Raw genomic sequence first — 135,762 nt, 5'->3', positions numbered from 1 at the left:
GTCTGGGGCAATTGGCAGGCTGCAGCAATGAAAGCTTTGTGCTTGGAAGTAGAAGCCAACCATTAATCGATTGGAGCTGCGAGGGGGGTAAAAAGCCTTAGCAATCCCATTAAATTCTCCCATCCCTCCTCAAAATCCTACAGCAGACAGTGGGGGTGAGGGATGCTCTTCCCTCTGCACCCTGACCTTACCTGGGGCTGCGCAGACCTTCGCCACGAGTCCCCCCTTGGCTGGGGACCATCCCGGCTCCCCCCAGGAAGAAAATCCCTGTGAGGCTCCAGAGCCGGCAGGAAATTGCCCCTGCCCTTTTGGTGGGGAAGAGGCTTCTGCCTTGGATCGGGGAGAGCCTTTGCGCACCTAAGCTGTGACAACTTGCGCGTTGCCACGGGCTCAGCAAGTCAAGACATCTTAATTTAAACCGTTGCTTAAAATGGCTCCATCCACCCTGAGCAGGATCAGGGCTGCTTGGGCAGGATTTAGGATCCTTAGCCGAGGAGCTGCTGCGAGCCCAGGGCTGTATTTTTACCCACCTCGGCTCAGGAGGGTGCCACTGCCTCAGCGACCCCAACCAGCCCCAGCAAAAACCCCCAGAGCCCCCTCCCAGCTCCCTTTATACACAGGTGAATTTGCTGACGGGGTAAGCCTTGGGAGCTGCTGCTTCTTTGCAGGCTAACCCAATGTCTGCTGGTGCATTAATTAATCTCCTGTAATCCCCTCCCGAGTGGTGTGGCAGAGCCATGTCTCCAGCCCACCTCCTTCTCGGGGCACTGCATTGCTGAGCCGTCGGGGCAAAACTTCTTCCCTGAGCTTCCCATGCAGCCCGGCTGCTTCTCTTACCGTGATTTATTATTTTTTTTTAATTTTTTTTGCTTGGTCTTAAGTGTTTTCTATGGCATGAGGACAGCTGTGAGATCCGGGAAAGGGCACGCTCTGCCTCCGGATCAGCCGTTCTCATGGAAAAATGCAAAAAAAAAAAAAAAAAAAAGGGCTCAAAAGCAGGAGTTTGCTGGGTCCCCCAGCGGACCACGGAAGGCCACGCTCTCCATTTAAAGCAGCTGCTAAGGCAGAGTCCCAAAGGTCCCTTTGCTCGTGCCCTTCTGTGTGACCGGAGGGAGCAGAGGAAGGATCCCAGCTGTCTCCTCTGCTGCGCTCATCCCCGCTCCGACGCTGGGTCTGGGCTCTGTGCCCACGGTGTCCTCCCAAGCCCCGTGTCCCCCTGCCCTGCCCACCCCTGCAGGGGGCCAGGACCCCCCTGAGCCCTTGGGTGCCATCGCCAGCCCCGTCCCAGCCCAGGGGCAGCCTCTACTGCCCCCAAAGCCACCCCTTTCACTTCGGGGTGCCCCGTGCCAAGCTGCGCCCCTCTGCTCCAACAGGACGGCAGGGCCGGTGCGGTGTCACCGCGGTGTCACCCTTCCCGCAGCCTTCCTGCCTGATCTCGGGAGGATGCCAGGAGCAGATCTGGGGCTTAGGGAGTTATCCGGGCCACCCCGGGCCATAATCTCCCGCATGGCGCACGCAGCGGGCGCTGAGCCGGTTGCGTAAGGACGAGGTCTCCGGTGCCGGCCTCGTCCCGTTTGCCGGTGGCTTTTCACCCTCCGCGCCTCCGCGGCGTGGGCGAGCGCGGCGCGTGTCACGCGTGGGGCCTTCGGCGGGGTGACAGCGGGGGGTGAGTCCTTGCAGAGCCTTTTGCTGCCCCCCCCCCCGCCCCGGGGCTTTGCAGAGCCGCCGGCTGCCGCAAGGGGATGCCGGAGGCTGCGGGAAGAGGCTGCGGGGACCGGGCTTGGGACCGGGGACGCGCGGGTGGGAGAAGGCGGCGGGCAGGGGTGGGAAGGGCCGGCGGATTTTTTTCTTCTTCGTATTTATTTGAAGAAGTTCGCGCACAGACGTGCCGGCATCCTCCCAGGTGCCCTCGCATCCTCCCAGGTGCCCTCCCAGATGTGGCGGAACCGTCCCAGCCGGGACAGCATCCTTCCTCCTAGGTGCCACGGCGTCCTGCCAGGTGTGCGGGCATCCTCCCCAGCACCGTGACATCCTCCGCACGTCCCCGAGCCTCGCTGCCCGCGAACCCATTCCTTAAACCCATCCTCTGCCCGAAGCAGGGAGGGAGGCTGGCCTCGGAGGCCAAGAAGCCGGCGGGTGAAGAAGGAGGCACCACGGGGGCCCGGGGACGCGCTGCCAAGAGCAGCTCTTGCGGCGGCGGAGCATCGCTCGCTCTCCCGCTGAACCCGAAGACACTAAATCACGGCTGACGCCCAGGAGCATCCACGCAGGTGGGGGGGCCGGGAAGGGGCTGGAGGGAAGCCCTGATCTTTCACCCCTCGCTCAGGGTCCGTCCGGGAGCGCCGAGCCCGGTGGTCTGGCCCAGGTCACTCATCCCTCACTGCCCGGTCATCTCCATCACAAAACCAGGGCGCAATAACTCAGCATGGAAGGGAAGTGGAGGGCGTTGATTTAAACCCGCGGCCGGGCTCTGCTCACCCCGGCCCGCCTCGCCGCGGTCAGGGCTGGGTCACGGCCGAGTGCAGCTCCTGCCCCGCATCGGGGCACGGCTGCGGGGACGTGGGGCATTTGGGAGAGGTCTGGGGCGGGGGGGGGGGGGAGTCTGATGTTATTTACGGCGTCTGGTGATATTTAGGGTGTCCATCCCTCCCAGCAGCCCTTCCCTGATGCCATGTGCTGAGTTCCCTCTGCTGGCCCAAGGGAAGACATGGTCCATCCATGGGGCAGCACTGGGGGGCGCGGGGAAGCCCAGGGGTGCCTGCATTTTTGGGATACTGGGGTCCCCATGTCCCAGCCATCCAAGCTAGCTGCTTCCAGGAGCATGGGCAATTCTCCAGCCACACTGCTGGGACAGGGCTGGGCTCAAACCGTGATTTACATCGCTGCGGTTGTGTGACTGCGGCTGCTGGGCAGGCGGGCGGGCTGGGATCGGTGCAGCTCCTGCACGCACAGCAAAGGCCACGCTCTGCGGGATGCAGAAGCCAGCTCGGAGGCCACTTTGAGCCTCCAAGTGGCGATGAGGTTGCAAAGCCCCTGGCACCGAGGCCAGCCCTGAGCCAAGAGGTCTCCAGAGTGATGTCGGAGCGGGCTGAGCAGCCTCCTGGTGCCAGCGCAGGCTCCAGACCTGGGAATTGCACTGGGATTTACCACGAGTATGCACTGAGACCATAATCTGACTTACCCATGAAGCAGCACAATGGCACGAGGACTAACAAGGGGTGCTGGGAAAAGATATCTTTGAAAGTAAAATAAAAATCAAACTCTGGATTTCGTTCCCTTCTTTAACACAATCACATTTTCACAAACCCCGTGCGGGTAAAGTGGACACCGGCCCTGCACAGCCGATCAAGGACCCGTGCGTGTTCCTTACAAGCCATTTCTGTCTCGTTTCTGCTCATGGAGCAGCAGCATTAGGCTGAAAAGCTTTTGGGTTACAGCTCTGGAACATGTTTTTTGCAGCCCAGTTTGAGGCTTCAGGACCAAAGCGGAGAAGAGCCCCTAGGGCAGGGGTTTCTGTGGGGCAGGGCCATGGGCAGAGCCCTCACAAAGCTCCACAAGCAACTTCGGCAGCCCCCAGCGATGCCCTCCAGCCCCTCCCAGCCCCATCCTTTTTAATGTAGGACCAGAGGGTTAAAAAAAATAAAAAATAAACCCAAAGAGAGCAGCTTTTCTGATTAAATTACAGATGGCCAGAGATCAATTTCAATTTCTCCTTTTTTTTTTTTTTTTTTTCAAGGGGGGGGAAGCACCGTGCATGGCACAGAAGAGGGGGCAGAAAATTAGACTTGCTAATCCCACAGCCGTAATTGTACATAAAGAGAGATGGTGCCGCACCAGGTCCCTGGTGTGCGAGGGGTAATTTAGGGTTGCTTTGCGAAGCCTCGATGAAATTTGGAAGGAGAGGGGCTTCCCCCCCCTCTGCAGTAATTGTATTTCTGGTGCCGCAGATGGTGCTGGCTCCGGATCCTTGCTATAAAGAAGATGGATCGCAGCACGTGGAGGGAGGCGGTCGGGGCTGGTGACCGCACGGCGCTCCGGCTTTCAACGCGAGCCTTCTCCATCAAGCCCTTACAAGGCAGAGGCACGACATGCCAGGTAAAGGCCACCGTGTCCCGTGCTCTGCTTCCTCCAGGTTTATTTCCAGCCCATCTTCCAGGCCGTCCCCGCATCCCTCAGCCCTCCCAGGTACCTGCGTTCGGCTGCCCCTTGAGCCTCTGGGTTAATCTCGTAGTGTTTTTGGTGACCCCACTGAGCGGGTGCCCAGGTCTGGGGCTCTTTAGCAGGGTGACGGTCGGGTGGCCAACACAACGCAGCTCTGGGCAAGCGCCTGGCTGCATGGAAGGAGACCGAGAGCCAGAAAATTTCTGGAAATCCTGATTTTGGAAGCAGGTGAACGCGCTTGATCGCGTGTGGCTATCAGGAGCTCTAAGGAAGAGCTTGGCCATCAGCGCTGCTTGGGAGGGGCTGCAGGGCCGCCCCGGAGCACCCAAATCCCCACCTCGGGGTGCTCACAGCTCCTGCCCTACACCTTGGGGGCAAGGCAAGAAGCAGGGGCTGCAGAAAACCTCAGGGGCAGCGAGCAGGCTCCTAACAGAGGAGCCTGGTCCCTTGCCACGTAAATAAATGTCGGGTTATCCGAGCACGCAGGCAATAAATAGAAGCGAGCAGCACACCGGGGGGAAGCATCCCCACGCTCCTAGGACCAGGATGCCCCAGCCACGGGGAAGGGATTGTGTGCGAGGACCCAGGACCGAGGACGGAGCCAGGGCTTTGGTGATTTACAAGATGTGACAACGCCAGCTGAAAATGATGAATAGGAAGTTGCTAATGCCGCTCCCCAGCTGGGCTCAGTTAGTATTAGTGGAGGGGAGAGGACATCCCCAGCTATTTATCATCTTTCCCCAGGCCCCTCTGCCTCTAGGACTGTGAACACCCAGTATCCAGCACATACTGGCTTTGTTAACCCTTTCTGAGGCTACCTTGAGGTGAGTCCCCGCTGCTCCTACCCTACCTGCAGCAGCAGGATATGGTTTTGCTCTCTTTCTGCCCCAAAGTGCCCTGCAGGTGGTTCTGATGCTGCTGGAGGAAAGCAGGTAGGGGCTGGGAAGGCTTTGCAGATGCTGCTTCTGGGGCAGAAAACAGAGTTTTGCCTTTTTTTATTATTATTATTTTTAGTGCTAAGGGAGATCCCCTTGCCTGTAGGGAGGGCAGCACTGGGTGGGCTGGGGCTGGTGGCTCATTGCAGTACTGAGGGAGCTATGGGGGGAGAGGTAAGGGAGGGGGCTGCAGAAAGCCATGAAATGCAGCTGGAGCCATAGCAGAAAAAGAAACCCCAACAAACCCAAAAAGCTGTCCAAACACAGCTGGCAAAGCTGCTTCTGGAGCTGGCCATGCATGGGGCACCCCCAGTGTCACCCGTCCCTCCCGCAGCTCAGTGGCCAGCGCTGCCTTATTAGATTTTGCAGAATAGCAGGCGAGTGTTTGGGAGCTTAATTAAGCCAAGGTACTGCAGCCTGGGAAGCTGGAGCTGCGGGCGGCTCAGCCATCGGCCAGGCTCCCTGGCTAAAACGAAAGCTGCCCCAACACCGTGCACCCAGGACCACCCGAATTGCCAGGCACCCTACCAAAGCAGGGTGGTCTCCTCCGAGCAGAATCAGCCCCGTCCTTCCTGCTGTGGGTTTTGCAGTGTCAGAACACGTGCAAATCAAAGCACCCCAGCTGCATCCCCGTTATCCCGACCTACGGGAACCAGGCGCAGAGGGACCAGATCCTGTTCCTTGCTGGGAAACTGAGCCACGTGGGGAGCTGAGCCAGGCAAACGCTCATGCTCAGCAGCCTCTGGACTTCTTCCCCTTCCCACCAGGGTTAGATCCAGGGAATGGGGAAGCCAGGGGCGAGAAGAGATGAGCAGGAACCGTGGTGCCCTTTGGGGCTGCTGTCGCTGCTCTCGGCGGCGAGCGCTGCTGGCTCGGGTGCAGGCGCGCAGCGTGTAACCCGACGCTCCCATTCCTGTCATGTTTTACATGGCTGGGCATGTGGTTACATTTTGTTTTGCCAACCTTTGCTTTCCCCAAAGGAGGGAATGAAAGGGCCAGTGTGCCGCCAATTTATTGTGCCTCATGAGAGCCCCATGGCTGCCGAAAAAGCAGATGCCTTCTGCTCAATCTGGCCTGTTGCTATGTAAACCTCCTTCCCGCTTTGATGTCCCCTATAAATACTCCATGTGTTTCCAATAAACTGGCATTTTTATCACTGGAGCTGTTAAAGGCAGATCTGTGTCAGATTTGTCCCTCGGCTCGGCTGGGGGCTCGCTCGGGATAACCTTCCTGCCCTCGGAGAGGAGCTCATGGTATCTGGAGAGGGGTCCGGAGGGGCTGCGGTGGCCGCTGTAGTGGTGTCACCTCCCCACGCTGCTGCATTGCTTGGGTGCCGTGCAGGCTGCAAGCCTGGCACGCTGCTCCTGGGGGTGAGGGAAAGCCCTTGTGTTTTTTTTTTTTTTTTTTTCATAATTTGCAACTTAACGTGAGGCAACAGCCAAAGGGTGCGCAGGAAACACAGCCTCGCACCCCTCCGCGAGGAGCAGCCCAGAAACCACGACTTCCCTTTTTTAAAATTTTTTTAATTATTGCACTGAACTCTTCGGACGAAACCCACCTCACCTGCTCACAAAACACCTTCTTAATCTCCCTGCGGTTCCCCCCTGCCCTTTCCCGTATATAAATCTCCCTGATTATCATTGTCGCCCAAGGACAGAGCGCGAGCCCTCCCCCAGCTCTGGGCACCTCCTCCATCATGTTTGCGTGAAGCAGACGATGTCCCCGCGCTCTTTAGCGGATTCTCTGGCTTTAGGTAATGCTCACGAGGCTTTGGGGCACTCACTCCTGGACCAGGGGAGCCTGGGCTGCAGCCCAGGCAGAAGAAGCCCAGCAGCAACCAACGTGCTCATGGCCAGGGATATCGGCAGGGGTTTGAGCGCAAATCCCTGAAGTTTGGGTACGAGGTCCCCAGGTCCAAGCTCCAGCTCTGCTGTGCATTGATGGAAGAGCTGTGATGAGGACAACCAGGTGACAGAGCTCAGGTGGCCTCGTGCGTCATTTCAGAGGCGTGTTTGATATGAGCAAGGCTACAGCCCCGGGGAACTGTGCCCAGCGGGTCTTCTCAAAAGCTCTGCGGAGCTGCGATCCTGCTCTGCATCTTCTGGGGGTTTTTCTGCCTCCTGTGCTGCAAGAAAACGGAGGGCTGGTGGGGCTGGCACTGCCTGCTCGGGCTCTGGTGGCAGCAGCAGCTCCATCCCGGTGCCCTGCCACGTGCTGAGGGGACCCCATGGCGGGCATGGTGCTGCCACGGTGCTGGGCTCTGCAGCCACATCCAGCAGCTCTCACACTGCGGGGCTGGGTGGCGAACATTGGGAAACTGGGGGAGGGTCTGTGTTTTTTTTTCTTTTTTTTTTTTTTTTGATTCCCTATTTTGGCCTGAAACGTGGTGTCAGAAGCCTGGCTGATATATGCTGCAAAAAAAGGGGTCGGCAGCGCTGGTATTCTTTATTTTGACAGGGCAATGAAAGTGTTATGTAGTCGTGACGCCTCCCTGCTGCTCCACCCCCCTCGTCCTTTATCAACCTGAAAGAGCCCAGGACCCTATTTATAACCTAACCTGAATTGTGCAATGCATGGGGAACGGGCCACAAAGAGCGGTGATTTATGGATGCGAAAAACAATGCCGACCCTCCAGGCCCTCCCCTTGCCTGGCTGGGGAGACCCCTTCTGTCCCCACCAGAGGCATCAGGGATTTGCCACCTTACCCCTTGGTTCCTGCGGACGCCGAAGTGCCAGCACGGATCAGCATTGCCTGGAGCAGAGGAGACCAGAGGCAAACAAACACTGGGTGCAATTTCTAAATGTCACCCATTTATCGGTTGCAGGAGCAGAGTTGCTGCCTGTGAGCATCCCTGGGCAGGGGTTGCAGTCCCCAGGGGTGGCGCTGAGCACCCTGAGGGTGTTTGTACCCCAGGGTTCCTCCTGGCGCTCCTCTCAGTGCTGCTCACCTGGAGGTTTCCACAAGCGCTTTCCTAAAATTATTTAGCGGGTTTTAAATGAATAACCCTGAGAAAAAGCACTTGGTCTGCCCGCCAGCAGCACTGGCAGGTCACACCATCGCTATTTAGGGTGCACGGGAAGCAGGGGGTGGTGGTGGATCCACGGCCCCATGTGCAATGCATGGGTGTTGGTGTCAGTGTCTCAGTGCATGGTTTGCAGCATGCAGATGGGTTTGGGGCAGTGGGGTGCCTCCCTGACTGTGTTTAAATGCCAAATATCCGCAGTCATCCACGGGAATTAGTGTTTTCATTATATTTTTATGGCCATGAGGTGAGACTACTTTGGGACTGGGAGTGTTTGCTGCCCCTTGCTGCATTGTTTGTGCTAGGGTTGCTTGTGCACGAGGCGTGGGTCAGCCTGCTGCCCTGCACACGAGTGCTCTGGTTGTATTTGCTCTTCTTGCATGGATCTGCTGAAAAAGATGAGCAGCCGAGGCAGGGCTGGCGACAGAAGTGCCATCAGCGGGCCTCTCGCCCCTCGCGAGTACACGAGGTTATTGCTGATGACATCTGAATTTGGTATGTGAAATGCCTCCGCTCCAAGCTGTGACACGTTGATGCTTGAAGCAACCCAGCAGGGTTTTGCCTTTCCCCACGTAATTACTGCCAGATCGCTGCCCCGTCCCTGCGCTCCCCGGGGACGCTGCACGGGGGCGGCCGGGCCAACGAGGATGCTGCGTGCACGCAGCGGCCCCGACAGATCCTGCGGGGAGCACGGGAAGCTTTCCGTGCAGAGGGGATGCACTGGATTAACAATTCCCAGGGCAAAAGCGTTTCTTTCTCTGGAAGTTGCCCTAACCGCAGCACCAAGGGTTTCACCACTGATGCACAAACTTTTGGTGGAAATCTTCTCCATCCTCCCAGCCGGGGGCCAGCCCAGCCCCCAGTGCCCTCCACTGCTCCCGGCACAACCGGCGCGCTTTGCTTGTGTGCTGAAGAGCTTAACGAGGGTGTTTCTTCTATCTTAACTAATTTACTCTCATATACATCGAGGTCAGCTAGGGTGCAGGGCACTGGAACCGGGGTGAGAAAAGCTCTTGACAAGAGCAAGCTTGCTCTGCTTTCCGTCAAGCGCCAGCCCCGCTGCCTGCAGCATTTCCCTTTGGTGCCGGGGCCACGGCACCTCCCTGCAGCCCCGTGGCTCCGAGTGGCTGCACGAGCACCCAGAGCGAGGCGGAGGAGCTGTGACAGCAGCACGGCTGGAAGCGGGATGCCAAAAAGGAGGATCCGTCCGTGCTGGGGGCTCACCAGGTTTCAAGCAGAAGAGCAGATGCTGCTGCCGGTGCTCGCAGGACCCAGATTTGGGGACACAAAGAGGGTGAAGGGTGGGTGCAGCCTGCTTGGTGCTGTGGCTCGGTGCCACGTTCGTGCAGCTTGAGGTCCCTGCTTGCTTTTTGGGGCTGCAGGGAGCCAGGGGACCAGCAGCACCGCCTGGAGCTGGGGGTAAAAATAATAATCAAACGGTTTTTATGGGGCAGCTGCTTGCAGAGGCTTGTTGTGGGAAAAGCAGATCCAGGTGCTGCATTCAACCAAGCATGAAAATAGTGAAGGGGAAGGGCGAGCGCTGCAGCGTGGGCTGCGTTGCACCCACGATGCTCATCTCGTGTCCTCAGGGGTTGGGGACAGAAGGAAGGGGAGTTGGGAGGAGAGGTGGTTGAGCGTGGGGCCGTGTGGGAGCAGCACGGGAGCTGGGGCACATGGAGATGCCCAGGCACATCCTTCTCTTCCCCTCCACGTTTTTCCAGATGGGCTTTTGACCCCATTCCCATTCTTCCTCGCTGCCTTGCAGGGGGAACGTTTAGTGGGCTCAAAGCCCCGCATGTGCCCATGGAAATGTGCTCACTGGTGGTCCCACTGTGATGGGCAGAGAGGTTGCTCCTCCTTCTCAGGGCCCTTCTGATTTGAGGAAATGTGTGGGGTAGGCAGCACCTCAGTCTGGAAGAAAGTACCAAAGCTGAACTCGCATAAGACAGGAGATGTTTGTACCACTGGTGCTTGTTCCTAAATTCAGTCACCACTGGCACTGGTGGAAACCTACACTAGATCCAAAGCTTGCACGGAGTTGTAGAGTCTCCAGATTTAGGACTTCCTTCATCAAAATGTTGTTCTTTCCTGGTGTCTGCATGTTGGCGGACAAGTCTGTGACAAGTTTAAACTCCTGCTGCCTAACCAAAAGTCTTGCAGAAAGTCAAGAGCTTCCTCAACGGGGACATTCAAAATGTCCATAACAATGCGCGCAGAGTTCATGTTTCATTGTGCGTTGATTTATCATCCCTTGAGTTAATTATTGACCTTAGCTTTGCCTCGGTCAATATTTACCTCCCCAGGTCAATAAATCTTGACGTTCACCTCAACAGAAGTCAATATCTGCTTAGTGTTTATCTATTCCCTCTGTTGCTAATTTTGCTGAAAGCTTTTATTTATTCTTATAAAAGCGTGCTGGCTTGGCGCACGGCCCGCCTGGGAGGAGCACCCCATGTTTACCCACCATGGGCAAAGCCTGGGACATCGTGGACAAAAGCCACGGGTGGCTTGGCTCCAGCAGAGGCAGGGCTCTGCTCGTCCTCATCCCGTTGATGGGTCTTGGCTGATTTTCAAGCATCAACAATGCCGGGTGTCGTGGTGGGGCTTACTGCTTTGCTAGGACCGCAGATGCGAGGCCACCAGCCAGGCTTGGGGTGGTTGAGGGTTTGGGGCAGGAGGAAGGATCACAGCTTGTTACGGAAAGAGAGGGCAGAGCTGGGGGACGTCGTGCCCGCTTTGCTGCTTGGGTCTGGAGCTTTGCAGGTGTTTGTGGGTGCTGTTCTCCTGTCCCTGCTTGTAATCGAGGGGAAATTGAGGAAACCGTGCTGGGAATGGATGAGGGAGTCATGACACTATAGAGATTATTTCTATAAGTGCATCACTGGGGTCTGAACCTTTTCCCACTCCCATCTGGAGTGTCTGGAGCCCCCATGCTGCCCCGTGCAACCTTGGGGTGCTTGGGAGCCTCCTGGGTGATGCCCCAGCCCCATGAACCTGCCCTTCCCTTCTTCCGTTCCACAGAATCGGGTGAATTGCTGGCACATCTCTGCGCCTGTCCCCTCCTTTTGATTACGGCGTGACAGAGACAAATTGGCATGACTGCAGGGGTGGTGGGTGTGGGGAGGGGGCCAGGGGCTTGTTATGTGATGGTGTGAGTGGGCTGCGTGCAGCTCCGGCCACCGGGACCTGGTGCGCTCCGCCGGTGCCGTGACCACGTATCCCAGCTGCTGTCACGCTCCTCAGCAGAGAAGCCCAGAACCCCATGGAGAACCCACAGCAAGCGGGCACCACCTGCCTTGCACCCCAGGGACTCCCCCCCCCACCCATGGGTGCAGCCCAGCAAGCCCTGGGGGTGCTGCTTGGTTTGGGAGCAGAGCCGTGTCCCCAGCACCCTGTGCATTGCGCTGCCAGCCAAGCCCTCCAGGAGCCAGGTGGGGGTCCCGGGGGGGCTCTGGCTAAATGGGGCCCCAGTGTGGGCTCGCTGCAGGGCTCTGTATGCTCTGTCCCTTGCCTTGCTGCAGTATCGCCACCAGCTGCCCCATCCGCTGCCTTTTGCAGCCAGGCTGCGAGCACCACGGGCCCCGTGCTCGGAGGCCGACGGCTCTTTTATGAGGCAGGGAACAACTGGGGTCTATCCTGAGAACATGACAAGACATAACCAGAAAAAAACGGCCTAGCGTGGAGCTGCTCTGCTCTGCTCGGCCATATCCCGTTAGCAGGGAAATGGGATTTGGTCGGGGCAGGAGGATGCTGCGAAGCCTCCTTGGTGGAGCCCAGGTGGTGGCAGCAGTCTGTCTGCAGCAATCCCCAGCTCTCCTGGCCGCTCTTTTCCTCTCTGATCCTTCTGTGCATGCTGAGCGGGGCGAGGACACAGGCAGCCCCGCGGGTGGGAGGTGGGACACGAGGTGCAGCCTCAGGGATTCCCCCTTCCACCCCCTAATGCCATCTGCAGGCTCTGGGTCCAGCCCTGAAGGATGCTGCAGAGGACTGCCAGTGATGGGCTCTGCAGCACTGGGTATGGCCAGAGATTTTGTCTTACCATCAGCTGACATAGGAATGATTTTCTCTCCTCCTCGCCTCTCTCTGCATGTCCCCCTCGCCCACCAGGACCCCCCGACACAATCCCTAATCTCTCTCTCCCTGCGAGGAGGAGCGGGGAATAACCTCCATCTCTACGCTCCTGCCTCGAACTTTTAATATTTTAATTGAGTGAATTGACCTGGAGTAGTCTATTGAACTCTGCCTGACCTTTTAAATAACAGGTCAAGGATTTAGCTTTGCGGTGCTGACCTCTTCCCTTATCTGCTAATACTGCTCCTCTCTCAATTAGCTGCCGTCCCCCGGCCGGCCGATGCTGGGACCACTTGGCCGGCGTCAGCGTGGCTTCCTGCACGCACCAGCGGGCACCGCCGTGGCCCTGAAATGGAGCTCATCGGTGCGGCCACGGGGCTGGCCCTGCCCGCCAGCCTCCTTTCTTGGGGACAGACCCCCGGGAGGGGATGTCGGCCAGCCCAGTGGCACCTGGAGAGAGCGTTGTCCTCTTCGGGACGGGGAAAATTGAAGCTTGGCAGAGGGAACAGCAAAGCTGGAGGTGCTGGGAGGGTCCTGGAGCGGTTCCAGCCTCGTGAACCACATTGAGGAGACTGTAAGGGTGTTTCCCCATCTCCCCAGGTGCCGTAGGTCATCAAGAGGAACGCTTGGTGCCCGAGGGTCCCACCCTGTCCGGCGAACCGAAGCGAGGGGACCCCCTGGGGCCAGCTGGAGCTGCTGCTGCGGCCCGGCCAGCGCGTCCTTCCCCAGGACAACAGTGGAAAACGCTTGCTAGGGGAGCTGAGCCGTGCTGAGGGCCATAAGAGAGACTTTTTGGTGTAGCACCGCACCTGGGACAGGGACTGTCCTCAGCCACGCCAGCGTGAGCAGGAGGTCCTGCGCCGTCAGCTACAGCCACCTCTGCGGGCACGGCTCCTCGTGCACTCCTGGGCATCTCCCGTGTCTGGAAAACGGCCTCATGCCCGGCTGAGCAGCGAGGGGCTCAGGACCCCTCTGTTAGCCCCATAGAAGCATCAGGAGCCTCCTCACAGCCCCTGTGGCCGTGCCACCCTCTCCATCCCATGCAGCGGCCGTGTCTGTGTGCTCGGCGCCCGCGCAGGGAGCATCCGTTCAGCAGTTACGGGGAGCACACGCGAAGGTTTGTAAACCCATAAAACTCTGCCTGGTCCAACTTTCTCTCTGCTAGAGCCCAGTTTGGAGAGCAGTCCGTGGTTACCCAGCCCTGTTAAATTAGCGCTGGGCTCTGCATTCCAGAGTATAAATATCTGCCATTGTAGTGCTGAGGAATGCAAGCGCGTTGGAGTCTAAAATTAAAGAGCTGGGAATAAGGCATCTCGGGTTACCAGAAACAAGACTCCATTGTGCTCCCATTGGGGCTTCGGCTTGGTACAGGGAAGCGGACTGTTAGTGTTTAGAAACCGCCTGGGTTAAAAGCAAGGGGCAAAGCAGCCTTTAATTGCAAAAATTTGATGCGTATCTTCAACTGGAACCCTCCCGAGCGCCGCTCCGGAGGGCAGGGTGCCCACAAGGTGCTGTGCGCAGGATGCTGCCTGCAGCGGGGTTTTGTAACAGAGCCAACGTGTGGCATTTTCCAGGGGGTTTTACAGCATCCCTGCCCGTGTTGGATGCTCTGGTGTCCTGTCCCCTTCTGCTCTGCACGTCTGTGGTTAAATTCTCCCCCCCGTGGCAGGGGCTGGTGGTAGTAGCACAGAGCCAGGGATGCTCTCTGGGCCCGCATGGGAGCTCCCTCCCTGGTGTCACCACTTTTAGGAGGAAAGGGAAACCGCAGAGTTTTTTTTTTCTGCTGCGTCCCCAGCAGGCAGGTATCAGGATAAAGCCCCAGGTAAAATGTGTGTTGGGATCTGCTGAAGTCGCTGACCAACCCAGAGACATCTCCAGGGGTCGAGGCTTCTCCCACCTCCCCCTGCCCCTGCCGGCATCCCTCAAGAGATCACCCAAAGCTCCCCTGATGTTTGCTGCCAATTCCACTTGTGCAGAGGAATTTCTGGCCCCTGGAAAAGCTGGTGCAAGAGCAATCCATGTCTTTTTTTTTTTTTAATGATACCCTGTGTTCTAGAAAGGAGTAGAAAATGGGTCAGGGTGGGACTGTGCTGGCGCAGTGCTGGGGATGTGCTGGTGCCCGGCTGCTGCACGGAAACAAATCCACCAGGAGAAATCTCCCCTTCCCACTGTGGGTGCAGGTGTCAGGGCGGCTGAAATGGCAAACAGGGTTAGCAACGAGACAGGAGTCAGACCGATGATTGGAGCAGAAAAAATCAGAATTGCTTGTTATTTGCTGCTTTGCTCCACCGTTCCTGGTTAGGATGCAGTTCTTTGGAAGTGGGGGGGGTGGGGGGTCCAAGCTGCTCCCTTCCCGGTGTTACCTGCTCCTCCCAGCTGCTCTTCTGCTTCTGCGCACTAAGGACAGGGAGTTTGGAGGAGCTGGAAGCGATGCTCAGGGGCAGCATGGTTCGGGGGCTGCTGCAGCCGAGGGGAAAGCCCTGCTGGGAAGTTGGGTTTCCCTTCGCTCAGGTCCGTTCAATCCCGCTCCACAGATGTGTGCTTTGGCTGCGGCTTCAGGCGCATGAGCCCGCTTGGCGAGCGTGCCTTCGTGACGCAGAAAAAGCACGGAAACCTCCGTAAATATGGAGCTGTTTCCTGTTGCCATCGCGGTGTCCCCTGAGCAAGCAATTTATGGCCCCTAAAGCTCTTCTAAGTGGATTTAGCCTCTCAAGATAAATCTTTTCCCTTTGTGCACACAGAACCTGGCCTGGCTTCTGCAGCCGCTGCTGCTAAATCAGGCGGGCGGGGATTAGACCCGAGCCCGGCCAGCGCCGAGCCCCGCGCAGCAGCTGCGTGCCGGTGGCCGGGCCGGATCCGCACGGGATGCTCATCCCCAGGCCGCTTTCCCAGCCACGGGACTGCCTTTATTTTTTTAAACCAAAGCGAAATATTTGCCCAGGGGTAAGACGTTAGGGTTTGAATCCCGATTTTCCTGGGAGCCCAGGGCTCCTCCAGTCCCCTGCCCTGATCCTTCCTCTGCTCCGGAGGCACAGATAAGCACCCAGGGACCCTCAGCGCCGAGAAGGGGCTGGGCTGCAAGGCACAGGCTCCTCAGGCTGCTGTGTTTATCCCTGGGAGCCACTTTAAGTAAATAAAGCCGCTAATGGAGCCTCTGCTTTCCCCAAAGTGCGAAGCCGCCCCGCGAGGCTCCCGGCTCCCGCTCAGCAGAAGGGGATGGAGGCAGCGGGCGCAGGGCTGGGGGGAGCCCTGGTAGCTGCACGCATTTTAAGCACAACCAGATGTGGGAGATGAAGCTGTTAAAGTCCTTTTGTGGCCGCGGTAGAGGCCGGGGGGGCTGCGGGGCCCCCGCACCTCCTCGGGCCCCTCCGCCGCGGGGCACTGAAACCAGAGGCTTCACTCGGGGGGGGGGGGGGGGGGGGTCGGTGCGCTGGGGGCAGCTCCAATATTTCACATCTGACAATTCGGGGAGCCTCTCGCCGCTAAGCGCAAGCATTGTGCCACGAGCTCCCTGCCCAAGCTCTGCTTATTTCCAAGCACGATCTCCAGAAATTCAGCGCGAGCTCTTTATGAGCAGGAGACCCACTTGCAAGCAGGGCGAAACGCAGCTTCTGGATGGTTAAGGTTGAGGTCTGCGTTTTCCAAAAGCTGTGGGAGGGCACAGAAAGCCCAGCAGGGAAATTGTCCTTGTTAGGAACCCGCGTGCGCTCGATCCCGTCGCAGGGAGCAGGTATCTCCGAGCCTCGGGGGAGGATCGCGAGCTGCGAGGATGCAGCGGCCACGCTGGCAATAAATCAGCAGCTCTCTGTAATTTTATGTAACGTTAATAAATCAGACAAATGAAAATAGCTCGAGCCTTGTAAGGCATAAATCAACCTCCTGCTCTGGCATGGTGCTTTAAAATAATTTGTAGATTGATGGTTGTCTGGTTGAATGAGTGGGTTGGGGGCCTGGGAAGATTGTTAATGACCCCTGAGCTGCGGTGTCCCCTGGGCAGGGTCTCGGCTCCACCCTCCCCAGTTTGCCAGAAGCAGCTTTGCATGGCCAGCAGTGACCATCATCTGAGAGCAAGGAGACAGCGGAGGAGGTCAGAGCCAGTCGCAGGCACAGCTGCCAGTCCGGGGACCCCATGTGCAGCCTTCAATGGGGATTGGCAGCTTGTCCCCATTTTGGGGGGAAGCTGAGTTCCCTTAGGCTCTGGATGTGAGCTCGGAGGGATCAGGTCCCTCTCTGGGCTCTTCTCTCCCTGCCGCCGGTCCCTGATGTGTCTTGCTCCCATCCTGCGCTGCCAGCACAGAGAGCTTCGCAGCGCTGGCGTTTTGAAGGAGGAAGAAGCAGCACGAGGGAGGCAGCTTCACTGAGTTTCCCACGAATCCTCCAAAATCACTGCTGGTGGGAGGAGGGCAGGGAGCCAGGAGCTCTCCTTCCAAAAAATCCCACGCATCCTCCTTTCCTGCCCTCGTCTGCAGCTCCCACGGGCTCACCATGATGTGACTGCTCTGAAAGGCTCCAGCATCACCACCACCACCAGCATCACCACCTGGGTGCTGCAAGGTGCCGGCTCTGGGCCGTCCCTGCGTGGCACAAAGCACTGCAGTGCACACACGTGTGTCTTCCCCGAGCTCTTGTCCCCCCAGGTTTTGTTTCCTGGGATGAGCTTTCAGAGCAGGTTGAGTGCTTAGGAGCAAGGACCTTACCCTTGCAGTAGCAGTGATCTTAGGACAATGCTGGCATCCAAACCAAAGAAAAAAAAATAAAATATATATATACACATTTCCTGCTTGTTCCTGTTACCCATTTCCATTCTGTTTTTAATTTCTGGGCTCTGGGTTGCTACACTCCCTGCCCCAGCTCGTCACTTGGAGTTTTGTGGCCAGCACTGTGATTGCTGGCAGAGCATCAGCATGGGGTCAGGACACTTGGGTTCTCTTCCTGGCTCTTCTGCTTGCTGTTGGGCAATCGTTTAACTGTTCTTGGCCTTGTTTTACCCATCTGAGCACTGAAAATAATGCTCCTTCCTTCCTCAGGGCGCTGACTCCATTAGCCGTTGTTTGCAATTAGACCTGGCCAGTATCCAGCCTTCATAACTGGTTTTACTGGCACAACTGGTGTTCTTCAGCCTCCTTCAAGGACTGGATGCTCACCACCAAAATGAGCTTGGGGTCACCGGTGGGGCTTTCAGCCCTGTTCGGCTGGAGCCTGCGTGGCGGCGGGGCCGGCGCTGGGCTTGGCAGGATTCGACCTTGCAGCTGGGCTCTTTATGCTCAGCACCAGACAGGCAGCTCTCAGCCCCCGCATGTCTTCAGTGCTGGAAATTCGGCTGCCTCTTGCCTCACTCAGCTTTGCAGGCTTCAAAACAGGTCAAGGCAGTGCAGCCACCCGCGTCCGGACAGCACCCACATCATCGGACGTTTTTCCTGGGGGAATCAGGCTGTGCCCCGAGAGGGACCACGCGCGGTGCCCTTTGCGGTGCTGCCTTTCTGAGGGCTTTTCAGAGGTGTGAAGAGTTAAATGTTCGGCCGGAGGGAAGCGGCTGGTGGTAATTGCTCCCTGACACGAAGGCAGCGTGTTCCAGCAGGATAATCCGCTCCGCCTTTGGTTTTTATTCTCGTGCATCGGGCTTCCAGCAGGATCCCCGGCATCCGCAGCTCGGAGACGCCGCACAAGCAGCGCTGCGCTTCCTGGCCGTGCTGGCAAGGGTCCCCTTGGCCAAACCCACCTCTCCTCAGCTCCAAAGCTGCCTTCAAGGCAGACCTGGCTGTGAGCGTCGTGCAGAGCCTGCGGCACAGCCGTCAGCAGGGCAGTGCTGGGCTGCAATGCAGGGCTGGGGTTAAAGCCTCCCTGTAACACTCATCGGCTTGAGACGATGCGTCGCAGCCACAGGGCCCTGCACGCCATCCCTCAGTTCTTTTCAAGGGCTGCTGGAGCCGGGGATGCTGCCAGGGCCACCCCTGAGGTGCCTGCCCTTCCACCTGGGTGGTGGCTTCCCCATCCCAAGGCGGACCTCAGCCCCGTCCCACCCCGGGGATGAGCAATCATCATCCTGTGGGATGAGCGTCGGGTCTGCGCTCCAATTCCAAACGCTTTGCCCGGGGAATTTATAGCTCTTCCCAATCCCTTGACCCTAGGGAACAAGGACGGAAAATAATTAGAGGCCTCTTCAATTCATGGCACCCGGTAATTTCGGCGAAGTGCATCGAGCTCGCTTTCGGTGCAGCTGCTCGCTGCCGACAGAGGCGTGAGCTGGGCTGGCGAGGCGTCACCCCGCCGTGAACCAGCAGCCGGCACAAAATATCAGGCATCACATGGCAGGAACCCGCAGCCCTCGGATTATCATATTTTGTTGTTAAACCCTAAATGTGATCTGTGGAATGCCAGCCTCCCTGTGGGAGCAGAGAAGCCCTGGTGTTTTTAAGAAGAAGGTGTCAGCATAGATTTCTGCTGATGGTTTCTATTGCTGATCAAACAGAGAAATAATTAACGAATTCAGACTTTTGATTAGGAGTTTATTTTTTAAAGGAATCATGGGGAGTGATTAGTGAAAATAAATTGCGTGACCCCGTGGTTCACATCCAGCGTTTCCTTGGCTAATGAGGTGAGTTTGAACTCTGCGAGCAGGTCTCGAAATCCGGCTTCCCAGTTTAATAAAAGGCAGCTTATACCTAGCGAAACCAGAACCACGGCAGAAGTGAGGCTCTTTTTGTAGGGTGCACCGCCCCCAGTGCCCAGCCGTGCATTGTGCCCATGCTGGCTCTGAGCAGCGAGCTTTTAGCTGAGCGTTCACCTCCCAGAGGGGCTCAGCACTGCAGCGAGGACACGGGGAGGCAAAGTGAGCGGTCTTTGCTCTCCGACACCTGAAATCGGTGGTGACCCCGCAGCTCCCCGCAGCATCCCCGCAGGGATGAGGACAAAGTGTGGGGCAGGGCAGTGGGAAAAGCAGGGCTTCGTGCCAGCAGCTACTCCCCAGCCCCACAGTGATGTGCAAACCCAGGGGAGAAAACCCCTGAGGGTGCTGCAAGGGGGATGCTCGCCCCAAACCCTTGGTGCAGGGCACCCCGACCCTGACTGTTGTGGCTGGGCTCCCACTTCTGCAGGGCTTCAGCCTCTCGCTGTGCTCACACACACACAATTCCCTGCTCCTTCCGCTGGCAGCTGACGATCCGGGACCAAGCCAGGCACCCCTCCGGGAGCAGCAAGAGGCTGACCTCCTTCTTTTTCCCGTCGAATGCAGAAAAGCCTGGAAGTCCATCCCGGAGCACGTGGTGTTCAGAAAAAAAAGCAGCAGTGGGTGCAGGGGTGGGCCGTGGTGCTCGTGGGGTCAGTTATAGGCATTTCCCCCGATTAAAAAAAAAAATTATTTTGTGGAGATTAAATGGGAAATTTTGGTGCCTGGCGGTTTCATCCCAATATGGGAAGAGTGGGGAAAATCCTCCTGGGTCAGTGAGCAGCTTCTGCGGGAAGCCACGACGCATAATCCTTCGCTAAACTTAAACTGGAGAAGAACCGAGCCTCCAGTGTTTAACTGCCATGTCCACGCGCGCTCCCAGCTCTGTGCGTGTTAAATAATGGCCTGTGCTTTGTCCCATCCAAATTAAAAAGCACAATGGTGCATTGTTGTAACTGGGGGAGGGAAAAAAAAAAAAAAAAGGATTTTTTTGCATGCAAATAAGCTGCACTAAGAGAATTCAAGGCAGGAGCAAAACGTGCTTCATCTGCGAGCCAGGGAAGGACCCACAAGCTGCCAGAGTTCGTTTCCATGGGAGAATGGCGAAACCCCAATTAGTGAAATTGTGTCAAACCGCTCAGGCCCCCGGTGCCCTCCTGCAGCCGTCCCTTTGGATTTCCCAGCCTGGGAGCAGCTGCCCGGCGTGGCCGTGCTCCCCCGAACCAGCAGCATCCCGGAGCGTTCCCATCACAGAGAGGTGGAAATGGGGCACAGCCCCGCGCACCCCCCCCCCACCCACTCCATCCCTGAGCTGCTCGGGGTCCGATGGATTTGTCCTTTCCGTGCTGTTGTTGCATCAGCCTGAGAAGTGATATTGCACTAAATGGGGCTAAAAAAAAAAAAAAGCTGCGTACATTTCTCTCCCCACCAGTTTTGGGACTGAGCTGTGGCGTTGCATCGCTTGTGCGTAGGGGCTGGGGCAGGGAAACGCGGCCGCGGCGCCAATATCGCCTGCTCCTAAGAGGAAAAATGTGTCATAATCCCTGAGGGATATGACACAACATTGGTGCGGGGGAAATAGCGCTGTAATGTGATTACATCGGGGAAGAGCCTGATCAAATAAAACGAACCAGGGGCTCGGGTAGCAAAGGCGAGGCAGCTGTGGGGCGTTCTTCGTGCAAACCGACCCAAGAAGGTGAATTTTGGGGCCCGGAGAAGGGAGCGCATCTCACACCGCCCCAGCTGATGCCGCGCTCAGCAAAGACCGTGCGGGTCCGGTGGGGTGGCTAATGCCTTAATAAATGGTTGTCCTGCGGACACCTCCCAGTGACACAGTATCCTTGGGGCAACTGTTTTATTTTTGCGTGGTAAACTAATAGTAGGAAACTATTCCAGGTATTTGGGATTCCTCTGAGCGCAGTTCAGCAGCTGAGGACCCAGCCTTGGGCTCCCTGCAGCCATGGCTGGGTCCTCGGGGTACCGGCAGGGCTGGTATTGGGGTGCTGGGGGTCAGGGGACAGGGTGCAGGGCAGTGGGAGGCTGGACTACAGGGGGGCAGGGTGCTGAGGTGCAAAGGGACGGGGTGCAAGGATGTTGGGGTACCAGGATGCCAAGGGCTGGGGTGTCGGAGTGTGTGGGTGCTGGGATGTGGGGGTGCAGGAGCCTGGAAAACGTGAGTGTCAGGGTGCGTGGGTGCAAGAAGTCAGGTTGTGTGGCCACTGGGATCCTGGGGTGCAGGAGCTGGGGGGTGCGCGGGTGCTGGTTCTCCGGGGTGCAGCAGATTGGGGTGAACGAGCACTGGGATGCTAGGGCACAGGAGACTGGGGTGACTGGGCTGATGGGTGCTGGGGTGCTGGGGTGCAGGAGGTGGGAGTGTGTGGGTGCTGGGATGCTGGGGGGTGAAATGTTGCAGTGCGTGGGTGCTGGGGTGCAGGATATCAGGGTGCATGGGTGCTGGTGTGTAGGGGTGCAGGATGTCGGGGTGCATGGGTGCTGGGGTGCAGGGGTGCAGGATGTCGGGGTGCATGGGCACTGGGACACAGGGGCACAATCCACTGGGGGACAGCGGTGCCCAGTGGGGTCCAATCCTTCCTCTCCACCGCCTCCTCCCCGCACCTCTACCTTTGTGCCAGGCCACCCCCGGCCGAATCCATCCCCAGCCCCTCTCCAGCACCACCCCAGCTCCCTTCCCCCGTCCTCCCCCCCTCACCACCACCAAACACCCCCCACCCCCGCCGCCCCCTGGGGGCCGCTTCTCTCTCTCTCTCTCTCCCCCCGCCCCGCTCCGCCCCAGCACCGCCCGGGGGCGGGCAGTGGGCGGCGGGCGGGGGCCCCAGCCCCAGCCCAGCGCCGGCCCCAGCCCCAACCCCAGCGCCGGCCCCAGCCCCCGCCGCCCGCGGGCCGCCCCGCATTGTCCGGGCGGCAGCGGGGCAGGATGCGGCCCCCCGCACGGCCGCCCGCCGCCGGGCTGCGTTAGGATCCGCCGGTATGAGGAGGTGAGTGGGGGGGGGCCCCGGGAGCAGGGAGGGGGTTATAGGGCGAGGGGCGGCTCCTGGTAAAGCATCCCCTAATCCTCCCCCCCCTCCCACCCATCTCACCCCATCCCATCCCACTACCCCCCCCCCCCCCCCCGCCCTGCTCGGGGCCGCCCGTTCCTTTCTGGGAGGAATCCGCCGAGCTTGGGTTTTTTTTTGGGGGGGGAGAAACCGGCCGAATTTGGCGCTGCTGGAGGCAGGGAGGCGGAGAGGCACCGGGCATCCTCCTTCCCCACGCTGCTTCGGCCGTTGCCCTTTTCCTCGCCTCTTCACCCACCCCCCCAAAAAAAATAAAAAAATAAAAAATCGGGGAGCCGCGAGGGAACGGGACGGGCTCCGGGGGGGGCCGGGGGGGTCCCGGCCCCAAACAATGCGCGCCCCCGCGCCGCCGCACGTCAAGCGCCCGCACCAAAACAGCCGCGGCGCTGCGAGCCCTTCCTCTGCCGCCTGCTTCAGCTTCTGGTGCTGCTTCTGCTCTTTTTTTTTTTTTTTTTTTTTTTCTTTTAAGTGTGCTTCTTCCACTTGGAGGACAAAAGGCTCTTGGGAGAAAAAAAAAAAAAAAAAAAAAGGCAGAAAGGTTATTAAATAGCTTTGTAGGGTGTCTTCCAGCGCACAGCCTCCTGTTTCTGGAGACTCCGAGCGCACGTTTGCATCCCGCTTAATTCCACCCCGCTGTAATAAAAATGAACGTTCCCATTAATTGGAGCCCGGTTTTTTGCAATAAGCGGATTGCAAGGCTGCGAAGGTGCCGCCGTGAATTTAGAAGAGACCTTGAGTTGCTGGTGGGCTGTGAGCCTCTGTAGAGGGTGTGTGAGTACAAGAAGTAACGGCTGGGAATCGATTTGCTGCTGGTTTCGTGCGTTGGAATCGAGGATTTGCCGGAGCTGCACCCCGGTGGCGTGGAGCCCGCGCGGCGATGACAGGGCGCTGGGGTCCGGCGCTCCCGCGGTGCCAGCGTGCGGCTCGTGTGCGTGGTGGCTCTGCATCAGGCATTTCTGCGGGGTCCGAGGCCCAGAAGTTGTTTATCAAATTAAACATTTGTTTTAGATCTCTTTAGCAGAAGTGTGTTGACATTTTCTCTTCGGGGACTGCCGGGGATAATGAATGGCACATACTGTATTGTGTTCCTTGGAAAGCCTCGGGATCCTGCAATAACATAAACACCCCGGCCTGAATTCATCACAGATCTGAGCGGAATGGACTTGGTGTTTACATCAGTGATGGTTCTGAGCCGCAGCTTACATTTAAAGTTTATTATTGATTATGAAAACGTCCGTGTTAATACTTGTCAGTGTTTTTTTTTTTTTATTGCTGACAGCTGCAGTTTCACTTACGGAGCAGTAACTCGCCGCTCTCCCAAACGCTCCGCGGTTTATTTTTAAAGCTTTCACAGAGGAGAAGGAGAGGGCTCGGGGTGGGGTTTCGGCACGGCTTAGCCCGCGGAGGAGCAGCGCGCTGGCTCGCCCCTCTCACAATTAGTTTTCTTTTAACCGGGCTGCAGGGAAGGGTTTAGGCAGCCGCCTTTGTTCTCCCGCAGAGCCCCCTCCGCATTCTTTCCTTTTGCCATTATCATTTTGGTTAAACAGAAAGGCAAGTTGTGTACCATATGGATCATGTTAACAATTGCTTATCTGGAACTGGTGTTTTCTCCTCCCTCCCTTTCCCCCGGCCTTTTTCTTCCTCCTGACATTGGAGTTGGGGTTTTTAATAACATCCTTGCTTCGGTGCCGGTTCGCCACGGTCCTGTAACACAAAACGCTTTCTCTCCTCATCCATCCTGCCAGGGTTAATTCCCCAATTAAAAACGTGGAATAAACGCTGAGAAGGCTCCGAGGCGGGTTTCACCAGGTCTTCAGAAATAAGGAAAACTCTTCAGGAGGGGCTTATTGAAAGAAACAGCAGAAATTCATGTCTGCGTTCGTAGCTCCATGCCTCTGGTCAGCAACGTGCTTCCCCCTGCGTGGCTGAGGCTCTGTTTGCCTTTATTTGTTGATTGCCAGGAGATGATCCAGAGGATGCTTTCCGTGTTTGTACAGCCTGATACAAGCAGGGGCTGCGATTTTCACAAATGCCCACTCCAGCCTGCTCCCAGACCTGTGTTTAGGCGTTTGAATAAGCGGGCTGAAAATCTGGGGTCCTCACCCCGTGTCCGTCCAGGGGATTCGGTAGCTGCTGGAAGCCAGGCTGTTGTTTTGGGTGCCCGAATCCAGCCCCGAGGGCCTAACCTCAGGCCGGGGGGGCAGTGCCCGTGGGGTCGCCCCATTCACCTCCTCCTCCTCCTCCATCAGAAAAGGTAAACAAAAAAGGCTCGAGGAGCGATCCCTTCTGAAGCCAGCGTCAGGTCCTGCTTCAGTGGAAGCAATTTAGGAGGAATCAAACAGTTGTGCACAGCTTTATGTTCGTAGTGATGAGATTCCTAGCGATATTTTAAAAATTCCTGGAAAGAGTCTGGATGTGTGTGCTGTGTCTTGCGGGTGTTTGCAGATGTTTCATCCTTTTTGTATCCTCCCAGTCGAGGAGATATTCCTGAGGGTACAAATGCCAGCCACAGATCTCTCTGCAAATGGCCAGATGTGCTCCTTCCTTCCCTTCTGTCTTTCTGCTGTCCTGGGTTTTCTGCTCTGCTTTCTTCCCTGCAGACCAGTTGTGTGCAGGGGAAGGGAATGCCTCCAGCCACAGCTCCTGGCCGTGGATGCAGGGACACTGGCTTTGCCTGTGGATTCCTAAAGGGAATTTCTCCGAGATGACATTAATGCATCTGGAGAAGCGATCGTGACCCTTGCGTGAGGCTGACCCTTGCATTTATGCCATTGTAAACACTTTTCAGCTGTATTTTTTGAGCTCCGCTGATTATATGGCTTGAAGCAGGGCTCAGCCGTGTGGTAGGGGCTGTTGGGGCGCTGCCTTTGTCATCCTGGGGCAGATCGCCGCACATCTGCCCAAATGTCAGCTGTAATTTTGCAGCGTGCAGCAAAGCTTGAGCCTCGTGGCTCAGAGCATCTCATTCGCTCGGCGCGCTCCCACCCTCTCCCCCCAGCTGCAGAAAACAGCCCCCAGCTCGGGTGCCAGCGAGGCAGAACCTTCTCTTCTAGGTTTTTATGGCAAACAAAGATGTTTTTCTCCCTCTTGGGGCGTGCTGGCCCCTCAGGCAGCTGCTAGGGTGTGAGCAGTGTGCGTGTCCCCGTGCTCCGGTGCACCGAGTTTTCCTCCTGCCCGTGCCGGCTGGGAGGAGAACCCGACTTAATGCAGGTTTTTAGCACTGTTGTCATGCCCATGCTCTAAAAACCTCGTTACCGCTGCTGCTGTGCTCGGGTTTATGGCGCTGGGCCCAAACCAGACTTCATCAGCATCAAGCAGGAAAATTCCCATTGCGGGATCAGGAAATTCCCATCTTCTCCTTCCCAGCTCTGGCAGTTCCCAGTGTGGAGGAAGAGTTTGTCCCCGTGCTGCCACCTCTGCTGTGGGTTCCCAGCATTGCTGCTTGCTGCAATCACTGCTGGCCATCCTCTTTTTTGGCTCCTGTTGGTTTTTCTTTGGACTCAGCTTGTTCTCCTGCTCGGGGATGGCGAGAAGGACTTGCACCCCTTTCGTGGCCGTTTTGTGGTTTCTCAGGTGCTGTGTTATTTTCCCATTAAGTGAACAGTTGCAGCTTCATCCCTTGGCCCCGCAGCACTTTTCCTCCTGTCTTCATCAGCAGAGGATGCTGCTGCTGGCCACCAGCTCTGCTCCAGTGCTGGCCACCGGTGCCAGGGCTCGCAGCTTCCCCTCCACGGCAGCAACAGCCTCGAGTCAGCACCGGCTCTCTGCAGCAAAGTTTATTTTGCAGTGTAACGAGGCTGCTGTAAAGTCTTTCTCCTGGCCTTGTGGCCTGTCATCAGCTGAAGTTAATGTTGGTTAAATTGTACAGATCGCTAGCACAATTTTTCCTGCAGTGGTGCATGCCTGGGGTCGCTTATCAGCAACCCCTGATCTTTATGGGGGCCCTAATAAACCCGGCCAAGGCCTCACAGACGTTGCTGACTTACATCTGAGAGCAGGGCAGGGTGCAAATTACACGTTTTTCTTTCCAGTTGCTTTCTCCGGAGCACAGATAACTCAATCAAGGAAAAATTGGGCGAGTTTATTACATTACAGCGATGCCGTCACGGTCTGCATTGCGGAGGTGCCCAGGGCCCCGAGCCCTGGACCAAGACCCCCCCATTTTGGGTGCCATTTGGAGACCGGCCAGGAGCAGCAGAGGCATCCCCAGGCTGCTGGGGTTGCGGTGCCCAGGCGAGTGTTTTCCCTCAAAAGAGCCACTTTTTTTTTTTTCCTTTTTTTTTTTCCCCCAAGAAAGTGAAAACTAATGTCAAGACAAATTGCACTTTAACCCACACTTGTCTTGCCTACAAAAAAAAAGCTGAATAATAGCTGAATAAGTGCCCCTTTCTCCTGCCCTGGCCAAACTCATAAGAGGAGGCTGTCCCTGACAAAGAATTTGCTGTGTAAATAGATGAGAGGTGCGGCAGCACCGAGCTGGGAAGGGACTCGTGGCAGCAGGGGACGCGGGAGCCTGGGTCCCCTCGTCCCCTGGCCGGTGGCTGAGCAGCTCAGCTGCTCTCGCTGTCATTAATCTCCCTTCGTGTTGCTTTAGGCCTCCAAAAGCAGCGGCAGCAGCAGCTGCTGGACGGCTTTGTCTTGTGCCTCGTCCTCTGCGGGGACGTGGCAGCTCCGTGATGCAAGGGGACATTTTCAGCTGGGATTGCGGCGAGCCCCGGCTCCCCTCCTTCTTTGCCACCGCCTGTATTGTAGGGGCTGCATGCAGCAACGCTCCTCTGCGAAGGAAAGGTGGAAAGGATGAGTGCAGGGGAGCAGCAGCGTGTGCTCATGATGGGGGGAACCCGCAGAGCACCCGCCTGCGTCCCGCATCCCGACGCCCCCTGGCACGGGGTGGTGTGGAGGTACTTGGTGGTGAGGGGACCGGTGGCTGCAGAGGGGTGTAACGAAATGCCAGGGGCCATGTGCTGGGAACCTGCGCTGTGCGCGAGGTGTTAGAGAGGTTGTGAAGGGCTTGTCCCGAATGCCATGGCCAGGTCCTGCCTGCTTGGGGCATCGCTCCGTGTCCTGCTCCCAATGTCGCCGGCGGTGACTCCAGGATCCCGAGCTGGCCTTGCGTGATCAGGCAGCACAAAGCCCAGCGCTGGAACCTTGCCGCAGCATTCCTGCTTCCGATGCTGAGACGTGGGGATTTTCTTACCTATTCTGCATAGTTCGGTCAGATCTGGGACCATCACGTCCCTGTCCCATCCCTGTCCCTGTCCCATCCCCATCCCGTCCCCCATGCTCCAGCCCCATCCCAGCCCCATGCTCCAACCGGTTCCCAGAGCATCTTCCCCTCCTCCCTCGAAATGCTGAATCAGGCCACATGTTGCAAGCATAAATCTGCTGAAACAATAACGTGCTGCGAGCGGGCTAAACCTCGTGGCCCCCGTTTGTCAGGCAGGGACTCGCCTGCTCCTCGCCTGCAGCTCCGGTGCCCAGGGGAATAAATAACAGCGCTGGGAAGGATTTTATGTGCTGGGTGGGTTTGTAGTAACCCGAGAGTGTGCTGAGGTGCCCGTCATCGTCATCGGCTCCACGTGTGAATGAGCCCCTGGGGCTCCCTGCTTACTGGGGTGAGGAATGCAGGAAATGGATTTACGGGGTGGGCAGCCCCTGTGCTCGGGGTGAAGGCTGCATCCGTGTGTCCCGACAGGAGGAGGATGTTGGTACTGGCTGGGAGCTGGGGAATTGGGCAGCGAGGAGGGGCCAGGGATGTGGCAGCTGAGCTGGATGCGAGAAGCGCTTGGGTCTGCGGGTGGCAGAGCTGCTGGTGCAAGCAGCACAGCTTCCCGCCTGTTGTTTTGGCATTTTCTCACCTGCACCTTACAGTTTTATCTTATGCTTTGCAGCTTCACGCTTATAAAACAGCCCAAGTGCCAGCAAGGTGAAAATAAATAATATTTCCCCCCCTAGGTGTTGCGGGTGCTTGGGGTGGATGGAGAGCGACGTCCCCGTAGTGTGATGTGGGTGCGCTGGTGGGCAGCACTGGCAGAGGGCTGCCGATGCCGAGACGTTTCCACCTTCATCTTCCTCTTCCTCAGCTCCAAGCTGTGCAGTGGGGCAGGGCTCGGCTCCCGGGGGGGGGGCAGCAGGGCTGGGGTCAGAACGTGGCCGTTGGTTGCCCGAGCCAGGTATGTGCTCCAGAAATAACGCAATTATGGATCTGACCTTGGGCTGTTCATATCCTCCTCGTACAAGGTGATTACTTTTTAATGAGTGGCTGCTGAAAAGGGAGGAAAATGAATTATTTCTGCCCTAGGATTAGCTCTCGGAGACAGGCCCGGCGCTGCCCGATCGATGCGCTCTCGGAGGCTGCGTGGAGCCAGCGCGGCTCAAAACTTCTCCCCGATTTCCCAGCACCAGGGAGCATCACTGCCTTCACTCTGAGGGTGCCATTGGGGCTGGGGGTGAGGCCTCCCCTGGGGTGTAGCAGGGTCTGGAGCAGCAATTTTCAGCCTCCTGGTGTTAGGCCGGACCTGCCATCCCCAAGAGCTCCCTTTTTTGGGGCTGAATTCCCAACTCGTTGTCGTTTAACCTGGTTTTTTTTTTTGAGCAGGAATGCACAAACGTGTAATAACTAGCAGAGGTGCTCATACCCTGCTTTAACGATAAGGCAAATAACTGCGCAAGAAGCTTTGGGGGCTGTAGGGGCAGCTGCTCCGAGTGCAGCACGTGGGTCCCCAAAGTCAGCGTCCGTCCGTTCTTCCGTCCCTGCAAGCAGAGGCGCATTGCAGAGGGGAGATGCAGCCTCCGGCATGGATGAGGGCAGCAGTGTCAGCAAAGAAAGAAGCCCAAAAAGGGAACTTCTGGAAAATCCATTAGTGAATGGAGTGCAGGAGGGACCTCTGCTTTTCAGGCTGCTGGGGCGGTGTTTAAAAAAGAATCAGCGAGTCAAAAGGCTTGTGAAAACAAAAGGCACCGAGAGGCCTCCCCCAAGGCGCTGCGCGAGCGGGGCCGGACACGTTGCGGTGCGTGATGCTCCGAGAAGCAAGGGAAAGTGTAAAAGAGGGGCTGGGGCTGGGGTCTGCCTTCCTGCCGGGCACAGAACGGAGGCACAAGGGGACCGAGAGGATGGAGATGCAGCGGTAAAAGAGGACTTTTTTGCTCAATTCCCCCCGGAGCGTGCTGCCTGGGGAAGGCACCGAGGCAGAAAATACAACCGCGTTTCTAAAGGCGCTGGATGGGGCAGGGAGGCTATCCAGAATTAGAGTTAATTAAGATTGATTCGTTCCGTGGAGGATATGAGCTGGAGCGTTACAGCTACCGCTGCGACAGGCTCCGGTGCACGCGGCAAATTATCTCCCTGCTGCAGCCCCGCTCCCGCTTCCTCCGCAGCCTCCAGCCACGACCCGGCTGCAGCCGAGATATTGGAGCAGATAGAGCAGGGGGGGGACCTGGGCTGGTGGCTCCTGGCTTGGCTTTGACCCCCGGGGGAGTTCGTTATTGGAGCTGCAGCGTGAAAAATGCCCGGAGAGGAGAGGTTCTGGGCTGGGTGAAGGGACTGGGGGCGCTGCAGTGTCCAAAACTGCTCAGTGCTTGTAGGAAAACGAAACATAGCCGTGGTGCTTTCTTCTTGCAAAGGGAAATATTGAAAATCGCCCTCAACCTTCTGGTTTCACGCACATATCCGGGCTCACAGACCGCAGAGGGTCTGTCCGAGGCTTGGGTGCACACACGGTACTGGGCACAAAGCAAACCATGGCTCCCTGGGTGCAGCAGCACCGGTCCTTGCTGTAATCCTTCCTCCCCCTAGTATTTTTAAATGCAAAAAGAAAATCCAGGCCTCGAGCCGGCCCATGACAGGTTGAGCTGCGTCGGCCAGCGGCACCGCGTGCACTAGTGCCCGGTGGGGACCACGACTGTGCCCGTGCTGCTCCCTCGTCGTGCCAGCCTCTGGGCTTTGCCACTTGCAAGCTAGGGACTTCTAGCCTGCAAAATCCCTCTGGAGGCTCTGTCAGCCTCTGGGAATTCCCGGAACCCATCGCCACGGCACAGCACAAGGAGAGCTGCTGGCCCTGTGCCACTGCTTGCACGAGCACCATGCCCGCTCCGCCGCTCCCAGCACCAAAACCCGCTTCTGCTCCATGCAGGACTGGGCACAGCGGGTCCTGCTGGCGAGCGGCGCAGGAGTTATTCCCCCTTCACATCCATGGCAGTGAAGCAGAGACCCAGGGCTGTGTCCGGCCCCATCACGCTTCTGCTCTGCTCCTCGTGGCGTAGCGAGGATCCCACCCACCAGGAGGGTCCCACAGTGCTGCTGCTGCTGCTGGCACCACGGAGCCCCAGCAGGAAGGGAAGAATCACAGAGGGCGCGTTACATCCGTGTTGCCTTTCACAGCACCCTTCTTTTGGGATGACGGGGGGATGCAGCATGTCCTGATGTCTTTCAGCAAGTGGCTTTGAATGGAGCGAGGTCAGGACAAGAAGCTCTTCAGAGCGGCTTCCGTCTGTTCGGTGACAGCACCTCGCTGAGTGCCTTCTGGAGCAGCAGAGCAGGAGGTGGCAGAAAGATGCCTCTGGACCATATCCCTACATCTTCCTGTTGACCCCACAAACCTGCAGGGCCAAAACCTCCAGGAGGGAGCAAGGTGCCACTGTTCCACCTGGCACATTTCTGGAGGGAGGAGATGGCAGCGGTTGCTGACAGCCCCCGTGGGAGAAGCAGAGCCCGCGCCTCGCCGTGTCCTCCGGCCGGGGCTGGGGCAGAAGCAGGAGGTGAAGTCCCGCTGCCCGTGTGGGACCAGAACCGGGTGCTTCACGGGCATGCTCGCCACCCTCCCTTGTTATGCAGATTGCATGCAAATTGGGTCCGTTTGACCCCCTGACCTTTTTATGGGGCCACGTCTGCTTGGGGAAATTGTTCTGCTGATTAGAAATGGATTTTCCTCTCTAATGTAATCCTTGGAAAATGGGCTGGGCCCAATGTGCTGCATCCAAGCCCGGCCCTGGGGAGCTCGCCTGGCATCAAGGAATGAAATTTTGGGGCAGGCCTTCAGTCCCAGAAGGGACCTGAGCAGCACCAATGGGCCACAGCCCTGTTCTCCAGGAAAGCTGAGGTTTCTCCTGCACCTTGAGCACCTGCCCAGAGACCACCTTGGGGGATAGCAGACTTTGATGACCTAAATGCTCAACGAAGCTTTTACTAAAAACCTCCTTCCTACCTGGGAACTGTCCTTCAAGCAAGGATCTACCAGGAGGTCACTGCTGAAATGTCTCCCCAGTGAACTTCCTATGGAAAAAGAGGGCTTTTAGGGCAGGAGAGCATCTGCTGGATGAGAAGCAATGTCTGGGGGAGGAAATGAAATTCCTCAAACCACTTATTGAACCAGCCTGTTATTAATAATATCCCGATTTTGCTGCCCATACCCCCTGGTTCTGGGGACTCCCGGGGCACCCCATGCATCCAGTTTCCTCCCGTGACATTTAGCGGCGAGTTTCTGGTCCTCCCTTGACAGATGGGTGATGCTCAGCTGCTGCCAGGCCGAGCGGACACGTATTAATTTTTCATTTGCTGGATGGGTCATGGAGCAGCACAGATGGGCTGTGGCCCATTGGCCGGTCTCCGTTTCGTCCTGATGTCCAGCTGCTCTGCACTTGATATATGAGTGGGCAGCGTGGATGCTTGAGCCTGGGGCTGGCAGGGGTCCCTGCCCCACTGCTTTACCTGGCGTGGACCCACCAGCGCATGGAGATGACCAGGATCTGGCTGAAAGGTGTGCACCGGCGTGCAGAAATGTTGCTGGGATCTACAGCATCGATGCTAAAAGGTTTCCCTGGTCCATAGCGAGTGTCATAATTCTCGTTTATTGCCAGGGTTTGACTCGCCGTAATGCCGTTGCGCTCTGCCTACGCTGCGGTTGTAAGACAGGGGTGAGCCAACCCAGGACGAGCTCCTCGCAGCAGAAGCCAAAAAAGATCATCAGGAAATGCCTCATTTAAAAGAAATACAGTCGTTCCTGCGGCCTCCCATGCGCTGGGCAGAGTCGGGAAAGTCTGTTCTCTCTTCCTGCATTTTTTTTTCTGCCTCGCCTTTCGCCTTGAAGCTCTTAGCGCTGCTCAGCCTCCAGCAAAGCAGCGCGTCTCCCGCAGCTCCGAGCAGCAAAGCGCTGAACCGTGGCCGAAAACCCAACGGCCGTCCGAGTGCCGAGGCACGCTGCAAGACCCGGAGCCTCTCTGCACAGACGTAAGCCCCTCTTGGTGCTGCAAATCCAGCTGCAGCGGTGGAGCTGTCGGCTCAGGGGGGGTCCAGGTTCTTGTCTGGATGCAGCTCTGGGTGCTGATAGCAAAATCCCGCGTGGCAAACCCGTGCACCTGATAGAAGAGATCTGTGTTAGCAGCGTTCGTAAGGGCTGTGGGAAGTGTTTGGTGAAAGGTGGGCTGAGAAATGAGACCCCCAGCAGCTGGGTTTGCCCCCTCTGGGCCCAAAGTTTTCGCATGGGGGAATTAAAGCCCAGGCAGGCTGAGGACAAGAAGCTGCTGCAGACAGTGCGGCGATAATGAAACTACCCAGAATCTTTTTCAAAAGCACAGATCCTCCACGAACAAGGAGCCCTCAGCAGATGAACCAGGAAGGCAGCAGCAGTATGAGCAAAACCCAGCTGGAATGGCTGAGCAGAGCAAGGGGGAAACTGAGGCACAGCCAGCGCTCGCAGGGCTGGGGCTGCTCCTGCATGGGTCTTGGCTGGGTTTAAACCTCAGCTTTAGCGCTTCCTCAGCTCAAGCCAGTTTGCTCTCATGTTCTCTGTCCCCTTCTTTGCCATCCAAATCCATTCGACCCCTTGCTGATCCCTCTGGGGAGAGCTGGTTGCTGCTGCCACCAGCGTGCTCTGCCTCATGTCATTCACCCGCGTTGGTTTTGCATCCAGTTTTTATGCATGAGCATCAGCAACGCCTGCATGTGTACACAGGCACGGCGCGCACACACATCTTTACACCCACAGCATCCGTGCATCCGCCACTTGCTCTGTGCATGAGGGCCGTGGGTGCTGGCCATGCCGTGGCCACCCTGCGAGCCTCCAACAAAGGCGGCCACACCAGGACGATGCTGGGGAGCCCGGCGTGGCCAGAGCCTCGTGGCTGGCCCCCAAATCGCTGGGCGTGAGCTTTCCTGGGGCGGGGGGGGGGGACAGCGTCGGGGAGAGCACCCCGTCCCCAAGGCCGAGTGGTTGGACACCCTTGGCGGTGCGCCCCGGTTGTGCGCGGCTAAAAAGCCCCCTAACAAAAGCCCAGTTCAGAGTTGCTGCTGAATAGATTAACAAGATTTCCATAATTAGGGCGGGAGGGAACAATAGGATTCTCCCCTGCCCAGCCCCCCCTCCCCGCCTTTGTCTTGCGCTTTAGATAATGGGCCAGCAGCGAGGGTGGGAACCGGCCGTGCCATTTGGTCACTGGACAGTAATTTTCTCACACTGCCAAGGGGAGCATTGAAACATCTGTCCCGCTCTGAGAGCTCATTCACGTTACATTGCAGCCCCCTGACAACTTCTCCGGGGCCTGCCAGCCCTCCCCCTTCGCCGGGCGGTCGGGTTTTTAAGGGTGTGATGGGGTTTTCGCTTGGTTTTACATCTCCCGGCTGCAGCTCATGTTTAAAGGGGTCAGATGGAAGCAGTTTTCGGTCTTTTCACGCTCTTGTTTGCTTTTCTCGCTGCAGCGGTGCCCTGAACGTCTCCTGCTGGCAGCAGCGCAGATGCACGGCTGTGTTGACGTGCCCAGGGAGACCCCTGGGCCCCCCCTGCCCCTTTTCTCGCCCTTGCTTTGCCGCGAGGCTCGGTGCTGGGGATGGAGCCAGAGGACCAGCCCCGGCCACAGCCCACGCGGTGACGTTGGGCTGCCAGCCGCCAACCTTGGGGTCGCTTTAGGCGTCCAAAAATTCCTAGCTCTGTGCTTGCTTTTAGATAACCAGCTCTTAGCTGGCATCCAAAGGCTTCAGGTGCTGATATCAGCCCATGCTATAGGGAAAAAAAGCAGAGCACTGCTTGGAGAAATAACCCAGATACTGTGCTTATCCTTGCTGGGGTGTTTTCCTGGGAAATCAAGCTAGCACTGCCCGGATTTGCCAGTTGCACCCCGGTTTTGGGTTTGTACCTGGCTCCTGGTGCAGCTGCAATCCCTGGATTTACATCCCCCGTGTGTCCCCCCTGGCCCTGTGCCCCTGCCTTTGCAGATGCATTTTGCTGCCCTGGGTTTCCAGCACAGAGAGGCTGCTATGTGGCTTGGCATGCGCCAGAGCCACTCCGAGCACCCACGGGATCTCACCACTGGAAGCTCTTTTGGGCCAGAAACAGCTTTTTCTTGCAGTTTGGCAACACACTGGGGTCCTGACCTAGAAAGGGGTTTCCTGGCTGGTGTCACAGCATGGAACGTGGATGGAAACTCCTGGTGCTTTAGCGTCCTCAAAAAAAAATTATATATATATAATGTTTTGTTCCTCACCCCAAACCTCATTTTTCCTTTTAATAGCTTCTTCGTGCCTTTTGCTCCCAGCCAGAGGGGAAAGGTCCCCCTTGGCCACCACCACCTCTCTCTGCCCAACCAGAGCCCATGTACAGCTCGGGGAAAATCTGCTGCGGGAGCAAAGGTTTATTGGAAAGCGTTCTCCTTTGTGCTCATTAAAAAGGGCCCTTTCCCGCAGGCTGTCTTAGCTGTCCCTGTCTGAACGTTTATCTATCGGTAGCACTTTAATAATGGCAAGTAAATGCAGGGAGGATGCCGGATAAAGCCATGCAAAGCCGCCATTTAAATCCTCTTGTGTAAGTTTGATATCCAAAGTGGAAGTACAAATGCCATATAAGTCAATTAAAGCATTAAGTAATCTAATTGTGCTGTGGTCACAAAGTGGCTTAAAGGCTGAGCGCGGCGGTGAATGGTGCGCGAGGTCCCTCCCGCTCCCGCTGCAGCCGTCCCTGCGGCTTTGTGCAGGAGGGCAGGGGGGCTGCTGGGGGGCGCGGGGGACCCGCACGCAGATAACAATGGGGCACGCCGCCGTGGCAGGGCTGGGTGCTGGCCGTCACTTTTCTGTCTTCCCCTTTGCCGAGAAATGTTGGTGGGGACGCGCGCAGCCAGCAGGCACCGGTGCGAGCGGCTGAGCAGAGGGATGCTGGCGAGGCTTGTGCTCAGCCCAGGTGGAAGGGCTGCTTCCCACGTGCGTGTGCAAGCGTGCAGTGCAAGCCCCCGGCCACCTTGGAAAGCTGGAATTTGCACAGCTCCCACCCAGGCTTTGTTCCCTGGGCAGGAGCCGTGCTCGATGCACGGGGCTGCGTGGAGCTGCTCGCATTGTCTGCGCTTTATCCCAGCTCTCTTCATGCTATTAATATGCTAAACACTATTAATGTGCTATTAATACTACATGCATTATAATTATCACGAGTGCCTTAATATGCTGTTAATGCTGGCTTTGCAGTGGCCAGCCAATTCATGGCTTCTGGGCCCAGGAAAATAAAGGGAGCAAGCCCCAGCTTCGGGAGCGGGATGCAGGGGCTGGAGCTGCCAGTGGTCTTTTGGAGGTGGAGGTGGGCGTCCCGAGGGCGCGGGCTGGTTCCGTGGCTGTCGCATTCTGTTGGGCGACGTGTCTGTCGAAACTGGCTGCTTTCTTTGAAGCCCTTGCGGTTGCTGGTACTTGGGGGTGTTTGCATCGGTGGTGCAAGATTTTTGCGTTGGTTGTGCAAGATTTTTGCATTAGTGATGCAAGAGGGTGGTCGAGGGGATTTTCACATGGGAGGTGCATAATTCAGAGCATACGGTTGGAGCTGGGAGGTGCAAAGTGGTCCAGATGGACAGCGTGGTACAGTGGGGTTTGGGTGCAGAGAGGCGCTTGTCCTTCTTTCATTGGTCTCACCCTACCTCTGCCCTGTGTGCCACAGGTCTGTCGAAGATGCACTGGTCACCAGAGCATGCCCAGTCCCTGAACCAGTGGCCGGAGCAGCACCTCGACGTCTCCTCCACCACCTCCTCGCCAGCCCACAAGTCCGACCTGTACCCCAGCACCCGCCAGCGCTTCAACTACGCCTGGGCCAACGACGACATCTCGGCGCTCACCGCCTCCAACCTCCTCAAGAGGTACGCCGAGAAGTACTCAGGGGTGCTGGATGCGCCCTACGAGCGCCCGGCGCTGAGCAGCTACGGGGATGGCGCCTTCGGGCCAGTTAACGGGCAGAAGGGGGACGGGGAGCCCTGGCCCGTGCCACACGGCTCTGACGGCGCCTACCCGCTGACCCCCATCCACGATGGCCTCCCCGGTGCCAAGGCGGTCGTGCCACCCGCCGTCCCTGCTGGCAGCGCACCGCTGGGGCTTGGCGGCTCCCCGGTGGTGTCCGCCAACCTCGCTGATCCCATCTACCCCGGGAACTCGTGCGGAGGAGCGGCCGGCTCCGGCGGGCTGGGCTCGTCTCAGGAGTACCCCGCAGGCTACGGCGGCACCTACTTGCCCTCTGGCTACTGCGCCCAGCCCAGCACAGCACTTGCCCCCCCGCACCCGCCCACCCTGCACGGCTCGGGGCTCCTGCAGCCCACACACCCCTCGTCCGCCCTGGTGCCAGGCTACGGCTCCTCTGGCCCCGTCTACAACTACGCCTCGGGCAGCTACGCGCCGCAGCCGGGCTACGGGGCCATCCACCCGCCCCATCCCTCTGCCTCCTACCTGCCCTCGGGCATCGCAGCGCCCACCCCGCTCCCGGCCCCACCGCCTGCTGCCCGCCCGCCCGTGGTGCCAGCGTATGGCTACCAAGGGGCTGGCTTGGCCCCCCTGGCCGTGCCGCCCCTGGGCACCGAGGCGGCAGGCACCCTGAAGAGGAAAGCCTTCGATATCTCCGGCGGGGAGGACGAGGCAGAGGGCAGGTATCGGAAATACAGCTACGAGCAGCCAAAGTCCCCCTACCCCATGTCGGACAATGGCGAGTGCCGGGGCAACGGGTTCCCAAGTGCCGGCAAGCGGCCGGCGGGAGCGGGGAGCACCGAGGAGCACAGCGGCAAGTATGGCGGGCAGCCGATGAAGAGCATGGTCTCACCACCCTATGGCACCGGGGAGGCCCCGCTACGGCCGGCAGAGCCCTTCGAGAAGTTTAGTCCCCCCCTCGCCAATGGGGAGCGGGCGGCCGAGCTGGGGCCCTCCTTCCCGCTACGGCTGCCGCCCAAGGCGCCCGTCTTCGGCAGCCCGCCGGTGGAGGAGCAGCCCAAAAACGTCGACCCGTTGGTCTTGGAGCTGGTGAACACCAAGATTGTGGAGCGCGGGCCGCCTGTGCAGTGGACGGACATCGCCGGGCAGGTGTCCGTGAAGGCCACCATCGAGGAGGAGCTGGTGTGGCCCATCCTGCGGCCCGGCGCCTATACTGGGGCGAGCCGGCCACCCCGCACCATCCTGCTCTTCGGGCCGCATGGCACAGGGAAGACCCTGCTGAGCCGCTGCATCTCCACCCAGCTGGGCTCCACCCTGCTGAAGCTCAGCGGCACGGCCCTGCTCTCCACCTGGAAAGCCGAAGCTGAGAAGATCCTGCAGACCGTCTTCTTCGTGGCCAAGTGCCGGCAGCCTTCGGTGGTGCTCATCACCGAGGCGGAGTCCCTGCTGGTGGCCCAGGACAGTGGCCAGGCTGGAAACCTCAAGTCCCAGCTCCTTTCCTACCTGGACAACATAGCTACCTCGGCCGAGCAGAACGTGGTCATCATCGGGACCACCTCACGGCCTGGCAGCATGGACGAGGCTTCCCACCGGCGCTTCGCCAAGCGCTTCTACATCTCCCCGCCGGACAGCATCGCCCGGCGGCAGATCCTCCACCATGTGCTGGCCCAGCAGGGCTCCTGCCTGAGCGAGCGGGAGATGGCCTCCCTCGTGCAGCACACGGAGAGCTTCTCGGGCGGCGAGCTGATCCAGCTCTGCCAGCACGCCGGGGCCACCACGCTGCACGGCTTGCCGGGCCAGATCCAGCCCACCTCCTACAAGGACTTTGAGAAGGCCTTCTGCAAGGTCCGCCCCGCCACCTCGCAGAAGGAGCTGGACTTGTTCGCGGAGTGGGATAAGATGTACGGGTCCAGGCACTGACGGCGCGGCCCGGGGGGGGACCGGCCACCACCTCCCGAACCGCGAGAGACTCCCCGGGAAGACCCGACGACAACCAACGTACCTCTTTCTCATGGTTTCTGACGTGACTGGGCTGGTTTGGTTCTTCGATTTTTGGAAGTAGTCGCTCACTGAACTCAGGATAACCTATTTATTATTCGCCCACCTCCCCGGGCAGCCGCTTCCAGACCAGCGACGCAACAAGCGGGGCCAGGGGCGCGCCGGGATTCGGCTTTCCGCCAATCTGATCGATGCAAGAGCCCCGTGCCTATTCGCAGAGGCTCGAGTTTCCATTATTTTTCCTTGTTTCCAACAGAAATGCCCCGGGGCAGTGATGCCCTCGGCCCGGAGGAAGCGGCACGGGGAGGGGGGAGGCAGGGGGGGGATTGCAGAACCCAGGGGTTTGGAGTAAAATGCTGTAGATTGTTTAATATACTAGACTTCGTTTTTATTTTTGTAAGGTATGTAGTATTTTTTTGTTTTTCTTTTTAACTACTCAGGAAAAGAATTACCTCAGAAAAAAAAGAAAAGAATGTGTTTTTAAAAACTCTTTTTATCTTCTCAGAAAAGGAAAAAGAGATTTGAAGGGTTTGCAGTCTTAGGACAAAGCTGTCTTGTGCATTTGCTTCCAAAAAGGGTGACAGAAAGACGAAAGAAAGAAAAGAAAAAAAAAAACTTGAAGCTGTTACAAAGATGAAAGTTGAATGTATTTTGGGTGCTTTTCACATATATTATGCCATAATTTTATTTTGATTTTGTTTTGTTTTGTTTTGTTTTTGTTAACATTGTTATTGTAGTGTTTGGTGGAGTAACGTGTCTTCGACGGAAGGAGTGCTAGTGCCGTAGTTTGAGAGCTGTCGCCAGCACCGCTTTTTGGATAAACCTCAGCTCGCCTCCCCCCGTGGGCGCAGCCGCTCCCTTTGGCCTCCGTCACCACCCCATCGGCCTCGCGTAGTTGGGTGGGCTGGTGGGGTTTTTCGGTTCAAAAGTCATTTTTTTAGCGCTACGTCTTGTGCTTGGGAGGCAAACTCCCCCCCGAACCTCAGGGTCTGCGCACGCAGAGCAGGAAAAGCCTCGGCGGGGGCACGGGGCCGAGCGGCGGCTTCACCCTCCCAGTGCTCAGGATGCCAAAGGAGCCAGCTTTTGGGGGGGTTCCCCTTTTTTTTTTTTCAGTTTCCCACTGAAGCACACGTGTGCAAAGGGCATTACTGGGGAGGCTGGCGCCAGGTGGTACGACACGCCGCTCCGGGAGCCGCCTCCTCCCCATCGCCTCCAAAAAGTGGTACTGGGTTCCTGAAGACTTTTTATTATTATTATTATCATATTTGACTTTGTACACTCTCTGTAACCACTTCTACCTCATTTTGCAACATATTGTACATGAAAGTATTTAATTCATGTCTTATTGATGTCTGAAAAAGAAATGCTTTTGAACTGTAATGGTCTACCTCAAGAAATACTGTATTTTAAAAAGAAAAGTATTACACAGTATTAAAGAGATTACATGAAAGCCCTCCTGAGAGCTCGCGGCTCCTTGTACCAGCTCTTGCATCCCCCCACATTTTCAGCCCCAAGGGGGTGTTGGCACTGGGAGTAGGGGTGGCTGTGGGACACGAGGGGACAAGGGGGCATTGCAAGCAACAGGGGGGATATGGGGGGGTCCAGGTGTGCCCCATTCCCTTGTTAGGGTGTAGGGGGCTCCAGGTGTGCCCCATCCCCTCATTAAGACCCGGCCACCACGAGGAGGGGATTATTCCTGCAGAGGACCCCTGCCCCAATTCTGGAGGGCTCATGGACTCAGCAGCCTGCAGGTTTGGCCGTGCTGCTAGCAAAGACCTCTCTTCAAGCACCTGCAGGTAAGAGCAACGTGGGGCAGCTCTGGGGTCAGGAATTTGGAACGGGTTATGGGGTAGGGGGGAGTTTAACCGTGGGGATTGCAGGGAGCTCCTTTGTGCGTTCTCGTGTCTGTAATTAGTGCTTGCTGCTGCATGGCCGTGGGGCAGTTAGCGTTGGGGTGTCAGTGGGGTTTTACTGTTGCTGCTGCTTGGGTTTTTGCTGCTGCTGGGTTATGTTGCCTCTCTGTCAGCACCAGGTGCAATTTTTAGTTTGTTTTAAGCTGAGTTAGCTGAGTTTTAAGCTGAGTGACAGCAAGACACCTGCCTCTGCTGTTGCTGGTGTCAGTTTTGCTGGCTGGAGAGCGCGCTCCAGGGCTGGAGGTTTTTGGAAACAGAAGCCCCCGATTATGGATGGGGACTCTGCAAATCTGGGCAGATGGGGGGAGCGAGGCAGTTTCCTCCTGAAACTCCGTGAGATTCCTATCAAACGAGCTTGCGCAGCCTCGGAGGGGAAGCTGTGCTTTGATGCTGTCATTAACGGATGCCTCCCTTAATGAACGTAAGGGGAAAAGGCGGCTAGGTGTGTGCTTGTTCCTTTTCCCACGTGCCTCGGCGGGGCTGGCAGGCGGCATCGCCTCTCCCTCTGGGCTCTGGGACCGCAGCCCAGCGGCGGTGCCAGGCGAGCAGCCTGGGTCGTGGGGCAGAATTAATTGCGCCAATTAGCTGGGCGACACCAGGGGTGCCTCCGTGGGCAGCGGGGTGAGGAGCTGCGGAGGGCAGGGGTGCTGCGGTGGCGTTTCTGGCTCTTGTCGGTGTCCTTGGAGGTGCGTGGAGCCTTTGTGCTCCTCAGCTGTGACAATGAGGCCAGCTCTGGCCTTTTATTGGGACCCCCTGAGGTTACTGTGCTATGAATAAATTACTTGGTAGATGGGCTGCAGAGCTGCAAGCCTGGAAAATGGGAAGAAGGCTCCTTCCTCCTCCTCCTCTTGTAAAGGAAGGCTTGGTTCTGCTGTTCCCCACCTGCTGTGAGCATCCTGAGGCCGAGCATGCAGAAGCTGATGGCACTTCACACCTTTCCTTCGTCCAGCCCTGCTGTGCTGGTGGGGTTTGGGGTTTTGCAGTGCTCCCCTCCCCCTGTCCCTCCACGGGCCGTGTTGGGTTTCAGGGGCCTCCTGCTCAGGCAGCAGCCTCTGCTTTTGTTCCTGAGCCCAGCCATGGCCGGCAAAGTGTCTGTGTGCCAGCGAAGCGCCCTGGCAGTGGCTGAGCTGGCCCTGCCGGGGTGGGACCCAAAATAGTGGCTTGGGACCCAGCTCTGCTCTCCCCAGAGCACGGAAAGCTCAGCTGGAGGCTGCTTCCAGCTGGAATGTGATGGCAAAGGCGGCCGAGGTGGCTGTTTCCTGGCACTGCAGAGCCTTGAGATGAATTCGCAGCCGGGCCCTGACCTTTTGGTGAGATTTGGAGACTTGAAAATGGAAAGCATGCGTGCAGCTGAGTAACCCTACAAAACTGGTGAACCCTGACTGCTCTTGTCTGAGCCAGCCCAAGTCCTTGGCATTTTGGGGAATGCTCCGATCACCCCAGCTCCTCTGCTTGGCGCTGCTTCTCCCAGCAGGAGAAACCCACCTCCACGTGGCAGCAGGAACAGGGAAGAGAACAGGTTTGTTTAAAAGAAACTTTCTGTAGCAAGCTCTAATGAGGGTAGCATAGAAAAAGTGATCTCGTTGAAGGCCTCTGTGACAGCAGTAGTCCACAGCTGGATTTGGGTTTTTGTCTTGTAGGTTGATTGGTTGTTTTTTTCCATGCAGAATTTGTTCAGTTTTGGTAGTACCATGGCGCTGCGTTCGGTGCCTGGACTCAGGCTGCTCAGCTGGGTGGTTCCATAAGATCCTGGCCAGGTGTGTGCCCCACTTAGACAGAGGCTGAGCTTTTGTCGAGGTAGAAACTCCTGGAAATGCTCCCTGGCAGCACCTGAGACTCAGCAGGGCAGGAAGCAGCCGTCCCGACCTCACCACCACCCTCTGGACCTCTCCTTACTGAAGCTTCTGAAGGAGCTGCATGGGCTGGACCAGGACATCAAAATTTTGGAGAAATCCGTTCTCCAGGGGCGATTTTTTTTTTCTGATCTTTGCAATGGGATTGAAAACGGCCTCCACAATGCGGGATTTGCCTCCGTGAGTCTGTGATTGTCCTCATCCAGTGGCTAAATCCGTCTGCGGTGGCAAAGTCAGCTCCCGACCTGTCCCTGCCATGCCTGAGCCCTGCAGCTTGAAGGATGCGGGGTTGTGGTGATGGAGCGAGCCAGGAGAGGGGATGCTGGAGGACAGAGCCCCGTAACGTCAGCCTCGCAAGCCTCCGGTGAGGGCATCGGTCCTGCTCCTGGGTCCCTGCCTTGTGCATCACCCCGCGCTGGGGTTGTTTGGGGAGAAACACGCGTGTCCTGGGGAAATGGGAGCACTATCACGACATGGGTTATGAAGTGTGAGTGCCTGGGGAGGCTGCTGTCGCCAGGGCTGCATTGCCACCTCGTGGTTACGGCTCCTCGGCTGCTCCCTGTGCAAAACCCCCTCGGTTGAACCCTGCTCTGCTTTCTGCTCCCTCTGACTGTGGGGTGGAGCGGGGAGCGTGCCCCATTTCCAGCCCAGCAGCGCAGCGGGGTTTGCAGGGCTCTGCATCCCCTCACCTGGGAGGGAAATGGCAGCTTCTGCCCTTGTCTTTAGGAGAGGGGCCGAGGCTGGTGGAGGTGTCCTGGCTGAGCCACGGCCAAATCCTCTACTGAAAAAACAGTGACAAGTTGCTGGGGACAACAGGGCCCTGGAACAACCGAGCCAAGTCCTACGTCCTCTGAGTGCAAGCAGCGTGCCCTGGGGTGAGGAAGAGGCAGGAAAATGAAGGATGGACGGACGGACACTGCTGCAAGTGAGGAAGGTGTCCCAAAGCCCTTTGCAAACAGCGCTGGGTTTCCAGCCCTTTCACAGAATCAGGGAATATCCTGAGCTGGAAGGGCCCCCCAAGGATCATCGCATCCAACTCCTGGCTCCGCACAGGAGCACCCCCAAAATAATGTGTCATGGTCTCATGTGGCTGAGAGCGTCATCCAAATGCTTCTTGAACTCCAGCAGGCTTTTGGTCCAGCTCTGTTGGGAATTTGGTGCATTCGGTGGCCAAAGTGCTTGGCTGGGCCGAGTGTGGGAGGGCAGAAGGGTTGGGGCTGAGCTGGGCACAGCGCTGCGGACAGGAGATGCTCAGCCCTGGGAGGGACAGGGACAATGCCCCTAAGGTGACAGGGGACACATCCCTGGAATGTGCCAGCTTGTGAGGTCATCTGGGGGAGCCGTGTTGCTGGGACGTGACAATGTCAAGGGTACCCACAGCACTCATCCTGCTCTCGCTGGTGGCAGGCAGCTGGTGCGAGGGCACGGTGGCAGACAACGTGGGACGTCACACCATGAGCCGCATCGCCGCGCTGCTGTCCCTGTCTGAGTGCCGCCAGCTCCAGGGACAACTGGAGGGACCCAAGGAGGACCTGGGGAAGCCAGAGCTCCCGGGGGGCAGCAACCACCCCCATGCCCCCTGTGCTCTCTGCCACCGCCCTGGCTGCTCAGAAGCCCTGCGGAGCTGGCTGGAGTCAGCAGGAGAGGGGACGTCCTGGGACCTGCTGGTCCGCAGCCTCCACCAAATCGGGCGCCCTGACATAGCCCGGGAGCTGGGGAAAAACCTGAACCAGGACAGGAGCCTGGAGCTGCGCAGGAACGTGGAGGAGTACGGCCGCACCGTGCAGCACCTCACCTCCTCACGGCTGCTGCTGCAGGGCGAGCAGCCCACTGGGGCACGGGGCAGGAGGGCCCTGGCCGGGGGCATGGGAGATTTGGGGGAGCTGCGCTTCGAGAGGCGGCCGCCCCCCCCGTACACCCGCAGCCTCCTGGGCTGGGTCAGCTCCGTGGCCTCCGGCATCCTCGGGGGGTTCCTCGCCTCCGTCCTCATCACCCTGGCTGCTGCCTACTCCTGTCACTGGCTGCTGGGCTCGGACACCACCTGAAGCAGGGACATCACCCAGACCAGAGCATCTCCCAGAAGGGGCTGGAGAGAAACCAAGCAGCAATAAAGCCTTGTGGAGAGGCTGAGAGCTGGAGGCCAACTCCATGTGTTCTCCTTGGCTTGTGTGAGCCTCAAGCATCCTTGGCTTGGGTCCTCTTAGAGCCTCCAAAGCTGTCCACCAGTCATCCCCTGCTGCGTAGGAGATGTCCCTGGTTGTCCCTGGATGTTGGAGTGCCCCGTGGCAGGGATGGAGCCAGGCAGAGCTCCCTTGGCCATGCCCTGGATGTGCTCTCTGAGCCCCCCGTCCTCCTTTCCCTAGTGCCCAGTGGTGCTTCTCTGCTGCAGCTTGTGCTGCGATGCCTGGGAAGGGGATAGGGAAATTGTTCCCTCTCCATGTGGAAATGTCCCCAGCCCTGTAGGAATCCCCTCCCGCTGAACCCTAGCAGTTCAGCAACCTGATTCAGAGGATCACGTTTGAGCTTCTCACCGGATTCCACGTTTTGCCTTCCCAGGGGGCTGACAGCACTGGCTGTGGAGCATCCCCAAACACCTTGACGTGGCTGCTTCTCCAAGCCGGTGCTGCAGTCATGCTCTGTGGGGAGGATTTTTGGCCTCTCAGGCTGCAGTTAGCAGCCAGTGAAGCTGCGCCGAGCCCTGGCAGCCTCAGAGTCCCCCCTCCATGCTGTGAGGTTGCAGGTGGGTGATGCTTGGGGGCATCGTGGCGGCCACAGGAGCCTGGGCAGGCAGCACCATGATGCTCCGGATCCAGCACCCCCCTGTCCGTTGGGCTGCAGAGCTGCTGGGTGCCCCCCAGCACGCAGCCTGGGTGGAGGCAAAAGCTCTCTGCCGTGTTATTAAGCTAAACCAGGAGCTGGGATTAATTATTTGTGGGAGAGAGGTTAATTATAACACCGATGTCTTGATGCACTATTGCCATGGAGGTGTTTTGTGCTGCTTGGAGTTGTCCTGAACACTTTTTGTTTTCCTGGAGCTGGGTTTTAGGATGAGCGTGCTCCAGCCGTTCAACCTGTGGCTGAGGTGGGGGCTTTGGTTGCTTGTTGGGCTGTCTGCTACATTGGGGCTGGGTTTTTCTCTCCATTTCTTAACCAAGAAACTGCTGCGCAGTAACTAAAAATCTTTTGCTTTGGATCTGATTGCTGTCATTAGAGTTAAAATCTTTTTGTATCAAGAAACAGATTGCATCAATCCAACCAACAAGCAGTGGAATACAGTAACAGAGAAGAAAATTAAGGACAAATAACACCGACTTTTTTTTTTCTTTTAAATGAAATTGTATCTCCTGCCCTTTAGAGAGTGCTGTTCCCTGAAGCAGCAGCGCAGTCGGTTCCTGGCACAGTGCTGCTCCTCTCGGGGCTGCTCCTTACAGTAAGCGAAGGTCAGAGCCCAGTGGCTGCCCCGCTCGCGCTGTTACCGGGCTCGGGGGAGCTGCGGAGGCCGGCAGGAGAGGTGGCTTTGCCATCTGCCGTGCTGCAGCACATCGGCCACAGGAACCGGGGCGTTTGAGGGGGCAGCATGTGGCGTGGGGTAGTGGGGAGCAGAGCTTTTGAGGATGCTGCGTCCCTGACGGCCTCACCGCAGTGAGGGACGAGGGTGTTTACTCTTCAGGGATGGCTTTGTGATAGCCCAAGGTGCTGCTGCTTAGGGGTTACAGATCTGCCCGGAGTGCCGCGTGTTTGCAGGGGTGGGCTGATGTCCAGAAGCAAGCGCACAGCGTTTATGGCAGGATGCTTCCCCTAATGCATTTTAGCACTTGGCCTCCCTAAACACTAAAAGCCTGAATGTGCCCTGCTAAGGTTGGGGTGAGCTCAGTGTCAGGGCTGTGTGGTTTTTGAAACTGTGACTTCCTGGTCCCAAAGGAGCTGGGGTGTTTGCTCAAGAGAGGCTGGATCCCGGCGTGCACCCATCGGCTCAGCCTGGTTCTGCAAAACCACTGTGGGGGTCCTGCCCCAGCCTGGGTACCAAACCCTGTCTGGTTTCTACGCTGGAGGTGTTGCATGGCCAGGGTGTTGCAGGACTTGTTGCAGAGCCAGGAGCAGGCTCTGCACTGCAGCAGCTCAATGCCTGTTGTGCAAGCAGCCAGCCTCGACCCTGAAAAGCTCAGCTCCACATACCTCCCTGTATAGCTCAGGCACCATGTCCCTGGTCAGAACTAAGTCATATTATCACTGTTGTCCTTTGCATGCTTTTTGGGATAACTCGACCCCATCGCTGTGAGAAGCAAGAGGAGCTTGCACCTCCTGGTTTCCAGAGCTGCCCGAGCACCGAGGCAAGTTCTTGTGTTGCTTTTGGGGCACAGAACAGGCATTTACTGTGCTCAGCTACATCATGAAGGTAACAGAACGATAGGGCATCCAAGAGAGAGAATGACACCAAGATGGACACAGCTTTTTATTGCAAATTCCAAAGTAAAAAGATGTACAGTACAAAGGAACTCAAAGTCCAGACATTGAACTCCCAGCCCGCTGCATTTCCCTGTACTCATTCCTCCTCCCTCCCATCCCCAGCTGGTCCCGTCCTCCTCCTTTCTTCCCATAAAGCAGAGAATAAAACCTGGGAGTGCTGGGGGAGTGAGGCTGCTGTGGGGGCCTCAGACCAACCTGTGAGCAAAGCGAGCGGCTGGGTCTCACCCCGCTGGGGGGGAGCTGCCTCAGGTGGAGCAGCGCTGGCCAAGAAGGGTTTTTGTAGCAGCATTTTTACGGGCCGGGTCAGTGTTGCGCCCACTGTGGTGCCTGTGCTAGCTGCACATCTCAAATCTTTACACTCAGTCGCTAATTAAGCCTCACAACACCCCTGTGAGGTAGGTAATGAGATGCCCGTGTTACAGATGGGTAAAAGTGGGACCAGAAGGCAGGTGTCCTGCTTCCCTGCGCTAAGAGGGGATGACGCGTCTCTTGCTGGAGACCGTGCCCTTCATGCGCATGATTACAATATGCAGTGAACTGGCAAAGGGGAAGTGATTTTTGTTTCTCTTTAACTTGACTTGTTTAGAAAACGGTTGTGTTGTTGTCCATGTCGAGGCGCGGTGCCTGGCCCTAAAAGTCACGTTTAGTGAATTTGGACCTAGCAGAAGAAATAATTTCAAGGCGCTACCTTGGCCGTTTGACGAGCTACAACTCATTTCAGATCCTGGTCCACAGCGAGGTGAGGCACGGAGCTCGTACACGACTCAGCCCTTCGGTTCCAAAGAAGTGTGAGGAGCTGGAGCTGGTGCTGGGCTGATGGGGTTGGTGCAGGCGGCTGCTGGCTGCATCGCTGCTCCGGGGCCTTTCAGCACTGCTGAGCAGCAGGACCCCATGCTTGGGCAGCATGCAGGCTTGTGCCCCTGTGTGGGTTCAGTTCTTGCCGTCCAGTCCTTCATCAGCACACGTGGGACCCCGCTGGATTCACCCTGCTTCTGGAGCAAGCAGGGACTGGGAAGGCGATGGCGTGGCTTTGCAGCAAAGCGCCCAAGCGAGCGGTGCTGGTTGGGGTCCTTGGCACCGGCCTCGGTGCTCGTCCTGCTTGGCCATGTGGATGCTGCGTGGCCAGCAGCACGGGGAAGGGCTTGCTGATGGCTTGAGATCTGTTCTGGCTCCTCTTTTTAAGTGACTTTTACCGCAAACGAGCGGGGTCTTCAGGCTCGGCGCTGCAGGCTGAAGTCCTCCAGTGCCAGGGCATGCTGGACGTGGGCAGCAGCAGCAGAGCCAACCCATGTGTGGGGCGCGCTGCTGCCAGCACCTGCGGGCCCAGCCTGAATGGACGAGGGGCACCACGCTGCCCATGGCCAGGAGCCCTGTGGCCACCAAGCCACTGGTCCCCAGGGATGCACTGAGCGTGGCACAGGACTGGGAGCAAGGGCAAGCCAGGCATCGGCAGGAGCTGAGACACCAACCTCCCCCCAGCAGCATCCTACTCTGGTCTCTCTTGCACGCTTTCAACCAAAAAGCAGCCAAAAAGAAGTATGGAAGGGAAAGAGACTGCAACCAGGCAAATAACTGGGACACCGAGACAACCTTACCTTGTACAGTGAAAAGGGTAACGTTTATTTTATTGTCTTTTGGCTTATAGTAACGTAATTCTTAATCATGTTGGGTAAGAACATTATGAGCCACCATGCAATTTTCTAATACACTAATCTTCACTATTGATCTTTTACAGCTTTAACTTTTTTTTTTTTTTGCGGCGGAAAATTAAATAATTCAAACTCGGGTGTGGCCTCTAACATCATGGTTTTATTATTTTTTGTTGTTGTTGTTCAACATTGGCTTCTATATTCTTAAAAAAAGGTGAACAGGAAAAGTGAATAAAGCAGCTTAAATTGGTATTTCCTTTTTGCCCTTCCCCTCTGCTCTTTTTAGAACACAGTAAGAAATTAACCAAAAAGGGGACTTTTATAAATGGGAGGAGGGAAAAGAGCTACTTGTTGTAGTCTTGACTTCTTGGCTATGCCCCTTTAATTGCCAACACCATCCTCACTTTATGCCCACAACCCTGAATCTGGAATATAAATTCTGTGTACGCCTTTGAATTCAGACTTGTATATGACACCGATGTCCTTAATGCTTTTGGACCCAAGTTTCCCTCTGTCCTTGGCTTCACCTAGTGAAGACATACCGAAATGCAGATCCGTTATCTTCAGCACCTGTGCTGATGGCGCTGCCTGCCCCAAGCAGCAAACCGAGATGAAGAACAAAGCAAAAACCCTGCAGAACTCTTCTCTGAGCAGAAGGACTTGCCTCCAGCCAAAGAACAGGTGAAGAAACTATTCGTTCCTCTTCCTTTTTAAGCCATACCGATTAACGATACCACCGGCCTCTTGCGTTTAATACAGATCTAATGTTTAAAAAAATAAATATATATACAGAGTCTGAAGGGATTTTTTTCTGAAAGTAATTGAGCAGCTTAATGAAAGTGCCAGCATGAATGCTGAATGTACCAAGCTTCACCTACGAGTCAATAGCCCAGCTTAAGAACAATTATGAAGTTTAGCCAAATCTTGCATAGAAGTGGTCAACTTATTGCACATTGGAACCCAAAAATACCTACTCCTGATGTTGCAAAGATCATTTGCAATAAAGCCTTTTGTTTGTTTAAATCTTTTTTTTTTTTTTTTTTTTGCAGGGCAGGGTTTTGTTTTTTCTTTGGGGGACATTTACTGGCTATCTAAAGTCTAAGGACAACAGAAAGATATTAAAAAAATAAAAATAAACATGGACAATGGCATAAGCCAGAAGCCATTCTATTATTTTTGTAGTTCTTTGTATTTACAAAAAGGCATGCTGATAAAATAAAATGATATATTACAGTATTTATAATATTCTCTTAAAAAGTTCAACCACACTTTTCAGCTATTTTTTTTTCTTGTGCTGTTTACAATGGAGCCTGTACATATGTATGTTTTCTCTGTTATTATACATCATATCCTAGGAGCGACTGGGGCAAGAGCTGACAGGATAGAAAAGGTTCCTTGCTGTGTGCCTGGGTGCAGCAGAACTGCTCCCGGCACGGCGATGGCTGGCCTGCGTGCTGCGAGCGGCTGACTTGGCACGGCTGTCTGCTGCGTGGCTTCCTGCGCTGCGAGTGACTCCTGGAAAACGTCTTGGGGGGGGGGGGTGAGCTTACGCCAACCAGGATTCCTCCTGCCATCGACAGGTTCTGGTGTCTTGGTTTTCCCGCTAGGATGGGTGCCCTTGGTTTTGGTCCATGGTCCAACACCGCGCTTGCGTGCGGCACAGCCCGTGTGATGCCTGGCTGGGGTCGGGAGCGGTGCCGACCCCAACGTCTCCTTTGGGCTGCGGCGCTGCCAACCTACCCTGTGGGGAAACCTGTGCTGGCCCTGAAGAAAAACAGTGCCCGGAGCAGTGGCTGAGAACTGGCTAAGTCAGGAGGACACCGCGAAATGTGCTGGGGGATGGTGGAGAGGCTGGGATCGCTAGGAAAACAGAAATGTTTGACCTTCTCTTCTGTGGCACTATTTACTGCTGCAGCGAGAAGACTAGGCAAGAGGTAGCTCTGATTCCTACCCACCCTGCAGGGCCTTTTTAGTTGCCAGTCCGTGAAAACGTAAGAAATGGGAAGGAGGCGAAGACACCTGATGCCTGGCTTGCCACCCAGCACCCCCGGGCTGGTGCTGGTCCCACCGCCCATGGGCACACGCCGCCTTTTGCTTCCAACAAAAAAACAAAACAAAACACAACTCATGGCTACAGAAGCAAGGAAAGAAAAACAAACCCAAACCCGTGCAGCGCTGCAAAAGCCAACGGAGGAGTGGAGGAAGGGGTTGGGGCTGCTGAAGGCTGCCCGGAGCGGGGAGCCCGACGGCGGTGGGCCAGCTGCGCGCGGTGAGCGATGTCCCCTTCCCCAGGCCTGCTGTGGGGAGCGCGCCCTCCAAGCTCCCCACATCTCTACCTGTAGAGATGTCATGCTACGGTCTTTAGCACTTATCTCCACAGGGGAAGAAAAAAAAAAAAAAAATGTCTACGCTGCAGGATGGAGGCTGACTAATAATTAATATTATGCTAAATATCGCAGGATACAAAGTAACTTACTGGCTGGTATTTAAGCCCTAGATTTTGGTTTTACAGTGACAGAGTATAACAAGCCATTCTCAGGTTTTAACCTCTCCCCTTGGATGAGGTCCAGAGCATCATTTAGTTTTGTTATATTTCAGTGTGCAAAAGACGGCTGTATGGGGAAAAAAAGACACGCTGTTAAACATACACACACACAAGTATTTCATCTGCTTGTTTCTTTTTTTTTTTTCTACTGGCAGGTCTATGAAAGATTGCTAAGAACGGGTAAGTACCGGTGAAGGGCATGATTATTGTTAAAGTTTATCTCCAAATACAGTGTACGGTAGTCAGTGGAGTGCCTCGAATTTATGGCTTAACACACTGCTGTGGACAGATTACTGAGTGTCTTGTGGCTTAATGATTCCTCATGCATGGTTCCTGGTCACGGCATGCCATCATGCAAATCGTTTCTATGCATTGAACGAGCACTTTTAGTTTTGGGGAATCAGCCTGCGCTGGTTGCAGGCTGAAGGTACCCGATTACCCCATCTCCCAAACCAAGTAAAGCCCATGTAGAAAGTAGAATGCAGATAATAAATATCAAATAAACTATGACAATTAATTAAATGGCATGGGCTAAATGGGTGGTTAGTTTCTTTTTTTGTTGTTTTGCTTATTTTCACTTTTTTTTATTATTTTGCTGCTTAGCTAAATGCAAATCTAATTTTGCATGAACAAACCCTTTAACATCGTGACTTCTGGGTTTTCTTTCAATAATAAACAACAAAATGGGAAAATAAAATCCATTTTTGGCTGCTTTGGAAAATATATGAATCCCAGCAGCGGGTTTTGTTTCTGTGTGTGTGTGTTTTATTTTGCTTGTTTGTCCTAAGTTGCATTGACTGATGTGGAACATGCAGTATCCACCTGCCCAAACAATAGAAAATCCATTTTTTTTCCTTTTTTGTTTTTAAATGTTTGTTTACAAGGGTCCTTTAAACAGGTGGTAGGTCACTGCTTTAGATGCAACGCTGTCACATAGTAAGCAGACTATGTTTGGTATAAGATCTTCAGGTAAGTGTCTCCACAGCTGTTCTGTATTGATATATTTCATGAAGTTTGTAAACAATCTTTTCACTTGCAAATATTTTTAAATTTGTACAATTCTACTATTTTGTCTCAACACTTGGATTCCCTGACATCTTTTTGTCTTTTCGCCTTTTCTCGTCTTCCTTCCTCTGCTCGTTGTTTCTCCTTCTCAGGTTTAGTCACACTGTCATATGATGGGAGAGATGCCGTGGATGGGGTGCCTTCTTTTTTCTCCCTGTTTGTTCCTCCGTTTTCCAGTTTTGTGGGGACAGGCCTTCGGCTAACAAACCCCCGTCTGGCTAAACGAGCCCTGTAAGCCCTCTGCATAACCACTGCTGAGACTTCTTCCTGCTTACGCCGCAGCGTAGTTGTGATGGGCTCATAAGACACTTTGGAAGGGTTGGATGCCACAAATCTTTCCTCCATCTGTTGTCTCAGTATATCCAGCTCTCCACTGTCCCCCAGGACACGTTTGGTGAAGGCAAACAGGATGTCTAAACAGTGGATCCTGTCTCCACTTACCATAGGCAGGTCCATGGCAATGAGTTCAATGGTGTTGGGTTTTGGGACCCGGAGAGGATGTTCCAAAGCATCAGCAAAGTCCGCGAGCTTGCTGTACTCTATGAACTGTGTGGCGTCGGGATCGAACTTCTCCCAAATCTCGTAGAAAGTTTCAAAGTCATCCTCACTCAGTGGATCCGCACTCTCCTCTGTCGCCACACTGAAGTTCTCCAGGATGATGGCAATGTACATGTTGACCACGATCAGGAAGGAGATGATGATGTAACTCACAAAGAAAAAAATCCCCACTGAAGGGTTCCCACAATCCCCCTTAAAACCACTCCCGGGATGCTCCTTGTCTAGATCGCAGTCTGGAGGCCGGTTTAGGATTGGCAGCAGCAGGCCATCCCAGCCAGCCGATGTAGTGATCTGGAACAAGCAGATCATGCTGTTGCCAAAGGTCTCGAAGTTGAACATATCATCTATGCCAGCCTCATGCTTGACGTAGGCAAAGTTTGACATGCCGAAGATGGAGAAGATGAACATGACCAAGAACAGCAAGAGGCCGATGTTGAACAAGGCAGGCAAAGACATCATTAAGGCAAAAAGCAAGGTGCGGATTCCTTTGGCTCCTTTGATCAAACGCAGGATACGTCCAATACGAGCCAGTCGGATGACTCGGAAGAGCGTGGGTGATACAAAATACTTCTCAATGATTTCAGCCAGGAACATTCCTAAAGAAGAAGGAAAGGGACAAGAGTGACAATGGTGACGTGCAGTCTGCTTCCTCTTCTGAACCTAGGCAAGGGACTGGGAACACACAACACCTTGATTTTCAAAAGGGGTCTGTGTTTATGAGGCCTCACTTTCAGGCATCTGAGTCTTGGCTAGCTGCTCAGGCTCCCCAGACAGTTCCCCTGCATGGGGAGTAAGAGAGGTACAGCTGCAGAGTGATTAATTCCACCTGTGTCAGGATGGATGAGCTGTTTCTTAGAGGTGTCTTGCTGCTTAACTCTGCCATGGGATTCTAGACAACACATTCAGGTTATGGGCTCTGTTTTGAAGATGCTTAAACACACATAAGACAAATCTTATTTCAAGCAGCAGCCAAATCTTGATTTAAGTTTTATACTGCAGGACAGCCTCTAAGTTCTAATTTTGTTTTGTCAGTATGCCTGGGCACAGCTGCGTCCAGCCAGGTCTTTAAGCAACCCTGTAATATTTGTGAGGTTTCCAGTGTTTTACAGATTAGCTGCTAAAACCAAAAACCTGTTGGAGGAAAGTGGTTGCTTCAACATTCAACAGAACTGAAAACAAGAGTGCAAATCACATGCTGATGTAGGAAGCACTGCAATGCTATTTTCAGTGGTTAGTAAGCATTATAACATTCCAACGAGGTGAGTAAAATTTCTGTTTTTAAAGACAGGGAGAGTAATTGTCAAGTGTTTTACTCCATACAACTGGAAACGAATGCCAGAATAGAGGGAGGAAGGTGCATGAGTCAGGACTTTAAGCTGCCAAACTCTGCCACAGTCTCTTCACATGGCTAAAAAGAGAAGCCAGAAGTCCTGGTACCTATACATCCTCTTCAACAACAAGAATGTGCCTTACTCTGCAAACACCAGGAAAAACAGCCTAGCACTCACAGTCTTCTAAGTTGCGTTGCACTTACCCACAATGGACAGAATCACAACCACGAAGTCAAAAATGTTCCACCCGATGGTGAAATAATAGTGCCGCAAGGCGAACATCTTCAGCACACACTCACAGGTGAAGAAGATGACGAACACCAGGTTGATCCAGTAAAGGATGTCCTCCATCTGCTTGCTTTGTGTGTCCGTCTCTACCATCATGGTCACCATGTTGAGGCAGATGAGCATCATGATGACTATATCAAAAGCTTGCTGAGTTACAAAGTCAAAGACAGCTCCCTGAATACGGTTCTGTGCAAAGAGGAAGAGGCAATGATCCAAACAGGTTTGAACACAAAATCTACTGTTAGTCAGCAAGTTGTCTTCCTGTTGGTAACAACGTGCACGAGGACAATTTTTCAGAATCCTTTAAGGCTTTCAAGGCACCCTCTAGCCACAAATCAATTTGTTTACAGGAAAGGTAGGAAAATGCTACTATTTATATCGAAAATGGACTACCACAACCCTACCAGCAGTGCGTATCTCGCTCTTTGTTGGGAGCAAAGGCGGAGTGATGCAATTTCATTCACAGCTGGAGAAAGCAGCCAGGTCCCCCTTGCAGTGGTGGCTCCAAACGCAGGGTACATGAACTAACATCACTTATTTTGCATCCTGGCAGTGGTCAGGCAGAAGAGCAGGATGACTTATCCATAGCATTACCTAAGAGACTCACCATCCAAAGCCTTTCACAAGGCAGGGAAATGTGCTTAGGTCTCGCTCAACGTAAACCAAATGGCTGGCTGACTGTCCAGGACCCTACTCACTAATGCCAGGCAGCCTCCCCTTCTCTATGCATAGCCTCTTAGCCACAGCATTTTCAGATTGTTTTGTTGATTCAAGTGAGCCAACTGATTAACACCAACCACAGCTGTAGCATTTTAACCTTTCTCAGATCATACCTGGATTATAATGACAAGAACATGGTGATGTGCACTCCAGCCTGAGTTAGAACAAAGGCTGCTTTTGGAGCTGAAACTCCTTTGAAAGTCTATTCTGCAGTTCCCTTTATAACATACTCACCAGAGGTCGGGGAATAGGCTTTTGAGGCTTCTTTGAGCCCAGTTTTTTCATGGCATTATAGTACTTCTTTTGTTCTTCTGTCATGAAAATATCTTGACCTCCAAAGTAAAGGGGCAAAGGAAAACTGGTTACAATCAGCTCATGCACCAGAAGGGAAAGGAATAACATGCTAACTAAGTCATGAGGATACCTGCCATATGGGAAGTTGGTGGCAGCTATTTTAGACAGAAATAACTTATACTAATACCCAAGATGTACTGATTTTCCTTTAAAGAAAATGGAATATTTTTTCCTATGAATAACCCACTTTATTGCGCTATATCCTTCCCCATCCTCTCTATCTCATTTGTGATAAAGAGGTAGCAGAGGTGTCAGGTTTTTTTTTTTCTAAAATGGAAGCCATTTAGCAGGTATTCCATACACACAAATCCTTAGCTTGACTTCCAAAGAAGAAAAGCACTATTAGAGAAAGAGAGTGAAAACAACAGTGGCAAGGAGGACATCTTACTTCCAGTCTATATGTTTCAGTCAAGGAAAAACAAATAAGGAAACAAAAACCAACCAAACAAAAAACAACAACAACAACAAAAGAAATGCATGCGGATTTATTCTAGGGAAAAGTTCCAGTCTAGCTAGAGTTTTACATAAAGCTTTGGGTCACCTCGTACTCTCTGAGCCTGTTCTTCTAGTCCCAGTGGGGCTGGGTAGGGAGTGACAGACTAAGAGCTTACAGTGCTTCTGCTCTCGGAGGGGAGACTTGTGCCAGGAGCTCAAGGTCCTGGGCCCTAATATGCAGAAAAACCCCATCGGCTTGAATTATCAACATCCCTCAAATGGGTCTCAGCTCCCCTACTAACAAGCAAATACTTATCTTTTTCTTTTGTTGATTGAAATTGTCAATGATGACACCAATGAACAAATTCAGGGTGAAAAAGGAGCCGAAGATGATGAAGATAACAAAATATATGTACATGTAAATGTTGTCCTCGTACTTGGGTTGCTCTTCTTGCTGCAAGGGAGAAGAGAAATAAATGACACTGCAAAGACATCATACAAATATAGCCAAAATGAGATCTTGTTTCTTTAAAAGTTTCCTTTTTGTCTAAAGACAGCTTTCTTGTAACTTTCTACACCTTTTTAACTGTAATTCTGTGCTGAGGGAAGGTCCCCATTCTTCTCCACAGCACTCTACCTCCCACCTGTCTCAGAAGCACAGCTCAGCATCAGCCAGGACGAGGTCAGTGCTCCTGTATTAGGCATACACAGTATACAGTAATTTGTAAATCACAAAGGAAATGATCACTTTAATGACAAGCACTGTCAAAGTGAAGGCATCGTTCTTTCTTTTTAAGAGGGGAGTATAAATCCATCAGTTCATCAAAAAGGGAAAAACATTTTTACACTGTCTTGACATTGTCGTGCTGTTTGCTTCCAGCCTTGCACCCAGTGTACCACAAGAAAAGCCATTCAAAAATATTTTCTTACAAAACCAAGGAAAGAGAATAAAAAGAAGAAAAAATGAAGTATTTGCATGGTTCCAGCATGTAAGAACAAGAAAACTGCCTGAAGAAAGAGCTCCAACATAGAGAGAATATCAAAAAGTCAGTCACTTGGGTACTTGTTGATGAAGTGACGAAGGTTCATTGAGGATCTTCTGGCTAATCCCCCCATAATATAGTCTGATGATGAAAAATACAGCTTCATTGTATTCCTTTTCTCAGTGTATTTCTAGTCCACCAGGAGTTTCCCTGCCTCTAAAGCAACCAGGGGACTGCCCTTTTGGGGAATTTGCTTGAGCATCTTTTATCTCACCACAGTAGCAGCAGCAAACGAAAAGTCACAACATGAAATACGTTACATAAGCATAGTTCTACAATTTTTGCTGTTGACTTTAAGCAAAACAGCAGTGTGAACTACTGGAAGGCGAGCTTTTGAGTGGTCATGCACTTTACCTTTCTGGAATCCACTGCTGCGTACATGATGTCCATCCAGCCCTTGAAAGTAGCCTAGCAAAGGAAACACACATTCTCTTAGAAATCACCTGAAGTAAAGATGTACAAGCCTGCTTTGTGCCAGCTATGTCAGGGATTCCCTGGCCCCTGTCACCTCCCTTTATAAGTAACTTTAATATTACTTAAATATTTATCTTTTCATTTAATCTAAATGTGCAGGTTTACTGTCAGCTCATGGATGATTTGGTAGGCTCTTTTAAAGAGTGGAGCCGGGGCCACCCGCTGTGCTGGGAGCCCCACATCAATCAGGCAAAGGGATGAAAGCTAAAATGGGGATTTTTCTTCCAGAACCAAACCCGGGTGGATTTATTTAGTGGGATGCTGTATTTCATGGAGAGAGGGAAGCAATCCAAATGCAGAATACATTAGAAAAATCTTGTGTTTCCCACTAATAGGGAGGCAGTGAAGGCAAAACTTACAACTTGCAGGAGAGCCAGGTATCCTGCCCCAACGTTGTCGAAGTTAATTTTCACATTCTTCCATCGAATCTCAGTGGAGTTGGGTGGCATCAGGGCTTCGCAGTCTGTCTTGTTGTTAACAATATCTATTTCAAAGCGCTCCTCGGATGTTTCATTAAAGCAGTAATGATATTTCCCGGCAAACAGGTTAACCCCCATAATGCTGAAAATCAGCCAGAAGATAAGGCAGACCAACAACACATTCATAATGGAAGGGATAGCGCCAACCAAGGCATTGACAACCACCTGTGTTGGAAGGGGTGGGAAAAAGTTTCAGTACAAAACACAAGGCAGGAGACAGCAAGCATTAATACAGCTCTTTTTGGGGGGGGGAATAGGAGGTAAGGCCACTGACAGATCTGTGGCATTTACTCCACGCAGAAGTTGGCAGTGAACTTATTCCAAGCGGTAAAAAATTCAGCTTAAAAGCCACCTACTGAAGCGCTGTTTTTAAAATAAAACAGGCCAGCTTATTAGATTTGCTGGGTTTGGTTTTGGATTTGTTACTTCTTTCGGTAAACAACAAATATTTTAAATCATTTTAGATGCCAAAAGGGAGAGGGGGCATTACTGAGTGAGGCTCAAACTCTCTTCTCGGTCTCAAATAGACTCCTAACTACAATTTTCTCAGAGCCAAGCCTGAGGATGCTTTTGCTCACGGATTTGATGGGTCTTAGCAGCCAGTGGCCCTTACGGCCATTCCCCACTTTCAAACAAGGCTGTTATCACTTCGGCGCCTGCCTCCTGCTCCCACCGAGGTCACCAGCAAACTGCGTGACGCTGACTTCGATGGGAACGGGACCAAGCCCCGAATTGCTCTGTTAGGACTAAGCAGTGAGTTGCTGTAAACATCAAGATCATATTGGTGACTAAGCAAGGCCAATCATGTTGTCTCAGGCAGACAGCTGAGCATGCAGCTATGCAGGCTCAAGAAGACAGAAAAGCCATGTTCCTTCCTCCAAACTGCAGCAAACACGGCAGGGAGTGGGAATGGATTTGGTCAGAGCTTGTGTCTTCCACCATCTCCTAATTTTAGTGCTCACGGTTTGGGAGCACCATGTCCCTAAGCATCCCTGGCCAACACATGACAAAATTTAAGCTACCAGACTTTTAATAGAGTTAGGTCAGCAGGATATTAAATCTTTGATGATCTCCTAATTTAGATTCTTCTAATAGATGAACGGCAGCTAAACTGTTTTTACCCCTGCACCTTAGCTTTGAAAGACTTCTCGACACAGGGCGATCCAGGAGCCCTCAGAAACCAGCACCTGAGCTGCTGCTGGCCCTGCCACTTCTCCTGGCCACGGCCAGGCGTCCCCTCTCCTTGTACGAGATCTGTTTGCTGGATGCAATCGCCACACGTGTGCTAAGCTCTGCAGCTAGTGCTTGTCCTCCATCCTAGTAAGCATGAAGGAAAACTGAAGAAAGCAGTGATCTAGACAATGAGCAGCATTGCAGCAATTAGTAAATGACATCCTGAACTCATCGCTGTGTCCACAGGGAGTTCTGAAGGCAAAGATTTTGCCCTGCAGACAGGCTCTGTACATAACAACGCCTTTGCTTACATTCCTCCTTCAACCAAATAGGATGCTTCGCTGTTGCACACTGACACAACAGCAGCACGCCTTTTTGTTCTAAAATCCTTCAGCTATTGGCATGCCGGTCAATTCCAGCTCGTCACAAGAAGCAAAAGAAGTGTTATATCCTCCTGAAATACAGTCACTTACAGGACATTAAATTTATACAGCATTCAAAAAGATCCGAGAGAAGGAACATGGCTTTTGTGTGCAGACTGTACATTGGCAATTGACAAAAATGCATGCATGTTTCATAGCATTACTGTCAAACTTCCTGAATAATTTAAGAGCAGAGCAAGCTCTTTAAAATGCAGATTACTATGGAGTAGAGAAAAGCAAAGAACTACATTTTATGTTTCCTTTGCAAAGGCATTTCAGATCTCTATTCTCTGGCTTAGAAGAATTGTTCTGGTTGTACAGGGCAGCAACGCTTGTCTTAAAGTCAAAATAAAGGAAAAATAATTGGGTTTAGGTAACTAACAGGGTCACTGATTAGCAGTCATAATTCTGGATCAATTTTGCTGTCATGAAAATCCCCCGCTTTAAGCATAAGGATTTCCTGACTGTGTATTATAAATCACAGCTTCTCTCCAGCATGGCTTTCAAATAGCTTTTAATACCTACACGCTTAGTGCTGGGTCTTTTCCTCTGTGATCACACTACCCTTTTTCCTGACACTCACATAAACTACTGTGTAGCAATACACTAGCAAAAATGACCACGTGCTTTAGTGGCACTGAAATTAATTAGAGCTGCACTGATAATCTGCTAGGGGCAAAACAATTCCACCTCGAGAAAATTGGTCCAGGTGCACACAGCCTGCTGCCCCAGCATTATTGGTCTGGGGAGAGATTTGTATGAAGGAAAAGGGACTCAGGTGCCCGACAGGGCGACAAAGCTCGGGTTGAGGAGGGGACAAGGAGCAGGACACAGCCGGCAAAAGCTCTAGCTTCATGCCGATGGAAGAATTGTCGTCCTTTGGTACCCTCTTACATAATAAAGTTTAGCAATAAGCTAACAGAGCCTGACACAAAATAAAGAATAACGTATCAGGGAAGAAACAATCCTCTTTGGACTTATTATTATATCGTTTGCTTCTATCACTTCCTACAGAATCTGAGAATTCCTGATTAGTTTGTGGCCTATTTCACGCTGCACTTTGCACTCAATTACGTTACAGCAAATCCAAAGGAAATCAGAATGATCCAGGGGGAATCACTCCAGTCAGACCCAGCAGTAAAACTGCAAATGCAATTTCTTTTTTTTTTATATGTAATATAATCTTATCTCTTGTAATATCTCTAGTTGTGATCTAACTGGGATTTAGCAAAAAGACCTAAATTATTGTTCTAAGAACAAGTGGGAAACCCATTCACATGACATACCCTTTACTTACAGTATAACATACAATTATTTTTTTTTGCCTATTCTTAGGAGACTATTTCAATCCCAAATGGAAAAAAAATACCCAAATACTGAATATTAGTGGCAAAGTAACAAGACACTGAAATAATTTCAAATCCCCAAGACAGTGGTGCTGTCTAAGAATTTGAGGAAAGCTTGTTAAGTTCAATGCTTTGCTTGTGCTTCATTGCTAGTGTCACAGTGACAGGACAGGGGACCGTAAAAGCATGGTAAAGGGGAGGGAGTGGAAAGGAAAAGCTTCACTACCAGACAAGGCTTCCAGTCACCACCAGACTGGACCGAGAACAACAAGGTGCAACAAGAGGAATTAAACCAAAGCCTTTTTTTTTTTCAAACAGCTGAGCTCTCCACCGGTCCCTTCCTGAAGGCCTGGGTTATCCAAGAAAGGAAGCAGCCTTTTACCCCCGTGCAGGCAGATTGGATTTTTTAAAACCCCCTCAGAGATTCTTTCAATCGAATTCCAGCAGTGGCCAACACCGAGAGGGGGTGGAGACCCTGAGGTGGTTCAAATTCTGCTTCTTTGCACCTGGTGATTCTCCCTAGATAGAAGAGTTACAGCTGAGAAGCCCCCTCGGATGCTAGAGGTCAAAGCCAGGCTAAATGAGAACAGCCAAGTGTTAACATATTCTACAAATGGCATGTGGCTTGGGCCGGTAATTAATGTAATGAGGCAGCTGGATGCATCTCCCTTTCTTAAGAGGGGAGTGTGCAGCAGTGGGCAGGGTGAGGGGACATCGACGGTAAAGGTGATCGAGTCAGCAGCTGCATCATGGTTCTGTTGGGAATTTGTCTTTCCACCAGTTTGATCAGTTCTAGCATGCTTAAAAAAAACCGCTCCACGGGCATGCAGAAGGATCAGCTGCTAATGGCATCTTACCCTCATCCCCTCAAATCGGGACAACGCTCTTAAAGGCCTCAAAGCTCTTAGTGTCCTAAGGGACTTTATGGCACCTAGTTCCGAGTAGCCCAGGGCATTAGCTACAAGGCTGACTAAAGAGACCTACACAGAAAATAGAAAAAAAGAAAAAGAAAGAAAGAAAGAAAGAAAGAAAGGAAAAAAAAAGAAAAAGAAGAAAAAAAAGAAAAAAAAAAGGTTCCAGACTGTTAGAACAAATCCCCTAGCACTGATTGCCCAGCCCCGGCTGCCAGCCTGGGCGGCCCCCATAGATAAATACCGAAGACATGACACCAGCTGCCTACTTCACTTGACTGAAACGACCTGGAAGGAAATAATGCGGTTGAGAAAGGCATAAGAAAAGAACATAGGGGAAAGATAAGTGAAAGAGAGGCAGAGACACACAGACGGAGAAGGGGGCTGTCGGAAGGAAGAGCCCAAACGGATGACAAAAACCTTACCCTCGCCCTTTACTGTCTGCAGGATCCCAGCGGCTCCCATTAAATTAAGCCAGACAAATTTTAAAGGTACCTATGAGAAAGAATACAGATAAATACACACACTGCACAACCTGCGCTCAACTCGTACAGCAAGCCACCTTGCTCGTGCTGAGCGGCAGCATTTCCTCCATGGCAATGGCCTTCGGGGTCAGGACGCGTGCCTGAGAGTCTGCTTCGGTCAGAACACCTCTGGAAAGCGTGAACACTGAGCCCAGAGTGCGGGGTCAGCATCTAGGGCAGCTGAGCCCAGCTCGTCTTGCCTTAAAACCCAAGAGCAGGGTGTGTGTTTTCTGCTTGTATCAGAGCAGCTGCCTGCTTGAAGCTGCAGTGACATTTGTGAGCATCTTTGAGGGACGGTGAGGTTAGATAAGCACATCTTACTGATGGGCAAACTACAGCAATTAGTGGTTGCTGAGGCTCAAACACCAAAATTATGACAAAGCTGGGGCCAGGTTTCTTTATACCAGTTTTCAATGCCGTAACCACAAAGACAACCTGTTTTCTTAAGCAGCCTGGAATCAGTTTTAGGCTCGACGCTTGCAAATTGCCGAATATCCTTAGCTCACTGGGACTGTGGGCAGCCCAGAGTCCCGCAGGATTAGCCAAAAGCTTGAAAGCACAGGGCCATCTACTTTTTGAACTGGCACATGCATTTAGGGCAGTAGTCCAATTGCCACACGAGCCACTGGAAAACTCTTTGGATTAGATGACAAAAGACTTGGCCATATGTAAATAGCATCTACAGACACCATTTCATCAGCATCCCACTATCTTCCATTTTTGGCTAGTATCACGGTACAGACACAGATAAGAACAGATATGTCAACCTTGTTTTAAAGAAAAAAAAAAAAGACATCAATATACAGTAACAAATAATGGAAAAACATGAGACCTCCTACAACAGGTGTGGGCTTTTTGTTTTGTTTAAATCTTAATTCTCAGAATAGGACACTTCCTATTTATCCTTCTTTAAAAAAAAAAATACTAACATGAAATTAATTGTAGGGATGATCTTTATAAAACCACATATATTCCAGGAAAATTTCAGGACCAGATTTCAAATGGATAAACATGCAGAGGAATTTCTGTTCCCTGTTCTGGACTTCCTTCCTCTGTTGTGATAATCTCCTTCTCACCTGACATACGAGAGACAAAACCAGGGACTCAGATGTAAAGCTACATTTGCACAGTCTGGTCTAAAGAACCATCCTTGGGTATTATGGGTAGCAAAAGACTCTTACCCTCTGTGGGCCAAGCACATATTTCCTCATCCACCATCAGTACATGATCTCTACCCATCACAGCTTTCCAAGAATGGCTAATGCTGCCCAGGCAGCAGCACAGGAACATGTTTTCAGTCTCTTTGGTAGAGGGATGTTTGGAAGAATTACAAAATTTGCTTGTGGTTGCAGGACACGGATATCACCTTATTTAACTGCTTGTGCATGTGCTTAGTGCTTTTTTTCTGTCTTCAGATTTGCACCAAAATAAGTGCACAAAATGAAAGCCACAACATATGGCAACATGGCTCATCGTTTTTTTCCATGTGGCTTTTTTTTTTTTTTTTTTGATTTTGAAGTTACACTGATGAAAAAAAAAATATGCCGGGGGCGTCCCAAAGGTTTACAACAAAGCCCTTGTGAAACAAACCCAGCCTGCCAGGGAAGGGACCAAGGGCCTGCAACACTGGTACGCTCCTGGTGCCCTGAAGTTTACCTATTTCAAAGATAAGATTTGAAAGAATGGACTCTGTTTGAAACACTGTGGTTGCACAGAACTTTGAGGACATGCAAATTATGCTGGAAACAAGCAGAATGGAAAGTCTTACAAGGAATCACCTGCAGGACAGACTAATGGTGAGACCTCGGTCTCAGGCAGGGCTGCACAAGCAGCAGCAGCAATTGGTAGAAGCTCAAATCAACCTGGCCCACGAAGCAAAAGTTTCAGTCAACTTTGAGGAGGACAGTTACGTACAGGCACAACATCTATAGGACTTTGGTAGAATCCTGAAACCTATCAGGATTCAGTTCCCAAATTTTGAAATACTCGTGGCATTTGGAGGTGCGGGCTATGAGGTCCATATACACAGCGTGCATACGGAACTGCAGCGTTTTATTCCCTGAATATAATACAAGGTACGGGCTTCACTGAATCCTCACTCTTAGAGCTTCTTCCCTTTAGGATAATGCCTCGCTCCTGAGTGTGAACCTAACAAAACAGCAGGAAAATGTCTAAAGGCTGTTTCAGCTTTCATTGGGTCTTTTCAGTATTATTCTCTCGGGACACTCCAACAGAAGACACAGCAGGCACCGATGTCAGACAAAAGGAATCCCAGATTGACTGAAAAGCAGAAGCCTTCATTATTACCCAGAAAAAGACTTTGTCTTCATAAATACACCCAGCAAGCTTTGGGAATCAGAGGAGGAGAGTTATTTGACAATGCTATCAAACCTGAAAAATAACATTCAAGAGCGTTGTTATGATGCAAAGGCTTATTCTCTGTTAGTTACGGCTGCCATCATGTGACTTCACTCAACCCCCATCTACATCATATTAGAGAACTTGAAAAAAAAGTTTAGCAGTTACAGGATACTATGCAGAGATGAGACTTTGTTGAGTAATATTCAGCCTCGGTTCATTATTTTAACATCAACTTATTCCATAGCTTTTGCATCTCTAGTCCTCATTTCAGATTTTTCTGCAGACAAAAATGTGCAATTTTCCCATCTATGATACCAAGCAATGAGAGCAATCTCTCCTAAAGTACTGTAAATTCAGGTTCCTCACGTTTATCACTGGTGCTGCACTTGTTCGTTCCCTGTCAATCTATTACCTGACCAGGTACTTTAGAAGACACGGAAACTTTTGTTGCTTAGCTGCTGGTCTTCTTTTTAATACAGCACCCCAAAGAATTTCATTTTCTGAAACACTCTCCTCAAAGTGGTACAGAAGAATAGGTGGTAGCTAGCATTAGTTTTCATGTCAGCATTTGTACTTCATCTTAAGGCAGTGAAAGAGATATTTTCAGAAAAGAAGAGTTACTTCTTCAAGATGTGTGTTAGCAGGAAAGGTGTTAAGGGGATCAGAGAGGACTTTTTAAAGAAATATATACATATACATATATATAAAGTCAGTTTTCCACAGGAAATGTAGACATCTTGAGTCACTTCTGCCCCTGAATTCCAAGGATAGTTCCTCCACCTACTCAGAAATATTTCCAGAGTGATAATGTCGCTGAACAGCAACTTGGCATAAGTGAATCATATTCAAAATGTTCCTTTTCTCCCAACAAGAGGCTTGGAAATTTTTTAGTTTTTTTTTTTTTCTTTATACTTTGTCTTGGGGCACTCACTAGGATGCTGCTTCACAACTGGATGTGATGAACTGTTTTAATCCAAGCACTTGGGATCCTAAAATTCCCCCCACCTTCTCCAAATTCTTAGGACTTCAGTTCCTGTTTGGAAGGCTTTGTCTCAGCATCCTCCCTTTCTTAAAAATGCAAGCAAAGGACTAGAGAAAGGAGGTGTCACCTAGGAATACCATGTCTGCACCAGTTCTTCCACTGCTAGCACCTGTCAGGAGCTCAACATGCCAGCAGGCCTCTTAGAAACAGTTTCACAAGAGCAAAAAAGCCAAGGGCTGGAAAAACCCAGGTGTATTTCTGCAGGCTCGTTAGAACCTGCAGAGCAAAAATCCACAGTTGCATAGGAAATGCCAGCAAAACTCAAAGGGCTCAAAGTTTTTATCCTCCATTGTGCTTTGGAAACTTACAGATATCTGGGTGTGAATCCTCATCAAATACATGATTCAGTTAGGAGATTTCTCAGCAGAAAACATTACCCCAGCATTCTCCCAGCTAACATTTTTTTCCAAATAGAAATAATGGGGAGAGGATACATACAGCCACAATGAGGAAATCCAGCCAGCACCAGGCATTAGTGAAGAACTTGACGAATCCGTAGGCGCACCATTTCAGCAACATCTCCAGGATGAAAATGTAAGTGAAGACCTTGTCCGCATACTCCAGGATGGTCCGGATGGTTTTCCTCTGTTCTATGTAAATATCCTCAAAAGCCTGGGAAATAACCAGGTACCCCTGTCATTACATCAGAGTTGTTCCACAGTTCACTGTGGTAATCCAGAAGGTTATTCAAACAATACTGAGAGAAGCAGGGGAATTACATTTCTTACACAGTGCAATTTATCTGTTATAGTAGTTGCACCACTGCAACACTCCCCCCCCCCCCCCCCCCCCAAAAAAAAACACCTCCCCTGAATAAATAACCCTACAAAGCTAGGTTTACACAAGAACATTTTTGCCTTTTAGGGATCTGAGCGAAATCCTTTATCTCTAAGTGCTCAGCACCCAGTATCACACTCCAGTAACATACAGACAGGTTTTTATCTGCTGCTTGGCACTCAACAAATCCAAACTGGCTAAGTTCCTTGGAAATCATGCTGTTAGTAATTATGAAAAATATGCATGTAAAAAATGCCCGGCTACTACTGTGGGATACTAATTGTTGTGGACTTCTGTACACTTGTGAGTAACGCATGCTGTGGTTGTTTGCTGTATAACCCTCTGTGTACCGTGTGAAAACAGACAAACACACAGTGATTATTTGTATCTGTGTAACATCAGGAGCTCAAGAAGCTCTGCAAAGACAAGAAAGTGAAGAAAGGGAAGCGTAATTATCCCTGTTTGGTAGAGTGGACATGAGACACAGATACAGGTTGATTGTCAGAAATCATCACGTTTCTAGTCAAACTACCATCAGAATCCAGATTTCCAGGATTTTTGTCTTCATTCTTAAATTAAACAATACAAACTCATCAAGAAGGGCTTCTGTACAGTACACCTACCACAACGGAGCTGTGTTGTCTTCCAAGTAAGAATCATCATAGCTTTTTTTTTCACCAAATTTCCTATACAGTTTTCCCAAGTACTCGTCCCCTAGTTTAACACCATTGGGCTACAAGTATTTCTGTATTTTACTTACCAGAGCACCACTGCTCAGTAGGATCATAAAGATGATGAAAGTCTCAAACCAGTTATGTTCCACAATCAGAAAACACGTCTTCCTCAAGGTCCACCAAGACTTTCCCAGCCCTTCCTCAATATTGACCTGACAACATTTACAGCGCTGCATGCAGCCTGGAATGGACATAGTGCACAAAGGAATATGAGCCCCAGATTTTGTCAGGTAACAGATGAGAAAATGGAAGAATGAAAAATTGTCAGTGCCAAGAAGTGATTTAGATGCCAATAATATTAAGCGGGCTGAGTTTCAGTTTAAATGCTGTATATTATTGAGGTTTTATGATTACTTTCACCACTTCTGTATCTGGGCACCTGAATTAACATGGATTTGGGAACAGATTAAGCTAGTTATATTTGGTGAGGTATCCATGCACTTGACAGGACAGGAATGGAGAACTTGCTGACAAAATAACCTTGAACCATTTAAAATATGCTTGCCATGGGAATACTTGTAACGGATCAGTTGCTGAAAGACATTGAGGCCAGTGACAGAAGGGGGGGAAGGGAAAAAAAAGAAAAAAAAGAAGCAGATTTCTCTACTTCTAAGTACTTAAGGCATTAACTGTACAAAAAAATCAACCTTCCCTACTGGTAGGTCATCTAGATCCTTGCAATGGCAACTACATTTCCAAGGCCTTCAGCTTGCAAATTCTTCTAGATCAGTTTACCTGTGATGCAGAGTCCAAGAAGACTCTCAAAACAGGCTAAAAATACCCAGCCCCAGTCCAGACTCACACCTAACCTTAAGGTAAGCTTCCAGTAGACACAGGGACCAGTAACAGCTCACAGGCTTCTTTCTACACTCAACTTACCTTCTGTGAAACACGCATCTGGGTCCAGGTACTCCTCTGGGGCCTCCACAGGGACTTCTTCCACCTCAGGTTTTATATCAATGGTGCTACCTTCAGAGGAGCTGGTATCATCCAGTTTCTTGAACACAAAATAAAGACCATTCCAACCTATAGTTATTTCCCACCAAATATTGAACCTCTTGATGACTCAGCAATTCATTCACCGTATTTACTATAAAGAAAGTTTGTTTCCTCACTTCACCTCATAAAGATCCTGACCCAGCTCACATCTTATGCTAACAGGACAGACAGACAGCTTATTTACTTGGTTTCTTTAATCTTATATCTAAATTTACTAGGTAAATGTAGAAGTATGGGTGGCTCTCCATGAAGCAGCTAGCACAAGTAGCTTCTGCCTTGGATGCAAAGACAATATCATAACATAAACAGAAGTTTTGTGCTGGAATTATCCAGTTCTCCCTCCCAAGATGCTGCCAGGTGTTCACAGGTCAAATGACTCGAATGCGTTATTAACATTACATCCTACCTCTTTGCTGCCATCTGGATCTGTATCACTGCTGAAATCTTCTGTGTTGAGATTTTCAAAATCTGATTCTCCTACAGCAATAGGTACCCGGACAGTGAGATTGGGGTTATTGATGAAGGACATGTGATCTTCATCTATTATGTACTTCTCCACACTGCTCCCAATTCCACTTGTCGTGCCATTGCCATTCTTCTGATAATCAATGTCTCTGTTGATATCAGCCCCTGTGTGGTTAGCAATGCAGTTCACCTTCTTGTCATACAATTCATCCAAGGGTTTGACCTCATCTCCCCCTCTCTGCTTGAAATGAGCGTGCATGAATTCACGCACTTTTGCCTTGGTCCAGGCAATGCCCTTCTTGATGCGAATGACAGAAATCTGCAGGTTGTTCATCTCCCCATCATCATCTGTGGCTGCCAAGTTGTCTGCGCTGAAGGAGCTCAGTAGCAAGGCCAAGAATAGGTTCAGCACCTGAAGGAGAAGAGGTCACACTTGGCAGAGCTCTGACTGTGCTGACACACAAGGGTAATATTTCCAAAGCTGAGTCCGACTATCTGGCCACCTGCATCCTGCTAATGTCAACAGGGGCTGTGGAGCTAAGCCTCCAAACACCACCCTGAGAAACTGCTCTGGTGTCCAACACACCCACTGAGGTATCTAGGACTTGAGGAACACAACGCTGCTTGTAAGATATGCAACTGTTCACACTACCTCACAAAATACAAGGAAACATCATGATCTAGTCTAACCTCCCACACAACGGGCCGTGCAATTTCACCAGTCAATTCTTGCACGCAACTATACCGCATGATTGAACTAGTGGGCAGATTTTAGAAGAATCTTCCAACCGTATTTTGACACTTCAGGCCTTCCCCTGAATATCGAATTACTTCCACTCCTGGAATTTGAAAAGCCAGGTTTTACTTTGAAGCATCTTTTACCTCCCCCAGGCACCTTGTGGATCTGTCACCTTTGACAGGGTTTTGTACCTCCAGCTTCTATTGCAAAGTGTTTGGATGCTTTTTGTGGGCAACAAGCTAAGGCCAAGCAAAATGCAGCTTTAATGTTGTACTACCAAAGTCAACAGGACTGTTCATATGTCAAAGGCCATGAAGGACCCCAACAGAGCTGGAAGAGATACCCTAAGTCCTGTGGTCTCTCCAGGTTTTACCCCACCCAGCGGAAAACAATAAAAACCATCAGTAACCATTTACTGACCACTAAATTTCCGATGACCATGACCATCATGAAGACAATCAAGCACATGGCCTGTCCTGCCACCTCCATACAATCCCACATGGTCTCAATCCATTCCCCACACAACACACGGAAGACAATAAGGAAGGAGTGGAAGAAATCGTGCATGTGCCAGCGGGGTAGCTCACACTCCGGATTGATCTTGCAGACACACTCCTTGTAGCTTTTGCCGAAGAGCTGCATGCCCACCACCGCAAAGATGAACACGATGATGGCTAGCACCAAGGTCAGGTTCCCCAAAGCACCCACCGAGTTACCGATGATTTTTATCAGCATATTCAGAGTGGGCCAAGACTTGGCCAGTTTGAAGACTCTCAGCTACAAAAGCAAACAGAGACAAATGACACTTCATTTAATTTCACCTTTAAAAAAAAAAAAAAAAAAAGAGGAAAAAGAAGGAAATCAGGCAGAACTTTCTAAACTGGAGGCATCACATATTTTATGAAACCATAAGTGCTTCTGCTACTGAGGTCACTGGCAGTAGGGAATGCTTAACTTCTCTTTCAACTCAGCCTTCTCTATTTGTACTTAGTTATTCCCCTACACACTTATCTCCCTTTACAAAGGAAAAGTATGGAGCTTCTCACTTTCAAACTTTGCAACGTTAAGGAAGACTTATTTGAAGGGTACGTGTCACTTTTTTTCCTGAATGTTTCTCATCTTCCTCTGGAAAAAAATGCACTTGCTTTCCTGGCATATCCAGAACACAAAATCAAAGCTTAATATCCAGAGAACCTAATTTGGAGATGGACTTGCTGAAGCTGGGTATAAATTGGAGTTTCTGAGTACCGAGCTCTTTGGAAAACCTGACCTCAGCTGTGGGATCTCTGTGCCCAAAAACCTAACCTTGAGGTTTTCAGAATTTAATTTTCAAAAGCTTAACTGCTGCCAGGACAAGATAAAGCACATGAAGGCTGTAGGTATTCAGCACTTTTATTACACCATAACCTACAGCCTAGCAAATTTGACTTGGTAAATTACCTCAAGGAACCACAGGAAATAAAAGGTGCGTTGTAACAAAGTCCTTCAACACTAACTACCAAGTCAACCTTCTCTGCATATACACAATGAGCTGTTGCTCAGATCTCATAAAATATAAACAGCAGTTGTGAAGTAAGAAGAGACCACAAAAATGATACCACTCCAACCCTGTCCTCCCAAAGAACAAAGGAAAAAAAGGATTGGGGGGGGGTGCCTTTACTTTAGTAGCTGCAAGATCGGAACATTCGAAAAGGACTGGAATATGAATACCAATCGGAAAGATCGCAGTACGGAAAGTCCTTCCACGTTTGCTAGACCCAGTTCCATTAAACTGAGGGAGACAATAAATCCATCAAAGATGTTCCAGCCTTCTTGGAAATAATAGTAGGGATCCATGGCGATAAGCTTCAGGAACATTTCTGCTGTGAAAATTCCAGTGAAAACCTGGAGTGTTGCAGAGAGAGACAAAAGAACAAGCAAAGAATCGCTTTTGTTCATTTTCTGATCTTCAGTGTAACTATCAAACAATGCAATTCGTCATGCCGGTTCAAACACGCAGTCTATACAATGTCATGTGCTTGCCCACAATAGTCTTTTCTCTCCTGACGCAGCTTCACTAGCACGAATCTCACTGACCTACTCAGGCATACCAGCAATTAACAGGCAGATTTTTAGGTAGTAATAAGTTTTGACCAGAAAGTTGCACCCTTAGCCAACATCTCTGAGTCGCCACAGACTGCAGCGAGCACAAGCTCATGCCTCTCAGTGTCCCCTAGAAGCCTGTAATAGCAGCTCTTTCAGTCTAAGTCTACCTTAACAAGCAGTGTATCCCAGTAGGAGCAGATCTGTAAGGAATATTTACTAATACCATCTTACCAGATTTCCTACGGAGAGTACATGTTCAAACTCGGGGGTCATAGGATGGTGCTCCATTGCCATGAACAGAGTGTTCAGCACAATACAGATGGTGATGGCCAGGTCAACAAAAGGATCCATGACAATTAAGTTCACTATCTCCTTCAGCTTGATCCAGTACGGGTGGCATTCCCAGATCAAGAACGTGTTAGCAAATTTGTACCAGCAAGGGGGACACTTCCTCTGGGACTCTTCCAGCTCTACAGTTACAAAAGAAAACAGCAATGGAGCTCAGTCTTCTTCTCTAACACTGCTGGATCTGACTCTGAGCATGGCTGAAAAACTCTCCAATCTTGCCTCTCCTGAACCTCTCTCAGGTCTCCCTCCTTGTACAATGATTCAACGTTCTTGCAGCAAAGTTACATTTTGCCTTAACTTCATACAATGCTCAAAATGAAGAACTCCAGGACATGTGGCAATGGCTTAACACAAAGAGTTCCTAAGCAAAGAAGTTTATAACCATGGCCAATCATGCAGATCACCAGGACAGACTCAAAAGAGTCAGGGCATGTCTTTGTACCCAGCTTCACTTTGGTACCTATGTTAAGAGCCGCATGCACAGCTGCACGAGGTTACCAGGAAGTACAGTTTTAAATCTGTGCAACAGCACTGTGCGGATCTGATGATTCAATCCAAACTAGTTTAAATGAACGGATATATTTAACTCAGGACTGATCAAGGTAAAATGGCTTAAAGCAAAGTTACAGATTCTAAACTGTCTTCGGTGCTAGTTTTTAAATAACAAAGCTAAATGAATTCTGTGTTGAATGCAGACATGATCTAAAAGAGGAAATGTATGACATAATGCTGCAAAGGATTCTGAACAGGAACAACCTGATTAAGACAAACCACATCCATTTACAGAAACCAAACGTAACGCCATGTCCATTTTTTAAACTGGCTTATTTCAACTGCCTAGAAAAAAACAAAGAGGAGCTTTCCCCCACTTGCAATGGTTTTATTCAGGCTATACAGCTGTTTGTACTGAAGATGGGTAGGGAAAGGACCCCTGCTCTCTTTCTCATTGGTTCTCTGGTTGCTTAGTATTTAGTTGCCTTGGAATTGCTAAAGTTAAAAAAGAGGACCGTAGCACTGTAGCCTGTAGGCGTTTGCGCAGGAGGGAAGCAGCAGAAGAACCTTGCTCTGTTTCTAAGTATATTTAGTTTTCATACAATTTTATTGCAGGAGACAGCAGGAATTTGAGATCATCAACCTCATATGGCTGCTGTTCACAAATTCTTACTGGTTCCTGCATAACATATTTGGAAATCTCATCTCTGTGTGATGTCCACTTCTGAATTTCCATCATGCACAAGTCCCTTTCTCTTTTGACAGCTGTCACATTTGAGACCCTAGAGTAGCTCAAATCTTTCTTCCCATGGCCTGTAACAAGGAGGGTCTCTCCAGCCCTTGTGAAATGGCAGAAAACAGAACACCAGTATCAGACATTTTCTTAATCCTTTAATCTCCACACCGCATATTCATTATTGTAAAATTACAACTCTTTGCTGCCTTTACCTTTATATCTATATAATTCAGATGCAAAACCAAGTAAAATACTCTCATTAATGTTTCTGCATTAATTATGACTTGAAAGAGGCAGGTTTTGGTAAAAACAATGCAAATTAGAAAGCAGGAATAGCTATGTCCTGTATGTCTGAAGCGCTTGTGTGTTCTCTGTCAGGTGCCCAAGGCTCAAAGCAGATCTCTGCTGTGCAGCACCTGCCCTAACGAACCGAGCCCTGCCCTGAGACTGTATTCCCTACCCTATGCCCCCCACCCTGCTCCCAGGAAGGTCAGCCTTATAAACCAGCTCTTGCTCTAATCCCCCCAGCAACTAAGAAGCCATCTCACGAGGTTCAGCTTTACCATTCAGCATCCTCTTGTGGAAATCAAGCAGCCGCGGGTGTCCATACCTGCCCCATCTGCTGGGGAGCACCTCTGGCCACCCAGAGGGACAGCTCCAGCACAAGAAAACAAGGGCACATGTGGGCCCCCACAGCGGAGTGAGAAACTATACTGTAACTTGCCTGGTGGATGGGTCCTCTGTCTTCCTAAAACACGCCACGAGAGGGCAATCGATACATACACACTGAAAAAGCCCAAAGGCACACCTTCAAGCCATACCTACCCTCAACAAGGGTATTTGTCAAGCCGGTCATTACACTGTTGGTTCGATCCTTTCTTCCATAGGAGGCATTCACCTGATCCATCGAGACCAAGCGAGACCCACCAGGTTTCTTTTTAATTTCTATTTCAGTGGTACCCTGCAAAATTCATACATTGATTAATACAAACCCTTAGTCTTCCCAGTATTTTACATGCTATCAGCCTAGAAATATGCCAAGTATCCCCAAGAGGGAAAAAAAAAAAATCTTTGTTCCCGCTAGCCTTTCCACTTTCCTATGTTACATAAATGGTTAAAAGAAAACTCAAGCCCTTGATTCTGCTCATACCATTGACTTGCAACCTTGGACAAATTAAGTATTATACTTTAATGAATGTTCCTAATGAGCACTGCTGCAGTACAAGGTAGTTCATACTCTGTACTACTACTCAATTAAGAGCAGACAGGCGATGACTCCTAACGAGCCCACTTTGCATCCTGCTTCATACAATGCCCCCAAATTGATACCATTTAGTATCTGAGCATTTGATTGCATCGACAAGAGGACATCGTACTTCTGCCAAGGAATCTGCCAGCCCCTGCAGCCCTCCCACCACAACAGTTAATTGCCTGTTGCACACTTAAGTCCCTCCACAGATAGTTAGCAAAAAGAACTGCCGAGTAATACTTTCGCTTCTACGCATGCATCATGCAGATTACTATTCCTACTATGTTCATGCTGTGTTAAAAAGAGAATTAAATACTAAAGCAAAACATTGTATTAACATGCTAATTGGGGAAGAAAAAAGAAGGGAGCAACTAATGCTTAACATAACTAGTTAGGGTCAATTAGGTTGCAAGAATTGAAACAATTTTAAAAAATAGCTTGGAATGTACAGGCATGGTAAGCAGGCTTTTCTCAGAAACAATTGTTTTAGGAATGTCTTGACATGGTTGCAATCTTATCCAGATTCTCATAAGCCCCCCTAATACACTATTTTTGAGCTTTGTTTCTCTCCTGAACTGTTGATCTATTAAAAAGGTTACTCAATACCAATTCAGTCTACTGATCTAAAAAAGGTCACAATTAAGGAAAACTCAGATACTAAAAAGTGTATATTTTTTGAAGAAATCCTTATTATATTGACAGCTTCTCTTGTACAATAAGCCCTTCACAACTTAATAGCAACGAAACTGGTAGAATTTAACAGATACTTCACGCTTCAAACAGATACAAACATGCTTCAGAGTGCAAGACTCTGGTCTGATAAAGATCCTGCCCTGACATACGCCAAGGATCTCTGTTACTATCAGTCCTTTAATTTGGGACTCAATTCCAAGCCCTTTTTTTCCCAGGAAGACAGGGGAAAGGAGGTGGGTCATTAAGTCCGAGAAGGGAAGAAAGGAGAAGTCAAAGCACAGGGATTTAAATCCACCGCAGACTTTGTTATCTGCGGTCAGACAAACCAACTCTCATTCCATCAGGGTGGCTGGCTCACTTGGAGGGCGGCATACAGGAAAGCAGAAGAGGACAGACCGCCATGCCTACGCTAGCTACTCATTGACCTCCTTACGCTGTCATCAGTAGCTGCCTTATCTATTTTCACCTCAGGCAGAAGGCGTCCCCCAGGCATGCTGGAAGGTGGGCCGCCAATGAGGGACACCACGCCGTTACAATCCACCGTGCTGTTCCTCTTCACGTTTCGGCGGAGGTTGGGAAAAATCCGCGAGGACCGGCTGCCTTGGCTGTAGCCGCTGTAGCCGCTGTAGCTGCTCCTTCGGTCACGGCCACGGATGGGGATGAAGAGGGAGTCTCTCCTGCCTTCGCTCTCTTCCACCGTGCTGTGCTCGTCATCAGCAAACTCATTCTCCGAACCTGGGTCACGAAATCGCCCTTTGTAGCTGAAGATGCTGCTCTTGCTATTGTGCCGGGAGAGAAAAGGGGAGCCTGGGATGCTGAGGAGAGACTAGGAGGAAGAAAAGAAAGAATGACAAGGGGGTGAATAGTGTGGAAACAAAGTACTTCAGTGCCCTCAAGTGCTGCTAAAGCAGTTTTGCTCCCTCTCCAAATCCAAACAAACCATTGCCACTTAGATGTCAGCTGTACTTAGAAGTCGTTCGCTCTTGGCTGGCTGAGCTACACCAGTAAGGAAGTTTTATCTGGTAAGACACACTCATCTCAGGAACAACTTATGCCAGGGTAAGTGTAAGGGCTGTAAACTCAGGCCATAAGTGTCTTCCTGATCCATGGCACGTTTAAATGGGTGAGCAGATTCCTCGCACATGTTAATCAGGATCTAAACAGAATATTATCCTGACTATAAGTAAACATAAACATTAAGGAAGGAAATGAAAACTACCTGGTTCATGATGGAAAACTTCCTTCCTATCCTGTTATCGGGTAGTCTGAACGCTTTCCTCCTCATGCCATCCTCTGATTCAGACTTGAACACCTTTTCAGCGTCACCCTTCTCCTCTCCTTCCGACAGCTCTTTGTCCTTCCGTTTTTTCCTCCGGTTTCGACGCTCCTTGGCACTCTTGGAACTGACTTTGGAAATCTCCGAGGAGCTCCGAGACATCCTCCCCCCACCATCATCTTCCACAGCATCCTCAGAGACTGTCCCTGCTGAAGTGACCATAGCAGCAGCCTGAAGGTGAAGGCAAGAGAACAGGAAAATAAATCAGAACTTAACTTGAATAATACTCCATTTCTGCTTTAAGAAAGAGCGTGCCTTAATGCATGAAAGCACAAGACTTCAGGACAGGACTGAGATGCTTATTCTTTCCCTTGGAAGGACCTCGCAGCCAGGACTTGTAAACATTTTTATAGTCTACTTCTGCAAGTAGTAGAATCCCTCTCAGTCCCTCAGTTAGGTTTATAAGCATTTGATAAAGGATCAACAAAGAAGTAATTACCTGTCTTGCAAAGGAATTCCCACACTTGACTAGAAACCCCAAGAATGTTTCTAAACCCCTTAATATAAGGCAGTTCTCCTATCCAAAATAAACATGGCAAGCTTGTACACATTCGGAAAACAAACAGCGGCAGCCAGGAGAGCCGGTGAACAGCGTCAACCCCAGGACAGCAGAGCATGAGGTGCCAGGGAAAGCCTGCCATGGCACTACTGCATTCTTGATTATACATCATTGCTCTGCAATAACAGGCAAATAAACCTAAAAATATGTAAATGTATTAAAAAAAAAAAAAAACACTCACCTGTGCTTCTTCCTGCTGCTTTTTCAATTGTTCTAACATGGCCTTAAATTCTGCCTCTTTCTGCTCTGCCTCCTCCAGTGTGGCCTGGTTCTGCTCTTCATAAGCCATAGCCACCACAGCCAAAATTAGATTTACCAGATAGAACGACCCCACAAAGATCACCAAGACGAAGAAGATCATGTAAGTTTTTCCTGCTGCTCGTAAGGTCTAGAAGTAGAAGAGAATGGTAGAGGGAATAGAAAAGGAAATGGGAAAGCAATTCTAGAGTGACACCTGATATGCAAGCTGATCTAATGTTTCTTGACCCAAATGCTTCTAAGAAAATATAGTGGTGCTGGGTATTTAGGATCTCAGCACTTCCACTGCAAAGCACTAAGCCACTGCACATTCATTAGCCGTAAACACAAAAGGTGACATCCCTCTTCTTCTTTTAAGGGAACATCCAACGGATGCAAACTGAAAAGGATTCAGAAGTACAGTGTGAAACTCAATGCCTAGCCTTCTCCAAAACAAAACAAACTGTTAAAAAAGCCATTTCAGCAAGGGGCCCAAACCACTCTCAGGTTACAAGGGAACACTCTGCCCTCCAAAGCGCCTGAACTCCTCCTGTGAGCAGAGCTGAGCTTCTGCAGCGCGCAGTCAGCTTCTTCCAGAATTAATTCACAGCTCAGCTGTGCGCACGCTGCAGACCTACAATCCCTTCTGGCCTTAGAAGTGCAACACCCGCTTTCAGGTAACATCTCTTTCCTCCTCAATACCCAAGGTCTAATTCTGCAGCTGTACTTCTCTTTCAGACGCTAGGAAGTAAATACAGCTTGTCACATTCTCCATGTCCCCAAATTCTCAGGTTGTGTAACACCGAAGCAACGCGTTTACTTACTAATTGATACAAGTTTTCCCAAAAGTCCTGAGTCATAAGGCGAAACAAAGCCAGAAAAGCCCAGCTGAAAGTGTCAAAGCTTGTGTAACCATAGTTTGGGTTCCGTCCTGCTTTCATGCATGTGTAGCCCTCTGGACATTGACTGTAAAGAAGATGGAAGTGATTTCAGGGCATCAATACGGTAAAAGGGATAGAGCAAATTCATCACAGGCACGTTAACCAGGCTAACCAATTAGAGACAATAGCACAAGGAAAGTTTCCACTTCTGAACCTCCAGCCCCTACTTCTCCATCGATTTTTATGATTAGATTCAGAGGGAAATCATGTCACTAGAAATCATCATTACAAGTATCAGCCTCCTGGGGTGACAAGAAAAATGCCAGCTCACATCGTATTAGTGCAAGAAACAGCAACAATGGATTAATAATTAGATTAAGAAATGTGAAGCCTTTTACATTTGAAATAACACCAGAACCAACAAAGGAAGCAACAGGAAATATTCTAAACGTTTTGTCATCATTAGCAGACATCAATGGTAATTAGTCATCACTTTTAACAAAGCTCAACACTCACCCTGCATCTGAGCTGTTACCACAGAGCAAAGGATCAGGGGCACCAGGAATTATGTAAAAATTTGCTGAAGAAGATGAAAAAGAAAAGATTACGTGCACACACGCATGGAGTTAGAGGATTTAGCATACTATCGCACTATAGAAACCTTAACTAAAGTCTTCTAGATCCCCTACTGGTAAATTTACCAGTAAACGTGACACTCAGGCCAGGGAATCACATGGGCAGAACGACTTCCTTTTTACCATATTAAAAACCCATTTTCAATTGGAATCAAAGCAGGAAAAAAAAAAAAGAGCATTTTGGACAAAATCCTTATTTAGCTAAAAGAGCACAGCCCATACTTTTTAAAATGAACCCAACTAGTAACAACAGAACAAGGTCAGGTTTCTAGAAATGGAACAATTTCCGAGCAAGGGGTTTTTATTGTGCAATGCCGGGCACACCATGCGTCAGAAACCCCGGTCGGCAGCATTAAGTCAAATAAGAAGGTTTTAGGGAGCATCACTGCAGAAATACCTACACATATTGTTGGTGTATTCCTCCCAGTCAAAGCCCCTAGAGCCGTTATCCAGGAACGTCTCATTCACATTAATTGGCCATATCACACACTTGTTCCTCAAATTGCCCATAAAAAGCTGCAACCCGATCAGAGCAAAGACACTGAGACAAAATACTGTCAAGATCATTACATCTGACAGCTTCTTCACAGACTGAATTAGGGCACCCACAATGGTCTTCAAGCCTGCAGAGAAGAAAACAAGACTAGAAATCACTCCTGTAGAAGAAAAAAGGCATTGAAAATTCAAATACGTACAGTACCTTACACCTATGTGAGGGCAAAGGATGTTGCTTTTACAGGGTCGGGTTCCCGGAACCCAACGCAGGTTCTGGAGTGCCTGGAGGTTTTCCCATAGCACCACAAGTGCAATGAGTGACTCCATCCCAATGCCAGCCGTGGGTTCACCACTCAGGTCAAAAAACCAAAGCACCAAGCTCATCCCTGAGAATATCCCAGTTTTGCATGAGAGGATGCGAAGCGTACTTGGGAGGCACTGCAACGGAGGCTGGGTTTGTCTAAAAAATGTGACTTAAGGTGCGCTGCTACAAACCCTCTGTGGCCACACTTTCAGCCTGCCTTATTGGCACAAAGTGACAACTTACAGAGATCAAATGCCTTTCAAACTGTCTACATCCGAACTTTCTCCTGCCTAACTAAACTGTCTCAGCATTTCTCTGCTTGCAGGAGTTGAACCTCTCACTGACAGCAGGGTTTTGTCGCAGCCAGGTGGGCAGGATTTCATTCAGTGCTGGCTCCTGGAATTCCCCCAAAGCTCTCGGGGTCATTCATAGGCAAGGCTCAATACCAAAAGCGAGCACAAGTGTAAGCCAAGAAGACCCAATCCTGCTGCTTTTCCAAACCATCCAGTCTGGGGAACCATTTGTGAGCCTGGACACGTTACTGAGCAGCGTAACCCTTTTGGGATTTAAACATGCAAGATTTTGGGATGCAGGAACACTACAGCCCTGTGCTTGGCAGCTCCGATATCGAGGAGGATCAACAGGCACTTGTAACTGAGTAGCGAAGGATGCTGGAGGAAGGAGTTAAAGGACTAACCTTTTCCAGGAATTTTACACAAAGCTTGGAAACAATCCCCTCCCTTCCTTTCCCTTCCCTTGGCAATTCCCGGATAATCATCCACCTCACTGTACACCTACCTGCCTCTCTGCACAAGTTCATTTTGGGCTTCAGCAAATACAGTAAAAAGGCTTCCACCACCTTCGCTTAAGGCAAAGAGCAAAGCCATATTTTCAGCAAGACAAATTCAGTAAAATGAGGTCAAAATACAATTCTGAAGACAGCTCCTTTAGAGAATACCCGAATTCTCATTTCTATGAGACAGGCCAATTACCCCCCTGATGGAGCTACGTTTACTAAAACCTAAAGATTCTCTCCGATGCCTGAATTCAACTCAGCAGCACATACTCATGAAACCAATCCCTATATTTATTTCAAGCTCTGCTATTAGTTCTCACATAAAAATAAAAAAGTGGGGGGGGGGGGGGAACACCTCCCATCAAAGTCTGCTGGAAATCCAGAACAGGGAGATCTGGCAGGAGACACCGTCACAGGTCAGGCACTACCACAACAGTATCTTTTCCCAACTGTGCGAAAATTGTGTGTCCACAATTAGTTCCTCCCATCCTTTCATTCACAGTAAGAAAAGGCATTTCAATGAGCTGTCGTGTGTTCTGCTTTATGCTTCTCTTACTCAAATCTACTCCAAATTTTGCTGATTTTTATATTCCCAAAGCATCCATCCTCTGTGTGGCCGGGTACCTTTGCCCTGCCCTCACCTACCAGTGTTTTCATGTTTGTATCGCTGCTATTAGCCAAGATTGCACTGCTGGGGAAGTTTTCTTTCTGGAGTATTTAAAGATCCAAAGAACACAAGTGGTTTTAGGTTCAAGCAAGTATTGCAGTCTTGAAACGCTGCTCTGGATCGCATCAAACTGCCCAAATAGCCTGCTGAACAACTGGCTGCTTAAAGGACCCAGTATGGAAATTAAAAAATATAATAAAATAAAGGGGAAAAAAATGGAAAAACCCCACAGAGCCAGGAATACAGGGCTAGATCAGATCCACGTCTCTGTCCAAGACCACCCAAGCACGATGCAATAAACCTCAGACAAGAAACCCTTCCATACCACCAGAGGTTTGATCCATATCAGAACAGAAAGATTCAAAAATACATAAGTAAAAAGGAATTAATAGGGAGAAATAGTTTTTAAAAACATCTCGTTTCCTTCAGAACATTTAGATCACTGCCAAAGGCCGACTCAAACACAAAGCAGGCTTTTTTCTGTTAGGCCTGGCAGACAAATAACCATCACAGCACTTGTTTGCATGCTCATCTCCATCGCTCCGATACGCTCCGCTCTGCACATGCAGCCATTCACACCGGCATTTGTGCCTCTGGTTGGTGTGCCGCTCCCCCACAGGCACAAAAAGGGATCGTGGCTTGGAACAGAGAGGATAAATCGGCAGCAGGAGAGCTCCCCGGCCACTCCCAAGACGAAACAGCCTCGAAACTGCCAGCTGAAGCAATCGCCTTCACCTACGGCGAAACCCGGGGGGGCGCGATTCCACATGGGATGCGGCATGGGCTGACACCACACGGCGACCGATGGCACCGGTAATTCAATTGCCAACAAGGTGAGTGCCAATAAAAAGCTGTCTTTAGACCCCCACGGGTTAATACGGTCTGTCAAGCCGTAAGGTGAAAGTGATATTTTGGTATTTCGGTTGCGGGGTGCCACACAGACCCTCCACCTGCACACATTTGATCTGGAGTCCCATAATATTCTAGTAGTATTTCCTACTTTTATCTTGTCTAAAAAACACACTGAGGACGATTCCAATTATTGGCAGAAGACATAGTTAGCACTCGTCATAACAATCAGATTATTTTCTCATTAGCTCAGCACAGTGTTAAAATTCCCATTCCTTCGCACACACTGAAGCAGAAGGGGAACCCCTTTAGATTTTCTAAGTATATTCTAAAAATCACTTCTCCTCTTGGACTAGATAAGCCTAATTTCATATTAAACAACCCAAAAGGTTAATTGCACCAATACTTTACATTCCTCATATCGTTAGGCATAAAAGCAAGCAGGGAACGTGGTTGTACTCTACCTACGTGCTGCAGAACCACAACTGGGGCAACCCTATCCCAGCACCCAACTCATACACACAACCAAAGTTCTGCTGCTTGCAGTTCTAGCCATGGATTAATTCATCTTATCCAACGCTCAGACAGGAATCCCCTGAGCTGGGTGCAGCAAATCGTCCCCTTAGTGAAAAGCGTGGCTGCACTGAGCTAAGAAGAAGGGCTCGGGTCCCCCCAGCCCTTGTTGTCTTTTGAAATAAAAGGAAAATTCCATTAGTTTTGAGTAGGATGGAGGGAATGATACAAAACTGTTCTGCTCCTTTCCATAGGAAGACAAGGCATGCTGTTGCACATTTAGTAACCAGCTCATTAAAGTTGCATCATCTTCACTTTCCTCTGATTATGAAAGCAAAACACATACGAAACTTATTTTAACATCGATGCTTTTCTTCGAGCAAGACAGTCAATACCTGCAGCAGGCTGCTAGAATCGCAGCCACGCTTCAGATCCATCTAGTGCACTGCTAACAGCTATTACCAAAATACCTTTAGCTCTTTGTATGTGCACTGCCAGACATTAAGGAAGGTAAGAACATTATTCTAGCATTCTCTCATTCGGTGCAAGAAAAGCAGGTGCCACTTAAGAGCATCATGCACAACAGCCATGGACATCTGATGGGTTTAGCAGTCTGGAATGGGGACAAAAGTGATGGGCCCCTACAATTCTGCAGTTTGTTTTCTGGCAAAGATATATGAAAATGCATCCTGAGAAAGCAAAGAACCTGTATCAGTTAATGCATTAGGAAACAGAATGCATAGAAACAGAAGAGCAAAACTTATCAAGTGATTGTTTAGGGTGCCTACTGTGAGACAGATCAAGCACCTATAAAAGCTGGGAAATTACAGGTGCTTCAGTGCCTGCAAGAACTGAGTCCTAAGCTTGACTTTAAAATGAGGGACACTTCCCAGAAACCATCTGCACAAGAACATACAAAGCCCCGAGCACCTCCTACATGAGAATTGAGGACTCTCTCACTTCTAATCATACTCTCAGTCCATGATGCCTCCGTGATCTCTTATAACGAAGGAGGGTCTGTGCTCACCCTCTGACACTCGGGCTGGGTTGGAGCCCAGAAGGAGCCGTGTAAGTGCCAGTCCTGCCAAGCCCAGCCCTGGGGGTGGCATGTCAAATGGGCAAGTCTTTGAATTAGGACTTCTGGCTCAATGAAAGCTCAGACAGCGGTTTGGGCCATGTATGATTGCATGAAGAGCCGGCAGCCAGTTCTGTTACAACATACAAATGTAAAAGCTGGTAACGCCAACGCTCGGGTTAGCTTCGTCTGTCTCAAAACGGCACGGCAACCCTTGCTGCAGTCGTGTAAGAGAACCTGCCCCAGATCCCACCTGACTGCCAGTACCTGGAGTAGCCTCACGCAGAAAGGTTTGATCTTGCTCCGGTTTCGCTTGCTTGCTTCACAAACTTATTCCTAAACCAACCCTAGGACGGCTGCTGTTAATGGGATGACTCGCTCAGTGAGGAATTGTTCAGCTTGAGGACGAAGGGAGCGCCCAATTCTTTACTCGTTTTGAACTTTTGGTCTGGCTTTCATTTCAGAGATTGGACAGCCACGTATGCACACAGGGATAAAGACGTACAGAACAGCAGACTGCTCATCCAATAATGAAGCCTTAATTTCAAACCATTCCGTTTATACAGACTGCAAAGCCCATCAAAAATTTCCCAGTGCCACTTCTGAGAAATAAGCAATGCAGGACGAAGAGAGATAAATGCAAGACCAGCCTTTAATGCTTAATGGTTCTCACCTGGAATAACAGAGATAGTTTTCAAAGCTCGGAGAACTCTGAAAGTTCTCAATGCTGAGACATTCCCAAGGTCCACAAACTCTGTGACATATCTGCAATGAGGGAGGTCACACACAAAAAACACAATGACAATACACACACCAAAAAAAACAACAACTACAGACAAAGCAATACATCACTCACAGGGGCCTGTACCCAACAGCTAACACCAACCGGAGGCCGCCTTACCTGGAATTACAGAAATAGTTTTCAAAGCTCTCAGAACCCTGAAAGTGCGCAGAGCTGAAACATTGCCTAGGTTTACAAACTCTGTTATATACCTGCAGAATTAAACCAGAGTTAATGGCACCATTGAGGTCACCTTCCTTTTCATATAGCTGTCTGTTTGTAGGAAACAGTTTGTACTTTACAAATGCTTTAGAATCCACATTTAAAAGAGAGAGAGAGAAGATTTCAAAGCCAAAACACAGTTTTTTTTAAGTCTCTCCGCACTTGTCCAGGTACATGGTTAGACACTTGCATTCTTGCCTATGCAGGGCATGAACGTTTAAGGCTAACCCTACAGAAGAAGGTAAACGTAAAACTGTCCAACATGCCCGGAGTCCTGGTGACATCACCTCTGTTCAACGGTTTCAGGTATATTCGCTTCACTTTCCTTCATGTTTTTAATAAAGCATCGCCACCCTTCGCTTTGCTTAGCAGCCTTCATTTTAATCCGTTATGCTTTACCACCTGTTTGTGAGCCACAGGTAGCTCTGATTATCCCCATTTTACGGAGGGATAAACCTGAGATACACAGAGGGTAAGAGGCTTAGTGCAAGGTTAACAGAGTTCGATTTATCACAACGTAGAAGAGAATATTTCCCCTGTGCTGTCTGGCGAGAAGCAGGGTACGAAAACGTAAAGCAATGCACGATATTCAAAATTCCTCCTGGTGCAGGAAGGCCACCACAAGAGTTTCCAAAAAACTTGGACTCTGTTAATGGGATTTAAACAACACAGGTTTGTTCTAGCCCTTGGCACAAAAAAGAATTTGATTTGATGTTTCCAGGGCCAAACTCTCCTACAGCAAAGCGACCTCAGTGGAAATAAAGGGATTATATAGTTAGATCAGCTCAAGTTTTAGCTGATTTATTTTGTATCGATGCGGTGGGCCTTTTAAAGCCAGCATGCTGTTACTTGTTAATTGCTTCAGAAGGGAAGTAACCAATTCACAGCGAATTCAACCTATGTGCAGAGAGCTGGGAGCCTGACCCACAAAGGCACCTTTACTCTGGGCTCCGCAGATCCACAAGGGAAACTACAAGGTCAGTGAGTTATGGGCTCTTTGCCTTTTGTGTCCAACGTCCAGCTCTTTGCATGTAACCGAAATGCACAACTAAAAGGGCAAACACTCAGGAAAATCAGCAACCTAGGCTGCACAACGCAGCCAAAGCAGGGCCATGGCATTTTATATGATTAAAGCATTTTATTCTAATCAAATTCAAGTGCTCGGAACCCTTGAAAACCGAGCTCCTGAGCCTTCCTCCATGGTCTTTGCGTCTTCATTGGCCATCACTGACTGTGGGAGCCCAAACGTGCACACGTGTAATATTTCAAAGCATATAAAAGGGAAAAAATGTCTTCCACCAGCCACTGCGATTGCCGGTGCCGTACACCTGGTTCTCAGCAGCAGTACTACGACTGATCGACCAGCAAGGCAGGGCACTAAGGACCAAGCCCTGCCACCAGAGGTCTGGTGCGCATCTCCAGGTTCAGCTGGGAGCTCAGGCAGCCACGGGGACTCCTCGTTCTCAGCCCAATGTAAGCTGATCCAGCACAAGAGAAAAGAACGGGGAAGCAAAATAAAGTGTCTCCTTTTCTGACACCGCTTCTTCATTAGAAATTGTTCAACCTGCAAGCTGCAGCCCAAGAAATTTTAACATGTAAGCCCACAGAGGGAAGGGGTGGTAGAGACTGGAATTTAGAGATGGTCGGCTCCTAATCCTATGCTCAACAGATTCAGCTGGTGCTCTGGCACGTGAGCTGATCTACAATGTTAGACACTTTTATAAAATCTTTTCTTAACAAAGGCAGGTTTTAGAAAATTGCGTTTTTCTGCAGCAGCATTGCTGCTAAATCCAGAGTGGTGTTCTAGATCTGCCTCTGTGTCAGGCTTTCTATTGAAAAATCAAAGGAATCTTCTGGGGATTCACTTAAGCTTTCCTTGGTTTATTTTTTCCTTACACACCCACCCTCTTCCTACGGTCTCATCCCCTCCCGTATGCCACAAATACCTGAAATAATCTGAAAATGCAACTTACGCCATCATGATCACACTGAAATCTAGCCAGTTCCATGGATCACGTAGGAAAGTAAAGCCATCTATACAGAAACCTCTTGCAATAATTTTCACAAGTGATTCAAATGTATAAATACCAGTGAATGTATACCTGTTAAAAGGAATAAAGAGAGCCGCACTGAGAAGTTTGTAGAAATGTAAAGCTAGTCATGAAAACAGATGAATTGCAAGCACTTTTGTCTAAACAAAGTGGATATAAAAGACTTGAGTTCATGCTAGCTTAAATATGAGTAAGAGCAGATTTCTGAAAAGCAGCATTCCATACAATTCTTAAAAATAGAAGAAGTATTACTTACTCCACATTCTTCGACCATTCAGGCGGGTTACTAAAAGTCATGAATACACAGTTGGTCAAAATAGTGCACATAATGATCATGCTAAATACTGTAGAACAAAGTCAAGGATCAAAGGCACACTAGTGTGGCTCTTTACATCAGCTTACAGCTCCCTAAAGACCCCTGCACTACACCAGCACTCAACAACTCCCAGTCCGTTCTCGGTGTGCTATACATAACAGCCAAGATGCTTCCTGCAGTCATGGGAGATAAGAACAGGGGTGACTCTATACAAATAGTATTTTTTACATCACCATTCACTTTATTTCCTATTTTTTAGTATGCGTTAGCAATTCAAAAATCACATGGCTTAATAAAAATGCCTTCCCAAACAACTCCATCTACGCAGCATCATCAAAATGTGTGCTCTGCTAACACATCCAACAGGGAAGCAGCACTGCAATCCACAGACACCTAGGGTTTAGTTTGGAGAAAATCTTACAAATCTTTGCAAGGTGTACTAGAAAGGAAACATGTACCTTCCGTGCACACCACACGGATCGATTTGTACTTCTGAGACAGGATTTTATTTGCTGTTTCTGATTCCCTGCTGGAAGAGGCAGGTTTACATACCTTGTACCACCTGCCAGCTGCTGTAGTCTCCCAGTTCACCTTCTCACTGTTGCATATCCAGTCATTTGCAGGAGCAAAAGTGATAAAATTTAAAACACTTCGTTTGACTTTTTTTTTTTTTTTTTTTTTGGTCTTAAAGGCAACAGGTTTTCAGACCATTCTGTTAAGAGAAAGAGGAAGGAGGAGTGGCTAGGAATAAAATCTCTGACTCCTCAAATGTAAATACAGAGAGTTGTTACTCCTTGTCCCTTTATATTAACATTCAGCTTGGGCAAACTGGCTCATCATCTTCTCAATGTCCGCTGATATCATTCATCAGCACAATTTTGTACACCCAAACTGAGATTTCTCACGTGTGGTCAGCATGTTGACCACGAAGTACCTTCTCCTAAACTCCCTACTCCCTCTGTGTGTTCAGGACACGTTTGCAGGTGCAAGGTGCCGGACGAAGCCATTTGAGGAGCACTGTGGGGCCAGCCCAGTTTCGAAACTGGAAGTTCAAGTGGATTTTAACTACTGAATTATTAGCAGAATGGTGAAATTCAGGGTCAGATCCAAAGCTGTTTGAATTCAGAAAACGATTTAAGTGGACTCAAATGGCTCTTAGAACAAGGCCCCATATCCCCTGCCAGAATCTGTCCCAGCGTGACTGATCTGCACCTCGCAGCCGCATCCCAGCACATCCAGAGGGGAGGAAAATCCACGAGAGGCAACACCAGCCAAAAAACACACTCCCAGTCTCAGCACCCAAGTCGAGTTTGAAGCATTAGAAGATGGAAAAGCTTTTCCTTCTTGAGACGCAAGAAGTTAGTACTGAGAAGTCCCTAAAACAACAAATGAATGTGCTTCCGTAAGATCTGTTTTAGGGTCACAAACAAACAGGGCCAACCAGCTCGTCCACCACACTGCTTTTTTCCTCCTCTCTTAATAACACAAGCAGGTGATGGTTCAATACTTCCAATACTTATCAGTGTCTGCGTAGCGATGGAGGAATGGACACAGATGGGTACAGATTAGCAAGGAATATAAATTAAACATTTACTTGATCGGATATGTCTAAACGGCCATGCTTTTTCATTCAACACAAATCCAGCTTCACCAGGCACAGAACTGTAATTCATAAATAAAGTTTGAATTGAGCAACAGGACAACAGGTAAGAGATTTTTCAACCAACAAAGACCAAAAGAACTCAGCAGTAAAAAGGATATGAATGTATCAAAATTTTAATAGCTATTCTTCTAAACAGATTAAAAGGACTTAAAATGTACAAGGCAGGTGTGGCACTAAATCGGAAGAGTGTTTTCCCTCTGTTTAGTACTACAAAGGTCTGTAGAGAAAGAAACAAAGAGAGAAAAAGAAAGAAAGAGAGAGAGAGTTAATGCATGAAAATCAAAGCGTGAACAGTATAAAGAAAAGCCCAACAACTTCCATGGTAAAAAAAGAAAAAAAATAAATCTATTTTCTGCTTTTTTAGATGATAATCTCCTTTGCAAAGTTCCCACTAGGGAAAAACATACCTACCAGTACCCCACGAATAATCCTACTGCAAAGCACCTGTTTTACTAGCCACAACAGAGCCCAAGCCAAATCTCCCAAGCGAGAGCACGTGTTTCTATCACACGGGGCAGGAGCAGCGCTCGCCCTGTCCGAGAGGCAAGAACCGAGGCCCAGGACCTCTACGGATCACAAACTGAGTGGCAGAAGCAGCAGCTGAACCCAGCCTTCGACCCCATGCACACCACCGTCCTCACGGCACAGCGCTGGGGCTGCCTGTGCCTCCGTCCCATGCCTTGCTAGCCGCTACACCGGGACCCCGGTTTTAGGGGACACCCAACCTGCAAAAAGAGATCGACAGGTAAGCATAAGGACAGGCAACGGCTGAGGCCCACCCCAGCAGACCCGAGGAGGCAGCTACCCGTTGTATCCAGCGTTCCCACTCGCTGGCACTTTGGAACATATTCCACCGCGGTGCCCAAACTCCAGTCACAGTCATGCGCTCTCCTTGCCTTTAATTAGCGAGTTTAGGTTCACTCCTGTACGCGGAGCCCGCGGCATGAATCACGTCAACATGTGGCAGGATAGATCTCGTCTCTCCACCACCCTTAAAATACAGACCCGCTGCTTTCTCCCCCCACGAGCTGAGCGTGCGGCTCCCAAAGCACGGGGAGAATCACACGCAGCCATCTGGAAATGCAAAATTAGAACCCCGGTCGCTCGATCCCGGCACGCTCCTAGCACCCACCACTCAACTTGAAGGGAGAAGGAAAAAAAAAAAAAAAGTCACTTGTGTGCACCGAAAATCTCAAGTCTTTTTCCCTCCCGGCACCGTTTTCCCCATTTCCCTGCGGGATGCGGCGGGGTGGATGAGACGGGGGATTACGGGCGGCGGGGCGCGGGGGCGCGGAGCGGAGCGAGCTCGCTGCAAGCTGCCTCCCCAGCAGCAGCCCACCGCCTGGCACAGCCCCGAGAGTCCAACACGGGGGAATCCACTAGGGCTTTCTGCCAACGCAGTCGCTGTGCTTCCCCAGGAGGCTTCACTCTTCGGAAATTTGTCATTTCCCTCCTAGCAAGTGAAACCAGGCGTCTTCGCTCGTTTGGCTAAATTAGACCGGTGAGCAGTAAATTATTTGAAAAAGGAAATCAAAATCAGATTGTGGTTCAGCGCTGAGTGAGAAATATTAGTTAGCATAACCACTAATGCATCTCCCAACAAAGAGCACTTTAAAGACAGCCTTGGAGAGCTCTTAAATTGCAGCATCAAGAATTAATGAACAGATTACCTTGACATGCAGGAATATTATAAAAGGCCATAAGTTTTCCAAAGTTGCCGATTACAGAGTGCTCACGGGCTGCTGGGTTTAAGACCCTAGCACAACAAACTTTCAAGACTCCCCTCCCATTCCTTTTTAAACCTCCTCTCATGCCCACAAAATGTTCCTCCCTGCGACGGGGGCATTCACAGGCTTGTGTCCCTGGCCCGGCACAGCTCTCAGCGCTCTGATGTCCTTCAGGCAAGGAATTTTGCAGCATGGTTGTGCTCAAAATTATGCGAGCACTAGGTGAGCTGGATGAAGGCAGAAATCCTCCTTTGGAAGGTGGCTAAGGTCCATTCCCATTTCGACACGGGGAAATCGGAGCACTCCCACACTGCAACTTGCCTAGACTCAGCTCAGCAAGGCAGAAGCAAAACCTCTCCTCGCCTGCAGATACAGACGCACGCTGCGCCGCAGATGTAAGCCAACCCAAAGACTTCAGGCCCGTGCTAGAAGAGCAAGCCAGGCTTGCAGAGCAGGCGAAGCGGATGTAAACCGCTCCACACCGAGGGGCAGGCGCCGCAAGCCTTGGCATGCTGCCGTGGTTGCGTGGAAACAGCCATTTTCGAAAGCCATTTCCCCAAGGATGGAGCCTGAAATTTGGCACTCCCTGGTGGTAACACAAGCTGCTTGGTCCAACCATGAGGGCAACAGCCTACGACACATGAACGCCTTGTTCTGCTCGCCAGCTCGGTCCATCAGCTATTACCTGACCTTGCATACAGCAATTCTTTGTTTCCTCTTCCACGCTCTTCCCAGCTCTTTCTTCTTGCACCGTGCTGCTTCTTGAACTTGCTGCTTTCTGTAAAGCTTGTCAGAATCGGGCCTTTCAGTAACACAAGTGCCGTACATTCCAGTCTGCTCACTGATTATCGCGGTTCCAAGACCCACTGCTATGGTTCCCCAGCGTATCTTATAAAATCCTGGGTAAATCTCCACTTGGCCTTCTTAATAGAAAGAAGGGCACAAAAGCCAAAAAGCGTTTGGCAATTTAAAATCTTCATTCTTCTTTCTGCTGCTGACATATTAAAACTCAATTTCAAAATGGCTGCATGCTCTTAAAATGCTTGCTGGTTCAGGTCCAAGAACATCCCTAAGCCCTTTTAAGATCTGCTGAGGCAAAGCTTAAAACTCAGAGAAAGGTGATACCTGGAAAAAGGCATTCTGCAGTCTTCTTGTAAGAGATGAAGCCTGGCTGAACTTTCAAAGTCTCAGTTTGTTGTTTCAGAGGCACGAAAAGGCTCTGTCCACTTAAGTTTTCTTAACATTGTCTGAGAATCTAGGCTTTAAAAACCCTTTGAATACTTCTCATATAAAAGAAGTAATATTGCAAAAGATAAGTCAAGATTTTTTTCTAAATCAATTTGCAAAACAGCACATGAAAGAAGCTATGCTGGAGAGCACAACAGAATTGATCAAGGGAGGGCAAAGAGAATTCCAGTTATATGGAGATTTAAACTAATCTGGCTTCATGCAGGTTTTACATTAAGCATTTCTGTAATGGCTGAAAAGTGAGGAGGAGTGGGCAGAAGATTTAAGAAGAAAACAGCTTTATGAACAGCACATGAACATATGGAAGCACATTCCTACAGTGGTAACATGATGACTGCCTTACTGCCAGTGCTAAGCAAAAGAGAGCAGAGACGTTCTGCTGACACCCCGAGCACTCTGCTTGAACACAGCTATTTTCAAGAGGAATTTACAGGGGATTCTGGCACCCCATAAGCTGAAGAAGCATCCACAGAATTTAATATATCAACACAAAATATTTTGCATATCTCTTTTGGCTCAAAAAGTGTACTTTCTAATACAGAAAATATTTTTCTACACCCACCCTCCAAAAAGGAGGAAAATTTATCCTTTGTTAATAAATTATTTTTTGCCCCTGAAAAGCTCACGGAGGGAAAAAAGTATCGGCCACATTCTGCTCTCGCTTTAATCTCTTGGTTGAACTCCAAAACAGAAAAAGGCCAGGTTGGACGAGGCCCTGGTGGGTGGCATCCCTGCCCATGGCAGCGGGTTGGACCTGGATGGTCTTTAAGGTCCCTTCCAACCCGAGCCGTTCTCTGATCCCACGAAGCGCTCCCTCTCCTTTGCCTGTTCCTTTTGAGCCTGCTGGAGAGATGGAGTGGAAGAAAAACCACCATTAAACACTAAGTCCTGGCAAAGGCTTTTGCTTTTGGAAATAGAAGGCTGACTTTTGAGGTGGCCCCAATCTTTTGCTTTTTCCCTCTGTTTCTTCACTGAAATGTGCATGGAGCTCAGCGCCAGACTCCCGACCTCGCAGGGCCATAACCTTGCCGTAGAGGAGTCCCGAGCGAAGGCTCCTTGAAGCACACACCAGAGACAAGCACGCCTCTCCCACGTTTCCCATCCCTGTAATTCTCCCAGTTCCACACCCTCAAGGTGACATTCCGGGCTGGAGGGCCCGTTTCCAAACGATGCATGTGACTTGACGAAGTTGCAAGTCACTCTATTGGCACATACACACGAGCAAGATCCTCAGGTGCCCATCTGCAAGCTATAGGTGACCTCAGACAGTCCCACTCCAGCCTCTGATGTCCAGCGAGGCGCAGACTTTTCTACAAACTTGGGGCTGATTTCTCCACTGGAAACGACCCACCTAAGCTTATGTGTGGTCTCTGCTCCCAGAAAAAGCACGGACCTTCCACTGCCTCCTAAATGGAGCAATCACAGGAGCATTTGAACCTCCACCTCGTTCTGCAGCGAGCACGAAAGATTCAGATCAAGTGAAATGGGTGGCAGCTGCTTGAGGAAAGCGGCCACAGCCCGGCAAAAGTCACGTTCGATGGGTAGGAACAGGCAAGGAGCTGTTTAGTAGGACTGACAGCCCAAGCCGTAATTGGAAGAGAAGGAAAGAGAGGGTTAAAAAACGGGAAGACATTAAAAAAAATTTGAATAAGCCTGTGGAAATAGAAGAGGATGATGATCCTTACCTCTTGCATAAGCAGACCCTGGAGGATGTTCAGCTCTGTGGCACACGTTCACGTGGAGAATCTTCCCGTTTCTTCACATTCTGCTCAGCGCCTGCCACAGGCTCAGACAAACCCAGCACCAGGTCTCAAGAGCACGAGCAAAATGATGCAATTAAGTGAACAGCAACTTTCTAGGGCAGGAAGTGTTTGATCTGACTGGGCAATAGGAAAATACGCTTACAAATTCTGACTTGCCGCCTGCCTAGACTTTGAGGCAATCAGCTGGTTTGCTTTCATCGCTGAGGATGCTCACCCAGGTGTGTCCTCTGAATTCCCTTTGTACACGTCAACAAGGAAGTCCACGTGCAAGGATTTGGGTTTTAATTGAAATTTTTCAGGTGTCCGCATCAGATATCACAGGCAAGTAATGCTTCTACCATGTACTCCAAATCAGGAATTGCACGGCGATTTTTACTTGCAAAACAAAGAATCATGGAAAAATTTCTCTCTGGTAGTTCTATAAAGACAAAGAGGAGCTACCTGAGCTCCATGAACTGTTACCTGTAAGCAAATGGACTTTCCTGATTCTATTAAGAGTCATTACCCCCATTTTGAAACGCAAAGGAACTGAGCAGAGGAAAATGAAGCAGCTCGGACAAAACAGACTGGCTTTCGCAGAGCTGGGCTCTGAACCCTGGAGTTTTGACTCCCTGACCACGGTCCTGTTTCTCCTTTAAATATCAGTTAACAGGCCACTGGAAAGTTCAGCTTCTCAGTTAAAATGCAGTTTCAATTTCCTTAGACAAACCAAGATCACCATGTCCTACTGCAAGGAAAAGCAACCAGCTGATTTGTTCCTATGCATGCTGTACATCTAGCTTTAAAAGAAAAGACCTATGATGCAAAGCCTTCTGGCAAATGCTAGAGGAAAAAAAAAAAGCTTGGAAAACTTCCCATGATTCAAGCAGATTTGCAATTCCTGATGATTCAGAGAAGGGGCTTTTTTAAATGGCCTTAAAAAAACTTTGTGGGAAGTCACCGACTAGTCAAAGAAGCACACACCTAAGCTCTTGCCATACCAAAGTGGATGCAAAAGAAAAATGTTAATCTGGTGTTTATGGGGTGAGCAAGGCTCTTTTCGCAGAACAGTGAGTACGAGGCTGGCAGGGCTGTGCGAGCTTGCCTCCAGTCTCCAGAACCTTCCCCTCCAGCTGCGGCTGCTCCAGTTCCACCAAGAGCTCGCAGACCACGCGAGCAGAAACCTCGCGAGTGGCAACGTGCAGAACTGTACGGCTCTCTTCTGGAGACACGCCAGATGTCTTCAAAGCTGGCAAAGGGGCTTATTTTTTCTCAGAAGGGAAGATTTCTCAATAGCATTGTGTTTGGAGGCAAATCTGAAGACTGAGAAAGGGTGAGGGCTACCTTCTCTCCTGGTGAAACAAGCAAGAAGTCTGCCCCGCGACGTGGGGACCTGCTGCCCTTCCAGCACTGCCTGGCTACTTTAGCTAGAAGGAACACGGCCTGATCCTCCAACACAATCTGTTTTCCTACACGAACAAGGTGCAAAACATCCTCTCTGGATTTGCAGCGACTTTTCCTAACGCCTACTTTGGTCGGGTGCAAGTGGCCAAGCCAAAGCCAGAGCGATCCTGGGAACTGCTCTTATGCTCTGTGCCTCTGTCTCACAGCCTGCCCACACCAAAACCAGGCAACAACAGATTTGTTTAATAAAGAGAAAATATTTCCGAGGGATAACATAAGCTTCTTTCTTACCAACAACAGCAGTTGCCAATACACGTCCTTCAGTAAACCAGCCACCTAAGCACCGAGCTGACTGGTTTTCACCACACACCGTATTTCGAAGCCCTGCTCTGAGCCACCACCTGTACTCCCAGCACTGCTGCCGACGTAAATAAGCATTAAATTCACTAGTGGGAATGCCGAGAACAATCCTCAGATAATCCTCCTTAACTTTAGCATCAGTTGACTTCATACAAACGTTGCACTGCAAGTCCCAGAATCACTTTTGAACGTGGCAAGAAATGTCTGCCCCGGCACAAATCCTGACATATTTTGTTACCCATGACAACTTACTGATTTTACCTGACAGCCACTTTATCCAAGTTTTGATGGTCACATCAAAGTTGTCACATATACTGTCATCGCATATACAAAGCTCGAGCTTCTCAAATGCAGCTACGCCCCAGATATATCTTTCTGGTAATTATCTCAGCTTATTCAAATTACATTTCTATCAAAGAAAGCAATGAAATTAAACAGCAGAAAAGAGCCTCGGTTTTTAAGTGTCTAGCCTTCAAAGAAAATTCGTCATCACGCCCTTCCTGATTTCACCAGTAGATTCCCCCCTCCATACCCAGCAGTTTGCTTACTCACCACTTCCCTCAAGATACCACTTCATTTCTTAACACATTTCAGCACCAATAAATGTCTCCTGCCACATCACCTTAATTTCACAGACAATTTTTTTTTTTAAATAAAAAATTCTGAGGATGAAAGCAATTGAAATAATTTCTCACTTCTTTTTTTTGGTCACAATTCTAAATACCACAGTTTCATTCTGATCAACTTCAAAATGAATTCCATACAAGTAATGAAATACACACTTAAAACCGTCACCGTTACCCCACAGTTAAATTCTTCTTATTGCCCTCATGGTTAAAATTGGCACATTAGCACAACTTTGCTATTTTTAGTTTCCAGACCTTGTTCTGCTGTCTCTATCCAAGCAGATGCTTAAAAGACTGATCGTATCATCTCTAACTTAGCTGGATAATTGTTCCAAAGGTGCATGAAGCACAAGGAAAATACCGTAAAACTTCAAGAAAAGAACAGGCAACAACAACAACAACGCCCCATCCAAAGACTCCATTCTTTGTCTTCTATTTAAACCATACCCAAACCTGCAACCTCCCAAGCAAAAGGTGGTTTAGTGACTTCTTCCTTGCAGACTCACTTTCTGGGTCATATAATAAGGGTCAAAGTCCTCCAGTGGTACAGCAACCAGGCCTTTAGGGATGTCCCCGTAGATGAAAGGCAAATTCTTCCCTGCCTCAAGGTCACTGTTTGGTTTTGGTTTGCTGTCTTCATCGTCATCCCGGTGGCTGCTGTCTTGCTTTGGACGCTTCTTCTTTTTTTCTTCTGCAATGCGTTTCTCAATGTTAGCCAGAGACTCCGGAGTGAAAGGTTTAAAACTATCGGGGCCTGGTGGTGCGAGCAGCCGTGCTGCCATCTTTTCATCCTGCAGCAGCTTCTTTAGTGATGTTGCAGCCCGGACAGGTCAGCTCTGCAGGGGAGCAAACAGCACAGGCAGAACAAAGAGTCAGTCACGGGAAAAACAGGCGGACCAGCACATTTCACCAAAGACCTAAAAACAACCAGGCCTTCAGGTCCCCGCGGAGAGAGGCCAGCACTGCGCATTTTGGCCCCTGCACAAGCATCCAACAACAGCGATCTCCAACCACGGCACCCAGAGCCCATCTCCAACCATGGCACCCAAACCCATCCTGGCTGGGGAGCCTCCCAACCACAAACTAGAGCACGGAATCTTTTCTGAAAAGTAACTTTAGTTAAAAACAGTATATTCCTGGAAAAAGTATATATATATGTGTATTTACTAGGCATTGTTCTCTAGCAAACTGATTTTTAGAGAAAATTTCCAAGCCAGCTCTGTTCCTGGGGTCAGGATGAGGTGCTCAGCCACATCTAAAAGGGGCCGGGTGCCAGCATGCTCCTCATCCTGCTGCAGAGGCATTTAGCAGAGCACTCCTCGTGGCACCCTGGCTCCTAATGCCAAAGAGGAACAACATGGGTTGAATTTGTTGAATTTTAGGGTTTGCCAACAGGCGCTGAACACGCCAAGCTCCTGGGACACAAGCGCTCCTTCCTGCCCTACATGACGTTACCGTGGTTTAAAAATTCTCTGAAACCTGTGCTATAGCCCTGAGCTTTACAATTCAGCTATTTCAGCACGAAATTAGCCACCAACGGCCTCCGTGGTCCTTCACTTCGAGGGCCATACTGTAATCAGGTGGAAGGGCTCAGGGAACGAAGAGGCAGCAGCCCCCCAGGACATGCTCCCACCCTAGGGACAGGCTGGGGCTGGCGCTCACTTGCCCAGCCTTGGCAATGGGCTCACTCCGAAACTGAGCATCACAGCTTGCTCTGAAGATCAGCGGAACTCCTGCATAAACCCAGCATACAAACAGGAGAGTTTTTAAAAATACCTGGAGATCCCACTCAACCTTTAAATAAAGTACCTAGGGGATTTCCAGAACCCAGAGCTACTGGAACAAAGTATCCCTCCAAGTGACTACAGCCCATTCCTCTACCCATGACAGTGCCGTTTGCACATTTGCTCTGAGTTCATGCAAATCTAAAGCTGCTCCACACACGTAAAGCTTAATCAAGCATTGTTTCCAGCTCAGGTTTTATTTGCAGATCCAAAAAAATTAAGTATAGATCTTCCTCCTTATGTAACTACCCAGCATAGCTGGGGCTGGGACTCTTTTCGTATAAACTCGACCAGGTATTTCCAGAATAATAGCAACAGACTTGAAAAATATGGCAAGAAGGAGAAAGAAATAAATGGCAGCATCTTGGTTGCAATATCTCTAGAAACTTCACAAAATAGCTTGCTGATATTACAGAAAAATTAATTTATTCTATTCTTGCAGCATTTGCATGCATTTAATTACCAAATTTCCCACATACTGTGAAACTATATAGCAGCATTGGGGATGTGGTCTAATTGAATGGCACAGATAAATATGTAAGGCCTGAATTTAGAAACCAAAGTAGCTCAGGGACACAGAAGCATAAAAAAGAGGAAAAAAATGAAGGCACACATGAATGCCTGATTTGCACGCCCGATTACACAACCGGCAACTGGAAGCAACCAACTATTCTGCCAAGTGGCCATGCGAAATAAAAAAATAAAACATGCACACACAAAACCAAGCAAAACTCAAATCTAGCACCCAACTGCATATGACGGTGGACTCCCTGTAAGCCACACTGCAGACGACAAATAAGCCGGTCTTTTCTCTGCAAGCCTCACTATTTGACATAGCAAATTCTCTCCCCTGCAGGGCAAATCCCGAAGCGTCCTTGGTTCTGGTGTGGCATCACATCTTGGCCAAAACAACTCAACTCTCTGATTCTCAGAGGCCTACTGTAAAGATTCCTCTGCCTTGGAAGGGTTTCTAAAGGTTCTGTCCATTGATAAATTGCGAGACTCTCCGACTTTATGCCAATAAACCCGGCTACAAGTTCCCCTCGTGCTTTTTGTTCTCATAGTTTTTGTTTTATCGTTTGGTATTTACTTGCAGAGCTGTTAATTTCTTGGTATCACAACATTATAGTGATCTGGAGTTCTCTTTTCTTGGGAAGTTCCTGCCTGTCCTGACTTTGTTTGTTTTCCCACTAAATTATCCTACATTAAGAGAATGAACAAAATTAGGATGCAAACTGAAAGGATGGGAATGGAATGCTTATTTAATCCCTTAAATCAGACCCAAATGGCCATTTTTATAGCTTTGATAGCAGAGCACTTCTATTCTTACGATGACTAGTCGTGCTTTGCAGCTCCCCCAGCCAACTGCTAATCTTTTCCTTTACTCAGCATTCCCAGACATAACTTCCCAGGATATTTCAGAGCTGCATTTTTACAACAGCCACCCAGACGAAGAGGTCGGAATGCCTCTAGGTCCAAGCTCCCACCGGGTTTTCCAGGCTCGCTGTCATATGCTCAAAGCAGGTCGTACGGAGCCAGGCAACGAATGCATCAGCATCCCTTTCTGCCAGAAAGGAGAAGGGGCTAAAGGTGGATGTGCGGAACAATCCAGTGATTAACGGAGTAAAAACAGTGAGAGTATCAAAGATTCCCACTTCCAAGGTTTTCCTCAACAGGAAGAAAAGAAAACCTCAGTAACAACAAAAATTTTTGTGAGGACCCAAAAGTATTTTAAGCGTCCAGCTGCACTCACCAAGGGAGGGGTTTTGGTGTTCATCATAAGAACAGAATGAGTTGCGTGTGTGAACATCTGCTAAAGAACAACCAAGAAATCCTCCCCAAAGCAGCCCCGTAGAAGAGGGGCTCAGTACATCCCCTGCTGGGGGGAACTCGGGTTCCAATCTGCCTCTCCCAGTGAAACTTCATTTCTGTACGGGCACACCCAAAGAACGATCTGGTTTTTGTTCCTTTCCCATTTTGTTCATCTCAATCAGTTACTCCACTGTATTTGAAAAACACCAAGCATTACCTATATTCCTCGATTTTTTAAAATAAAACTAATATTTCAAGACCATCAGTCCATATCCACACATTCATCCAATGAACAAGTATTACATTGTCTTCATCCTGAAGATCTCAGGATTTAAGTAAGAAGCTTCTATACGGAGAGACAGACGTAGAAAGGAAAAATAATTTGTCTAAGGCCAACCAGAAATCAATGGTAGAACTGGAAACTGATCATAAAAGCACTGGGACTCTCCCAGGCCCCAGTCCTGCTAACAATGGGCTGTATACACGGCTGCCTTCTTAAATGCTGTCCCCAGAAATCAGATATGTCCCAAAATGTCTCAGCAGCCAGCGTTACACCTCCAAGGGAGTCGCCTTCGTCTCCCATGTACCTGGGCTGCATCGGGAGCGTCGTGGGGCTCGTACTCCTCGCTAAAGACACCAAACGCTTCCACAACGGCACGCCTGGTCCTGCTGGAGCTCAGCCTAGGCTGTTCTGCATGGCGAGGTCCTGCAGACTACCCCAGCCTTGTAAATTTTACTTTACAAATGAGGAGAGCCTTGCTGGGGTGTGCGGAAACCGGTTAGAATAAATGCTAGGGTTTGTTTTGGCAAAAGGCACGCTTCCCAGGTTCGATTCTTCAGCGTCCGAAGGGAGAAACATTTGGAAAACTGCGACCAGAGAAGCGGCGCAGCTCCCCGTGGCACCGGGATGGCAGAGATTTGTCCTGAGCACCCGGCGCTCAGTGCACAGCACTCACAGAGTCCAAACCACACGAGCACGGGCTCCAGAAAGCAAAGTTTTTACACCAGCAAAAAACGCCGTACTGAGGTGCCTGGTTACTAAGACAATCATTTTTTACAAGTGTTCCCAACAGTCCATTTACCAGCACATTAGGAAATATTCTGATAAATTATGCAAGCTGATTGTCAAAATAAATTAAAAAACACTTTTGAGGCAGTATCTTTGCTTTAATACATTTCTTCAGTTATTAATTTGCAAGACTCAGTCACAGTATCGTTTAAGTCCCTTTGAGAGAGAGCCCTTCTGTGTGAGTCCTTTTATGTATCCTTTCATCCATACATACCCTATAGATGCATATATCCTTTTATGTAACCCACATAGACGCACGTGGATTTGATTTAAAAAGGCAGGGTTGGGGCAGAAAGGAAAATACAATGTGGATGAGCAACCCCCTGAAATTCTCCTGCACGAGACCCCAAAAACCACCAAACCAAAACACCTACATGTGAGAAAACCCCTGGCTGGGAAGGGCCTTCCAAAGAACTCGCAGCTCTTTGCCATCTGCAGCAAATTCTGAGAGCCTCGAAGCGGGCAATTTTATCAATGAAGCTACGGCAACACGAGCAGCTGAGATGCAGGAGGAACCCTTGGAAAGGCCGTCATGTGATGCTCGATGCTGTAAGGTGGAAGGAAAAAGGCTTATTTTCACGATCAAGCAGTATTTATTACTTCGCTGCCGGTCATTTTCCCCAGCCTCTGTAAAATGCTGCAGAAAATCCCCATGCAGTCGTTTCTAAGCTCAGGGCAGGCTCCAGACAGGGCAAGAAAGTGGCTCTGAAACAGCAGGGGCAGAACTGAAGCTGAACACACACACTTAAAGGTCAAAAATGAACAGAAACAGGGAGGAGGGAGAAGCACAGCAGCACCCGAAAGCAACAGAAAATTGTATGAAAACAACCTAGCACCTAAATACGCTTTAATAAAAACCTAAGAAACAAAAGATGCAGTACCAGAGGCTTTCTTAATCCCTATCAGGAGCAGTATCAGTTCTTTAATGTCACCAGTAAGTTGTAAGACCTGGAAACAGGTGAACCCAGATCTCCAGTGCCTGGTGTTAGCCATTACTCACGGTGGACTTGCATTTATCACCGGTCTCCCAGGGGAACCTGGAGTTTCAGCCAGACTCAGCCAGCTCAGGTACAGCCCTTCAACATCCCCCTTCTACAGCCCAGGAGCTCAGCCAGGACCTGTTCAAAATATTTACTGTATAATTGTCAAGGCACTAGCTTGCCCGCTCAGAAGACCAAAATTTAATCCCTCATTCAATTCGTTCAGTGGCCCTTAAAACAGCAGTGACTGTTGTTCTTCACGATAATTTCGGAGGAACTCATTTAAGGTTGTGGAGCGCCCAACTGCTACGATGCCAAATAGCACAAATATGGGCAAATATGAAAGGAAGGAGAAAAAACAAACGGCCGCCTAGTTCTCTGCTCTGACACAGCACAGGCTGGATGATTTCTGTGGTGTTGTGGAAGGCTGAGTAAATCCGCAAATGGCCCGAGGATCTGGTGTCTGGCTTCATAGCTAGGAAGTCGGGCTCCTCCAGCAGGAGTTTGGCTGCTCAGAAGCTGTCTGCCTTGTAATGCCGTTGAGCACTGTCACCTCTCAGATTTCCTCCCAGCTATTGGGAATCCAGCATGCCCAGAGATCGGGACAAGTTGTATTATTCTTGTCTTTAGAATAACAATATTCCTGTGCACCATTACCTACAGAAATAATTCAGTTTATGCCCGGCCGTGTCTTTAGCCACAAGAAGAAAATCGGGTAAGGTGAAGCACTGGGGACAGATGTGTGAGCTATTTGCGATGAGCTTCAACTGCTCTGTTTTTCAAGCATCCTTCCTCAAAACCCAATGCCAGAAATATCAGAAATATCACCTTAGTGGCCAAAGAGAACTAGATATTGCTGAGTTTGCCTCAACAAGCTGTAGGAGCTCCTGATCCCAAGCATGCACCACTTATTCCCCCAGCTGAAGGGTTTCAAAGCATGCCCAAACAGACATGAAGAGCTGCAAGCACGTCTATTTCTCTGGGTTTTACAATTCATGTATGGAGTTCTGGTAAAACACAAAACAAAACAAAAACAGTGTAGGCATATGGAAAGAGAAAGAGAGAAAGGAGATGGCTTTTAGTTATTTTCAAGATTTTCTGCTCACTACTAGCAGTGAATCAATTCCAGGTTTTATTTATGCATCTTTAAGACTGCCACTTGTAAAGTTCACAATGCATTTAAATGCTTTTAACAATAGAAAGGTTTTGTTTTGTTTTTAAAGTAAAGAAAAATCCTCCTGGAATTTACTGCTGAGAATATTTTCTTTATAATCTCCTCATCCCATTCTGCTGGCACAGGAGCAATGTGGAAGGGGGCTTTCAGGTCTTTGCTAGCCAGATTTGGCATTTTGAAATGGTCGTTCCCAGAAAAGAGCAACTTCACGGGTTTGCTGCAGCCCGGTCCCTGCTGGTTACCCTTTTACCCGCAGCACTGGTGCCTTTCTCCGAGCCACAACAGGTCCCTCGGTTACTCGCGAACCACGCAGGATGCAGACCAGTCGCAAGGCGACCATCCCACGCACCCTCCTCAGAGTGGTTTCTGAAAGTATTTTGCCCATGCTTGTCCTCAACGCTAACGCTTTTCTCTCATTATTTCACCGCATCATCTTTAACCCAAACCCTTTCTTTGAACACAACGACGGGTTATCGATCCCTGTGTATTTGTTTATTGCAACGACAGCTGCAGCTGCTTCAGGAGGACGGCAATCGATGGTGAATGGAAACCCTGTGACCACACGAACACTGCATGTCACAGACGGCCTCTGGTGCCCACTGCTTCTGGAGTCATTGAAAAATACTAACTATCAACTGAGATGTAAGGCCAAAGCTGTCCATCTTAATGAAAAAGCATGCTGACCAAACCCAGCAAACACAGAGTGAATGCAGACATAACAAAAAGGGGGAAGATGATATCATGTTTTACGTATTTGAGCTACTTTATTTTCATTCAGCACTGGCTTGTTTCTATTTAATTTCACCTCCTTTAACTGAAAACGAGAGAACATGCATCCACTCTCAATTTCTTGCAACACACAATTGCTCGCTTTATCTGCTGTTTATTATAACCCTACCTTTCCAACTCTGTGCACAAAATATTCACATAATTACACTTGTTCCACCGAGTAGGACGGAATTACAGTATCTGTACTGTGATCTGGATAGAAGCCGTACGTAGGAGCTTATATAACTGCTTAAATTATTTGTAATAGGTGCAGGCCCTTGCACCCAGCATGAATGACACTGTGGAAGCACTGAAACACGTGAACAAAGCTCCGAAAGCCCTTCGGTCACGTCGTTAAGCATTTCACTTAACCACCGCAAAAGCTAAGGAAGCAGGCTTCCCACGGGCACAGCCGATGGAAGCAGGGACGAGCCGAGCTCCGAGAGGCCTCGCGATTGCTTGCGCGGGTCACGGCGTTACAGCGCGCTGCTACAAGCGAAGGCTGCTCCGGCGACAGGCAGCGCCACGAGACGGCCGCCCGCGGGCGCGTTCCCTGTGCGGCACCTCTCCTGGAGCTCGAGCTCTTTTCGGAAGACTGGCCGTCACGTGGCACAGAAAAATAAGCACTCCCAGGCAAGAATATTTCCAGCCCCCCTCCCTCCAAAGTGGTGCTGGAACGGGCTGCCGGCCACCACCACCGAGAAAACAATTGATGTAATGCTTCCTCCCTTCTTGCCTCTAAAGATACTACTGGAAGGGGGCTCCCGGAACACCCTCGCTCCTCCTCATCGCATCCTTCCCGGTGTGAAATGAGGACATACGGGTCATGGGTTCCCGTCGGGGGCGGAATGCTGCGGCGTTCCAAGGCCCATGCTACACACCGACAACCGGCACCCCACCAAGCGACCCCACCTGTCCAACTCCTGCGCGATCTCACGCCGGTCGCCCGCAACACGGCGCGCGCGGGTAAACCCACCACACCTGCGGCCGACCTCCCTCTCTCCAGAAGTCAGCTCCATTGCCTTCACAGCGCGCACGGCCCCTCGCACGCGTTTCCCTTCCCGGCGGACTTTTAGGCTTCACCTCGCATCAGCCGCAGCTGCCGCTGAGCAGCCATCCCCCACCACCAACAACAACTTGGGCAGGATTTGCACCAGAAAATGGGGGAAAGGATGAAGACACCCAGATTTTTTAATAGGAAAAGCTTGTTAACATGCAATTCCCGTCTCCCCGGGATGGAAAAATTAAGCCTGCCATCTCCATTCCCCAAAATCCGAGCGGCGGAAGGAAGCAAGCGCACAAACCGTGCTGCTGGCCGCCATCTGGGTCAGGTTAGGACCTCGCAGCCACCCCACGCATCTCCCCACAAACTCCGTCCTCCAACTTCTCGCCCTGGCAGCAGGACTGCGAGGATGCTGAGCAGCAGGAGGAAGGCAGGGTGGAGGAGGGCTGGCCCAGCTCTGCAGCCAGGGCTGAGGGGGGCAGGGAGCGAGGAGAACTCCAATTAGCCCTCAGCTCTCCCTCCCCACAATGCAGACAAAGAGCAGAGAGCCCAGAATTAAGGGCCGGGGAGAAGGGCCCCGTCCCCGGGCTGTGGGGTGGATGGGGCTGGGGGTCCGGGGGGTGTAAGGGAGGTCGCCCCCTCTCCCAGCAGCAGCCTGGGGAAGGGGCTGCCGAAATCCCGACCCCACAGAGCAGCCAGGGGGCGAGCCGGGGCGGGGGGGGGGGGGAAAGCGGGGCACCCTCGGACCCCCCCTCGCTGCAGCACCAAGGGGCGAAGCTCCCGGAGCATCCCTTCGGGGCGGCCGGCAGGAGAGGCGGATTTAGGGGAAGGGGATAAGGGATGAGGGGAGGGTTTGGGGGGTTCGGGGGGCTACCTCTGCACCTCCCGAGCGCAGGAGAAACCGCTCCAGAAGCAGGCAAGGAGCTGCGCGAAAATCGCTCTGCGGCAAAACCCCCGCCCGGGCTGCGCGTGTGTGTGTGAGGGGGGGAGCGAGAGAGAGAGGTGGCAGGTGGAAAGAGCGCGGGGCGACCGCTTCTTCATTTCAAAAATAAAAATTACAAGAATTAAAAAATAAATACCCCAAGGCTTTCGACCCCCCCCCCCCCCCCTTCGGGCCGGGGGAGGGTGGGGGCTGTGACTTACTGTGGCCGCTGCGCTAGCGAGTCTCCCGCAAGGCGTTGCTGGACTGCGGAGGTGGGGGAGCTGCAGGAGGAACTGCGGTTGTCGCCATCTTGTGCGCTGCCGGCGCGGCCCCCCCGCGCTGCGCGCTGGGCGCCGGCCCCTCGGCTGCCGCTGAGGGAGCGTGGCCAAAGGCCCGGGGCCCGCCTGGGAACTCCCCGTCGTCCCCCCCACCCCACCCCACCCCACCCCCTAAATACACACATAGATGCGAGGAGGTGGCCCCCGGGGGACATGGGGTGGGCTCTGAGAGGCTGGGGGGTGAGCGGTAGCTCCCCGCGCCCCCTCACAGAGATGGTGCCCGGCATCGGTCCCCAGTCCAGGATCGGTCCCCAGTCAGGGATCGGTCCCCACTCCCAGCATCATTCCCTGCTCCCAGCATCTGTCCCCACACCAGGATCATCAGTTCCGCTCGCTGCCATCCATGGAAAAAGAAAATCCAACCCAGGAGCCATGCCTGTGCTCAGCTGGCCCCCACAGCCCACCGTGCAAGTGGCCCACGGGTGAAGGCTTGGGTGCAGATGTCTTGGCTAGCCCCAGTTTTGTTTAGGACAGTGTCTTGCTTCAAGTCTAATCTACTCCCCGTGCACAATTGGCTTTGGAAATAAGGGCAAAAGTCCCACCACAAGCACAGAGTGTGGCCCGTGATGTGTGAAAGATGTCATCATAAGAGGGAAACTTTGCATTGGCCAAGCATCGTCTTTTTTTTTTTTTCCCAAACTGTTCAAGGATAAGCTAAAACTTCAGCACTTGAGGTGGCTGTGCCCATCACAGCCCCCATCAGCACGAAGAGCTCCGTGGCCTCAACTCTGGACTTGCAGCTGGCTGGCAGCTGGTGCTGAGGTTGCACAGATGGAAGCTGGCTCCAGCCCTGCTTATGGATGGAGTTCTTCGAAATCTGTTGGTGTGAAGGGGATCACAAAGAGTGGCCTGCTGCTACACATCACTTCGCATTTCGCCCAGCCACAGTTGGGGTGTAAAGAGAGCCCTGAAGCTGCAGGAGCGGTTTTTACTATTTAGAGGAAATCAAAAATTAAAAGGGGGAAGGACAAAAGTGAAAGAGGTGAAGCTGAAGCTCTAGGTCCTGGGTAAGGATAAAACACCTCCGCTGCTCTGTGTTGCTACAATACCTACTCAGCATGGGAATGGATATCCTTCCTGTCACCAATACAGGAACGTATTGGCATAATTAAAGCACAGTTTGGGGGAAAAAATATCCTTTGTTAGTCAAACTAACATTTTGGAAGACAGACAAGTCTGGATGCGCAAAACCTGCGGAAAGAGAGATGATGAAGGGCTTTGGTGTCTAAAAACTATTTACTTTTCCTATCTGTGTTAGCTGACCTAACAGAAGACAGTTTGCACTGAAAATTTTGATCTGTAGGTCTAGGCACTGCACTGCCTTCCCTCTAACTGGGCTGCATACTCAGGTGGTCTCAGGTCAAAAGGAAGATTTAGCTCCGCTTCCCCAGGAAAACTTGAGCACAACAAAGTAAGAAACAGCATCAAGACAAAGCCGCCTCCTGGCCATGGGAGCTTCTTCTCGTCCTGACTTTGAGCACAACAGAGAAGTCTTACAAGAAATGCCCAATTGAGAAAAATGTTTTCAGATTTATTCTCAAAAGTCCTGCCTCAGCACCTGCCAGTTTTCTCAGGAAAGCTGTGGACCTCCAAAATGCCAGCAGCTCACTACAGAGGAAAGCCTACTACAGAATACTGTCCTCAGCTACAGATCCCTCATATGTGCAGATTTCTCTGTTTTCCAGGAGAACAGTGAATAAGAGAGTACTAATAATTAACCCAAGTTACCCTTTATATGTAGATTTGATGCCTATAATTTGATGTTATAACTATAATTTATGGCTGGATTTTTAGGATCAATTTTTATTACGTTGCTCCTGTTCTCAGTAGGACTATGCCTGTGTTGCAAAAAGAACAACCTGAAACGCTGTATTAGGTTGCTGCTTTAGGGAAGAAAAAAAAAATCCACCTTGCAGAAATGTCCTCTTTGCAGAATTTTAAATCTTTGTCCTCTGAGCAGAGCTTTAGGAGTTGTGTGCCGTGTGCTGAGCAGACAAGCTAACGGGGCACAGCACTGTGGTGGAAAACTCATTTATCTTGCTTTAGAAATGACACAGGAACTAAATTTGCCCTCACTTTACAACGCTGATTTTTATGGGACTACCCTAGTGTAACACAAGGGCAGACACAACCTAAAAACCACAGATCTCCCAAGCCATAACTAATCAAAAGCAGTTATATATACATTGAATAAGCTGTTACAGAAAGCTACAGATTCTGAGAAAGTTTCAGTTCAAACCGGACCTTCTGTAGTGTGCTTCTCACTACGACTTCAATTTCCAAACAGAAGCAAAATAAGTGGAAATAAAACCACAGAATTACAGGAAAAAAGTCTGCATAGGCAACGGTGCCAGCAGTTTGAAGCGTGCAGCGCTGCGCCCAGGCCACCGCCAGGCAAAGGTGCTGGGACAGAAGCGAGCAGGCAGCGATGCAGCTCACCCACACCCAGACAGAAACGTGGGAGCTCACCTGGCATCCAACTAGGGCACCCACGGAGCCGAGGGATGCTGGTGGGCACACGGGTCCCAGCGGGGCGGGCAGTGCACCAGAAATACTTCAAGGACATGCTGGGGCCCCAAGGGTGTTATTACGGTTTGTAAAGACATCTTCGAGCAAGTCACTTAAAGAAATATATAGGTCAGCACCCTCAGAGGGTGTAGAGTGATCACACAACAAAACAAAAAGATCCTAGCTGATACCAGCAGAGCCTACTAGAGTCTATCCCGGAGCAGAGGCACGAAGTTCAGCACAATCCCTACAGTTACACTTTCTGCAGTGCCCCTATCCACTCCCTTGCTGGCATTATTGCTGGCCCACACCAACAACGGCGCGTTGCACTGATCAGCTGTCAGGTCCACCTAGTTCATTGGCCTGAACCAGATTAAAAGAGAATCCTCAGAAAATGGACATCCTTGGAGTTTATTTCCAAAATCATGCTACCTTGAAAAGCGGATAAATATTGCAACTCCAGCTAACGGCTGTGCTTGCCTGTAATCAGAAGAGTAAAACAAACAAAAAGCATAAAACCTTTCCTTGGGTTGAAAGAGAATGAAACCATGAAGAACTCAGGCAACACAGCTAGGATAATTCTGTAATTCTGGACAGTGACTACCTGGCACTGCGCTGTCTCTTTAAGGCGCACACAACTGCTTAATACAAAAATAAATAAATAAAAAATACACTGGATAAGGATACTGCCTTTTACTTATTTCATCATTACAGCCTTCACTTCTCCCTTCCTTTTTTGTGCAGTGATCTCAGAATTGCCCAGTCAGTTCCTAAGCTTTGTGGACAGGGACCCGTCCGGTGCATGCCTCTACAAAGCATGCAGAGCGTCTGTGCCTCTGTCACAATAACCAGGTGACTGCCTATCTGTGCTCATAGCAAAAACCGAGCAAGCAAGCAGAAGCTGAACAAAGTTTAGTAGCCAGAGTGACTATGTAATTTAAACAGGTTGTTACATTTGGATAGCCAAAAAGATTGCAATAGTCTAGAAGATTTCTACTGTATCATGACTGCGATTCTTTTGTTGCTCAAGCTCTGTCTCACCTACAAGACAAGCCAGTATCTAAAGCCTGCAAGTGTGGAAAGAGGTGAGAGTCACTATTGGAGTGCCCTGCACGCCACATCACAGCCGTTAGACGGTCAGACGTACAATGAGACAGCAGTCCACAAACCTGATAGGCAAAACACGCATGAGGTTTTGGATCAGCCACTTCTGCCAGACAGCAGGCTCGAAGCAGGCAGGATCTGAGCTTTCAGATTGAACGCAGTTCAACGTTTAAGTACGTCCTTAGCACACAAGCAATGCCTTCAAAGCAACTTGTCCAGTTACAAGTACAGCCTCCCGTGTTTGCTAGGCGAAGCAGAGATGCTCAGCGGGGCTGGCACCCCCCTCCCTTCTCAGATGTTTCCAGCAGTTTTGTAAGACTGCAGCGCTGCCGCTTTAAGACAGATTTTGGAGTGTGGCCAGCCAGGCAGACATATCCGGTTCAGAGGTAGCTCTGGCACCGGGAAAAGCTTCAGGCAGAGCGTGCTGAGCTCCCTGCACGCCCGCTTGCACGCCCAGCTCCACGCAGATGATGCTCGCCTCCATTCTGCAGAGCTGCGTCCAGCTCCTCGTCTTGCCTGCGCACGTATTCACCTACCTGGGCTTGTGGGACTCCTTCTATAAGAAAGTTTTTCCGTATATCATGGCTAAGATGGCGCCAGCCTACAACCATAAAGTCTACAAGCAGAAACAAGCCCTGTTCAGCAACCTGCGAACATTTGCAGGCCCTTCGGGCCAGCTCACCTTGCTGGAAATTGGCACGGGCACCGGCACCAATTTCCAGTTCTACCCACCAGGCTGCCGGCTCACGTGCACCGACCCTAATCCCAATTTCCGCAAGTTCCTCCTCAAGAGCCTCTCGGAGAACCAGCACCTCAAGCTCGAGCGGTCGGTGGTCGCCTCTGGCGAGGACCTGCATCAGATTCCGGACGGCAGCATGGACGTGGTGGTGAGCACCCTGGTGCTGTGCTCTGTGAGCAGCGTCCAGAAGGTCCTGGCCGAAGTTCTGCGGGTGCTCAGGCGGGTAAGCGAGGGAGAAAAGGGTGATTTGTGTCACGATGAGCCAACTCCCCTGTGCTGGCCCACGTGTGGGATAAATGGAACTGCCTGCACAAGGTCCAGGATGAGTTTAAAAGCACCCGTCACCTTTTTCAGCCCCCGGGAAGATGGGTTTATCCATTCCTTCCCCCTCAGCAGGCAGTTTCGGTTAAATACACACGCAGTGACAACGCTGCAACCCCTACCGACTGCTGAATGTTTACAGCGTAAAAAACGAGTGCTCCCTCCAAAAATTCAAGCAATAATAAAATAACTAAAAATAATAAGCAATAACAAAAATAACAAAAGCCCTAAAAGCTGTAGTCGTATTTAAATATTTATTTTAAATCCAAATTCACATTAATTTTGTATAAGCCACTTCATGATTTGTTAGAAAACTTTCAAACCTAAGTAAATGGAAGGAATGGAAATCTCAGAGATTATCAAAAGGACCTTTGTTCCTAAATCTTTTCAAGTTATCAGGACCGAGAACCCAAATGAAGTCAGAAACTGGATGTCAGCACCTAGGTAATTTTAATATTTTTGAAAACGTGTCCTTGGTTCACGTTGACTGTTTGTAAGACAAGCAATAAGCATTTCTTGTTTATTCCAAAGATTTCAAACCACACTGCATGCATAGGGCAAAAGACTGTCATGGAACTAGCATTGCTCTGGTCTGGTGTGCGAGTACCATTTCCCCAAACATGAACAATCCTATTCTTATTCTGCAGGTTGCAGAGGAACCATGGTTAGAGTCCAACAGGTTGAACCCTTACCATCCCTCCTAATTCTAGGTTAATGAAAATTAAAAATAGGCCGTCACTTACAACCGATCATTGAGCTGATGCCACACAGAGCAAACTGGGCAGAAATACAGCGTGCCTGGTTTCTGGATCCACCTGCCCTCTTGTCGTACATGGCCCACTTAAAAGGGCACCAGCTCCAGGGCCCTCCCTAACTGCTGCTGTTGAAAGGTCTGACAACAGTGCAGCTGAAATTGTAACAAAACCTGCCTCAACAACTGCTGGGATTTCAAGTTGTTTAACCTGGGAAGTGTGTAACTGGGGGTGATCCTCGTGCACCTCAACGGCATCGGAAGAGTTGTCTGCAGAAACAGCCACCAAGCACAGAGGGAGAAGCAGGCACAGTTCACAGGGAATGGATTTGTAGGCTGAGGAGGAAGTGCTCTCATGTCTGATTTCCCTTCTGCCAAAACCTCTTTCTTTTTCTAGCCTGTAACTTGACACATGACATTGCCTACAAGTTTCTTTACATTACTGTGCTGGAGAGATCTGTGGACCTTTCTGGGATCACAAGAGAAGCTGTCCATCCTCTGTCTTGTAATGCTGAGACACAACACAAGCAAAGTTGCACTTCTGGCCTGCGCAGCACCTACTCCTAAGTACTTTTTGTTTGTGTTGCTTCACCTGCAGAGGAAAGAACTAGCTCAGCCTGCTTTACCTCTCCCTCCTCAGCATGGCTGGTATGCTGCCAGGCATGCAGACGGCCGGGAACACCTGCAGGCAGTGCTGATCGCCCCGGCAATTTTACAGATGAGAGAAACTGAAGCACAAGGATGTTAAAGTGGTTACTCCGAGATCATCCAAGGCAGTTGCAACAGAGACGATAACCCTGTGGCAGCAGTTCCTAGCCACCAGACCATACAGCTTCTTGCACAGCTCTAAGCTGCACCCATCCGTAAACTTGTAGTCAGTCCATCATAGCCACCACCTTCAATGAAAACCGAATGGGAGGCAGTCTTAGAGACCACACAGCCCAAAACAAATACAAATCTTGCACACATAACAGCTAGGAAAGGGCTTGGTGTTCAGAGAGGTGATAAAAAGCAGCATATTTACCAACATGGAAAAAATTAAATTCTACTTATGAAGGTGAAAAGCCCTAAGTCCTTTCTGATGGCACTGTTTTGCAGGGTGGAGCTTTCTACTTCTTGGAGCATGTGGCTGCAGATCATTCCAGCTGGACCTACTTTTGGCAAAAGGTCTTTGACCCACTCTGGAAGTGTTTTGGAGATGGGTGTTCCTTGAGCAGAGAGACGCAGAAGGAGCTGGAGAAAACTAATTTCTCAGAACTGAATTTAAAGCACATTTATGTCACACCTTACTGGATCCCTTCTAGTCCTCATATCATTGGGTATGCAGTAAAATAAAGGACTGTGAGCACTGCAGGACACGGGACCTCTCTTCAGCACTCCTTCCATGCTTTAAATGAGGTTTTTCACTGGATAGCACCCTTACAGCCAACCCATATACAGCAGCTAGCAGCTAGAAAGAAGAAAAACATGGAAAACAGTGAGCATCCACAGCTCATGCAAACCAGGAATCACTCTCCTTTTGTTAGACAGGCTTTCTGGGTAAAGTTCTTAAATAGAGCTGTCACACAAGGACCTGGCAAACTGGAAAGAAGAATAGACAACACATTTCAGACAATACAAAATAAAGAGTCAGCATCTTAGAGAGCTGAGAAAGGAGAGAGCGAAGAAAGGGAACAGAAAATACATGCAAGCAAGAACAGAGAGCTAACATTTCCTAATGGCGGAGAATAATGCCCAACCGTTCACGTTTCCAATACAGGACACATACATAATAGATACAGCATCAGTACGAGCATTTTCATTTCAGTCTTCCCATTATGAACTACCTTTAGGAGCAGGCGTTCATTCACCCATGCCAGTACAAGTCCTCCCTGACAGGAATTCTGTTTTTTCAGGGAAGTGCTCATTAGAGCACCAGTTTGCCATACATAGTTCTCACTGGCCGTTAGATGCTGATGTTATCAGCACAGACTTAACTCAAAACAGCAACCCAGAAAGCCAAAAACTGTTCTTACACTGGGAGAAAATTGGTTTTTGTTAAATCCGGTGGCAGAAACCTCATCTCCACTGTAAAATGCTCTCTGTTACTAGGGCAGCTGTGTCCTCAAAGCCCTTTGGTCATGCTCTGCTAATGTGTTTCACCTGTGCTTAAACTCTTCACTTTCTACTCTCCTGGTGAGCTAGATCACACCTGTAAGATGTCTTTTTTTAAAAGCCATGAGTTGCATTAGAAATGTTTTCCAGTTAAACTCCTCTAGGACACCAAGAGAAGGTGCTGCCTTCTTGGCCACAGTTGAGTCTTTTCTATGATTTCCTACAGTATAGCAGCAAAGCATTAAAGCCCAGTACAGATTATATTTATAATGCACTTCTTGACTCTATTTTGTCCTTCACACACTTCCAAGCGCTCTATACAGAAAGTACATCTGAAGTAATTCCATTGTTCAGATTTGTTTCTCTAATGTAGTTACCACAAGGTAGAGGAATGAAGATATGACAACCGAGTTTGTTAATAAAGCAGTCTAATAATGATGCCACTGTATGCTGGATTTTGTATTTGCTTTATTACCACTAGAGGGAGGAGGTAACTCATCAAACGATAGGGCTACCTATCACTTAACAGATAAACAACATTCCCCAGCGCGATTCACACCCGAACTGCCTGAATGAGGGACCTGAAGTTGAGAGGTACAAACAGTCCTCCTTTCCCAACACTGGGCTCACCTGAAGCAGAGCAATTAAAAGCTAGTGGCTAATTACCCTGCTACCAAGCCCTGTGGAAAAAGTACCGGTGACCACAAAGTTGAAAAAGTTTTACAGAATGCATTTAGCATAAAACAGACCGTGTGTTGTTGACTCAGGCTTATAAAGTTAATAGAACTAAGCTACATACTATACGTAGTGATTACTGAATTAATTGTTTCCTATCAGAGCTCTGAAAGGTGACTAAGAAAAGCAAGATCATTCCCTGCAAAGGAGCCAAATTCACATGCTGAAGTATTTTTGTGCCCACGAAGTGGAAAGACCGAAGGAGCTCAGATCAGGTAGCCGACTAGTTGATCCAGCTTCTTTAGCAACCTACACTGGGGTGGTAAATAATTCAGAAATAAATGTATCTCTACTGAAATGTTAATCAAACACCTAATCAGACACTCGTCTACAGCATATCCAGCATTCAAATTAACTTTTTTCTGCTCACCGAAGACGACATACGTTAGCTTTAAGAGATATGAACTGTAATCTGAAACTGCTGAACACCATATTAGGGCATTTTATGACATTTTGCCAAGGGTTAGATACAAGGTTGTACTGCCCAATTTATCGAGGTTATTTAACAAACTAGCAGCTCCTTTTCTTGCCAGAGCTGGGACACTACCATAACTGTTTGGTATGCAGTCCTGTTTTTCCCTTCCCTGCCTGTGAGCAGACTTTAAAATCAGCTTTAGAAAAAAGTCTACCAGGTCAATCCAAAGAGCTGAATACGCTTCAGGAGGAACACAGCAAGTACATGAACGCAGCTCTGTCTGAGTTTCAAGGGCTCTAGCACACGGAAGAACTAGCTTTGCTCCGTACGGATCCTCTGCCTTCACGATGGCAATGACAGAAGCCAGCATCCTCTTCTTCCGCACCTGCCTTGCGCTGCTTGCCATGCCTATCTACCTACTATCATTCCTGGGCATATGGGAGCCCTTTTGTAAGAAGATATTTTTTCCTTTCTTCTTGGAGAAGCTCACTGCAATTCACAACAGGAAAACAAAGAAGCAGAAGCAGGAGCTATTTCGAAATCTCCCTGACTTTGCCGGCCCCTCGGGAGAGCTGAAGCTGCTGGAGATTGGAACTGGCTGTGGCGCTAACTTCCAATTCTACCCACCAGGCTGCAAAGTCACATGCACCGACATAAACCCCAACTTCCAGCAAGGCCTTTCAAGAAGCATGAGCCAGAACCAGCACATCCACTACGAGCGCTTCCTCACAGCAGCAGGAGAAGACCTGCATCAGGTGCCCAGTGGTTCCGTGGATGCCGTCGTCTGCACCTTAGTCCTCTGCTCCGTGCAGAGTGTGAACAGCACCTTGAAGGAAGTACTGCGAGTGCTCAGACCAGTGAGTATTTGAAGAAAAATTTTCATGTTATTACCTTTATGATCTATTCCAGAGATGCTTCACCAAATATATATATATTTTTTTAAGCTTACAGACCAGACCCAGTTTATTAGTTAAATGAGATTTAAATGGAGCAAAGCAGTAGCAACGCACTGGTCAGTCTGTTCTATTCTCAAAAGTAAAACCCTAAAAGTTACAGTCTACATACCTAGATCTGCCACAAAATTCATAATTGCAACATACCATTTAAAGCAGAACCTGCTGTTTTTGTTGTCCCTCTCCCAAACACCTGGTTTTCTTTTGGTGAAGAGCTTTCTGATCAAGATTGAAAGTCTGTGTTTTAAATAAATTGCCTTTGCCTCTTAGAAGAAGGGCTGATCTACCTGTACGACTAAACCAATCTAATTAAATGCTCTCATTCCTTGTAGGGTATCAGTCAAATTGAAAAACAAAAGAAAGAGAGCTGGGTTGTTCTGTTTTTTTACAATAGAAGTTCAGCCTTTAAAATGGTATTTTCAAGCCCAATCCCCTGGGTTGTCAAAACCCAATGAGTTCTAGTAGGATTTATACATTTCTCTCAGTCTCCTTTGAAAAAAAACAACATGCTAGCAACTGTAATTTGAACAAAATTGTAACTATCACTGCAACAATAAGGGTCCAAATAAGTGCATCCTGCATGCTTCTGGAATACGCATTTTGAATCTGTGCAAGTTTCCCACTTATATTAATTCCAACTGACATCATAAAAGCAAAGGGAGGGGAGGGAGAATACTGTGGGGTGAGCAAATGGAGCTTCATGCGCACCGGTGGGTACTGAGCGATGGCAGGCCGCCTGGCCCTGCTGTGTCCACTCTTTCTACGGCACTAAGACGACTTTGGTTTCCCCAGGGAGGCGTTTTCTATTTCTTAGAGCACGTGGCCGACGATCATTCCAGCTGGAGGTATTTTTGGCAGCAAGTCTGCTATCCAACTTGGAAGCTCGTGTTTGCTGGTTGCTGCCTAACGAGAGAGATATGGAAAAATCTCGAACAGGCCAACTTCTCAGAACTGAAATTACAACACATCAGTGTACCGCTGCCCGGGACGCCTATTAAGCCTCACATCATCGGATACGCTGTGAAGTAACACAGACCACACTGTGAAGCTTCTTCCCCTGGCCCCACAGAAACGCCTCGGCATAATCAAAGCGCACAAAACTGCATATGCTAATCCTGACATATGAATGTAGGTAATGTGGCTAAGGACTTTAATTAAATTTCTGATTCAGACATCAAATGAGAGAAGAGGGTCAGCTTTCTAAACATCTTTAAACTAAAACCACTGTGCTGGGCATACACGAAACCTTCGCACGGTGCCTCACCGGCCGTGGGGCAGCCCCAGCAGCACACCGGGCACTTCCGCATTGCTTCCAGACCTGCCTGGGGCCACTTCGAACCAAAGCTGGCAAGGCAACAGAACACAAGAGTTTGGCAGACAAAATAAATATATTAACTCCTTACTTGAGGGAACTTCTGCCCACGTCTCTCTGGCAAGCAATTCCTTCAGGTGTTCCCAAGCATATGTTGCCACGAGGACAGGGCAGGCGTAGAGCACCCCAAATGGGTGCAGGCCACCACAGTGAGGGCACTCCTGGCACCCACTCTCCTTTCCCTGGGCTGTTCACAGCTGTTCGCTCTCCAGCCTTACGAAACCAGCAGGCAGAAGCAACCTCTAACACATAAACTTTGCTCAGCTGCAAGTTATTCATTTACAAAGGGCAGAGTACTGAGAGGGAGGAGGAGGCTGCCTCTCCACATAACACACAAAGCCTCTCACTCACTTGGCTACCCACCTGCGTCTGCGTGGCACTTGGTTCTAACAGCATTCACCAGCATTAAAAGATTCATGATTAACATTTTGTGGTCGGGAAGTTTCTTTAAGGTGTCCCCAGTGCACCACAGCCCAGGCGGGAGGTGCTGCTGCCTCAGAGCCGGTGGCAGCCGTTGGGAGCTCCAACGCGCACCGGGCCCCGCCGCCATCTTGTGCCCTTGACTGAGAATGCGACAGAGGTTGGCCACCGCCTCGCTGCTCCTGCTGCTGGTGGGCACTGTGCCCACTGTGGTGGTCCCGCGGATCCCCTGGGACGGTACTGGTGGTATGCCTGGGTGCTGGGTCAGTGCAGTGGGTGTTGAGATGGTCGCGGTGGGTGGTTTAAGCACCTGAGAGGGCATGGAGGGGGGGGAGGCTGTGGTGCCCCATTGCTGCGCAGCTTCCTCCCACAGCTCCACACAGAAAAACTTCATCTATCCATAAATCTGATGAATTCACAAAGCTGCAGTGACTGGAACCCACTTACCTTGATGTGCACTATAAACACAAATGCAAGAAATATGCCTGTAACCAAATAAAATACATTTCACAGGGCCTAAGGAAATATCCACATTTTCTCTCCAGAATCAGAGCCCTAGCAGGAAACATTAAAAAAATCACAGCAAGTAGCACTGTAGATGCAACAAACCACCCACGGCTAGCTCACCAAAAGCTCTGTTTTTCAGTGTGAGCCTTATAACTAACCCTGTTCTGTTCTGTAGAGTGTGGGGAGCGGCCACTCATAGACAGGACCTCAGGATCCCGGATTGTAGGTGGACACGATGCCGAGGTTGGAGCATGGCCGTGGTCAGTCAGCCTCCAGATTCACCACGTTGGTGCAAAATTTGCACATATATGTGGCGGAACTTTAGTTAATGAGAATTCAGTGCTTACCGCTGGCCACTGCACTACAGGACGGAAGTAGGTATTCACGCTAATAGCTGGTTTTATTAAGTATGAGGAAAGCATAGCATCACCTTTGGTATCTTCAAACAGAATGTAAATCAATGGGACGTGGGTATGCTGAGCTCCCCCAGTACAAAACCGGTACAGAGACCCAAACTACAACTCTGTCACAGCTGTGAAGATCTGTTTGTCTCCTTTGCTGTAACAGTAGCACAGGGTTGTCTGCTGCTGGCCCAGCATGGGATGCAAAGTTACATCTTCAGAAGTCAGTATCAAGAAATCCTGGAAATGCACTTCTGGCTTGGTCCAGAACAGCCTTTGTTTTTGCTAAAGGGCCAGTTAGTTTTGATCTAGGTGACATTTTTGTTAGGGGAATTTTTTTTTTTCCAGGAGTTTCCATTTTTTCTGCTTAATAGAGCATTTTAAACAAGTAAAGCTCACTGCAAAAAAAAATGCAATATTTAAATTAGAAACACTACAATTCATTAGTTTTGATACTGCTTCCATTTTCTTCTGTTTAACAGAACCAACAAAATTGGCACTTTACCTTTCTTTGACAATGTGGTAATAAAACTCTTCAGAAGAGGCTTTTTAATTGTACTTACAGCAGTTCTGTATTTCAGCTATTTGATCACTGTTGTCTTTTCTGTAGTCTTTAAAATAGCTGCAAAATCTGCACACTAGTTCATGCAAGTTCATATTGATTGCGTTCTTTCTTAGGGACCCATATTTTTGGAGAGCTGTGTTGGGCACACATAACCTTTGGAAACACGGCAAACATGCAGCAAAAAGAAGTATTAGAAGCATCACTGTGCACCCAGAATTCAACAGAGAAACATTTGAAAATGATATTGCATTATTTCAACTTAATTCTGCTGTACACTACAGTTACTATATTCAGCCTATCTGCTTACCTTCTGCACACATTTACCTGTATATCGACCAGGAAACAGAGTGCTTTATAAGTGGTTGGGGACGTATAGCAGAAAAAGGTAAAAGTTTGCTTGTTTTGTTGAACAAGTTATTAGCTGCATAACTACCGTTAGGTTTCAGTCCCTCAGATTCACCGAGAGAGAACTAAATCCATTCAGGTTATAGTCTCATCACACAAAATCATTAAATACTTCTGCAATTGACTATCTGCTTTCAGTGTTTTTTACGTTGAAAGCAGATTAGAACTACACAGATGTCACCGAAGGCATAAATATTTAGCCCTTCTTTCATGGATAATATGAAAAAAGGAAGACAAACTATCCCAACTTTCAGACTCACAGTAGTTACTCAATGTTGTCTGCATAAATAGCTTCTTTTTATTATTGAAAAACAACAGTTGTGATGCAGTGCATTATCAGCTTGGGAGTCCCAACATATTTTAGGTGTGGCTGCTCTCCCTCAAATTATCTTTAATCTCTACAAGCACAGACTTCATACGGTGTCAGTTGGTGGTGTGCATCTTGAATGGAAATTTCAAGGACAGCTGAGGATCATATAAGCTTATTTATTACGTCACCTCTGGCATTTTGAGCAAAGCTAATGAGCAGTATTGTTATCATCGATGCTTCTTCAGAATAAGAACTGCAAAAACTACATCAAATCCAAGTCAGCAAATGCTTAGCCCACTTAAGTTTAAATCCATTAGAAACAGGCACAATCTCTAGATTAGCACGTACAGGAGCACGTTTAAGCTAACAAAACAGGAAAAAGATATCACAGTAAGAATGGCTATGCACAACAGCATAAATGTTTTACTTTCTATATGCTGTCTTCCATTAAAGGTAAAACTCCATCTGTATTACAAGAAGCACAGGTGGAAATCATTCCTTATAGTGAGTGTAACAGTTCTGATGCATACGGAGGCATGATTAACAACAACATGATTTGTGCTGGCTCTCTGTCAGGAGGCACTGATACCTGTCAGGTAAGAATCAACACCATGCCCAACGTGCCACCACTAAGCCAAAGTCTCAGGGGTATCACGATGCATTTGTAGCATAATTCATTAAAATGGCACAAATACTAAAGAAAAAATACATCAAACTGGAAAAGAAGCATCATAAATAGACAGAGAGGTGATTCAAAAAGAAACACCCATCTCTGAAAAATACACAAAGACTTCAGTGTTACTCGGCAAAAGACAAGTTAACAGAACTGAAAGGAGAAAGAACACAAACGCAGTACGTATGTCATCACTGTACACATGCAGTGTGTGTGAAGTACGCATGCATCTTGCTTGTTTTTATGCTGTTGAAAGACAGCACCAGCACTGAAAAGTGACACGGTTCAGTGGTGAGATTTTTATTTAAATGCTGAGCAATCAGCATCTCTTTCTCAGAAAAGACAATTCTCAGGTCAAAAGCCCCAGGATGCTAAAGTTGGGGCATCAGCTGTGATATGGAGACATTTATAATTAAAAAGGTATATTCCTAAGTGTATCATTAGTCTGATACACTTCCTGCTTTCCTCAGCACTTTTCCTCTAAGCAACTAATTTGGCAAAAATTCAACGTTGTGTATTCATTACTGTGTTTCTTGGTAATTGCAGTACTACACTGTGCAGACAATACATTCTGATAACAACCGACATGTAAGAAAGTTTGTGGAGACAAGCCTTAGAATGAAAAGGTACCAAAAAAAAAAAAGAATTAAAAGACAAACAACAAGAACAAAAAAACATCCACAGAACTTTGACAGCGAAACTAATATAGACATGGTCTTTTAGTCAAGGTAGTGTCCCTCAGTATCATGAATCTTTATTTTAATTGGCCTGGGTACTACTATTCATGTGTTACTGTCTTTATTACTGTCCAGGTAACTTGGCAGATTTTTAAAAAGTAATTTTAAAAAGTGGGTACATCACTGACATTTCTACATTGGTTCCTGGAAGGGAATGTATGTTGCTAGTCTTTTATATTATTTATTTATAGGGAGACAGCGGTGGACCGTTAGCATGCTATCACCCTAGTGACAACAAATTCTATCTACTAGGGGTTACTAGCTTTGGATTTGGCTGTGGCCGACAAAGATACCCTGGGGTCTATGTCCGTGTACCTCACTATAGAAGGTGGATAAACTCTCAACTTCTCTTGAATTGCAAGGCTGTGAATCCTGTGAGCATTACACTTATGATCTTTCTGACTGTCAGATGTATAGCGTTCGTGTAGACTTTCTAAAGTGACAAACCACTGCGTCTTCATAGTACAGGTTTGGTCTGCCTGTTAAAACTTGGCGAAGAGGAGCTAACTCACGTTTCAGAATAAATCTCTGAGCAAAAAAGACTTTTTTTTTTTTTTTTAAAGGCGGCATGTTTTTATCCAATCTACATGTTTATGTGTATAAAACCTTAAAAAAAACATTTTTGGAGGTGTATTATTTCTTGTAAATGTAGGAACTAAAGCAAAACACATACAATAGTTAATATATACATCCATTAGGATTTTCTAGGAATGTAAGGTTTCAAACTATGATATCCCCCATCTTTTTTGAGGTATGAAGCATATTACATGTGTATTGTTGCTCTGAATTGCAAAATCTTAGCATTCTTGCAACAATATGCGATTACATTAAGTTGGTTTTTTTCCTGTCAAAAGCTACTCTGATGGACACGTATGAAGACACAGTAACATAATAGTTTTAGGCTACAAGCATGAAATCTAGCTAATTAAAAACATTTACCAGTACTTCCAAGTACGTGTCCTAAAAGTTTGCAATTTTATTATCATATTTTCTGTCTTCTGTCTTTAATATCCATGCTGACACGTAGAGGGAATGATAACAGCCTTGACCCTAATAATGGAAATGAATATTGAAATTTTACTTACTGAAAATATTTTTTCTTACCTTATTTCTAGCTTTCAGAAGCTTAGGTATTACTTAATACTACTACCACGATTTTGTAGATGGCAGAGATACTCCCTCTGCTGGGTGAATATTAGCACAACACAATGCTCTTAGTTAACAGAGGCTTAACTTTAACACGAGAAAAAAAAGCAGAAAGATAAAAGGTATTTCTCCATTACTTATTTTTAGTGATGTAGCAGTCTGGCGGCTGAAAGGATACATCAGGGAAAAAAATCTCTCGATGCCACTCCACAGACCAAATATTTATTTTTGGTCACAGTAAAGAGCTGGTACTACACAACATAGGGATTTGGTCAGAACTGCTGCAGTCGTATGTTAATTAAAAATAAATTGATCAATAAATAAGGAACATCAGCATTAGATTTTGGCGACTTTATTTACCAAGGTCAAAATCTGCAACCATCTAATTGTTTTGACAAATATTTACAATTCATATAAAGCATGTACTTTTGTTTGGAAATAATCAGCAGAACAGTACTTGGTACTACACCTCTTACTCTCAGGATATAGATTTTATTCTCTTACTATCTAGATTTTGAAGTAAATCCAAAATAAGCACTTCATGATAAGTGACGACTTAAAGAGCAAACCCATGTTACTGTTTAATATTTCCATGATGAAAAATAAGCTGCTCTTCCCAAACACTATTTTAAGAGGATAAAAATTTACTAACGTTATGTCTGGCAGCACTACATAGTTGTTTCACTTGCTGAATACAGAAAGAATTGGCCACCATATTTTATACAGTCTTAACACTTGATAGCTTTTTTTATTATTATTCTGTATTACAAAAGAAGGTAAAGGAACAACAGCACACAGTGAGGATCAAAATACCATACAGAGGAGTTATCAAATTAGTTTCAGTACTGTAGGTCAAACCCTCTTAAACATATGCCAAATAGCGTACACACACCTGATGGTAGACAGCAAAAAAGTCCAATTTTCTGAGGTGCTAAGCACATCCCGTGGTGTTCATTTTTCCTGAAATTCCACTGACAGAGAGGAGGAGGCACCGAGCACCTCTTTCGGAGCAGTTTACTAATGTAAGGACTTTCTCAACCTTGCTCATTATTTTTGATGTGAAACAAAAGCATTCTTTTTTGACATGATTGAGAACACAAATATATACTCCAGTTTGGCCTAAAGGAAATGTATTGTGGATGATGTCCGTAACAATGTTATATTTATAAACTTTAGGAAAAAAAAATATTATAGCCTACTAACAATGTGATTGTGGAATGCAGTCTCTCTCATACCATTTGCAAAGAGCTCTGCTTGCTAAGAAGCCCATTAATTCAAAAATGAGTAAAATAAAAAATACTGACTGACCATGATAAGCAGTACACATCTAGGGAGTGAGTACATCTTTTAATTTCATTCAGATCTGAGCTAGCACAACACACACACATAGCTCTAACACCTTTTTAATAGCATAGTCCATAGTGCAATTCCCGCTGACATAACTGGAAGCAGGATTCAATCCTAACTATGGAAATAGTGTATTTATTATTCATGCAATAAGCACTGCATACACATTTTTCTATTTCACAGAATCACAGGATCACAGAATGGCTGAGGTTGGAAGGGACCTCTGGAGGTCATCTGGTCCAACCTCCCCTGCTCAAGCAGGGTCACCTAGAGCCGGATGCCCAGGACCATGTCCCAGAGGGCTTTTGAACACCTCCACAAATGGAGGTTCCACACCCAAAAGAGTCCCGATCATGTCAAACATCTAACTTTCACCTGAAACAAATCAAAATGATAAAAACTAGAATCTCTGAGCAATCAGACCTAATATGCAGATCTCATCAACTGGGGGGGGGGGAAGCCCTGATCTCTTTTTTCCCAATACTTGTTAAGATCCGTTTTTTGTAAGTTGCCTACAGACATACAAAATTAATTCAAATATCTCCTACACCAAAGAGGATCTCATTTGACTTTGTACTATCCATAAAAATATATGCTTGAAAATCTGGTTCACAAAATATTTCATTTGTTTACTAAAATGAAATATATAAACTGTCAAAATACGTATATAAACTCAATTTCAGAATTTGTAAAGATCACAATTTAGCTACAAAATATACCAACCATCTACCTGTTTTCAATAGAGTATTTTCTTACAAAGATACCATTACTTTGCAAAATATCGCTTACCTTACAAAATTAGTCTGGAAATTTTGCACTACTTTCGGCATATAAACCACATATTAGAACCTCATTAAACCCTTTGGTATATATCTTCAATTTTTTTTCTTTTATCGTTCTTCTATTTGGTTTGAATGTTCCAAAGCACAGTAGAATCTCCAGACAGAATAAGCAGTGCATGTTTAATTGTATATATAATCAGCATACGATTTATTTTTCAATTATAGATGTTTATCATGCCCAGCAACTAAGAACGAACTATTGTAAAATCATTCTCCAGAAACTTTCGTTCACCATTACTCATTCTACAAAACTGTACTTTAAAATAATTGGATGTGTTGAATTCTCTTAAGTCAAGTCAACACCTTATTTAATGCGCCTCAGACATTTTCAGGACTAGGCCTCTCACTGCTTTCTGCAGATCCTTTCCAAATTTGATAAACACAGCAAACATTGGAAAAACAAAACAAAACAAAAAACTTTTAAACTGTCAGCTGAAAAAGAGTAAACATAATTTATACCTCTAGCAAAGTATTAGCTTTTTTATCATCTGCACCTGTAAATAACAACTTACAGGTTAAAATAAAAATATTTACATACAAATAACTGAAAGAAAAAGTAAGGATTGAAAAAGAGTAAGAAATCAAAACATATACTGGTTATAAATGTTACTAATAATGTTAACTATGGCAAGGATTCCATTTCATCCACATTTTAATTGTTACCAAATATTGCCCCCATTACAAGAGGTATTTGCAGAAATTTTCAAAGAAATTCTAATCACCTGCCTGGTAAAACGTGAATGTCCTTTTATTGTAGATGCAATCTCGACTTTATAAAGTTTCCAGTTGTGCCAGCAGGAATTTTGGTGAGGTTTTCTTGTTTCCTTTTTGTACTTTGTCACCAACTTGTTGTAAATAAAATCTATATAGTCTTTAAGTTGTGAAATCTAGGTAGAAAAGTTTCATTTTTGACCTTTCATCTAGTTTAAAAAATTCAGTATAAAAAAAAAAATTCTCCTCTGAAATTTACAGTCCACAAAAGTTTTACCTTCTTTTCTTACACACTTTTATGACAGTAAAGATCTTTCAAAGTTTTTAGCTCTTCAATTAGAGTCTTGTTCTGGTTTTCCAGGACTGCAACTCGATTTTCCAGACATTTAACATACTCTTTCTTCTTTCTACGGCATTCTCGAGCAGCTTCTCTGGAACAAACCAACAGAAGTAATTGTTTATTTTATATCAGAGATTTCTCTGTTTTACAAATGTTATGGTACTGACCAATACAACAGGAGAGAATTGGCACTGCAACCAGGAACAAAAAGTTAAATCTACAAAAATTTAGGTGGAGAGCATGAAATTTAGCAGTATTCGGTAGCACGCATGGTAATCAGTCTGCAGTGGAGAAAATAGTTTTCTCCAAATTGTGTAGGACAGAACATGCAGCATGTTTTGAACAAAATTTCCAGCGTTTTCAGTCACTGGATGCAGCATACCATACCAATGGCACAATCAGGAACGTTAGCTTGCAAGACTGATAATTTGTCCTTTGAAGATGTATTTCAGCACATTAAGCTAACAAATCAAAGCAGCCCAAGTGCACTTACATACCTGTTCTTCATCAGCCTTATTTCTCGTTTCAACTGCGGATCGTCCGTCTTACTTGTCTGTGACGTCAGAGTGACAGGAGATGTCATAACCACAGTCTGAGGAAGGGACGTGGTCGTTGGTGTGGTGCGGATCTGGTACGTCTGCATGTCTCCCGATGCAGCTGTTGCGGTAATATTGCGAGACGTCAAAATGTAGTAGTGTTAGAAAAATGCATTCGCGTTACTGATCAGTATTTCTAACCATTTCCAGAAGGCATACTCACTCTGCACTACCACCTGGTTGCTGGGTACAAGTATCTGTTGACCATCTGATGTTTGTGCATACTGCAGTATTGTTGTCCCAGGCTGACTACCACCAGCATTTGTCATTGTTAACGTCTGCAGACCTTGCACACCATCTGTACCGGGGCTGGCCAGCTGTAATCCATTTGCAGCAATGGCAACTTAAAGAAAAAGGAACACGCATGAAAATATTTGTAGCTGTAAATTAAAAAATACAGATAAAGGTAAATCTGTAGGGCATACATCTCTTTCAATTCTCCAATCTGTATCTCAACCTGCTGCTGAAAAATATTCCCAATTTTGAAAGGCTTTTTTCTTCTCTCACCTTCAACTACCAGATCTTGTTGCTGTTCTTACTAAATGTTTGGGGTGTAAGTGGCAAGGTGTTGGTAGTGGGGGAGCTACGGGGACTGCCCCGTGCCAGCTCCACGATGGACAAACCGCTGGCCACAGCTGAGCTCAACAGCAGAGCTGGTGGCTCCTCTGGGGAATCTTATTTAAGAGAGGGCAAAAATGCCAGACAGGCAAAGGAGCAAGGGGAAAAGGAAAAAAAAAAGTGAGGAACAGCAGTACGAACGCCAAGGTCAGAGAACAAGGAGGAAGAGCAGGTGCTCCAGGTGCTGGAGCAGGCATTCACCTGCAGCCTGGGAAGAGCCTTTGGGTATATAAAATGGTATTTTTACTGACCTCACATTCGGACTAAATCTAACACTAGAAGACTGCTATGTGTTTCGTTACAACATCCTTTGAATGCTTTGTCTGAATACGCAAAAATTAAGACAACGAATCACAAAGTTTATCTGCAGTCTTTAGACACCAGTCTAGTTACATGCAGTAAGAGTACTAACTTTACTAACTATAAGATAAATAACCAAACTTTTTGAGTTTCACCTTACTCTCAAATATATAACAAACAAATAAAGACAAAGTCTGTATTTTGAGGCAAGTTTAGTAAAAATTTGTCCGCGTATTTTGTACAACTTACTGTACTGTCCAGTGCTCGTCTGGTAGATAGGTGTGGGAACAGACATAGATGTAACAGTAGAGACACCGGGACTTTCCTCATCTCCTTTTCTATCCCGTGTATCTTCAGAAGAAAGATCTTTCAAAATTTTTCTATTAAAAAAAAAAAAGTTTATCAGCTGCAGTAGTAGGCAAAAATTACAAATTACAGCAGTAACAGTTGCAAACTACTACCCCTATTTTGTATTACACACATGAACACTAGCATTTTGATATAAAACAGTTTTAGGAATTAACAAAATTCTGTATGAGGTTACTGTCTAACTCTTTCTGTAATTACACTTGTGTAGTTTATAAGTTCTAGGTTTTTATTCAACTATTTGAATCATTTTATCAGCTAAGAGCAATTCAAGTCAGCTACTGATTCATAATAATTTGTATTTGTACGTGCAAGTCCGTGCAAATTCCAGATTTTCAATCGTTATCCTCTAAAAGTCTTAAGATGTTTGGACTGGTAAACCTGTAATGAAAATCTGAACCATTTACAGCAGATTTCAGCAATCTCCAGAAAAAATGTGTGCTAAAAACACTTCATACTGAAGTTTCTCTAGTACTGCCACTGCATCATTTCATTTCAGTAAAACCTGCATCAGAGTTTCCATCATAAACATTTTCCAGGGATTATAACTGGCCTATTAAGAGATTTTACTGATTCTCTCAGGAATAGGCTTTGTATATCCAATTAAAACCAGTTTGCTCTGTCTAGAGTCAGAATAAACTAGAAAGGAATAGGTTACTCTGGAAAAGTTTAGAAGTTAGATCTTTTGTTCTGTCACTGGTAACAGCATCAGGTAAATTCATGGACTAACACGTGTTACTTGAAATGCTACACTGTAGTATTTGACTGTACTCCTCATTTCAGCAAAATGACATAACTGAGTAAAACTGCTGCTGATAAACAATTTTCCCTATACCACGTCATCCTGAAGTTGATCTCCAGTTGGTTAAGTAGAAGCTTCCCTGGGGCAAATGACAGCTAACATGGCTAACAGATCCAATGCATGTTTCAAGAGAAAGAGAACAACTTAGAGCTTGGACTATAGGAAGCTGTCAAAAAAAGGTGCTATTTTGGTTTCAAATAACAGTACAAAGTATATCACATACAGCACTTACCGATAAGATGGACGACGTGCTAAGATACCCCGAGCTTTCTGTGAAGAGCCTATGCTATCTGATGAATCCTGAGAATCTTCACTCTCAGACAAAGAAGATACCTAAAAAACACTTCCCATGTGGTTATCCTGTACACTACAGAAAAATACCCAGAACAGATTACACATTTTAATTTCAAGTGAGCTAAAGCAGCATGAAAACCACATAAATGCAGCTAATTACATAAATAAAAAAAAAGATGGAATTCTAGATTCAGTGCTATCTAATATTTCTAGCAATTCCCAAATACATTAGTAAGGTCATAATGAAACAGAACATACTCGCTTTAGAAGCCAAAGGCTGCAAACCTATTAACTCCCTATAAAAAGAAAACTCAAGAAATTCTCCTAAGATATATACTATAGCAAAAATTGAATCCTTTAGTATTTTCATAAAAATCTTACGAGCTGATGCGGTCTGAAAAGGTGAGCCACTCCCACATTTAAATTTGTCTAAGGAGGCTGGGGTAATGGCAGCAGGAACACCATTTATGTACGAAGACAAACATATAAAATGCTTCAAATGTTTTATGTAGACAGACAAGCAGTGTATTTTGTTGGTCAGAATAGGAGTCAAATGAAAATAATATTTAAGGCTGCAGCATATCAGGGAGTAAATACGCAAAGTATTATCTACAATTTTCTCCTTATTCCACTGTGTTCTCATCCAGTTGGCAAGTGTTCATTTTTTCCCTGAAGCTCCTTATTAAATACAAACTAACAAAACATTTATTCGTACTTATCTGTGTGCCAGCAACAAAAACTCAACAAGAATGCACACGGCTCTGGGAAAAGCATTTCTTATTTAACTGCTGCTACAGAGACAAGAAGAACAACCTACCAACAACGTTTTAAGAAGTTGCTCATGTATTACTTTTTTCCCCCTCTCAGCAACAAGGCCACAACGTTCATAAATTACTAAGAAAAACACGAGAATATATTCAGTGGGGACCCTGCAATCAGAGCATGATAGGAAAGAGACTTCAGATGACCTAGTAGAGCAGATGCTGAACTGTTTTCAGCAAAGCGAAGTGTTTTCTTTTCCCTGATCTGATGCGATAGGAACAATGACAGCTGAAAATGCAGTCATTATAGGTTTACTTTTTTATTATTAATTTAATGTCATATGAATAGATAAGCACAATGCAAAGGATCGGTGACAAATTAATGTGTTTTAGCACAGTTCTTCCAGTCACTTGACAGTTATTTCACAATCTAACTTCAGCGTCATGCTGCCCAGAGGGCTCTCTGCAGCCAAGAACTGAATGAAGTAGCAGCAGCCTCGACTGTAAACTCCCTGAGGCACCCCTCTGAAGTGGCTTGTGAAAAAATCATATGGCAAGTGAGTAAGAGACACAAGCAGAATGCTTAGGTACCGCAGAAATGGAGCCACAGCATACATGAGGTGAACAACCAACAGCCCATCCACAACCGTTCAGGCCTACCCGTTCCAAACACATTTTCTTCACGGAGTTACTCTGTGCCCTCCTGTTTGGTTAAAACACACCAGGTGCGTGCCTGTTAGCAGCACCAGCTAGGGAGTTGGGGGGTTTTGTTTTGTTTTTTATCAAGGGAGGTGGTGTCATAAAGTTTCATTTCAACTCCAGTGGCAACTTCGGTGCTGCAAATAATTTCTAGCCTAAATATTCATTAAGAATGACGTGTCCCCACAACACGTTCACTGGGGTGCTTACTGCCTCTTACAGTAGGGCCAGAAAGGCTGCGCTGTGGCAGACCTAGCTGAGTCAGACAAGCCTTTACAAGTCTTTTCATGCACATAGAACAGGATTCTTGGTTGTTTAGCAGACGTTCTGTAGTTACCTGCACTGTTTGCACCTGGGGTGAGTGGATTACAGAAGAGGACTGGGCTGTCTGAATGACTCCCTGGACCTGGACTTGCTCTCCAGGAAGCTGAACAACTGTCAGAGGAGCAGGACCTCTCAGAGACATCTACAAGAGATCAAAGGCTCATGAACAAAAGCACATGTTCTACAGCGTTCAGAACATGTATATACATGTAGGAAAACTAGTGGAGAACATGCATTAGCAGAAGAAGCTGCTTTTAAGTCCAATTAAGTCACAGAAGTTATCCTTTAAAGATGCACATTTTTCAGATACGTATCTGCATATGAAAAGGCTGAAACAGTTACTTGCCTCAGGTTAGGGAGAAAATCAAGTATGTAGCATTATGTGCAAATGATTACAGTGCTGCAACTTAAATACGCGCAGTTCGAAATGAACCACAACGAAGCAGACTTCTTCAGAACCACAACCCCGAGCCTAGCTGAGCGTGACTGCTTCCATATAACTTCATCAACGCTTACTGATAAAGGCACGCACTTACGGCAGTTTATCTTTTTTAAGTTTAGATTCCATTTTAAGAGCGTCTTGGACTCAGAGGGTAGCAGCACGATTAACGTGCATAGTTGGTGCTCTCGGATTTTTTTAAGCAACCGTTATGAAGCTATTGTTCAACGACTTCAAAGAGAAGAAATCACAAGAGCTAAGGACAGTGAAAGCTGACCCATCTACTTAGAAAGTTCAAGGCATAAGGGCTGTAGGAAAGATATCAGAGCAGAAAGAAAATAAAGGAGGCAAGGTATAGAAGCTCTGGCCAAGGAAGAAGAACAAAGAGCAGATTTTTCCACGTAAAAGTGATGACATCTCTTTAACATTTTACTCTTTCATGTTTTGCAACTACCAATTTAAATTAATGTCGTAGTGGAAATCTAGGCTTAATAATTACTACTGCAGCCCCTGTATAAAATTATGTAAAATAGAATTATATTCTAGCAGATTTGTATTTTTATGTGGATTTTGCACAAGCCTTCGCACTTAAAATTGATTAAAGTTATACACGTAGATGCATAAGCAAATAACCAGTTTCCTCAACAAATTTCTTCACTAGCTTTATTAATCTGGAATATATGAAAAGATGAAGGGATCATTAAAACTCAGACGGATAATTTTTTACTTAGTACTATTTTTCTCTCATAATACTAAGTTCCAGTGGCAACCTTACATAAAACCAGATCAGATAAACAGCCTGTAAACAGACAACAGGATGCCTGCTGTCTTTACCTCACGTCGTTATCTACATTTTGCAGCAAAATCTAAAGCACCTCCATAAGGTAAGCAGTGGACAAGCTGCAAAAATGTTGTTTCGTAGGACTGCTGCATGGCTACGGGAGCAGATTTACCTAGAAAAAGATGCTCTTTCAGACACAGAAATTTGAATCATGAGGAATTCAGGTTAAAGCCCTGAAAGTGATGTTACCTCCTGGAAACTATGTCAAATTTCCAACTTCATATGCTTTATCACATTAAATATATTCAGGTTGGGCTAAAATCCAAGTGTTTCCATGGTGCTGAGCACCCAGAATTGCCATTGCTACAAAAAGAGCTGTAAATGCTTCTTCTGAAAAAAAACAAAAAAACAAAACAACAAAAAAAAACAACACCAGGCCCTCAATTCATTACCGAGCAGCTCCTCTAGGTCAGGCTGATGATGGTGTCAGAGGACACACAACCTAAAAGAAACATGGGGCTGCGTTTTTGCATTTCACTAGCATTAATTCTGCTCTTTTGAATACACGCCATTTCATTAACTGTGCCGTCCATCAACAAAGTACGTTTTTCTCAACCTCCGTTTGTTTTTTTCTTCTCCGCGTGTTTCTAAAATTCACGGATGAGTATAGCTCGCAGTGCATAAAACCGTGGCTCTTAACTACCTCAAATGTTTGCTGAGATTTGGCCCAGGCTTTACCTGTTGAGCAATATGAGAGAGCTGAGCTGCCTGTAGTGTTGTACCTTGTACGGCTGCTGTTTGTGAAGGCGTCACGGAGCTGTTACTGCTGCTCTTGTGCACCTCTTCCATAATCAGCTGCGAGAAAAGCAACCAGTTAAATTCACTTCACGACAAACGCGAACCGGAGACAGGTGCCCGGCTTCCACGGACGTTTCGTCGAATCTCCGGGCATCCTGCTTTGAGCCTTATTGGCACAGTTTTAATTAGCTTCGTTAGCATGCCACCTCCCCGGCCCTCCGGGTTCAGAGCGGCGCGACCCGCGGGGACCCGAGTCCCGCTGCGCCCGGCAGCACCCGCGGCTCTGCCGACTGCTGGCCCTGGCCCAGACCTACGCCGCGCCGGAGTTTACTGTCAATATATCTCCTGCATCTCCCGGGTTTCAGCAAAAACAAGCCACATCACGAGAAGTAGGAAGAAAACCCGAACGAAGCGTTTTTATTAACGAATACCCTGCCATAAGGGAAAATAATTTTCCCTATTTCACCCGAGCTGCCACCAAACCTGTACTGAAACATCTGAGGGGAGACAAAAAAAAATCGGGGATCCAAAATCAAAGCATAAAGAACACGGATCTGAATTATAAACCCTGCAGAAGTAACTTCACCTCTTCATAATGAAGCCGCTAACACTTCTCTCCTCTCTAAGATTTTATATTTAACTGCTCAACGCGACTTGACAGCAATCCCCCCCCAATATTGGGGGATTTGGTGATGTAAAAATGCATGCTTTTAGGTGGGGTGAGTGGGTGGACCAGCCTAGAGCATTAGAAGATGATCGGTGAGTGTTAAACATTTTGTCACAGAAGGTTTAAAACTGTTGAAAGGACAGTTGCTATGAGACTGGAAATTACATTTCTTTCTGTGGAAATGTGAGTCATTGATTTTTCCCTACTGAGATAAACCACAGCTCTCGCAGCCTGACGTATACTTAGAGGGTAAAAAGTCAGCGCGCACCAAGCCCAGGATCCTCTTCCTGCAACCCTTACTCATCTGAGGAGTCCCCGCGCAAAACTCCTCCGATTCGGTACTAAAACCGGGCTTTGCGGGGAGAAAAAAAGCGAGGAGCCCCCGGCGGCTCAGTGACACGCGACGCCGCGTCCTGCACGGCACGGCACAGACGTCCGCCACCGAGCCAGCTTCCCAGCGGGCTTCTCTCTGCGAATGTAAAGCCATTCGCCCTCCATCTAAGCTGAGGCAGCAAAAGGACAGCTGCGTTTTGGGACCCCACGGGAGCTCCCAGTCCCCCGGAAAGCTTCGGCTCCTCCGAATTATCCCAGCCGCCTCTGCAGGAGCAGGACGCGGGGCGCTGGGCGCTGCTGCGGAGGAAGCCGGGCGGCCCCAACGCGCGCTTTGCAGCCGCCTGCAGAGCCCGCTGGAAGGCCTCGGAGGCTGTTTGGGCTTCTTTTTTTAAAAAAAAAAGAAAAACAAACAAAAAATGGAGAACCGGAGCAATTTAAACAGCTCGAAGCGATAAGGAACAAACGGAATTAAATGCATGGATGTGTAAGGGAGGCATGGATGTGTAAGGATACCTGCTACTGTTGGTCTGGGGTTTTTATAAAGGAAAATCTCCGCCTTATACCTATGCAAATGGGGCCTGTATCAAATGTTACAAGTAAACAGGGCACTGTCAAACTGAAATCCAGTCAACAGCAAAAATTAAAATAAATTTCCAGTGCTACAGCAATACCCAATTCATTTCGGTAGTGCTAAACCACATTCTCTGCTTTCCCCTCCCTTTTACTGTTTTTCTCTGCCCTACTGCCCCATGTAAGACTCACAACAGCAGCAAAATTGCCTGCAAGAAACAATGAAACTGATAGATCTAAAACCACTCAAAACAAACAAACCGGGGAGAACGCACAATGCTCTTTGCTGATCTGTCTCTCCGAGGTGTGAAGGCCTACTTACAGGAAAAAAGATCAAATATTTCCCATGATAAAGGCGCTTTTTCAAGTTTACTTCCCCTCTGCTTGCTCTCTGTAGAATTTCACTCAACATCCATCCAGCAGCTATTTTGTACATCCAGCTAGCTTATTTGAGCAAAATAAGGACCATAAAAGGGGAACATTATTATTGTGCCCTACATCCAGAAGTAGCGATACGCTATTTGGCCTTGCACGGCTGTCACCCAAGAAGTCCTACACGCCCCTACCCCGTGAAAACAACCTCTCCTGCTGGAAAAAACGTGACATTTCTTCTGGAACGGCCTCCTGTAAGCACCTGAAACGGTGATTACCATCTACCAGCCTTCAGAAAGACAGGTCTCGTGACACACCTTGGCCTGCAAGTTCTCAGCTTAGAAGAGAAGGACCAAAGGTGGAAGACCGACGAGGGTTTCACCGTTTTCCACCACAGCCAAAACTACTTCCAACAACAGGGTGCACCTTTCAGCTGAAAGCAGCTGCATGGTTTTGGGCTGAAGGAAGAGTTCTGCCACGAGGAGCACCACCGTGAGGGAACTCAGAGAAGAAACACCTGATGTTTTATCAGTCACAAAACACCGCTCCGATCTGTAGGACAGCCATTTTTTATAACAGGATAGGTAAGAGGGATGTTTTTCAGAACAAACACACCACCTCTGCGCAGCTACATCTCAAAGTGTTTTAATTTAAACTGAAAAGCGTTCTGCAACAGCTGCGCTATGAGGAACGCATCTGTTTTAAGACTTTTAAACTTCTGAGAATTGACTCGTGCAGCCAAACAAACTCACTGCACCTTAAATGTGAGTTCCACCTCAAACACATCTTCCTTTCAAACAGGAATGGGAACGTTGCGTTTCATAGTGGCCACGTTTAAGTTCTCATACACCCGCCTAGCAGCACATTCCTCAGGTTGAACCACCACTCAGGAACCGCTACAAACGTGGCTGCAAGGAGCATCAACCAAAAAAGAACAAATAAGTAAACAAACAAAAATCTACAACTTTCACTAAAAACACTCAAAAATGTTGGAGAAGGTCCACTTACAGACACACTGCAGCCTGTGCAGTAACTATCCTCAGAAGATTTTAAGTCACTCCCTGTTTCAGTGTCCCAGCTGTAAGCAGCATACTGATTTCTTACCCTTATTATTTGGGTTTTGTCTGTTTACAATACAATTATCTGAGAGGCGATTGTCTCTAGTTAAATGCTCATTACATGGCTACAGATGAAGCTTCAAAGCACAGTCTACGGGCAAAGAAGAAAATAATGGAAGATAAAGGCTGTACGTTCAGGCAAAGAGACACGAGCTCTAGTGCGTGATCTCTGAAGAAAGAAACCAAATTCTGGTTTGCCCTTTTAAATCCAACAGGTCAGAGGCCCATTTTATATTTCAGTATTTAAATATTTTAAGAGGCAAGTGACTTTTTTAAAGACTTTATAAAGTCAGAGATCAAAGACGAGCGGACACAGAAATTTGTTCTCAAATACTAAGTATTGACAGTCAAATATTGATGTATATCACAACAATTTAAATGTTTTTTACTTTATTCGGCAATTGAGACACTCTGGGAAAGTTTTTTTCACCCAGAAGCCTGACAGAACTCCATTTTTTCCAGGACAGAAGCAAATGACAGCGCATCCCACGAGTCCATGCCAGAAAGCCAGCGAGGAGACCTGAGTCAACGTCCCCACTTGGAGCTTTGGATCGTAGACTACCCACATGCAGAAAAATACTCCGTGAAACTTGCGGAGTACTTTCCATATGTGTTTTCTTCCACTCACCCCCCTGCTCCTGCCTTCTACAGCGAAACGAAGCTGAGTGAGCACTGACAAGGAGCTTGAGGAATAAAACCCCGCGGACTAAAACTGCAGAGGTGATGTTGGTGTGCGGGATCTTCGCCCTTCTGAGAGGCAAACAGCAGCGACACACAGTTACGAAACAATTTTCACCCAGAACCAACGCGACACCACTGCCTGGAGGAGAGGGCTCAGCAAGGTGCACGCGAAGGGAAAAAAACAAAACAAAACAAAAAACCTTGCGGTGACCAGCGGGCGACCAAAATTTCTGTCAGCGAGCCCCAAGGAACCGCGACCACCGCCGCTGTTAGGGCATAAACGGAGCCGAACGGGAGCGGGGGGCCGGGGGCGAGCGGGGAGCAGGGCGAGGAGGGGCCGAGCACGGACCGAAAAGGGACCGAGAAGAGGCCGAGCAGGGCGAGAAGAGGGCGAGAAGAGGCCGAGGAGGGACCGAGCCCCCCCGGCCGCCCCCTCAGGGGCCGAGCTCCCCCCTGGCGCCCCCTCAGCGCCCGCCGCCCCCCTCCCCCCCCGGGCCCGCTGAGGAGAGCGGCGCGGCCTGGCCTAGGCCCGGGGGCGGCCTCCCGCGGCCCGTTCTTACCTCAGAGGCCCGCCAGGCCCCGCCGGTGGTGGCCGAGCGTGGGGAGAACCAGAGCCGCCGCCGCCGCCGCGCCCGTCTCCGCCTCAGGGAAGCGGCGCCGGCGGCATCGCAACCGCGGCGGGGCCGCGCGGGACGGGGCGGGTGGGCGGGCTGCGACCATAGAGTCCCCGCGGAGGCCTCCGCCTAGAAATCCCCACCATAGAGTTCTCCCAGCGGAGAGCCCCGAAGGCGGAGGCTAGAGCGGCCGCTCTGGGCCCGCCTCCCCTTCCCCCCCCGCTTCCTTCCCGGGCACAGGGAACCATAGAGAGGCGGAGGTAGAGCGGCGCTGCCGGCCCGAGAGCGGGAAGGCGGCGGAGGTCCGAGCAGGCCGCGGCCCGGCGCTTCCTGGTCAGGGCCCGCCTCAGGAAAAGGCTCCCTCCCCCCTTCCCCCTCGTTTATTCGCCACAAAAATTTGTGTACAAATCCAAAATAAAGCGCAGAAGTGCACAAGCAGAAGGCCTGTTCAACATAGAAAGACAGCGCATGGAAGCTGAAACAAAAATTCTATAATACCTTTTTTTTTTTTGTAAAAACAAACAAAAACCCAAAACTATTCCCGCAAA

At 49.0% G+C, this 135,762-nt stretch overlaps 7 protein-coding genes across 15 annotated transcripts; 5 read left to right on the top strand and 2 right to left on the bottom strand.

Moving 5' to 3' along the window:
- Positions 1 to 21,695: 21,695 nt before the first annotated feature.
- Positions 21,696 to 39,470, top strand: FIGNL2 (fidgetin like 2). 4 transcript variants are annotated; one of them, XM_035570366.2, is made up of 2 exons: positions 21,696 to 21,850; positions 35,830 to 39,470. In XM_035570366.2, exon 2 carries the CDS (start codon positions 35,841 to 35,843, stop codon positions 37,998 to 38,000), a length of 2,160 nt encoding a protein of 719 aa, XP_035426259.1. In that variant the 5' UTR covers positions 21,696 to 21,850; positions 35,830 to 35,840; the 3' UTR covers positions 38,001 to 39,470. The 4 variants fall into 4 exon arrangements, 3 of the variants coding, with proteins under 3 accessions (XP_035426259.1, XP_050571955.1, XP_050571956.1); XR_004782205.2 differs by lacking the exon at positions 35,830 to 39,470 and adding an exon at positions 22,615 to 25,087 and having other exon boundaries at positions 21,731 to 21,850; XM_050715998.1 differs by lacking the exon at positions 21,696 to 21,850 and adding an exon at positions 28,941 to 29,055.
- Positions 39,471 to 43,205: 3,735 nt separating this feature from the next.
- Positions 43,206 to 43,889, top strand: TMDD1 (transmembrane and death domain 1). Its single transcript, XM_035570363.1, has one exon. It carries the CDS (start codon positions 43,206 to 43,208, stop codon positions 43,887 to 43,889), a length of 684 nt encoding a protein of 227 aa, XP_035426256.1.
- Positions 43,890 to 48,118: 4,229 nt separating this feature from the next.
- On the bottom strand, positions 48,119 to 104,711 carry SCN8A (sodium voltage-gated channel alpha subunit 8). The gene is made up of 27 exons (XM_035570353.2): positions 104,569 to 104,711; positions 95,342 to 95,671; positions 87,827 to 87,945; positions 86,006 to 86,095; positions 85,672 to 85,800; positions 83,369 to 83,460; positions 78,398 to 78,619; positions 77,878 to 77,941; positions 77,305 to 77,446; positions 76,425 to 76,631; positions 75,568 to 75,855; positions 74,782 to 75,174; positions 73,232 to 73,367; positions 71,062 to 71,300; positions 70,456 to 70,629; positions 69,166 to 69,522; positions 67,948 to 68,418; positions 67,422 to 67,539; positions 66,569 to 66,723; positions 65,470 to 65,643; positions 61,051 to 61,173; positions 57,133 to 57,417; positions 56,654 to 56,707; positions 55,573 to 55,710; positions 54,702 to 54,806; positions 53,663 to 53,933; positions 48,119 to 52,724 (listed from the first exon to the last, which is right to left on the bottom strand). The coding sequence occupies exons 2-27, from the start codon at positions 95,615 to 95,617 to the stop codon at positions 51,580 to 51,582; spliced, it is 5,967 nt and encodes a 1,988-aa protein (XP_035426246.1). The 5' UTR covers positions 95,618 to 95,671; positions 104,569 to 104,711; the 3' UTR covers positions 48,119 to 51,579.
- A 3,956-nt stretch (positions 104,712 to 108,667) lies between these two features.
- LOC118260231 (putative methyltransferase-like protein 7A) lies at positions 108,668 to 112,640 on the top strand. Its single transcript, XM_035570352.2, has 2 exons — positions 108,668 to 109,259; positions 111,207 to 112,640. The coding sequence occupies exons 1-2, from the start codon at positions 108,765 to 108,767 to the stop codon at positions 111,441 to 111,443; spliced, it is 732 nt and encodes a 243-aa protein (XP_035426245.1). The 5' UTR covers positions 108,668 to 108,764; the 3' UTR covers positions 111,444 to 112,640.
- Positions 112,641 to 112,752: 112 nt separating this feature from the next.
- LOC118260230 (putative methyltransferase-like protein 7A) lies at positions 112,753 to 116,096 on the top strand. Its single transcript, XM_035570351.2, has 2 exons — positions 112,753 to 114,209; positions 115,098 to 116,096. Exons 1-2 carry the CDS (start codon positions 113,700 to 113,702, stop codon positions 115,332 to 115,334), a joined length of 747 nt encoding a protein of 248 aa, XP_035426244.1. The 5' UTR covers positions 112,753 to 113,699; the 3' UTR covers positions 115,335 to 116,096.
- A 150-nt stretch (positions 116,097 to 116,246) lies between these two features.
- TMPRSS12 (transmembrane serine protease 12) lies at positions 116,247 to 120,123 on the top strand. Its single transcript, XM_035570362.1, has 5 exons — positions 116,247 to 116,334; positions 116,780 to 116,978; positions 117,684 to 117,955; positions 118,739 to 118,881; positions 119,887 to 120,123. The coding sequence occupies exons 1-5, from the start codon at positions 116,247 to 116,249 to the stop codon at positions 120,121 to 120,123; spliced, it is 939 nt and encodes a 312-aa protein (XP_035426255.1).
- A 1,446-nt stretch (positions 120,124 to 121,569) lies between these two features.
- Positions 121,570 to 135,549, bottom strand: ATF1 (activating transcription factor 1). 6 transcript variants are annotated; one of them, XM_035570343.2, is made up of 8 exons: positions 135,161 to 135,549; positions 130,800 to 130,916; positions 128,855 to 128,983; positions 126,996 to 127,096; positions 125,845 to 125,975; positions 124,841 to 125,020; positions 124,579 to 124,738; positions 121,570 to 124,172 (listed from the first exon to the last, which is right to left on the bottom strand). In XM_035570343.2, exons 2-8 carry the CDS (start codon positions 130,908 to 130,910, stop codon positions 124,028 to 124,030), a joined length of 957 nt encoding a protein of 318 aa, XP_035426236.1. In that variant the 5' UTR covers positions 130,911 to 130,916; positions 135,161 to 135,549; the 3' UTR covers positions 121,570 to 124,027. The 6 variants fall into 6 exon arrangements, with proteins under 6 accessions (XP_035426236.1, XP_035426237.1, XP_035426238.1 ...); XM_035570344.2 differs by having other exon boundaries at positions 130,844 to 130,916; positions 135,161 to 135,450; XM_035570345.2 differs by having other exon boundaries at positions 130,311 to 130,916; positions 135,161 to 135,411.
- Between the last annotated feature and the right edge of the window lie 213 nt (positions 135,550 to 135,762).

This window comes from Cygnus atratus, chromosome 29 (assembly GCF_013377495.2).
Source record: "Cygnus atratus isolate AKBS03 ecotype Queensland, Australia chromosome 29, CAtr_DNAZoo_HiC_assembly, whole genome shotgun sequence".
Lineage (NCBI taxonomy): Eukaryota > Metazoa > Chordata > Aves > Anseriformes > Anatidae > Cygnus > Cygnus atratus.
This window is presented reverse-complemented; position numbering and strand designations above follow the sequence as displayed.

Coding starts and splice junctions, on each gene's coding strand:
- FIGNL2 (XM_035570366.2), top strand. CDS start 35,841: ATGCACTGGTCACCAGAGCATGCCCAGTCCCTGAACCAGTGGCCGGAG.
- TMDD1 (XM_035570363.1), top strand. CDS start 43,206: ATGTCAAGGGTACCCACAGCACTCATCCTGCTCTCGCTGGTGGCAGGC.
- SCN8A (XM_035570353.2), bottom strand. CDS start 95,617: ATGGCAGCACGGCTGCTCGCACCACCAGGCCCCGATAGTTTTAAACCT. Junction 77,447..77,877: donor GGTAACAGCTCAGATGCAGG/GTGAGTGTTGAG, acceptor TCTTCTTTACAG/TCAATGTCCAGAGGGCTACA. Junction 66,724..67,421: donor AGATGCGTGTTTCACAGAAG/GTAAGTTGAGTG, acceptor TGTCCATTCCAG/GCTGCATGCAGCGCTGTAAA.
- LOC118260231 (XM_035570352.2), top strand. CDS start 108,765: ATGATGCTCGCCTCCATTCTGCAGAGCTGCGTCCAGCTCCTCGTCTTG. Junction 109,260..111,206: donor TTCTGCGGGTGCTCAGGCGG/GTAAGCGAGGGA, acceptor ACTGTTTTGCAG/GGTGGAGCTTTCTACTTCTT.
- LOC118260230 (XM_035570351.2), top strand. CDS start 113,700: ATGGCAATGACAGAAGCCAGCATCCTCTTCTTCCGCACCTGCCTTGCG. Junction 114,210..115,097: donor TACTGCGAGTGCTCAGACCA/GTGAGTATTTGA, acceptor TGGTTTCCCCAG/GGAGGCGTTTTCTATTTCTT.
- TMPRSS12 (XM_035570362.1), top strand. CDS start 116,247: ATGCGACAGAGGTTGGCCACCGCCTCGCTGCTCCTGCTGCTGGTGGGC. Junction 116,979..117,683: donor CACTGCACTACAGGACGGAA/GTAGGTATTCAC, acceptor GTTCTTTCTTAG/GGACCCATATTTTTGGAGAG. Junction 117,956..118,738: donor GGGACGTATAGCAGAAAAAG/GTAAAAGTTTGC, acceptor CTTCCATTAAAG/GTAAAACTCCATCTGTATTA.
- ATF1 (XM_035570343.2), bottom strand. CDS start 130,910: ATGGAAGAGGTGCACAAGAGCAGCAGTAACAGCTCCGTGACGCCTTCA. Junction 124,739..124,840: donor CAACCAGGTGGTAGTGCAGA/GTGAGTATGCCT, acceptor TTACCGCAACAG/CTGCATCGGGAGACATGCAG. Junction 124,173..124,578: donor ATAAGGCTGATGAAGAACAG/GTATGTAAGTGC, acceptor GGTTTGTTCCAG/AGAAGCTGCTCGAGAATGCC.